The sequence below is a fragment of the Condylostylus longicornis genome, unplaced genomic scaffold (genome assembly GCF_029603195.1).
Source record: "Condylostylus longicornis isolate FDR11 unplaced genomic scaffold, ASM2960319v2 ptg000007l, whole genome shotgun sequence".
In the NCBI taxonomy this organism is placed as follows: domain Eukaryota; kingdom Metazoa; phylum Arthropoda; class Insecta; order Diptera; family Dolichopodidae; genus Condylostylus; species Condylostylus longicornis.
The window spans coordinates 573,536-717,714 of record NW_026577976.1 but is presented as its reverse complement, the minus strand read 5'-3'; the positions used below and the strand labels follow the sequence as shown (position 1 = coordinate 717,714).

The 144,179-nt window shown below is 24.3% G+C and overlaps 2 protein-coding genes across 2 annotated transcripts; one reads left to right on the top strand and one right to left on the bottom strand.

Moving 5' to 3' along the window:
- Positions 1-69,810: 69,810 nt before the first annotated feature.
- LOC129618485 (T-cell leukemia homeobox protein 3) lies at positions 69,811-139,810 on the top strand. Its single transcript, XM_055533270.1, has 5 exons — positions 69,811-69,833; positions 71,187-71,366; positions 86,076-86,398; positions 111,260-111,488; positions 139,204-139,810. Exons 1-5 carry the CDS (start codon positions 69,811-69,813, stop codon positions 139,406-139,408), a joined length of 960 nt encoding a protein of 319 aa, XP_055389245.1. The 3' UTR covers positions 139,409-139,810.
- Positions 75,665-79,010, bottom strand: LOC129618477 (uncharacterized). Its single transcript, XM_055533262.1, has 7 exons — positions 77,181-79,010; positions 76,976-77,121; positions 76,803-76,899; positions 76,566-76,745; positions 76,255-76,407; positions 76,091-76,199; positions 75,665-76,023 (listed from the first exon to the last, which is right to left on the bottom strand). Exons 1-7 carry the CDS (start codon positions 77,391-77,393, stop codon positions 75,845-75,847), a joined length of 1,077 nt encoding a protein of 358 aa, XP_055389237.1. The 5' UTR covers positions 77,394-79,010; the 3' UTR covers positions 75,665-75,844.
- Positions 139,811-144,179: the final 4,369 nt, after the last annotated feature.

Genomic DNA, 144,179 nt, shown 5'->3' with positions numbered 1-144,179 from the left:
TTTTTTTAGCCTTCGATATTAGGCCATAATTAACACTCATCTATAAATACTTTAAATTCCGGAGGTTGAAATATTTTTGAGTTGTGTGATTATTCTTCCCAATGTGCAATTTGTGCAAGTATACAAGCATATATGTATACATAAATATAATATTAAGGAACAGAAAATTGAAAAATTCAAATAAAGAATTTTTGGTATCAAAATATAAAATATAATCAAGAGTGATAAATAAGGAATAAGAGAAAAGAAAAAGAAAATCAGAGATGAGAAAAAAATTTGAATTAAAAATGGAATATCTATGAATAAATTAATAAATTTTATTTGCATTACTCGTATAGTGCGGTGAATTTCAAATCAAAGAAAATATTGAAATATTGAAATTTACATGTTAACAGTAATTCTTTATAATATTATGTATGCAGATGTATAGTATTATGAATTGGCGATTAAAAACTTTCAAATTTTTTATTAAAACATTTCCATTTTTTTTTTAATTTAAAAAATTAAAATTTCTTTACTGTAACAGGATTCTTAATAAAGTGATTATTAATAACATCCTGCACTAATTCAATAAATTCTAAAAGTGTTTGAAAATCAATAAATTCTAAAACTGCATTTAAGAACTCGAAAAGGATTCTATAATAACGAAATTTTTTAAAAAGTAATCAATTTTCAAATAAAAACTTCGAAGCATTTTAAGTTTTTCGAAAATATAATTTTTAATTTTACAAAAATCATTTGTATCAATCTGTTTCGAATTTTCTAAAGTTTCTATTAAGTATTCTTTAGTGTTCTATATCAGTTTTTTACATTTATTTTACATACAAAATAATGGACAGCTCATTTAAGAACTTTTTACTTCTACTTTAACGCTCTACACTCAAATTAAAGAGAAAAATATGTGTGTGAGATATGCGATTGTAGCGTTTGTTAGAGCTGAAAAAATTTTTAAAATAAGAATTTGAGACTGAAATTTGTAGGCTATTCTAGAACTAATGATGGTCGTTGCTCAAATTTTCCTGGTATAAAATAATTCATATAGAAATTAAATTTTTTTCTTAAACTTAGCATTTTAGTTAATATTCAATTTTTTGATAATTTAATTTATAATTATAAGATTGGAACGATAAGGAATATATATGTATAGTATTCCAAAATATTGGAATTCAACCAAAATTATTATATGAAGGACAATAAATTAGTTTTGCATATAAATTAAAATTTTCATTATAGAAAATACAATTTTAATTATTTATTCAACATAATTTTTTTTTGCTTCTTAATATTTCATTACATACACATATGTATATATAAACATACAGTATGTAATTAAATATTATTTTCAACTCAATTTAATAGATAATTATGTTGAATTTTTTTTCCATCAAATATAATATTATAATAATCATATATGTACGAAATAATAAAATCTCTTTTAAGTACACATGATATACATATTACATACGTACTTCATATATGTATATGTATTTGAAAAATATGCATTATTAAATCGCTGAACCATAAAATTTGAATGTTAAATCAGATACTTAAACTATATACACTTCTTATATAATATACATAATGGCATTTATACAGAGATAGTTATGTAATACTATATATAAAATTTTAAAGCATTTAAGAATTTCGTGTATTTTTTGTTACCCATATGTATGTATTTTTAAATTTTCGTTTTTTAAATGTCCTTTCAGAGCTCAAAGTTAATATATTCATGTTCATATTATATACACATAAATTTAGTAATGTAAGTATGTACACACATACATACATATATACAAATTTATATATTTGATATTATGTATATTTTATATTAAAAAAATTTCGAGTATAACAATTAGGTTTAGTTATTTGAGCTCTGTTGATTTTATTTCAATTTCAAATTATACTTGTTTTTATATAAATCGAAAATATTATTATAAAAATACATAATAACATATTTACCACAAAAATAAAAAAAAAAACCTTTACCTATTATTACATATATATTTATATATTTTATATATTTATACAGAATATTATATCTGTACTTTATGTATTATACAATAATAGGTAATATACATATTAAAGGGAAAAGGGAAAAAAAAAGGGCAGCACAAAAGGATAATAATATATTGTATTTTTACAAATCGATTAAAAGCATTTTTATTTAACAATCATACATCGTATATGTATTTAGAAAATCACTTCTTTATATATGTACATTTTATTTTTGAAAAAAAAAACTAAAAATAAAATTTGTACAACAAATACATTCGCATCTACATTAATATATAATGTGTATATACGTAAATAAAACCTATGTATGTATGTATGTATATATATGCATAAAACATAATGTTGCTTACGTGATCAAATTATTATGTACATTCATATATGTAATAATGTTTCTACCTATATATAATATTAAAAATAAAAAATAAAGAAAACAAAATACCATTTTGTAAATGCTCACTTTTATTATAATTTATCTGTTTCATTTAATGGTGTTGCCACACATTCAAAAAAAAAAAAAAAAAAACTGAAATTTATACTTGAAATTTAGGGCCTGATCGTCCATCTCTATATTTTACTCCGCAAGTGAGAAGAAAATGAGTAACTATCATATATTTTTGTAATGTAATTTTCGACTAAGAAGAATTATTTCGTATTGCGTATTCCGTTTTTGCCAAAATGTATATACAAAATTTATTCACTTTGTTTTTGAAGATAGAGACGTTCAGTCGATAATTTAAGGAAAAATGCAAAAATCTAATTGAAAACATGAGTAATCTTATTAGAAATATGAAATATCCATCAGAAAGACAAAGAATTCTAATTTGAAAGTGAATTGAAATTCGTGATACACGATCAGACTAATAGAATATTTCGTATTGACGATCACTATGTCATGTCTTCAAAATAAAAAATTTTGTAATGTTACGCGTTCCGAATTGTATAAAATGCGTTTTAAGAATACAAAAAAAAAAATAGTAAACCCTGTATTCAAAAAGCTTTGAATAATTGACAAATAGTAATGCCAGTAATCGTTAGCTAACATTTAAATTGACATAACGCTTGACATTTTGCGTTTAATTTTAATATAGATAATTGACAGTATCGGCTGGTTATTTTTAAAGGGACGATTTTAAAGAACTTTATTAGAATGTCAAAAAAAAAGAAATATCAATGTCTGACTTCTTTGTATTCCAAAAAGGAAAAAGATAAATTGAAAAATTAATTGAATTGCAAACATATTGTATTCCAAATTACAAGCTTCCGATTCTTATTTAATATTTTCTTTTAGTTTTAAAGTACAAGAGCAATTTAAACAAATATTTGGCAACTCCTATCTCTCTCTCTCTCTGTCTCTTTCAATAGTAAAAATATCTACCCTACAATATATTCAAGTCTATATTAATAGATAAAGTTCTATCTATATGTTCTCTGTTATCGGTTCTTAAGTTCTTATATATAAAAATAATTCAACTATATGGGTATGATATTACAATTGAAACTGAAAAAAAAAAACTGAAAGAAAACGAAGAATTCAACAAAACATTTTTTTTTTTTAATTTTTTTATTTTGTACAAGTAAAAGAAATACCATGGTAACAATGAAAAATGTAATATTAAAAGCCCAAAACGAAATTTATTTATTATTTTAGAATTTTTGGTTTTTATTTCCATCCACTCTTTATTATTCTTTTTCTTATTTTCTTTTATTTCTTTTACTTTTTATAAACTTTAATGTTGTAATATTGTTAAAGCTGGTAAAAGAATAAAAAAAAATTAAAAAAAAAAAAATATAGAGCACACATAAAAAAAAAATAAAATAAAACAAAATAAAAAAGGATTGAATACTCTTCCTTACAATATTAAAAATGAATCCGTGATGGTATGTATACTTTGATTGTTAAGAAAATACAAACATATGCACACAAATAATAACATATATGTATGTATATAGATAAAAAAGAAAAAATAATAAAATATTTATAAAGGATATGTTTTTCTCATATATCCTTTATTTCTTTTTCTTATACTTAAAGTATATATAAGTATATGTATAAGTAGATTGGAAATGAAATTATCGAATAATCGATTAAGATATTTAGTTTTACTTCAATGGATTTATTATGTTGTTTATTTAGTGAACTTAGATACAATATATACTAAATATGTACATACATATATATATATATATATGCATAATATGGGATCTATAAAATTTGGTTTAATAAAATCTACCGCTTAAAAAAAGTTTCTTACATTTCAATATAATGTACATACATATATATTTATTTTATATGATTGCATACATATTTTGTATAATACATAATATATGATATTGTAATTATAGAACGATTAATAAAGTATATATAGAGGGAATAATTGCCAAGTAATATAATATAAAATGTGGTAATTTGTAGGTTATTTTTTTCGATGGGATTTAAAATAAGATCATTTTCATGTGATTATAAATATTGTATTATATAAATTACAAGGATATTTTGTTTTATAGATTATTTTACAACTCAAAATAATTACTAACAAAGAATTAATTTATTTACAATTTTCAATTAATTATTTAATTTTTTTTTTATATAATATTAAATCCATCCATATATATTATACTCGTATTTATAAGTAACCTTGAATATTAATCAATAAAGGAATTCTTCATTTATATATAGAACAAAATATATTAAATATAGGTAAATATATTGAATGAATGTATACACTAAGAAAAGAGTTTTTTTTTTTTGAAAAATTAATGTGAAAAAGAGATTAATTTACTTGCTAGAAAAAAAATTTAAATTGTAATATTGTAGGCTTCTTATTTAAAATATTTAATTTGAAATTTTGAAATTTCAAATTGGAATTTTTATGTTCAATATATATCACAATGTATTAAGACTTTTTTCGAGTAATTCTACATTTGACACACTTAGCTATAGTTGCCTTATAAGAAACTACAAATTTTCTTTATTAATATTACAAAGTTATCGAAAATAAATTTTGTAAAACGTTAAATACCAAAGTTTGCTCTTAGATAATTATCTCCTTATACAATATTCTCCTAAAGCATGGATGTCAAAAGTGCGGCCCGTGGGCCGCATGCGGCCATTTTCTTATTTTGATGCGGCCCTCTAAAACGAATTGTTAAAATATTATTATGGTTTAAACTTGCAATTCTACGATTGGCTACTACAAATATGCAACCCAATATTTTAAGACTTGTTCAACAGAAGTAGTGTCACTCAGCTCCCAGTACTTCTAATAAAAAATAAATAAATAAACGTTAAAAATTGAATTAATTATTTTATTTTGTGGCCCTTTTGTCATACAGCATATTGGAAATTGGCCCATAGTTTCAAAAGTCTTGACATCCATGTCCTAAAGCTTAAAGAATAAGAATGTATAATACATAATAACGTGAATTAGTAAAATAAACGCTTATGTTTGATTCACTTTGAAGGAAAGGCGAAATTAACAACACAATCAATATAATAATAAATAAGTGAAAGAGGAATTGGAATACATATTACGTAGAAGTTTAGAAGAATTGAAATTTTATGTATGAATATATCGAAAATCATATACGAGTATATAGTCAATATTACGCAGAAATAAATAAATCGTATATTTGTCTTACAGTTCCTAAACAGAATGAAATTCTTTCAATAAAGTCAATGAGATCCGGGTTGTTTCCAATTTTACAACAATAATCTCCCTGTTATTATTTGCATTTTCTTATATAATTATTTGGTAAAAAATCATCTGAATCTGTAATTTTATCATTTTCAGATCGGAATCTGTGATTATATCATATAGAATCTGTAATTTTATATCAGAACTGTAATCTAACAAGTTAGCGGACGCGAATGCTATAGCATTCATTTTCATAGTGATGCAAAATGACGTGAATGCTATAACATTCAAATTTTAAAGCCAATTTTTATTCATTTAATTTATGTCACTCTAGTTGAAAAATATTACCTATATCGTAGTGGATGCTATAACATTCATTGTATATAATGGCTAAAATACAATGTTCTGACTATTTTTATAACACATGTCTAATCAGATTTGAAATATTACAACTAGTTTAAAACATAATTGCCTGTATATTTTTGTAGCTCCCTGAAATTTTTAGCGTCAGCGAACGTGTTAAGAAAAAATTATGTTATTGTGAATTACTTCAATTAATAAACTGACTAATAAATATTGAATTTATTGAGAAATATTACAAAATTTGATTTATAGGTCGTAGAAGTTGTGGAAGGCATTTAAACCTTCAACTATTAATTCTAGAACAAGGTAAATATAGTTATTATTAAATTTACGATTAATTTTATCTTTGATTTATAAAATTCATTTTTATCACTGAAATCGTATCTTATCAATTAATTCTACAGTGCACTAAATGTGCATACTTATCGAAAATTTTAAAACTAAAAGTAAATTACAAATAAAAAAAAAAGTTATGAAGAAATGACGGGGTCAAGTGACACTTATTTGTTTTTTGAGTGTGATTTTGCTTTTCTTCTCCTTTTTTTTTTTTTGTAAAATGTTTGTTCTCTATTTCCCTTTTTTTTTTCTCATAATTTCCCTTGAGAACAAAAATGAAGTTATATGTATTTTTATTTTTTGTGAAGTATATCACGTCCTTGAAATTGTCCTTGACAATTTCAATCTAAAAAAAAAAAAAAAATTATATGTAATTTTCTTTTTTTTTATTTTACTGATTCTTTCATTTTTCATTTTTCTACTTTTTTCTTTAGAATACTTGTATATGTAAAGTTATATAAAGCGAGAATGAAAATACAACCAATTCAAGAATGAAATATAATATAAAAAAAAAATAGAAGAAAAAAACTGAAAACAAATCGAACTTGAGTGATTTCCAAGAATTATCCAATCACAAAAAATTAGTTAGAAATATTAAGTCTTAAATATAAAAAAAAAAATAAATTAAAAGAAAAGTAAAAGGATTCGTAAATAGCATATAGCTACATAAGAAGAAAACAAAATAAGAAATAAAAATAATAAAATAAAAATTATATTCTAAATCCAAATTAAAAAATGAATAAAAAGAAGAAAAAAAAAAACAATTATTGGAATAAAGTCATCAGTTTTAAAATGAAAATGGAATAAGAAAAAAATATCTTGAACATTAACAGTACACTTTGACGGCTTATTCAGCGATTGAATTCTTAAGTAATTGCTAATGAGGTAGCAAAAAAAAATATTCTCACTCTGCAAAATTAAAATATGTATAAATTTTTTCTTCTTTCTAGTGAGAAAGTGAGTACAACTTTAATGTATTTTGTATATAAATACCCGATTGTGAATTACTTATATACATAGTTTTACTGATAAAAAACAGCATTGCCAGGCAGGAATAATAATTATCAGTATTTAATCAAAAGATCGTTCATTTTATGAATGATTTTATTAAAACTCCGAAAAAAAAAAAGTAAAATATAAATGAAAACAGCCACTCACACCTTCAACCTAAACATTTTAATTCCTCTTACAGCTTTTGTGCAAGCGATTCTGTCTAAAGAGTTCGCTGTTTTGAAAATTATACAAATAAAAATGTCAAATAGAATTCAATTTTAACATATAGAATTAAAATTAAACAAATATGATTTTTATACTTAACAAATTTATGATTCGAACGAAATTGATCCGAATGACATGGAGGTTATAATTATTATCGACCTTACTATACTGTCTTTAAGATTCACAAAATATTGTTATTACTCAACTGTATTCAACATATTAAAGAAAATTTATACAAAAGGTGAGCTTATAACGCTATCCAAAAATTTATAAATTTTTAGTGGCCATATATTTAATAAAATTTGAAAAAACATAATGTCATTTATTCGAGAATATTTTCAATTTATCTCTTACATTTACAAGACTACCTTGTTCTTGAATATTTTAGACTGGCTTGTTTTATAAAACTTAAAGTTACTATATGCTCATATAAAATTATATTAAATTTTTATTGAAAATATTATGTACATAATTAATTAATTCTTTAAAACACGACACAGTCGTGCATTAAAGGGTTAAACTTTTAATAAAAAAAAAGATTCATAAACAATTTATTTAATTTAAATATTAAAAATAACTAATCCCAAATTGTTCAATAAAATACTCGAATAATTAAATTGTCCTTGTTCTCTAAGTAGTTAAGATCCACTTCAGAACATTTAAATCGAATTGAACAATTGAAAAATTGCAAAAATTTAATTTTAATGAACAACATTTAATATTTATTTTATTAACTTTGAATATAGCCTTATTATATCATATGAGTGATAAGCTTAATAATTTTTTTCATTTCTGGTAATTAGAGTTATCTGGTCACCTTATTATTAATATATATGTAGAAGAGCAAATATATATTTATAATAAAGTTAAATAAATGTAATAATGAAATATAAATATACCTATTATACGAGAATAATGGATCCTTTCAAAATCAAAAGAACAACAACAACAGCAACACAAAGAGAATAAAGAAAAAAAAAAAAATAAATCCTTTTTATTTTATTTTATTTTTTTATTTTCCCCGTTTTCTTTTTTTGTTATTTTGCCTCCATTTAAAAGATTGATTAAAAGCAAAAGAATTAAATAAAAAAAAATATAATTGAAAATTGATATAATTGATTTTGATTGTATATTTAAGGATAAATAAAGGAAATATAATTATAATATAAAAAAAAAAACCAGAGATAAAATCATTTAATCACATAAATGTCTGATATAGGACAACTTTCATAAGGGAATATTAAGCATTTTTTGTTATAAGATGATAAAATAAAATTATACATACACACAGATACAAATATATAAAATAATAATAAGAAATAAAAAACAATGAATTAAATGGAGTTCTGGTTGCAATACTTAAAAAATGTGATCGCCTACTTAAATTTACCTAAATTAAAAAATACAAGATTTCCTAAATAGAACTCGAACCAAAATAAGAATCTAAAGATCTAATCGGAAATAGAAAAATTGCAATTGCATATTATGTAACAAGATTGTGGTAGTCAAATGCAAAAACCAATCTCAAAGCTTACAAAATTACTAATGCAAACGCTGAATTAAGTACATTATTGCAGAAGAATGGAAAGTGTGACTATGGCAACAATAAATCTTAACAGAATAGAAGAGTGAATTTGAATAATTTTCAATTTTAGCAACACCCAGGTAACTGGAGATATATATTTGAAAATCCAAATGGGTTATCTAGTGGCTATCAATTATTTTAAATATTTTGTAAAGTTTTCTCTTTTATTTCTAAATTAATTAATGACCACCTTTTTCTTAATACAGATAGCAACCTTGTTTATGTTATTTTCCACACAATACTTTGGCTCCTACTTTCCTGATTTTTTTATTATATATGTATGTATAAAAATGTAATTAATAATTCAAATGGAAGAGAAAATTCTTTATATACTTTATTATTCATTTGCATTATTGTATCTCTATAATATTAAATTAAAGTATACCAAAAATAATCTATTTTTATTGAAATTTAATTAAGAGATCTTGTACGTACATACTTGTATGGTATAATGACATTTTTTCATACCGTATAACAATAGAAGTATGTTATCTACTTTGAATAATTAATATTTAATATTTATACTCTAGAATTTTTGAAATATTTTGTTAAGAATGTTATGCCACCTAAACAAAATATGAGTAGATGTTCTTATATGTAGAAAAATAAAAAATATTAATAAATTTATTATTAAATTTCATTAATTTATTTTATTACCATTAATTTGCTGCAATAGTAACGTGAAATTTCCATTAAGATAAATTAGTAGTGTAATAAGCACATTCTTATTAATTCCGCAACTATGATGTTGTATTAGTAAAATTCATAATTTAATTAGTGCAATAGGCACAATCCTATAAATATATATGTTCTTGTTATTGTGTGTTTCAATAGTAGATTGTATGTAGCAATCAATGTAAACAAAAAAAAAAAAAAACAAACACTTAGTAATCATGTGAATTACAGTATAAGCAATGTAGAGAACATTTCGTCGGCAATTTCTTCATGCCTCTGTAGCTCAGTTGGTAGAGCGTCCGCCTAGAAAGCGGTAAGTCACTGGTTCGAGTCCAGTTCGAGGAGAAAAATTTTTTTAATGAATTTTTCTGCCTTTAATTCGTTCCTTTGATTACGTCATCCATCTGTTCTGCAGTTGCATGAAGAAATTTTCATTAAGATAAAGTGACGTATACCTCAAAAAATACGATTTTTGAATTATTTCTACAGGAATAAGAAAACGCCATTTCTCTAGTTTGAAATTTGTAAAATAATGTTATAAAGAGAAAAAAAATAATAATCAAAAACTTTAAAATTCAATTTTCTCAAATGTGCAAATTTTGAGTTATGTCAGTGTAGTAACAAACAAGCTGTATGTATGAATTAAGCAATCAAATGAATAACATTATGTCCATCCAATAACGAAATACTTATATTACAATTATATTGCAATCAGAGACATATTAGTGCAACGGTCACAAATTATAAACTTTACGACCAAATGAAGATAGGAATTAAGTATAAAGTCAAGAATGATATTAGAGGCAATCGATTATATATTGTGATTTATATCCCTATTCCATCTTTAAAGGAAGTCAAAATTATAAATATAAAGTATACATTTATTATTTATCAATAATTACGATCACAATATAATTCCAATAAAATTTCTATATTCCTATTTACTAACACATTTTTTTTGATAAGAAAACGCCATCAAGATCCGCACGAGTGTATGTGTGTATATTTTTTAATTTTTCTATAAATTTGTCCTTTACGTATAAAAAAAATTCTGATGAAAATATAGCATGTATGCTATATCTCAGCATATACTTATAGAATAAGTCACTTTATTCATAAAATATGTATACAAATATGATGCTTTTCTCTCAAAAATAAAATAAAAATAAAAAGAAATTTTGCAACCGCAATAATGCTTAAATTATTATGGTAAAGGTGGTAATAATTTTTTATCAGCTAGATTTTTACTTCATTTATCTTTTAATTTTCTTATTTACTTTATCATTTTCTATCCACATTTCTTGTGTTTTTGTTTATATTTGCATTTAGAAAAGCATTTTATATAGTTATGTCAAGTAAGAAGCATATTCCCCCCAATGGTATTAAAACTTAATCTAATTATAGACAGTGTCTCTAAAAAAAAAAAAAAAAAAAAAAAAAAACCTGAGTAATGGAATTTTTTGATAAAATTTTATATACCTATAAAAACAAACCAGAAAATAAGAAAAAAAACGCAAATATCATAAAAAAAAATTGTCAGAAAAAAAACGACAACCTTTTCTCTATCAAAATTTGAAGAAAAACAAAATTACGTTTTTTTTGTGTTTTTTTTTTTTTTTATTTTTTTTTATATAGAAGAAAACTTGTACAGGACTTTAGGAAAATTAACCAAAAAAAAATATTTTACATATAAGCAAAAATAAAAGAAAACACTGAACAGAAATAAAAAACAAAAAAAAAAAAAACAAACGCTTATCTGGTTTTGGTCTGCTCTTTTTTATGCCAAAGAAAATTTGCCAAGAATAAATAATAAACGCTATGACATTGTAATAGGAGCACGTTCATATAAAAATTTACTATGACCAAATCTAGCAATTCGACCCGCAATATTTAATAAGTCAGATTTTACTGCCCTACAAATACCACAGTCGGAATAGCAGCGTTTTTATTTAATTGAATCTTCCTTTTTGTCGTAACAATTATTTAAGTTAAATTTCCAATACTGAATGGGCTAACAATTGCATTATTTATACAATTGCATTACCGACATGTCAAACAATAAGGCTCTGACAATTTCATTAACTTCAACATCAAATTTTGTATTACGTAGCTTAATTAAATATATAAAAAATTTTATTAAATTAAGTCAAGCTTTTACATAATCAGTTTCGCAACGAAAAACAACACTTTTACATTACTCTTCTCTACTCGAGTCTAAATAATTGAATCATCATAAAGAATTGTCGAAAATTATGGAAAATATATTTTCACAGTTTTATTGAAAAATATCAGCAATTATTTTACAATTAGAAATTTAATTATTCTACTTTATAGTAATTGTTGCTCAAACTTGGAAAACTTTTTGTTTTAACTCTTCTTTTTAATACCGCCCAACTATAAATTTTAATAGAGTAAGTGTGAAATATTTAAGAAAATTTAATGAGAATCTTCTAAGATCTAAAATAACTATAGAAAATTTTTGTCAATGATTTTTTTTTTTTGATGTTTATAAAAAAGTGGAAATGAGTGTATCCGGTTTAATCAAAAAGGATACAAAATTTTTGCGCCGGCCAACAAATTTCTTTATTATGTTTGCTTCTTTTTTGTCGATAATAGAAAACAAAAATTTCTTTTCTTTTTTTCTCCTCCATACTTTTTTATTAATGGTTTAAGCAACTTAAGTGCCAAAAAAAAAAAGCCAAGAGAAAATAAAATTTTTTTGATGGAAATGGCTTTATTTTATTTTTAATTTCTTTTTTTTTTGTTTTCCTTATACTTTGGCTTTTCATTTTGTAAGCAAACATACAAACACATACATACACACTGTTTGTATACCATTTGCTTTAGGTTATATTGCTAGAGGTTATGAAAATGCTACATTAACGTCTACTTTTGGTGTCATTTTTGATTTAAAGTTCATAAAGTGTATTTTGTTGTTTTCTTCCTTTTTTTATAGAATATTCACATGAAAAAATTGGAATGAAAATAAAATTTCATAATTTCAAAAAAAAAAATAATAAAAAGGTAAGATAACTTTATTTTTTTTTTAGCAAAATTTTATTAAAGGTATAAAAATTGTAAAAAGTATGAGTAAAATAAAAGTTAAATAAAAAAAAAAAATGAATGTTACAAAAAAAGAAAAAAAAACCTGCAAAAAAATTTCATCCTTTTGGGTTTGAACCTTTTCAAACTTGCTTAAAACTTATAAATACAAAACTAATTAGCAAATTAAAACTTTCTGCCTAGCACACAAACAATAATGTTTAATCTATTCAAAAGTAAAAAAAATCTGACCTTATAGATAAAAAAATATATAGGAAAACTAAATATGAAGAAGAAAAATAATTAGAGTTAAAGTAGAATTTTATTTGAAAATTAATAAATACTAAAATTATAAGACTGCAAACTAAAGATCTTTTGATGATTCTCAGAAATTATTCTTTCATTATGCCATTGATAAAAATTAAATTGTTTATTTGTAAAAATTGAATTTCCAGATTGATTTTTGTAAAATTTATGCAGCATTGTAAAAAGAGAGAATAAATTTTGACATACTTCGAATTGGTCATATTAAATATAGTTAATTTTTTTCTCACTATCAAAAAGGAATGTGCAAAAATAAATATGTATGTATATCATATATAATAACACAAGTTCTTATAGCCTTTGCAAATTACATCTAAATTTTTCCCAATCTTATTCTAATCAAATATTATTGCGAGTCAATACTTTTCAATCACGCATGCTTCGAAACTAAGACTAATAAGTCAACTCTTGAGAACAGTTAAAAGTGATGATATATTTAAATTGTATACAACCACGAAACATGAGAACGAAGCTACAATCGTTTATAACAACTTATATAATAGTATACAGAGTGATTTAGCAAAATGTTAGGAGCCATATACCACCGAGTAAAGGATCGAAAATCAGTAAAATTTTTGTTTAGAACATAGTGTCAAATCGGAACAAGAATTTTAAGAAAATTTGACGAAACTTCAATATACCTAAGTTTTTTTTGAAAAGGCTAGTGTTCAAGTTTTAGAAAAATTTTTCCTATTTATTATTTTTTTATTTTTTCTTGTCCCGACAATATCTCATGAAATTTTTTAAAATTTTCAAAATGCTTTTAACAGAATTTCGTCCAGTTGCTTATCATTAATAAAGTTAAAAATTAATTTATTAATTTATTTTTGTGTCAAGTTTTTGAAGGCCCCATTAAAATAAAAATTTTACTCACTTTCGACCCTCTATAAGTGACTCCTATTTTGTTCCTGAATCACTATATGTATAAATAGGTTTAATTTTTAAAAAGTATAAGTTAAATCAAATTCTCATATTAATAGCGATAATATGATTTTAGGCAGTGATTTTAAATAAAAAATATTATTTTTGATTTTCTTTAATGGTGAATCAATTTTAATAAAATTGTACAACATATTTTAAGAATTTTATTAAAATATAATTCAACTTTAAGAAAATGTAATTTGACTGACAATTATTGACATATTTTAATATTCTCTTAGAGTAATAAATTGTTCAAAATTATGATTAGATGCTTGAATAAATTTTGTGCACACATAATATTAAGAACATGCTAAATACATTTATGTATACTTGTAAAATAAATTATTAACATTCTTTTATCGTGAATATCTAAATTTTATTTTTGAATTTTTTAAATTCTGTTTACATATCACAGTCTTTAGTTTTTCTAAAATTATATTTAAACAAGTAAAAACCAAACGGTTAGGTTTTAAAGTAAGAACATTTCGCCTGATCTAAAACTCGATTGCATTTCTGAAAGAATAAATTTTCGGGTTTTCAAACCAAAAATAACAACAACAAGACCTAGTTCAGAAATAAAGTTTCCCTTTAACATTGTATTACATAAATATTTTTATATAATTGCTGAATTCGTATATATATATGAACCGTGTTATTGTGCCTAGGTCGCGTACAACGCATTACAGCCATTTTTATTCAATTATTTCGTCCAGGCTTTTTAATATTTTACCCGATTCGCTTAGATCTGAAAGGTGCTTATCGACGTTTTTGCGAGGTTTGAAAGATTGGTTGTTTGAATTTGACCACTTCCAAATCGAAAATTTACTTCAAGTCATTCGCTAAATTTTTATAGTTTTAACTTCTTTGCAACATAATTATTTTAAATTTTTGTTAATTATTTTAATTTTTGTTAAATATTTTAGCTTTCCCTTAATCTTATTATGTTTTGTTTTTGATTTTTCCTTTATATTTTACTTTCGTATTATTGTATGATATATTAGAAATTTAATTTTGATTTTTTTTTTTTTGTTCAACCCCACATTAGTAAATTTAGTTTTTTTTTTTAAGTATATCACAGTTAATTTTTATTTAAGTTTTTAATTGTATGATTTCATTCACACGTGCCTAATTTGGCACAAGAATGGAATTTTTCTTATTTCTTTTTACTTTTCATACTTGAATTGCATTACATTTTTTTTTTTTTTTTGTTATTACTGTTTTATTATCTAGTTTATTTTTTAAGAGATTCAATACTAGTATGCAGTTGATGGATGCAATATAAATATTATATGGAATACCTTTGTAATATTAGTTTAAGTAATTGAAATAAATAAAATGAAAATGAAAATATTCGTACTTTATTATAAGAAACTAAAAAATATAGCAAAAAAAAGTAGTCAATCAAACTGTAAGATACCAAAGAATTAGCAAATTTTTATTAATAATTTTAATCGAAATTTACTAAAAAAAAACAAAATTTTAAATTTTCAAATTTTTTCTTCTCTTCAAGATTAAACTAATTTAAATTCGCACAATAAAGCTTTTAATAATAATTTCTTTCAACTTATTTCGTATAGCAAATATATCATAATTATGTCATATTTAATCTTGAATTATATTTAAATTTCTTAAGAACGATAGCAACATATTATTATCCATATTATTTATGTATGTACTATGTATACATTTGTATTTATCTTAATTATATAATCTATACAATGGTACTCGTATACGCATTTAGTCATCTAAAAGAAATTCATATATTTATGTACAATACTCAAAGGACATTTTCACTTATTTAAGTATTATAATGTACACATGTTGTATATATATATTTTAAAGAAAAAACAAAAATAAAAAAAGAAATTTATAAGAAAAGAAAAAATACTAAAATTATTTTTTATATTTTCATTATTAAATTAAAATGAAAAGAGAATAGTAAATATAATTGAAAATATTTTTAACTTCGTTATTAACTATATTAATTTTATAAAATATTAAAATAGATATCTTATCTTTACAATTAATATTAAAAATGGACAACATTTATTTTTAGAACATCTATAATATGGAAACTAAATTGTTAGAATATTATATTGGAAATGACATGAAAATGGTAAATTATATTAATGACTTTTTTTTTCAATAAAACTAATTTGATATGTTTATTATTATTAAATTAGCTAGAACATTTACAAATTAATTTATATATGATACATTTATAATGAAGGCAATATTCATATATAAATTAGAAATTTATTATTAAGACTATAACACAAAAAGGTCCTTGTACAATACAATCGCATTTAAATTATGACACTCGGCAAATAATGAAAATGATTTTTATGTTTTAAACATATAAAAATTTCTCGTCAAATTAAAATATGAATGTTTAATCTAGCAATTAATAATAATCAAGGTCAGATGAAGGTTGAAAATTGATTGATAGAATAATTAAAGAAAACTATATACGTGAATTTCATGAATCCATTCTGAGTGATCATAAAAAAATGCAATTTTACAGAATATTACAAATATTTTTGCAATTGTTTAATAAATCTTTAATTAATTCTACATTTTTAAGTCTAAGGCATATTTTTTGTCTATCGTAGCTAAATATTCATAAAAGTATTCATTTTCTTATGGTCATACAATTTGAATTAAAATTTTTTAATTATTGAAATACAAACTATACACTAATTTTTATATTTATTTTAATTATGTTCATATACGGAAATTTATATTGAATATAAAAATTAAACACAATACCGCAAAATTGAATTTATTTGTTATATACAATTTTTATAAAAAATATAATTACCGCACTTTTTATTCTCATGAAACGTGTACATACTTCTTAACAGTGTATAACAGTCGGTATATAACAATGAAATTTTGTAAATTTTTAATAAAATTACTTATCCGATCCTTATATAATTTCTTTGGCCTTGAAATTTTCAAAATACAAAAATTTAATTAATTTTAATATAATTTAATTTTATTAGTTAACAATATCTTCTTAAATAATTTGAGTACACGCAGTGAATATAATTTAGAAAAGTTTTATTTAAATAAGAACAAAAATTTTACATGAAAACTCTTGAAATAAATTTCGCTTAAAAAATTATGTACAAAAAAACTCTTAATATGTCTAAGAACTTAAAAAAGTTTAAAATTTTGCTTATTAACATTTTATGAGTATACTATTTCAATAAAAAGAAAAAATTAATTAGTTTCTCTTTTATATTATTATTTAACCTAATTTTATAATGCCATTTTATATTAAAATTCCTTACTCGTTATCTTCATTCTATATAGTACACATATATAATGTATAATTAAATTTGCAAAATGCTTGTTACCTAGTTGTCTATATATACTATATATGCACATTTTAATATTTACTTATAACTTAAATTTTATATAATTAAAAAAGGATAAAAATACTCAAGAATTTACTTCACCTTAAAACAAAGTTTTCTTTTTTTTTTCTGTTTTTTTTTTTTTTTTTACTTTTTTTGCTTTCTGTAAGTTTTATAATTAGATAGAGAAAATAAACATGAAAAATATATTAAAAATCGAATATTTCAAGCATGTATACTATGTTATAGTTAACATTCATAATATGTATATATTATTACATGACTTTTAACCTTTTCGAGAAATATACATATATACATATACAGAAAGAAAGGACAATCAAGGGGAAATGCATATATAAAATACACTTAAATTATCTCTTAGTTCAGAAAAATTGGAAAATTATTTTATTATAATTGTTATTAAATAATTTAATTTTAATATTTTATGAATTTACGATATTATTTTTACTATATATTTTTGAAGAGGTTCTTATAAAATATTCTTAAATTAAAATTCAACCATATTTTCTTTTTTCAACAACATTTTTATGTATATATATACATGTAGAAAAGGAAAAATTTTCATGAAAATTACTTGGATGTTATGTAACCGATTTGGAATTTTTTTCTTTTTCAGTTAAAATTGAAGTTATATACATACACATATAAATAATATATAATATATAATAAATTTGAGTACACTCAAAAAGGATAAAAAACAAAAAATCTCTATACATTAACATCGAAAATCTCATCGGGAACCAATAAACAAAAATAAAGAGAATCATAATAAAAATTATAAAAAGCTTCATAAGCTAAGGAAAAAAAAATGAATATTAAGAGAAAAAGTTTTACATAAATTATTACAAAATAATATTATAATATAATTTAAGAGAACTTGGCAATTGAATTTGGTGGAATAAAAAGAAACAATCATTTTATATATTTCTCTTTCTCTTAACTTATGATATAACATAGAAATAATTACAACAATGTGAATATGATTCGTTTTACTCCTGTCTCTCTCTCTCTCTCTATCTTTTATTAGAAAAATTTTTTTGTAATATAAAATTTAAATTTTTTTATAATTATTTTCAATTTTATTCTTATTTTTAAAATTAAATTAATTAAATAATAAATTTTACTATAAAAAAAAAATGTTTGATTTTATTTTATAAACTCCTCTCTCTACAAAATATCCAACATTTAAATAAATTACTTAGCATAAATTTTTTTTTTTGATATAATTTCGAAATCGATAATGAACAAGTCCTGAAAAGTTATTAGGTACCTTTATAAAATTTTTATTTCGAAAAAAAATCAAAAAAGCTTTGATATATTTTTTTTTAGTTTAAAGAGAGAAAAAAAAATTGCAAGTCCCATTTTCAAAAAATTATTTCGATATTGGAAAATAAAATAGACCGAATTACCAAACTGAAAAAAAAACTCTCTTTACATTGTTTTAATAATAAAAATATTAAAGTCAAAATTTAAAACAAAAAGAAATATTAAAATTTTTTTTATAATTTAATGATATTTTTAGTAAGTATATTTAGGAGGAAAACTTTAACCTAATATCCTTGCAAAAAAAAAAAATTATTTATAAAAAAGCTACTCATTTTTTAAATGTATTCGGTGAAAGGAGCTTTTTTACTTTAAACTTTTTCTTTCTCGAACATTTTGTGCAAAACTATTATACAAAAAAAAAACAATGTGTACGAAATTTTTGTCCTGGTGAATTAAAATGTAACAGTTACCTACATTTTAATAATAATAATAAAGAAAAAAAAAATTATTATTTCCAATTTTGTGCTTTTTTGTTATATTTGAAGTTATTTATATTTTCTTGTCACACTTTCCTGTTATGCCAGTAATAAACGAATGAGAAAATTATTTTATTCTTTTATATAATTTTGAATGCATTTTTAAATATAAAAAAATTAGATAAAAAGCTTTTTTAGTTAATATTTTTTGTTTTTATTTTTAAAAAATTATTATAAAAATTATAACACATAACAGTTAGTAATTGGGATTCTCATTCGCTTATGTGTGTGTGTGTGTGTGTGTACAGGTACGTAAATGTTCTATACAATAGCCATATGAGAACAAATTGCATTCGATATAGAAAAAGAAAAATCAAATGTAATTAATTACTTTAACTTCAGGAGGGCAAATTTCTTTTTTGTTTTTTTTTTTTTTTTGGTATTCTGTTTTTTATGTAAAACTGGAACCTTTAGCAATTATTTTGTAATTTAAGGAATTTCAATTTTAATTTAAATTGATGTATTTTGCATTGATTTTAAAGAAATTTTATCTTAATGAACAATTATAATTGAAAATTTCTAACTGGATAATTGAAATTCTAATTGAAAAACCAGTAAAAGAAAAAGGATATTAAAAGAAAAATAAAATTCATGTGATACACAATGTAGAACTATAGAAATGCTAAATGAATAAAAAATAAATTATGTAAAACCGAAATTAATTTATTATTGGTCAGAACTAATTGATTGAAAATGTTTGAGAATTGATTCAACCAGAATATCTAGAATAATAATACATATATGAATAAAAATATTTATCTACTATATAGTCAAATATAGATTAATTGTCTCTACTTTAACAATATCAACTTCGTTTAATAACCAACATCTCAAATATATAATTGTACATTTGCTATTGAAAACAGCTGATTAAAATAACTATTATATTATATTCGTAGCAATTATCGATATTCTAACTAAATTGCTCCAAATTCTTCGAAAAGAATAGAGAGGCCAATGACTGTGAAACCATAATTACATAAAATGCAGCCAAATGATATTTTTATAAAGTGACAATCAAAAATGAACCAAAGACAAGAGCATTAGAGCACCGAAAACACCAGGAACATGAAACAAGATTGTTGTCGCAATGATTGACCCACTGATCATCAAATTTTTAGCTATAGCGCAAAAGCAATGAAGATTGAATCTATTAATTCATATTTACTGATTTATGCCTTACATTTGTGCTTTTAAACGACTGGCTTTACTTGTATATCTGTACTGATATTTCAATGTAAATTTTGTAATGATTGGCCTTTCTTCCCACATTAGTGTGAAAATTTTCGCAAATAAATACGAGTTACCAAATTATTCCAAAGACAAATTTCATTCTAATTGAATTCTTTTTTTTTCTAATTTATCAAAATTATTTCACTTAAAACTAATATAATTTGTTTTAAAATTTATATACAGGCGCCTATTAACCAAAAAAAAACAGAAAACAATGAAAGTGAAGTTGAAAACAATAACAAAATACTTATCCGAAATTCTTTTAAGTTCTTCTTACTTATATCATGGTTAATTAAGTAAATAAAATCGAAAAGGAAGACATAATGAACAGGTAATTTTATATTTTTTTCTTTCTTACTACTTTTTATTATGCTTGCCATAAAAAGTGTAGGTATAAGAAAAGAATAGAAGAAAAAACTCAAGAAAAAAATCAAATAGAATTTCTTTCGTTATTTAATTTACCTGACCTACTGCTGTGTAAGCATTTACTTTCAATTTTTTACTAGTAATTGCGGTCAAAAGAAATTAAAATAAGAGGATTAATCTTTATTAAATTGCGTAGTCTAACAAAAATATTTATATGACGAAAATGTTTCATATTAGTTATATACAAAATACAAATTCAAAAATAATGTTGATACCTACAGTAATTAATATTGATTACTGTTAATTCTTTTGGCAATATATAATTAAATATTAATTTTCAATAAAAGACAACTTATTTATCAAGAACGAAAAATAAAAGTAAGAAAAAGGAACCATGTCTTGTGGTAACTCAAATTTTGAATCTATGGCATTTACCTGATAAGGAACAATTTAAAAATTATCGTAAAAACTGATTAGACGCTAAAAAGACAAATTAAAATTATATTTTTTTACCTTATTTTGTTTTCGGAATAAGAAAACTAAATCATATGAAAAAGTAAATTATTTTTGCTTGAATAGGTAAAGATAAAGCTATTTCTGTTTTTGACCATTTCAATAATTTTTTTTTGTAGTGTGTCTCTAAATATATTTACTGAATAACATACAAATTGTCCTATTAACATTTAAATGTGAAAATAATTTTACCTACATAAAATAGTTATGAATTTAACAAGATGCCCTATCAAGCTATTTTTGTTAATTTACTTTCATAATTACAAAAAATTTTCATTTATTTATTATTAAAAGGGTACCTACCTATACCTACGGCGACCGTATACCAATTTAAATTTTGATATTAGTTTTGGATAAAATTTTATATAATATAATTTATTGCTTTCAAAATTTATAGATTGAATCATAATTTATTTGATGCCTAAAACAAACAAAAACTGGAGATTGTTCCAGAACCTCACTAATTATTCCAGCAAAACAATTCCTTTTCTTTTCCTATTTATGACAAAATTACATAATAAATAAATTAAAGAAATCAAGAAAATTGATAATTAAGTTAACACTCTAATAATAGGTCACGTTATAATAATTATTTTATATTTACTTGCGTATTAATTGTAACAAGTGCACAAAATTTAAATTAATGCATAAATCAATAGAAAAAATGTAAAAATTACATAAGATTTATGCTTATACATTAATTGAATTACTACAAAATAGATATTTATCAATATTTAAGTAAAATTGCAAGTTTTTGTTGAAGTGTTGAGCCATCTAAGCGGTTTCATATCATAAAATAAAATAATTACTTCTATAATACAGCAATCATTCGCATATCAAATTTGACTATCCGAAAATTATCAGTCAAAAATTGATTTAATGTAAAATGTAAATAATCACACATTCTTAATTAAAGAAATGAGTATAATCCATTTTTATTAAATTTGATGCTTCGAATTTCTAAAACATTGAAAACATCTCTTAATACAATTTCTCTTAATTCAATTCGTCAAAATCTAAAAATATTTAATTATATTAATTTTAATATTCTATTATAAACCATTTAAAGCTAAACATAATACTGAACCATAACAAGTACCTCTGGCAATCATAATTATCATTATTGAACTTTATAATATTTAAGTAACTTCAAAAGTACATCAATATCTATATATTTACATACCTATGTACATATTTAAATATAAACCGAAAATATAAATAGGTAAGTATGTAAGTTATAGTAAATATTATATATTATTTTTGTTTTTTGTTCATATTTAACAAACTAAAATACAATTTTATTTTTCTAGAATTAATTTTGTCCTTGAGAATATCATAAAATAACGTTAAGTTACAAAAAAAAAAATTCTAATACATTATAGAAAAACTTAAATTACTTTATTGATTTTGAAATTTTCACAAATTTTCCACATGAACTACAAAATAAATAGTGAGAAAGAGGAAAAACAAAAACGTACCTATGTTAAAGTTTAACTTTAGAACAAAACATCAAAAACTTTGTTTTTTTCTAATTATATAGTTTTGTTTTTTTACAATATTTTTTCTTCTATTTGGGGGGAGTAAAAAAATATATTTATATTTTGTTTTTTAAATAAGAAAATATTATTACAAAACAAATTAACACCTGAACTATAATTAACAACTACTACACAACTATCACCCATGAATGATCACCTTACCTACCTACCTACCTATGTGCTTGCTTACACAATATAAAAGGTAAATTTTGTATATTTCACGTTTTAGTAGAAAAATTTTCATATCTCTCACCACATTATATTATTTACATTGAAGTAGGTTAAATAGATTTTTAAAATTAAGAAAATTTTTAATAAAAAACCAAATTTGGAATTTAAATGGTCAAAGAAAGTTAATCCGAAAGAAGAAGCACATTTTTGTTAATATCTAAATCTTACATAACACAAATAATAAATTTATATATATGTATATATATTTTTTTTTGATTTAATCTATAAGCTAGTAGAAAAGAAAATCAAAATAACAGAGAAAAATTTTTTTAGAATAAGATAAGTGTTTGTTTTTGTCTTATTTATCTTCTTTTTCTTTCTCATTTAGAATAAATTTAATAACTGCTGCGTATTCAATAATTTTTTTTTTTTCTTAATAATAATTAAATTGTAGTCGGTTTTGTAACACAAAAATAAAAAGAAGAACAAACAGAATTATTTAAGAATGTAGGGTAACCCTGTTACAAAATCACTTTTACATACATACATATATAGCAATAATTTTAAAACACGAAATTAATATGGCTGAGCTTTAAACAAATATACAAGTTTTGTAATTTATAACAGAATTCTCACTTCAATATCTAGTAATATTATTAACATAAAATTGTCATCAGGCAGCTTGAAAACTTGAAATTCTTATTAAATTAAATTAATAAAATACATAAGCACAAAAAAACAACAATAGTATATGAGCCCTTTAATTAATAGCTGAGAAATAGAGAATCAAATTTAAATTTTATCATTACATGACTTGATGGTGGTCTCGTGTTAATTTCTTCAAACTAAAATTCATTTTAACTTTTATCAATGTGCTCTAAATTAAAATAATTTATAAATCATTATTATTTATTTTTCCCACATTTTATTTCCTAACATTTTAATATTAAAAAAAAAAAAGTGAATTTTAGGTATTTTGGACACTTGCCGAATAAATCGATTTTTTTCACTTATTTTTTTCTGATTGTTCAGAATTTCTTTATTTTTTTTTTTTTGCCTCAACACACACTTCCCTTTTTGAATCTAAATTTTGTTCTTGTTAAAGGATTTGTTTTTGTATTTTAGCTAACTAGATCTTGATGTTAATATTATTTTGTTTATGTTTGTCATTCAATCAAATTTATTTATATTTTTAATAAGAAAAGCTAAAATTTTAAAATCAATAAGCATTTCATAAACACTTTCAAGAAAAAAAAAATTTTTTCCTTCAGTTCAACTTTTTTTTTTTTTATTGGCAAAATTCATTCGAAGGGCGTCGCCGTCACAATTTGTTTTGCTTTTTTTCATAACTATTTTTTCACAAAAATCTTCATTTATAATTATTAAAACATTTTTTAATTAACAATTATAGAAACTTTTAACATTGAATTTGATTTTTTTATATAATTATATTTGAAATTATTTAATTTAAATATGTTAAAATAAATTTTTACTTACCTCCAAATCCGATTTTAACGCCATTCCAATAACTCAAATGCCAAATTGAATGCTAAAAAAACTTCGTACCGAATTAAAAAAAAAAAAAGAATTTAGAATGACATTTCTATTGAAGTTTTATTAGTTTTTTTTTTTTGTTGCTTTTGTTTTCTTCTTCTTTATGTCATATTTTTGAAATAACAAGGCTTAGAAGAAGTTTTGTATTGTATGATCAGATAATATAAATGTTAGAATGATGTTTATGTCAAACAAAGCACATTTTGACAGATAACAGGAATTCTATATTCTATTACATAAATATTTAGTACATACATGTTTTAAACACGTTTGGTTATTGGCAAGCGAAATGGAGTGCAAGAAAGAAAACCATAATTTCAGTACAAAATATATACTTACAAAAAATCGAATGGTATTATCTTTACAAAGACGCGATTTTATATTAAATCAAACAGCAAATTTGAAACAACAACAAAAATTTATTGATTGACAACAAAGTTTTATAGCATTAATTTTAAAATAAGTTCAGATCATAAAAATTATTTATTTCATTAGATTCAAATTCTAAGTTAAAGAAAAAAAATACCCATTGAATGGCATTCACCTACAGTTTTAAAAGGCAAGTTATTGGCATGAGATTTGCTGCAAACACAAAAATTTTACTAATCAATGTATGAAAAATACTGAATTCTATTTTTGTGGGAAGTGACTGTCAATCATTTCAAATAATATTTGAAATGATTGACAGTCACTATGAAATTTTGTTCAAACATAATTTTTTGTTCTTCTTCAAACAGAAAGTTTTGTTAAGATGAACTTGTATTCAACGAATACTTGTTATCGTTATTACAATGACAGGTGGTTTTTCGTTCTTTTATACACAGTACACCTATTGGTCATTTTTCAAAGCTCTTGTTAAATTTTAAATGTTTGTTGGGTGTTCATAAAGTGATTGTGAATTTATTTATTCAAAATAAGCATTTACAAAATATTTCAATTTTATAAACTAGATATATATATTGATGCATATATAGTTGTTTTCTTAGAACACTTCGAAAGATAAATTTCTTTAAGTTTGCGAATATTCGAAAAATTTAGAAATTTAGTACGTCATATTAACATGAAACAATTTTGTTTTCAAAACTGAAGCTTGTAAGATATACATATGTTTGAATGTTTTCTGAATCATTGACATCAGGTAATTCCTAAACGCACGTGGTGTTGTAAAAAATTATTTCATCTCGCAATATAGCCACATAGCATATTTTTTATTTAACTGCACAACAACATCGAAATTTGAATTTGCTATTGTGAATATTCAATAAATTTTAAAATGTAGCTGCGCTTCGTTTATACGACGATTTTGATTTGGAATTTAAGGTAGTTTGATTATAAAGGTACTTAAGTTTAATTGAAAAAAGAAGCTAAAATTTAGTTTTTAAAATAACTTTTAAGTTATTAAAATATAAATATCATTAAAAGCTATCAAAAAGCACTCAAAACAAAATTGCAGCTGTGCAAAGTGTACAACTTATCTACGTTCATAACGATAAATATCTGTTTGTAAATCAAGCTTTTTTAATAGCCACGATTCTTAACGTGTCGTCAGAAATATCAAAGGTTTGTACATAATGAAAAATCAACATCATAACATTTTTTTAATTTCCAAAAAAAAAAACCATGTAAATACAAAACATTTTTCATCGGAGAGATTTGAGAAAATTTTGTCAGCGCCAACAGGCACATGGTAGTTTCCAGTTAGGTTCCACATAATAATATCTGCATCAAGCGTTTGTTTATGAAAATAAGGAAAAGTTTAAAATTTGCTTAATAGGTGTCACTATATGCGTATATTGATAAACTTTTATTTGCGAAAAATAACCACTAGATGATGTTGCTATAAACTTATTCAAAGTAACAAACGTCAGTTTTAAATGAAATATATTTTTTAAAAAAATCTAACTTCAGTTTAAAATTATAAAAATAGGTTAAATAAGTATATATTATGTATTTAAAATAAATTTATATTTTTTATTTTGTTCACTAAATTTGAAACAAGAAAAGAAAGAATCATGTCAATAAGAGGAAGAATCGTGTCGTTTATTCAGTTCTAGAATAGTTCTAACTTGTAGAAAAATTCACGCTACACACACTAAAAATACAGATCGTTCGGAAATTACTGGCTGCAATAAAGTGATTTCGCAAATGTAGCGCAGACCTCTAGTATAAATTTTGTCGCTCCCTCATGATTTTTTTTTCTTTTTTAATTTAAAATTAAAAAAAAAATTTAAATTTCAAAATGGCAGATTCTGATATTGAAGGGTGTTAAAGTAAGTTTTCTTTAAGTCTTCAAATCTTGTTAAAATTTCCTTATTTTGCAGTGAATTGGAAGGCGAAAAGTATTGGGATATAATTTCATAAACAATGAGATTTATGTTATTTTCGAACGATAGATTGTTTGGAAGTTTCAGAATTTGTAGACTGCGTAAACAAAAAAAGCTAATTATTAATGAAGAACTCAATTTAAATCACACAAAATGTTGTAAAAAAGTGAAAAATAATCAGCTTCTGATTCTTACAAAACTTATACATAAGGATTTTTCTACGATTAGCAATAAATGAGAATAAACTTCAAGAAATTTCTTTACATAAGTAGACATATTACAACAACAATCTTTTCTAGAAAAATAAAGCTAAATGTAACCAACATTAACAGTTTTCAACCGAATTTTTGACAAAATATTCAATTGGGTACATCTTAAACTGAAATTAAAATGGCATTCTATAGATGACATAAAAGATTCAAAATATACAAGTGTTGCTATTCTAAAAAAAATTTACTGTGTTGCTAAGAATGTAGTAGAGTAGTTACAGAATATATGTAAAGGATTTCCAATTTTTTTTAGTGCTACAATCAATTTATATTGTTTTTTTTAAAAACGGGACAAATGGCGTCTCCTTTAGTATACCGCCAGGACACGGGACATTCAACTCTAAAACTAGTATGTCCCAACGAAAACTGGACGGTTGGCAAATCTAATCATATAACATGATTTCATTTCGAGTTGATTATTCGAAGTAAAGTGTACAATTTGCTTCACTTTCTCGTTGCATTTGAGAAAACTTTTATACAATTATTAAATTTTTAATTTTTCAAAAATAAATGAAAAATTATATTAAATTTTTGTAATAAAAAAAAATTTGATATAAAAACAAATCATCGTTTAAAATAATAACATGCATAATTGTGAGCTATTTGGCTTCAGCTATATTAAACCGCTTGATTCATTATTCTGAACTAAAGAAAACAGTGGATGTAGTTGGAATGATAAAATTCGTAGGATCTTTTATTTATTATTATATTTAGCAATTAATTATTATTTAATTCTAATATAGGTAAGAATTTTCATTTTTAAAATTTTTTATTATTTATGGGATTATTTTATTATAGAATAATCGCGATAAAATAAAAATATGAAAAATTTAAGACATAAAAATTATTATACTTATTTAATTACAATCTATCAAGATTCGTTTAAAACTACTATATATGTATATATAAGTTGAATTTATAACTTAAATTTATATAAATGTGTATGTTCATTGTATAATATAAATATATTTTTTAAATAACAATTTTTTTTTTAAAGATCGGAAACTAATAGCCATTACAATGAGAGAAAAATGAAGAAAAAAAAAATAAACAAAAAAACCAAATTAAAATTTTTACAAATTGAATATAAAACGTGACGTTCCAAGTTAATATTTGACCTCATAAAAATTACCGCCATTTTGATCATTTCAATTTATAACTCTTATAATATAAACAACAATTCCACATAAACTATAAAATTATATACTATTAAATGTTTAGTTAATATACATATATACAACATAAACATATAAAATTTTATTTATGTATTGAATATAAAAATAAAAAATTAAATTGAATATAAGAGAGCAGAGATGAAAATTTAATATTAACGAAATTGAACTAAATATAATGAACTAAATTGTACTAAACTAATCGAAATGTGCTATTTGTTTCTCAAAGTATAGAGTGTCCCATATTTTATAATATTGTCGAAGTAGAAAGTGCCAGTCTAGTACGGATAAATAAAAAATATTTAGGAATAGTTTCTTATTATTTCACCTTCTTTTTAAATAAGAATGCCTAAATATTGATTTCCTAAAAAATACCACATTTTTACATTTCTACTTAGAATATAAATTCTATAGTACGCAGTGAGTTTTGTTTAAATTTTAAAATTCACCACATTTTGTTTGAGGAGCAGTGTGTCGCAGGAATTGAAGTTTTTTATATACTTTACGCGAAATATTTACAAACAAATTCTAAACTTTCAAGAAATTATTTAAACAATTTATTTAGCCAAGTTAATGTCTTTAGTCGGCAGTTTCTGTTTTCTTCAGTAAAAATTTCTCTTCCGTTACCAAATAAGACTAAACATTTCTTAAGTAGTGTAATAATCTATGCTTTTATGATCTAACAATAAAAAAGTATAAAAAAAACTAAATAAATTAAAATTAAATTGAATTATACTATATTACAAGAGATACATTATACGAAATCTTAATACAACACTGCGGCCTCCCTCTATAATATTAATACTAGGAACTTAAAATTATTTACAAATTTCAAGCCACAAATACTTCATATACAAGTGAGTTAAAGAGTTTAATATTTTGCTTGAAGCAACATATACTTATACACACACACTCAAGTGTCTTATAATGTACATGCATATAGTTGAGCCCATTTATTTTATCAATACATTATTATATTAAATTGCTATTTATACTACGATTCCATTTTGGTAAGTAAAATCATTGTATATAACTAAAAATAATAACCGCAACTAAAGAAAAATCCCATTAATACGAGTATAAAAATGTCTTTAAAATCTTTTCATTTTGTATTTTATTTTTAAAAAAAAAAAATTGATTCGTCTAAATAATTTCCTCTTGTTTCGCTATAAAATTGTTTTAAAGAGAAAAGATATAAAAATTTTTAGTTTTAAAATTTTAATTTGATTGCCAGCTATATAGTATAATTTTCTAAACTTTTAAATTACAGCAACATCTCGGTAATTTGGAATATGAACATGAAAATATTATGAATGAAACTGTTCTCTTTTTGTTCCACATTAATTAGTAGTATTGTAAGAATAGTAGTATAATGAGGTTATTTTTTTTACGTTTGCATAACAAACACGCTCTTGTAAATTTATTAGATCAGCATGGACGTATAATGGGAATTCAACTGTAGTTTAGTATTTTAATATTAATTTAAAATTTATTTTAGTTTCTGCTTAATTTCAATTGAATTTCAATGATATTTGAGTAAAGTTTTCAATCAACCTTTTTAAATAAATTATTACATATGTAGCTCAAGAATAAACTGGTTTCAGTTCATTTTATCGTATTTAATATTTTTTGGGAGAAACATAAATTTCATTGAACTAAAATTAGTGCTAGTAATAGAAAAAATACAATCAATTACAATTTAAATTGCTGAATAATGTTTAAGTTTGCGAACAAGACCTAAACTTACAATTTAGGCAGCCATTTTATACAAAGCCAATACAAATTAATAAATTCTTTAAAATTCTTGAAAATTCATGAAAATTTTTTTTGTTTCTTAAGAAGCTAAAAATGATTAAAAAACAGAGCAGAGTTTGGAAGAAAATAATATCTTGTGGTTTACATGTACAAATATAAAATTTTAAAAATTGCCTACATTTAGGAGAAATTTGAGTTGCAAGTGTTATCAATTCGATTAGGTCCTGAATCAAATTTAGATTTCTATTAAAATAACTAACAACTAAGAAAAAATATAAATCGTAAGAAACGACACAACTCAAAAGTAAAATGTAACAACTTTTTATTTAGAAAAACTGATAATTGAAATATCTTTGCCATTTTTCTAAAAGTCTTACACTAATGCGGTTTTAAATATAATTTTATCAAACAAATTTCAGTTTATAAATAATTATCATCATCATCATTTGACACTATAACCCAGGATAGGCTTTGGCCTTCTGCAGAATTTGCTTCCTTTGTTGTCTTTTTTAGCGCTGTTGTTTTGAATATTGGACTGCAAGCCTTCAGGCATCTTTTTCTTCATTGTCGACCAAATTTGTTCTTGGTATACCTCTCACACGATAGAGATAAGGATGACTATTAAAATTTTAAATGTATATGTCCTGCCAATCTTAAACTCTGTGATTTTACAAATCTAACAGTATATTCTTCTTCAATCAACTGTTCCAATTCTCTATTTAAAAATTTTTCTCAATATTTTTCTTTCAAATATTCGCAGGGCGAAAATTTTTCTCAATATTTGTCTTTCAAATATTCGCAGGGCTGGCATATCACCATTTTGTCATTGACCATTTCTCATTACTACACATGTTACAACTGGGCGTATAATTGTTTTATATATATTTATATATTAATATTGTATGAATTTTTTTATATTTAATTTATTAAAAACTTTATAATCTGACGTGGCGAGGAAATTTTTTTCAATAATATTGAGAGAATCTCCTCTAAGATTACCATAAGTTTTAAAATAATTTTCCTATTCAACATAATATTCACGTACAAATTTTCATTTTAAATGAAACCAATTGAAAATGAGAAAAAAAAAAATCTAAAAAAGAAAAAAAAAATTACATTAATAATCCTTTGTTCTGGACACTTAAAATAAAAACCACCATTTAGGAAATTAAATTTTTTTTTTTGCTTTTATTTTATTTATTTTCATTTTTGTGTTATTTTCGTGTATTAAATTGATGTCGAAAATTATAATGGCGCTTTTGAATTTTTGGAAAACGGAAAAAACTAATTTTTATTCAGAAAAATTTTTTTACTGTGCATATACACATAAACTGCATAATAATTGAGAATTTAAAGTTTTTGTTATAAATTTTTTTTAAAATTAATTTAAAAAATAATTTTGTATTTTTTGTTTTATTGAAAAAAAAAATACTTTTATACACGAGTAAGTTGGACTCAAAAATTTTTATAGACTTGCTTGAATACAAGAAAAGCGATTATTAAAAGTTTTTATGATATGTACGAGAAAATTATATTGAAAATTTACTGGGAATAAACTTAAAACTATTATGAGAACATTTTAATTTTAATTTTTCTATTGAGAAACAAGATTACAGTAATTTGTAGTCCCACTTTTACAAATATCCATAGAGGCTGCATATGAATTAAAATGGTGTGACTTAGTTTTTTTTTAAAGTTTTGAAAAGCTTTTAATGTAAAGAAATTATTTAAACACTTATAATTTTTTAAAAATTTTGAGAAATTTCAATAATTTTAGACCCAATTAAATTATTCAAATCATTTGATTAATTCAAAAAAATCTCAATCGCTACCATGTAAAAAAATATGAAATATTATTAAACACCGGGAATTCTTAATTTAGAATTCTCAAATTTTAAAATTTTAAATGACATATAAATATTGCAATATTCGGAACATCGAAATTTTAATTATGTTGAAAAAAGAAATTTGTAGCGGCTATAAAATAATTTTTAAAATATTTTAATAATAATTTATTTATATGCCATTAAATTAAGTAGAGTATTGAGTGATCAAAGTATAAATTTTCATTAATTCATTCCGGTTCACATACAAGTATCAGCAATATTCACAAAGAGAAAAGAATTTTAACCTTAAAAATTTTTAAATTTCACCCAAAAAAAAATTAATATTGGTATAACATGTAAAATGAATTTCCGAAATTTCTCATTATAAAAATATTAAAAAAATTTAAATCAAAAAATTAATCTTAAAATTTAAAAATATTATTATAATAAATTATGAACAAAATAAATTATTCAATTTGTAAAAGATCACCGACCCCCGTTCCAATTTCATGCCACACTATTTTATCACATTTTAATTTTTTGTTTTTTTTTTTCGGTTTAAAAATTAAGAAACAATTTGCAGTTTTTAATACATTTTGTCTGATTAATCCACACGACAAAACCATTAACTAAATGAACTAATAAAAATAAAGAAAGAAAATCATTTGGTCTCTCTGTCAACCAGGTTGGATGATAAGAGGTTGGAAAGAGTAGAACAACAACAAAAGAAAAAAAAATTTAAAATGAAATTTTTGTTTTTTTTTTTTTATTTGATTTTTCTCTTAATTCCAAATTAAAGTAATTTTTCAACACCTTTAACTGATCTTATACAAAAAGCTCTTGTCTTTCAAAATATGTGCAATAAATTCCTAAAACGTTGTGCCGCATTGATTTCATTTGACATTCCGTTTTGTTTTATTTTATTTGATTTTTTTTTTTTGGTTTTATTTTTTTTCTTAAAAAAATTTCAAATTCGAATCACTTAAATCTTTCATTTTTACATTAATAAAAAAAAAAAAAAACAAACGTTTTGTCTCTTCAAAAATAATTAGGCGTCTTTGTGTTGGATCGTTAACATAACTTTGCTCATATACACAGGCATATAAATTGAATTGTGTGCCAACAATATTTTAATTTTTTATTTGTTTATAAACTGATTTGATTACTATTTTGCTTAAAATGCTCATAAATTTTATGAAATTAGAGAAATCTTATTTATACATGCATATTGTTTATATTACAGATATATGTATGTATATTCATTTTCATATACAAAATGGGCAAGTTCTTAAGAAATATTGTAAAATTTCATGTAAGTTAATGACAATGTGGAAAACATTTTATTTTATTAAAATACGATTTTATTATACAATTCTATGTATTCCAATTTAATTGCAATTTAAGAACCAAGTAAATTAATTATCAATTAAAATATAAAACCGCTGCACGAGAATAAAGTATAAAATATTAAAAAAATAATTATAAGTTTATAATAGTTTATAATTAAAAAATTAATCGTCCAAAATGGAGAAATGTAAGAAAACCAATTTTACTGCTACTTTTTTTGTCAATTAAACTTTTTAAATTCATCGGCATATTTAAGGAATATTGTTGACATATATGCGTTATAGGCTTATAGAGAAAATAATTTTTTTCACACATGCCCTACTAATGTTTTACGTATACAAAGATCCAAAGCAAAGACCTTTGCCTAGAAAGTTGTTGGAGATGTCCCAGAGCTTGTGGACAGCCCAAAACGCGGTCTCAACTCAATGATGATCCAATTCCTTCTCCAGTTTTGGATCCGTTTATATACCACTCGATCTCCGTCCATCCCGGTCTTTCTTTTTCTCAGCCTTCCCTGCTAGAAAACACCACTTCGGAGGACTTATCGAAATTGAAACTTAGTCCACACTCGTCCAACGGCATACTAGGCTAGATTGAATCTACCAAAACTTCTGTTGCTATGTAAAGACGAATCACCGTTAAAACAGTCTCCGTCATCTATGAAAACGGAAACGTACTTAGAACAAGAGCTAAAGAGTTTCCTCCCTTTCAAAATAAGTTAAAACTCAGTGTTTTTAAATAAGGAAGAAAAACGTGTGTATAACGAGTATAATGGGAGAGCCCCGAAACATATGCAGTTTTTCAATAACATTTAACTAACATATTTTTTCAATAATTTTTTGAAAAATAATTTTGAATAAAAAAAACAAACATCATAAGAAATTAATATGTAAGAATTTAAAGAGTAGCACAGGAAAATTCGAAATTGTGTTCTCCAATATCTCAACACGATATCAAGGGAAAAATAATACACTTTAAATTATAAATTTAAGAATTGAATACTAACCACATACACACATAATATTTTTTGTATATTCAGTTTTTGAATATACAAATGAATAAAATTGTATAATAACCTAAACCTAAACTATGCCCATACAGATACTGCGTAGGCATAATTATATTATCTATTTTGAATTAAATACATTTTGTCATATGTACAAATCTGTTACATACCAACATAATAAGTTTGTACTATGCATGTGTGATATTAACTTTCAAATACTTTAACACTATGTTACCTATGATTTTAATTTAAATAAAAACTTGTAAAATTATTAATTACAATTGCGATAAATAACATTTTGAATTTAATTCACACTTTTAAGAGAATTAAATTGTGAAAAGAAAAAAATAATATTAAGTTTTTGGATGTTGATAATGTAAAATGTATATAAATGTAGATTAATAAAATTTATGTTACAGATATTAAATTTAATCCGCTGTTATTATTGTTATTATTGTTGCTGTATGATGCAAATGCATGTTCTGCATGACATTTACGTTGGTAGAAACTTTTATTTTCTTTTTAATAATTTTTATATTTACTTATTTTTGTATATTCCTACATATATATAGAAAGAATTTTAAGGAAAAGGAAAAAAAACATTAGTGCTTCTCTGATTGCCACTATTTCGAAGCATTTTCTCTGGAAATAAAAAGAGTATGCAGTACTAATATATTATGTAATACTATCCAGAAAAATCCCATTTAATTAAATTTTAGATAATGTGGAAAAAAAAAAGGAAAACTTACATAACGCCCACCATATTACTCGTATATACAGAATAGAATTTACAAATGAAAAAGTGAAAAATTGCATTAATGATAGAATCAGAAAATTGCATTGAAATTAATTATTGTTGTTGTTGTTATTAATGCATTATACATATATTTTACATACATATACATAAGTAAATTATATAATTTGAATATTTATATTGTATTACTGTATATATTGCAAATTATTTGATATTCACAAAATATAAAAAATAAAATGAAAGTTGTTGCAAACTGTACAAAATTTTGAGATCTTCTGGAAAAGATTATTTAATTTTTATTTTTCCTCTTTGCATATAATCTATTTGATTAATTAATTTAAAAGTTTTTATTTTTTACATATAAATTATATCCTTTTTTTTTCTATAATTAATTCAAACCTAAAATTTTTTAATTACAATAATCGTAGAGGTTTTATTAAGATATTAAAAAAAGTATGATTTTTTTTTTCAAGAAAACAATGAATTTTATGGAGTAGAAAACAAAGATATTTTAAATTTTTGGTATAATTGCGGCCCTCTTAATTGCCACCAGAATGTTTACCATTTAGGTCAGTAGACTTAATTTTAAAGACATGATAATAAAAAATTCTCATGTTTTCTAATCCTAAATTTCAAACTTCACTTTAGAAATTTTGAACACTACAATAAATAGAGTGATGAACGATGTCGAACCCTAATTATATCGTTGACAATATCCTTATGATAACTATGTAAGTGATTTTACTACTGTATTCATTATTTTTGACTAAATTTTAGTTGGGGAAAAGTATCATTTAACAATAAAGCTAACTTTATCAGATTCGGAATAGTATGAAGCAATATTTTTCTAAAAAGAAGCAATAATGTTTTAGAATTACATATAAGTATGTCATACGATGGAAAAGCTGTTGGTAATTATTTTAATTTTGATTGCACATCCGATAATTTGAGCATTGCTTCACTTTCATTATGTGTAAAAAATAATTTTAGTAAGTTCATCATAAATACCAAATTTTTCTCTTTTAACAAAAAAAATTACTATATCTACAATATTATAATGTAGATTTATGCATATATACAAAATATACTCTCGAAAAACATATTCAACATGCTAACCAAACATTCATTACATCACCAAATATTATGTATGTACCTATATAGCTACTATCACATTATATTCATGTAAAAATAATTTTTTTATAAACAAACACCGTATTATTTTGATAAGCGAGAAAACAATTTTTAATCAAACAAATTAAATTCAAACAGTAACATTAACAGCATTAGTAACAACAACTGTATAAAAAGACGACAGTAACAAGACATTAAAATTAACAAGAGAATGGGTATAACAAAAAAAAATTCTTTTCTTATAATCGCATATACAAATTATAAAAAAAAAATAAAACAACAGATATGTATATGTGTACGAAGAATGCTATACAACCCACTCACTTATTTGGTAACAAAACAAATTCGAGAAAAAAAATGAGACAAGAAAATATGAGAAAAACATCAGCATTGACAGAACAGCACTCACTATCAACGATAAAATACTCTTATATGTTTAACAAAATGTTATTTTCCCCACTTTTTTTTTTTTTTCATTTTTATAGTCGTTTATGCTAACATTATTTAATGTTATTAATATACATATATATATACATGGATTATATATGTATATAGGTTCATATGTTTATGCTTCATAATTACAAATCTTAAAAAATTTTCAAGCGTTTGAGTTTTTTTTTATTTTTCATATACTTTAATTGAAAATGAATTTTTTTTTTTCATTTTAAATTATAAAAAAAGAGAAAAATAGAATAGAAAAAACACGCGAATGCAACTCAAATGCGTGACTAAACAACGACTCTTTTGTCGCCAATCGAATGAACTTCTAATCTTGATTGGAGTCTCATTAACATTTTAAAAAGATGTGTGTGTTGTTTGTGCTTTTTATCTTAAAAGCTTTTTAGTTATATTATTGCTTATGTTCTTTTTAAACAAAAAATATTTAATTTCGTTTCTTATATTTATTTTTTGTTTGTTTTTTTTTTGTTTTTTATTTAACTTATTATGTTTTACCAATATTTTATCGGTTCCGAGTAGCAAAATAAGGTGAAATAATTTTTGTCTTCTTTTTTTCTTTCTTCTTTTTTCACTTTTTATTCAGTTTATTTTCTTTCTCTTTCTATATACTTAATATTACTGGTTACCAATTTTCTTTAATTTAATATGTTGGTCAATAAGTTGGTATGATAGGGATGTATGATATAGGGTTGTAACTTAAGCATAATATGTGCGCCACGCTATGTTTTCACGCCGTGATTATAGCCAACTTTTCACATTTATTATTTTAAAGTGTAATTTAAGGTAAAATTAAAGATTTTAAATTTGTTCAAAATTTTGTTAATATTAGTATTGATATTGTTTTATTAATTTGAATTTTTATATTTTGTATAACAGTTTTGAGACATAAATTTCGTTTAAATTTCTGGTCAATAAAAAAGTCTTCTATTTGAATCTATGTGAAGTGTTGTAATTTTTGAAATTATAAAAATTATAAATATTAGTGTCGAATTTTGTTTGAAAAGTAAAATTTAAATTTCAGATTTTTTCTTTTAGACCATCATACATATGCCGATTCAGTAATTAAAGTAGCAACATCCCTACTTTGTATATGACATATAATATTTCTATATGTATATGTGTATACGTACATATTTCAAACTTAAAATCGCTAAAAGGTAGGTTGATAAATGTGTAAAAATATTTATGAGAAAACATATAAAAACGTATAAAACTTTGTTTCATTTTGACATTCAATTATGGCTCATAAATCTATATATAAGTTTATTGTTATATCTATATATCTATATAATATATCTATATCAGTATATCTATATATAAGTTTATTGTTAATAAACATTTGAAAATTAAAATATATTAGTTAAGTTGTTTTTATTAATATTTGTATAACAATTTTATAATTTGCACAAATTCACATTTATTTGTAAGAATATATTTTTGATAAAATTTGCATAAGACACACAACAAAAAATTATGTTTCTTATTAAGGAAAACATTATATAATTAAACCCAATTTTTTTTTTAAAGATATTTTGAGTCAAATACATAATTTCTGACACGTACCAAATCACTAGTTTAAATTAATTAAATTTCATTATCAATAACATAAGAACATCTAAAATACTTTTAAATATAAATATTTTTGACTCGACCTTATTAATTTAAAAGTAAACTAATTACGAATTTTAGAAATTTAGCTATGTCTTTTACACCGGGGAGGGGGATTCCAAAAAGTATGCATTCAATGTACACTATTGATTAGGAGTTCAAAAGTAGGTAATATTTTCGTTGCGCAATGTGTTTCTAATTTAAATAATTTACGGGATAGAACCATTTTAAGAATTATTTAATTCATAGCTCATAGCTCTTACGAGTAGTTAAGCAATTTACGGATTTTGGTTAAAATATTTTCGAATAAAAATTTGACGCATTTTTAATTCTTTAATTAATGGTATGTATATTTGCATATCTTATTACTTAGATTTCCTTGAATGTAAATATTTTGCAATTTTAATTAGTAAACATTAAAATTTCTCAGTTGTTAATAGTCAATTAATAAGCACAAAAATGTTTAAATTGAAAATTATCATTTATCGATCATGAAGTGTGAAAACTTTACAAAATGATTTTAACATTACTTTATTTTCTGTGTATATGTATTGAAATATGAGTCAACTTAAAATTATATTAAATAAATTGCAATAGAAAATTCTATAAGATTATTTAGTTTGAGTTTAGTTAATTCAACAATTATATTAAAATAAATTATTTAAAATTTATGCTCTAAGCTACTATTGTAATGCACATGATGATTGCAAAAATAAACTAGTATAAATACTTAGTTATTTAGTATTTGAATTGTCTTAATTACATACCCTATTTAATTGTAAAATATTGGGATAAGAATATTTGACCTACATACTCGTATTTATGAAAAGTATAAATTCATATAAATATATCAAATTTATATGCTCTAATTTTGCATATTTTTAGGCTAAATGTTAAGATTATAAAATTTAAACAAGTAAAACTAAAACAATTCTATTCTAGTCCATTTTCCCGGTTGTCCTTGTCCATAATAAGATTATGAATTCATTATATAATGAGTAAATCTAATTGTAAGAATAAAATAGAAATGACCTATATGTATACATTCGAATTTCTATGTAAAAATTTCTACGTAGACGGAAAACAAATTTGTAATCATAATTATTGCGTTTTATGATTTTTATATACAAAGTGATTCAGTACAATATTTTATATCATTATTTAGGGCATTATTTAGGTGACCAAAAATGGATGAAATTTTTGTTTGAAACTAGTTGTTAAAACTCAACGATCTCCGAGGTACAGGGATTTTAACAAATTTTCACGAAATTTTTGTTTAATGATTTCAAATATTGTACTCTTTACTGAATCACCTTGTATATGTACATATTTTAAAATAAGTACATATAATAAATAAGATTTTACACAAGTAGCATTTGGATTTGCATAATTGTTCTTTGTGTATTAAACAAAAAAGGCTCAAAAATAAATTCAGTTCAGCATTGTAAATCATATTATTTGTAGTATGCATATTAATTCATTTAGTAAATGGAAACTATAGCACTTTATTTAAATACATAAAAAAAAAATTAATTTTAATTTTTTTAAAAAAACAAAAATTTTATTAAACTAAATTAAATTCTTATTAAAATTCAAAAATCTTCTAAATTTATTTCCTTTCAAGATAATAATAATTCACTAATTTGAAATAAATAGACCTACATACATAATTTACATATTATGTACAATAATATAATATGCAAAGGAATGTATAAGTATGTGTGTATATAAATAAAATAACAGAAAAAAAAATAAAAGATAAATTGGAATTAAAACCAAAATCGTGACAAATAACTTAAAAAAAAAATGAGAAAAAACATGAGACATTAAAAGATTTTTTTTTTTTTAAAGTTTAAATCTTTTCAATTTAAAACTTTTTAATGGATCTTTAAAAATGATAAAAAATGAAATCAATATTAATGTCATTTTTGATAAAATTTAATTAATTTGTGGCTAAATTTTGGCTATTTATTAAGAAAATAACAAAAAAAAATGTGGATGCGAAGAGAACGAAAAATATGCATATTTATAAATTTTTTGTTTTATGTAGACTCTATAGTGCCTAAGAAATTAATTAATTGTTAATTTCGATTGTATTATACACACATCTAAATACTCATATAAATGCAAAATATTTGTAAAGTTCAAATAAATTTTAATTTTTCTAAAAATTTCAAAGAGTGTTTATTAAAATAAAATTGACTTCATTAAATTTATTAGATTTCAGATTGTAGATTATTGAAGGAAGATATGGACAAAGGAGTTTCCTACCTTCCACCACTGCAGCCATGGCTTATTGTAGTCCCCACCCCCCCCCCCCGTATCCAAGTAAAGATATTTCTCAGGAAGTTGGACGCGAGCTCTGCAAAACTGAGAAAGTCTGGCTCAAACCATCTGCGCGTCCTGGCAGCCAAAATCATACAGAATATATATGGCAGTTTCCTCATCACCCCTGCAGAACCTACACAAAAGAGAGTCCAATTTGCCCAATTTTTGAATTAAATTTATTCTAATAAATTAAAGTAAATTTATAATAGCAATTGCAATTTTCACTCATAAAGTGATCATAAATATTTATAGTAAATGTGTAAGAGAGCTTCACACGTAAAATTTCTGAACAAATTGCTAATGTGTTCTACTAGTTGTTCTGTTCTACTTGCTGAATTAATTAAATTTTATTTTTATTCATATTTATTTACTATACCATTTAACAATATTACTGAATGCTCTCATGTATAGGCAAATTATTTTTTTTTTTATTAAATTTGTGAATATTAATTTTATTATTAAATAAACAAAATTATTATAATTTTAATATTAATAACTAAAATTCAGGTTTGTTAAGATCATCAATTAAAAGTTAAAAGCTCGTGTTTAAACTGTGCGTTGTCGTCATTTAAAAATCACATATCTGCAATAAAAATGTATTAACTTAAAAATGGTTGTTTCTCAGGTATTATGACTATTAACGCTTTAAATATTTTTCTATCAGTTACATTAATAAAACCTACTAAAAAAGGTTTAAAAAATGCTATTTGAATCAAATATTTTTAATATGCCTTTCACACTTTCTTTCGAAATATTTTTTCACAATTTTTCCAATCAAAATCAAATTTTTTGAGTAAATACGGCAATGTCATCGCAGTGGTATTTAAATTTTTGGGGCAAAAGTTGTAGTTTACGATTTGTGTAAAATGTTGCGGCTTATAATCAGAATATGACATATATAAAATTGAAGACTGCCAGACCAGACATAAATTGGACTCTTTTCTTTAACTATGTATTAAAACATAAATTGAGAAAAAATAAACAAAAAGAAAATTAATTTATTTTAAAAACGTGTGGCAATAAAATTAATTGATTTCTCATAAATGGCTTCAATTTTTAGTGCTTATCATAAGAGACAATCGTTTAATCCAAATATAAAAATAAACTAAAACAAGTAAAAAAATTATTTTTTGTTTTAAATAGAATACCCGCCAATTTTAAGTTGATTTTTAAATTGAATAATTAATTTTTCGAAACACCCATCTTAGGATATTCCCGCGGTTTTATATATCAAATTCATTTTCAGAAAAAATTCTTGCGATTTTCGAGACTTTTGCGACCATATGCTTTATGACTATAATAGAATAATATTTTAAAAGTAGAAATTTGCGTAGACCTTTTGAAGGGACTAGTTTCAGTGGGACAATATTTTTCAAGTCTCTAACTATTTCCGTTTATAAAGTTGAAATTTCTCAAACGAGCTCTCCAAAAACAGACGCACATTCATATAACTAGATCAATTTAGAATTTGGCTTGATGGAATCGTAAATGTTTTTCTCTTGGTGTTATATACGTCGTGGCACATTGAATACCTGCTCCTATATTGACAAGTATAATAAAAGGCATATATAGAAAAATGTTAATCTTTATTATTTAAACACATATATGAAAAATTGAAGGTCTTCAAATTAAATTAAATGAATTTAAAGCAAAATTTTAAAGAAATAAAAATTAAAAACCGAAAAAAGTTTAATTTTTGCATAATTTTATGTACCAGATTTTTTTTTGATTTTGAATACACTACGAAGCATGAATTGAAAAGACTCCAACTATAAATTTTATGCAATAGTAAAAGTACGATATTATTTTGATTAATTGACAAATACAATAAAAAATTTTTAATTTCGCGAGACTAATATCTAAGAAATTATTTGACCATATAAAATATTTCCATATATTGAATATGTGAAATACATACGTGGCAATATTATAAACTATTACAATACTAGACGATATACGATATAACTTTTTTTCAGACATCTTCTCCATTATCTTCACTATTCATTTTTTGTTTTATGAACAGACAGAATATGATAATTTCAATACTTTGCAAAATACAAAAATATTATTGAAAATGAGATTATTGGGTAATTTCAATTAAGCATAATTTCTGTTTACGATATATGTCATACAATTGTTATATGTCATACATATTTTTTTTTGTACTAGGTAAAAAAATCTCGAAAGACGAAGAAGGACGGCGCTATCTGCCTTTTTACTCCGACAGCGGGGGAGCGTAAACTTAAACTTTAGACTCCTACCCTAAAAAATCACCTAAACTCTGAACGCATAAAACTGGTCCTACAGATTAACTATTACCTCCGCGCTAACTTAGTTTTTCCGTACAGGAATTAAATACCTTCCATAAGGAAATTGGTATTTCTTGTTATATCAAAAGGTCTTGTTCGTTCAAGTCTTTCTGTCATAACGCCATTATCTAGCAGCCGAGCTGCTTCCATATTTACATTCTGTTCTAGACGAGCCCTATGCTTTGCAGCACAAGTCCTAATTTCATCAACAATCAAAGAAATTCCTAAGTCCCTGTGGATATCACTGTTACTGTTAATTTTATAATTTGGAGTATATGCATGTGCATACGATCATATTATAAACGTTTCTCCGAATTTTGTGAAATCATACTTGAGGATTGCATATATTTAAGTCAATTTTACCTAAAGAAAGAATCACTAAAGAATGGAATAAATTTGGTATACCAGTTTTCAAATTTGTATCTAAGCGAATATTTCCACGGTTGTTAAAAACACTCCACAAAACATTATATTAGCCTAACTTTACATATATGTCTAAAGTTTGAGTAATCAGGCAAGAATTTTAAAAGCACAATTTATTTTTTATTGAGTTTTTTTTTATATGTATATAAATTTTTATGTATGTACTGTTTTGTACGTTGTTTTACATTTTAAAATATTATTCAGGCAACAAATTATCGAAACACAAGAAGTACAAAAATGAAATAAAAAAAAATCAACGCACGACATTCTACATACTAAGAGATAAAGTTATTGTTGTTTTTGTTTTTACTTCTCTTCTTCTGGTTTTTTTTTCAAGCTAATGTATTTTTCATTAATTCTTTCTCAATTCAAAACACACATATGTATACAAACATTGAACGCGAGTATTATAAAATGTGAATGTCATCAATTTATATTTTGTCCATTCTAAATATTTTTTGCTTGATATACAAGGAAGTGACATTTATTTGGCGTAAGACAAAACCATTTTCATTTAAGGATTAGTCATCCTATATAAAAAACATTCTGTAGTGCAAAGTGATCCAGAAGTGATGTAAATGCTTGAGGGAGTGATTACTTATAATTTTTTTGGAAAAATTTTGTGAACGGCTTTGTGCTTAAGCACTTAGCTTAAGGATTAAAGAGGGTTAAAGAAGGTTGAAAAACTTTTAAAAATAAATTCTAACAAATATCCATAACAGGTTCGAAACTGTTGAAATTAGACAAATGTATTGTAGGAAACTTTTATTTTCGATTAACTGGCCATACTGTATATGAGTCATGTCAGACTTACCGTTTAATAGCAATAGTTCTTTATGTATGAAATAATAAGGCAAATGAAAGTGATCACTTTACCGGATAAACGGTACGTTTGACAGGTAAATTATGCACGACAATATTGTAAAGGATGAAATACCAAATCGAGGAAAAATACGAGCAATGTTTTTCCTAAAAACTCATAAGAATTATCAACCGAGAACTTTAACAACAGCTATGGGCCACCCTGTATAATTTGAATATTAAATTTATATTATATATGTATTGAACTATTATACTTCCATATGTACTTACATACGAGTACTTTAAGAGTAAAATTAATTTTAATGATTAAATTTTTGAAAAGAACATTAAGAAAAATTGAGTGATAATAATATTTAAAGAGTTTTAGGTTAATAAGAATTATGTTTTGTGTAAGGTTATTGATGAATGTAAGTTATTATAATTGGTTCTTTTAATTTAATATACGTAGACTGAAAAATATTGATTTGAACAATTTAATAGGATTTTGTTACGAGTTAAAACTAGAGGGTTTGAAATTGTGCTCTAAGCTTATTTGTTTCTATTGCATTTGTAAATACATTCGAACAAATTGTTATACTATAATTTATGTATGGTTATATAATAATTGTTTATTTGAAATTTTTATAATCAGTGAGGAATTCCATATATGTTTAGGCACATTTTATTTATATCATTTATTTAGTTATATCGGAGTTTAAATTATATGAGCTTAAACATTAATTTGCAATAGATACCCTAGGAATATGGGTAGTTTATTCACAACAGTTTTTAATGTATAGCAAACGATATTACAAATCAATCATACCAATCGGTATGATACTATTGACGACATCAATAGTAAAGGAATTAATATTAAAATTCGATGATGTAGGTCATTAATTACAATGACAATATCACATAAAGCATGTACGTGAATGTATAACTACATATATTTAGGGATATTTCTCTTTAATTGAGATCTATCACCAAAGTATGCAGACGATGACGTAAATGTAACATTATATGACCGATTAATTGTATCACAAACAAAAGGTAATTCTTAATATTCGTAATTATTTTCCTATATAGCAATTAGTCATTTTTTGTAAAAGAGTTTTAATAGACTTTCTCTTAGTTAGTGATTTCGTTTTCCACTGTTCAAGATATAATTTAAAAATTATTTTTGTTCCAGTTTAATTTTAACAAGGACGTGAAAGAGTTTTAGGTTTATGTTTTGAAATTTTGTGTTTGATATTGATTCCTTGAGTTATTAATTATTTTTTTAAAATTGAAAAATTCGAATCCAAAATAATATTAAAAGTGCATTAAATTAAGAATAATATGCAGCATAAATAGAATTTAAAAAAAAATTTGGCAATATGAAAAATTCTTACCTTTAATATGCATTTTGCCTTCACTCTTAGATTGTATAGTTTATCTGTACGGAATAAAACACCTTTACTTACGCATACACAAAATTGGAACTTAACAATTCATTCTTACTTAAATTAACACACACTTAATTGAATTCTTGATTGAATGAACAAAAAAATTATTATCTTGAAGTCTTACCTATTTCGTTTGACTTATAGTTTCTTTGAAGTTTTTTTTTGCTGATACGCTCATATTAACTTCGGTTCAGATGACTGAGAAGTCGGTTCAGAAGACTGTGTATAGACTTCTCAGTCATATGACTTTTAATTTCAAATGACTGAGAAGTCTATACTCACTCCTGGTAGTCTATACTGCATGTTAAATTTAAAGATTTGTTACAGAATTATTTTCTAAAAAAATTTTCATACAATTTTACAATGTGCAAATACACATAAATTTTAAATGAGAATTTTTAAAAATTTAATTTATATAACAATGACATTTTTGTTCTACTGACATTTTAATTTTAGGTTAGGTTAGGTTGCACGGCCCCCCGAAGGGTACACCTAGGCCACCAAAGCCCGTTGTGATGCCGCTGGATGCTTCCTCTCTCCCTCATTAGAACCAGCCCGAGTTCCTCAGAAACCGACCAACATCCCTAGCATTTACTTTCGCTATCCCTTGTGCGACGCAAGTCTAGCTTTGGCCACAACTTCCTTGCCGCGTTACACGTAGTTCCATTCGGCCTTCTGAGATTGGTACGTTCCACCGCTACAATACGTAGCAACAGCCTGTGAGTACTTAGAGGTATGCCCAGGTTTTCCTTTTCAGGTAGAATTCCGAGGGTCGTTCCATGTCTCGCAAGCTCATCCGCCTTGCAATTCCCTGAGATCCCCATGTGTCCGGGAACCCAAACCAAGTTTAACTCAAACTGCCTCGCCATCTCGTTAAGAGACGACCTACGATCTAGCACCGTTCCGGACATGGAGGTCTCTGACTCCAGCGCCCTTATTGCGGCTTGGCTGTCCGTGAAGATGCTAACACTGCCCACGGACGCTCCCCAATTGCGACCTTTCCTGCCTGAAAGACACTGCAGTGGCTCGGAGTAAACACCCCCATCCACCTTTCCATCAAGTTTGGATCCATCCGTGTAGATGGAGCCATTTCTGACCGCGTCCCGCCAGCTTTGCCTCGGCAGGACCGATGCTCCGATATTGCTCACGAATGAAAGCACGGGAGGAACCAAATCAATTGACCCCACCTCGTGCCCCCAGACCGCAAGAATTAAAGCGTGACCCGTGGGACCCACGACCACTGTGATACGGCCCCCACTGCGGAGTCTGCAGTGCGCCTGGGGCATCCAATGGCAGCAGATGCAAGAGAATCTCAAGAGCCTGTGTGGGGGTGGAGCACAGAGTCCCACCCACACGCATTATTGCCATCCTCTGAACCCTGCTGATTAATCTCAGCAGGGTAAAGTATCTCAGGTTTAAGGAAATAAACCATACTTGGTTTCAGGCCCCACCTCTTCCCGACGGCCCTCTTGCGCGAGTAAAGCGCAATAGTTGCTTTTTTTACTCTCTCCATGATGTTAAGGCTCCAGTTCAGCTTTTAATTCAGAACTAGCCCCAGGAATCTAGCCTCCCTGCTAAAGGATAGGCCGATTCCGCCAAGTTTTGGAAGAGTTACGCCCGGAATCTTATATCTCCTGATGAAAATGACTAGCTCCGTCTTTTGAGGGTTAATAGATAGCCCACAGCCGGTCGCCCAGTTCGAAACTATGCTAAGAGCCCTCTATATCAGCCCATTTAGTGCATGGAGGTGTTTCCCAGCCCTCCCCCTTCAGGTTCCAGAGAAGAGGAGAAAGCACACCCCCATGCGAAGTGCCCCTTCCAACAGCGAGTTCCGACAGAGCTTGAGTGATCGACCGCGACTTGACATTGTTGAAAGCGCCTTCAATATCTAGGAAGGCAGCCAGTGTGTATTCCACGCAGTTAAGGGACCCTTCAATGTAGTGTATCAAGGAGTGTAGGGCCGTTTCCGTTGACCTACCCTTCCGATACGCACGTTGTGCCGGAGACGTGGGTGTTCCGGGTTAAGGTTGCTCCTTATGCGTCTATCAATTTTTCCAATATTTTTAATAAAAACGATGTTAAACTAATTGGTCTAAAATCCTTTGGGCAGCTGTGAGCAGCTTAGAAATGAAGACGACCCTGGCAACATTCCACGATTTTGGAATGTGAGCAAGGTCTATACAACACTCGTAGATAATTTTCAGCCAGGGCAGAGCATTTTAATCTTATCAACTAAACAAATTTTTTTTTATATTGCATTTCTAAATATGTATATAAAATATTTCATTTATTATTTATAATAAAAAATTAATTATCTAACAATAAAATTTAATTAACTGTAAAGAATTTTATATTTATATTTTTATAGACTAAAACCAATTTGTAAAACTGTTATAAATTTTATATAAAATAAAAGTAAATTAAAATTTCCCATAAGATTAATTATCACTTAATTGCTACTACCATTTGATATACTCGAATTATATTATGCAATATATGTGTTGAAAAAAAAGCAAAATCATTCACCTTCTTCACCCAATAAGATATAAATTCACCTATATAATATATATATACACTTATATAGAACATAAATCTAATTTAAACTTTTGGACCTCTATTCACAATAATACATGTAGTATATTGGTTTCAAAAAATATAAAAAACATTAATCTTCTTTCATATAGGTTGATGATACTTACTAGCTTACCCATTATATTGTCGCTTTGACTCTCTAATATGTAATATGTATGCATGTATATTTGATTATATTGTTATATAAATATTATTATTGTACTCTGTAAATTAGAATATCCTTATAATTTACCTCAACATATGCTTAAAATTTAATACTTGTAAATCTCTTCAAGATTTCTTTAAAATTAAATTTATTTTAAAATTAAATTTAAATGATTTTGTATAGAATATATGAAAATAAGAAAGAGGTTAATGAAAGGTTTTCATTCGTATATGTTATAATTTTAAAATAAAATATATTGTGTACACAACGTCCCATATGTACATAAAGACTGTGTATAAATACCTTAATGTGAATACAATAGGAAGAAGTTAATACAAGAAATCATACGTGAAAATTATATGTGGTGTTTATAAGATAATTGAAAAAGGAGTTTATTATAAGGTGTATGTGTAAATATATGGGCCAGAAAGGGTTGTGAAAATCTTTGAAAATTTGTAATAAGATAAATTATAAAAGGATTTGTGTTGGTTAAAATTATAGGAAAAAAAAATATCAAAAGAAAGGTAAAATAGTTCTTATGTATTTTAAATTTTAAGTAAAATATGTAAAAACAGTTATTTAATTATGGGAGTCGCATTAATTCTATGGGCTTTGTATATAGATTGAAGATGATTCAAAATTTAGTTCTTACATGTATGTTGTTACTGAACATGAGTTAAACAAATATTGAGTTTAGAATTCATACCGCGAATATTTTTTCAAAAAAATTCCAAAGCACTACAAGGAATAAAGAGTTGTTCGAAGGATATATCGAGCTGATATGGTATTTTCCTCAAAACAGAGGATCTATAGGGCTATGGTATGTTGAAAATTTTTATTTTAACTCAATAATAGAAGTGATATGGGCTCGTACGTTGAAATTTTAGATAGCAACAAAATAGTGAAGCTATCAGCTTCCCTTCAAAACAATAAAATATATACATAATTTTTTTTCCAGAGAGTTATTATTTAATAGATGCCTGTCGAGCATGGTTGATCCGAGTCCTTGGTTGACCTTCGGATTTTACACAAAACTTTTTGCTTAATATGCAATAAGTTGTCCTCTAAAATATGATTTGGGTGCGGATTACTATATTAGTATAGTTAGAAATATTAAACATGAATTATGTTTGTGCCACAAATTTCAACATTCTGTACTAAATTTAGAATACGCAGCACATTAATGTTTATTTTTTTTTATAAAAAGAATTTTATAATTGGCTGAATATTTTGAATTACTCAATTGAAAACCACGTGCTCATTTAACATTTCCCGTTGGCAATACTATTATAATTAAAAAAAAACTTTAAGCTTACTTTTAAATATATTTTAATTTTCTTAACATTTTGGAGAATCGCTTGGAATTTCTTTTAATTGAAATTCTTAAAAAAAAAATTTACAAACGAATTCTAAAAAAATCATATTTTTGTCATCTATGAAAGAACAGGAGTGAAACAAAGTATTTAATGAATTCGGAAACAATTTCTGATTGATTTATTACTCTGACTCTGCCTGCAACACCTTTACAATATCTTGAGTTTTTTTTTTATTTTTGGTGTTTTTGATGTATCATAAAGTGACTTTGATAAATTAAGTAAATTCTGATTTTATACAACATATAATATAGGAGCACATCATTTAAAAATAAATAAACTTTTAGAATTTAACAGCAATATCCTTTTATTTTTTAAAATATAAAAATAAAGAATTATAATGGGAATTTTAATATTATTTATTTTTATTTTTTAATTTTAATAAAAGATATTTTTCTCCTCTTTGCAATTTTTAATGCATAAATTCAAGCAAAACGGTTTTGTACTTGATTAATTGTTATTCAAAACTTCTTCTGAGTTTATCAAATTTCTAAGAAAAATTTTAAAATTTCTCATAAGTTTAAATAATTTAAACATAAATCTTTTTTTTTATATCTGAGAAATTTTGATATATAATTATATAGCCTCCATAACTTTATAGCTCTTTGGTTGGATAAATTTAGAATTAATATTACAGCATTTTGAACCATTTTTGAGCAACAGTTTTGAGCCATCATTGAGCCACAATCATCATTTTCCATTATTTATATGCACCCTTCATTAATCGAAAATTTTGATTTAACCTTAGTAAAGACGCGATTGAACTTTATGTTTAATATGTCAATAATAATCAAAATATTAGATTTAAAAAATTTGTTTTCAAAGTAGGTACTAACGAGCTAAAACATCTTAAGTTGATTGATATTAATGGAAATCACAATTTGTTGTTTGTATCCATTTCGCTTTCATAATTAAAAGTAAAATATTAATTAATTTATGTTATACACAATAAGTTGATACACCCGGCATGACAGCTTGAGAACTCAACATAATTTATCGAAAGAATAAGTATGAGAATTCTCTTACGGTGCAACACCATATTCAAACACATTCACCACAACACAACACATATTCACCACATAGCACATCATTTCTCTCAATATACTATATTTTACATCATTTATAATAATTAAGTTATTCTTAAGAAAACCTCCAAAGAATAAAACCAAACTTTAAGGCTTGACTGATATTATTTGTCGCAGAGAATTCCTGACAACTATTTTTTTAGTATCTCCAAAAATATTATAGAGTAAGAAAGGTATAACCACGAGAACTCATGTAATTTATTATCAAAGACAGTTTTTTAAGTCGATTTTTGTTTAAGGCGATTTAAGACTTTTTAGCTTTTAGATCATTTTGTTTAAATTTTATAACCTTCGGTTGAATGTAATATTTTGCACATATTTGTATTCCGATAGGTGGCTTTACAATTTTATATGGAAAAAGTGTTACGAGTTTTATTTAAAAATCATTTCAAACTGTTTTGGGAATAATATCGAAAATATTGTAAATTATCGCCAAAAGGGCAGGCCATAAAGAACAAGATACCAAAGAAATTTGATTTGGTATCAACTAACACACATGTTTTTTATAACGAGCTAATGATAAATTAAAATAAAATCAATTTCACGAATATTAGAAAATCATTTCCTTTAAATATAATAAAAGTTTTTCATTATTATCATTATGGGCATCATTAGATATCATTAATTTAACAATTTCCGATATCAAAAGGTCTATAAATATAAAACAAAACGGAAACTAATTTGATAGCGCCTTATTATTATATAAAATTTAAATTTACTTATTTAATTTTATTCGCTTATTACAATCAATATAATTTGCTAGCCTAGCCTTTATTGATATTTTTCCCATCAATCCAATAAAAAAACAAAAATACTTCTCTTTAGCAAAAAAAAAGGATCTTACCTTATTAATCTGTTTCTTATAACAATGAATATGGTCATAATAAAATAAGGAGAGGATCAAAATAATAATGATTTTTTAATGATTCTATAATTAAATTCGGTTTTTGCCGAATTCTAACTATCAATTTGCTAAATATGTATAACATTGTGTAGGCACACATTGTATGCTATAAACATTCGTTTTGTAGTTCTTTATACTATATTAAATTAACAACTGTTCTATATTATTAAAGAACTGCGTTGCTATTATTATTGAAATTGATGTTATATACATAATGTTATATACACAATTTATATACAATTTTTAGTCTACAATTATAATATTATCGCACATAGATAGTTTAGTTACATATAAACCAATATGGACGAAAAATATTCTGCTGTTAAAAACCTGTTATAAAATTTTATTATCATTGGTTTTTCTTTTATAGCAAAATTATGAAGTTATGAATGTAGGTAACACTCTAGTCAATCTGTATTAGTAACAAATTGAAAATTTCAAGGTGGTTTATTGTTGAAAATAGGCATAATTTTTAAGTAACTTAAAAAATTTAACCACAAAAAATTACTTGCTTTTTTTATTTTTCATTTTAGTATTTTTAATTCGATTCGATTAAATTAATTATTAAATGAAAATGACAGGAAAACGTTCATTTAAACCAAACCGGATATATGCGAAAAAAATTTCTGAATGTAAAATCTTTTTCTTTTAAATTATTAATTTTAGTATAAAACAAAAAATCTTAATAATTTCAAAATTTTTATGAGTTTTTAAAAAGTATAATCTATTAAGAAAGAGGTGATAAATTTTCGATTTCACTTTATTTATTGCTAATTTTATGTCTTTTTATCTATTATAATAAGGTTAAGTATCTTATCTTGTAAAAAATATTAATCATTTTCAAACTTATTTAATTAACACCAAATTTAAAAAAAAAAATTGCCAAAAAAAAAAACCATGAAATTTTTACTAAAATTGATTCACACGCCTAAAAATATGCTACAAAAATTTTAAATAAAAATTTTTAATAAAAAGTTGTTTGTATTTTGAAATTTTTAAAGGCTGAAATTTATATTAAACCTTTCGGCAATGGTTCTCAACTTTGCACAGCTAGTACCTAGTAATTTTATTTTAAAATCCCTGAATCCCTGAATAAAGAATCATCCCTGAAATTATTTGACACCTTATGCGAAACACCCTGTATATATGTGTATATGTAAAATATTTGTTTCAATTCAATTCAATTTCAATTCAATTCAATTCATTTATTTCTCATAAGAGCAACTTGCTCGTATAGAGTATCACCTTTCATCACAGTTACTACAATAAATGTTGGGAAAATGTTGGCAATGTTGTTAATTCTTGTAGTAATATAAGCGTGTAGTAAAAGTTCCCATCACTTAATATCAATTTGTTTTGAAGTAGTGGAATTTGGACTCACATACGATTCACTGAATATTAAAAAAATTGTGAAACATAGCAAATAATTGTCATTATACATAACAATTATTCACAGTGTATATGAAAATATGAACAATATTAGTATATAAAAGTATTTATCACATATCTTAGTTAGTAATCCATTATTATTTTTGCTACGAGAGGATAATTAGCTAGGTATCACCATACAACCTGTTTGAAACTCTCACAGCGTTCGGATTCTGAATCTTTCGACCTTAGAAATCCGGAATCCATTGCCAAACTGCCAACAATATATGGATTTTTTTTTTTTTTTCTACCGAGAGGAAGGGTGAAAAATCTCGAAAGACACTGCAGTAGAGTGAAAGTTTAACCCACTAAAAAATACCCTCCTCAAAATAAACTATAAAACTAGTCGAAAACGACTAACCATTAATTTTGGTCTAACCTTTTTGATTATTTACAAGCTTTTGATCTGGCACGTACTTTTGATCTAATAGCGTACTAAGTACTCATTGTTCCAGATAAAAAACTTTAAACTAACTCGAGAGGTCTGGTACGTTTAAGTCTCCTTTACAAAGTTTTGATTGTCAACCAATCGAGCCGCCTCGATGATGACATGATTGGATAACCGCATTTTATGATTGGCTTCTTGCTTTTTTATTTCGTCTGTGACACTTAGAATCGTGAGATCCCTGTGTATATCGGCATTACGAACATACCAAGGGGCGTTTACAATATCCCGTAATACTCTATTCTGAAATCTTTGTATAGATTGGATGAGTCTGCGCAGCGCAGCCCCATAACTGAATACCGTAAGCCCAGACAGGCTTAAATATTTGATTATATATATCAAAACTTTGTTGTATATAGTATATGGAATAGTGTAACGTATATTACAATCGAAACATCCTGTATAAAAAATATTAATAACAAACAATAAATTATTTTATTAAATTTTAATTTTATTATTTTAATATTGTTTTAATTAATTAAAATTTTATTCATTATTAATAATCAATGATTGCATTCTAAATCTACAAATATTTTATATACAATTATATATTATGAATAAAAATTTGATTTTATATTTTTGTTTCTACAATTTCCGAAATAAAAATTATAATGAAAATTTATCACATAATTTATTACGTTTTATTTTGAATAATTTAATCTATATTTAATATTTAAGACATAATAAATTTCTTTTTACAAATTAATTAGCATTTTATTCTCATAATATTTGTTTTACACCCTAAATTTTTTTTGCCTATACAAAGAGAATAATATAATAATTTTGATCATTTTATATATGCATAGATACTTACTAAATTTTCAATTTAACTAAAGTCGATATACTTATATACAAATATAAAATATAATATTCACTTACATTTAATGAGTTAAAGTAAATGTTAGGTTAAATATATTATAAATACATTATAATATATAAGTATAGTATTAAAGAAAAGAGAAAATTAAATTTCATTCATTAAAAATACATGAAATTTTCATCTAATATGCTTGTATATATAAGTGAAAATATAACAGAACAGTTTAATATCCATTAAAACTGAAAGTCCAAACTATTTATCCTCCTTTTTTTCATTTTCTTCATTTTTATTTTCAGAAAAATTTTATTATGCCACAACAACAACAACAACAGCAACAGCAATAGTAATAAAAGCACCCATTATTAAATACTTTTCCTTTATATACATTTGTATTCCAATAACATAGAAATAAGCATAAAATATCCATTAAATCCCTGTCATTAATATATTAATTCTCTATATATATACATCTATTGTTCATAATATACAAATTATTTTTTATATAACAATATCACTCTTATATATACATTTTGTATTTAATATAGATTCTATATTGAACTCAGATTTTATAAGACAAAAAAAAATTTTATATATGTATATAAAATCTATGTGGAAAACCACAGATTATATAAGATTTTTATTTTTTTTTCAAAGAAAAACAATTTACCATTTAAAAGTATAAAAAGTGGAAGAGGAAAATCATATTATAAGTGAAAATCTAAAAACGATTCATTCACCATATTGTTATACTTGAACTTTTCAATTTTCTTATTCTTCTTATTTATTTTATTATTTTTGTTGTTTTTAATGTTTTTTATTATTGCTATTATTTTGTTGAATAATTTAGAATGATAGCTTGATATTTATTAGAATTGAGATTGGTTCAACATTAAATAGCAATTGCAATAATTTTCAATATGACCTCTTATATGAAGTCTTCTAAAACATCTTTATAAAAAATATAAAATAAAATGCACGCTCGAAATATACAAAGTGTGTGTGTATAGTTGTATGTAATACTAACACATATTTGTATGTAAAAATATGTGTTATATAAAGAGTTTTATCTTAAAATTCAATTGAAAATGTACATATATACACATAATATTTAGTTCAAGAGAATCATGAAATACAAAAAAAAGCATGTAAGAAAAAATTGATGTCTATTGTTGTAATCTTTTAAGACAAAATCCATTCCATATATAAAAGTTTTTGTGACCATAAAGTCAAGCTGGTGCACAACAATATATAATTATACATACAAGTATATATGTATTGGAAAAATAACGAATTTAACAGGTCTGTAAGACTTTTATATTAAAATTTGTACCTATTTTCAAGATTCAAGCTAGTCGATTTGATCGCATTGACCAAATTTATATGATTTTTATTGAGACTTCGCAATGCATTACATACAAAATTGATCCTTTTTGTTTTTACTTATATCTGTCCCAAAAATTATTTCTGTATACGCAAATTTTTTATATGTATGTATTACTATCAATAATCAACTGTGAATAAATTTGGTGATGTGGTTTTATCGGTTAATTGTTAAAATATGTGAAAATACGTTAATTATTTTCTTAAATATAGTCAAAAGCGTAATTAGTTGAATTTAGTTGCTTGCTCCATTAGTTGGATTTAGTTGCTGGAGATAACTTAAAACTAGACCTACACACGGCCGCTTTAGTTTTAACTGGCCAACGGTGGAAAAGTCAACTATCTCAAAAAGTTAGTAGATCGGCCCAAAAAATTTTAGTGCTCGATTTAAGTAAATTTACGTCAAGAGGAACTCCAATTTTCTAAAACTTATAAAGAATTATTTACTAAGAAATTTCCAGAGATTCGAAGGTGGGATACATTTTATTAGATATTGAAAATTTTACTTTGATTTTAATTATAATATTAAATTTATTTTTATTTCAGATTTAAAAAATCTTCAGAATTATTTTTTGGGTTTGAACTTTTCAAATAAAAATTGCTACTGTCTTGTGTTAAATTATTTTGTATTCATTTGTATTAATTGCAAAATTGTTTAATATGCTTCGAAGTGACACAGAAAATTTGAAATTTTCCAAGCGGAAATTTAAAATACAATTTAAGAAAAACAATTTCCGTGCTTGATCCTTTATATAATATTTTTTGAATAGCTCTGTTTTTAGATTTCATATGCTATGAATCTTTCTAATCTTATTCTTATTAAAAACTATTACTCACTTATACATTTAGATAAATCGGTTTGTATGTATGTTAACTGGTGTTTTCAATTTTAAAACAATTTTCAAAGATTTTCAAAGATTCTTAAAAATTTTTACCTTTACTTATATTTTAGTTCTGAAATTGAAATTAATAATAAACGAATTTAATCGAATAACTATTCAACACACCTATATACCTATATAAAAACGTGTGTTTTAAAATGTGTACTCTGAAACCACAATATTATTATATATAGAATTTTTTTTATAAGATTCAATTTAAGTGCCAGTATTACATTTTTATATACATTACTTAATCTTTATATATAAAATTTATTAAGAGAATAAGATTTCAGAAAAAAAAAGAAAGAAAATTAAAGCAAAAATAAAATTTCTATTAAAATAAAATATCAAATTTTAGTGAGTTGAAGAATTTCGAACTGACGACTAGTAACCATCATACAATTACCTTAAAACTTGAAGTAACAAAAAAAAAAAAATTGTTTTAATCTTAAGAACTCTTGCTTTTAGTTTTTTTTTTTTGGTTTTATTTTTCTTTTGCTTTTTTTTATATACATTTTAATACCTTTTTAGTATTTCATAAAGGTAAGTTTATAATATACAAGGTATTGTTTTTATATTATGCAGAGACAAAAGAAATGAACCAATGGATGGTTATAATATTAAACCCAAGTATACACAATGTTTTATATACAAGATACAAGCATATAATATAAAGAATGAGAACCTGATTTGATATTCTGTTCACAGTGACAATAATAATCCAAATAAGTTTTTATATATACATGAAATACTACATATATAAATACATAATATGTATATATGGTGGTATTATATAAAAATCTAAGTATAACAGCCTCAATGAATATAATGTACCATGGATAAAATAAAAATAAAATAAACTAAAGAATGGCCGTTCAGAATGAGAATGGAATATTATATGAAAAATATACACTACAGTATGTACATAATATGCATATATTTACTCATGCATATTAAAATGTTATACATAAAAACTTTATACTAATAGTCTTCTTGAAAATTCAATTGAATGTTTTATAATACTTTAGTTTTTTTTTTTTTTGGAATGTAGAGAGTGTAGAGATGAGATAAATTTTATTACTAATATTTTCTTGACTACAAGTTCCTACCACTTTACTTTTTATGTTCAATAATTTTATTTCGTTATGTATAGGTACTCTTATTTAAATATAATATGTATAACAAATATAATTTGTGTTATGTATATAATTACATACAATGATGATATTATTATAGATATGGACTTATTTTTACTTAAATTATTCTTACTTATACTATTATATGCATATTTTTTGAAGACTATTGTGGGAATGCACTTGTCATATACTAACGTATATACATAACGGAGTACAATTTATATATTGCAGTAAGTTTTATAATATATACTGTATAGTATACATAATGATTATTTACAGGACTTTTTTATGTTTATATTATAATAAAATATTAAAATTTTCATATATTTTAAAAAATCAATTAAAATTTGTTAGAAAATTAAATCGAATTTAAATACGGAGAATAGGTAAACTGAATATTGGACTTTCTTTTGTATATAGAAGGGTGAGCGTATTTATTTTATGGTTGAGATTGATTTCTCGTATACACCATGAGTGTCCTTAATAATTATATTGCCATTTATTATAAATTCATTATCAACTTGCTTCATAAAATTTATCATTATCTTATAATGGAAACTGTAACATAGAGACCCAGCCGCCTAATAATTATTGTGACTAATTGCCTAAAAATAATTTCAAATACATTTTTATTTCAACTATTTAATAAGCGTTTTATCTACAAGGCAAGAAAAGGGTCTTGCTCTGCGCAGTGCCGGAAATGCTTCGCCGCGTATTCACCTTCTGGCCGGGTGATAATATTAAAATTTTCTAAATAACTCCTGTACCAATCCTTCATAATATCAAATATCATTATCTGAAATTATTGACCTTATGTATTTTTTGAATCATCCAACGCTTTAACTCCCTTGCGGGCTCCAGTCTGTTACCTGCATTGTGAAATTGTTTCAGGTGACCGTCACAGTTTATGGCTTATCCATCCAAATTTTTTCTTTCTTATTACTCTTGCAATAGGCTCCTAGTGTGTTACAGCCCAGAGGGTTATCTTAAATATTCGTCTGAGCCAGAATTTTCGGCAAATAGTTCTTAGGCTTCTTTTTATGAATACCTGTATTTTGTTTGTTTATTAATTTTTTGCAAGCCATGACAGAGCAGAACTGATTTCACACATGCGTTAAATATTCTAAATTTTGTATTTCTAGATAAGTGTGAAGATTTCCAGATGGCCCATAATCTGTCGAATAGCCAACTTAGCCAGCCTCAACCTATTTTCTATGTCTTATTTAACCTCTCCGATTGTTTTTTATTATACTGCCGACATCTTGTATTGGGCAGGTATTTATGACGACGTAGAAGGAGAGGCTTGCTCTTTTATTCGTAGTAATTTGGTTTTTTTGTGTTAATTTGCAGACCGACTTCCGCCTCGTTACATGCTTTACTTCCATGTCTGAATGCGTGTGGGCTAGCTGAGCGATGTTATCTGCGTGTTGTAAATCCTCCAGGCGGTTTTTTATGGTTCAATTTATGCCTCTTGGAGTGTTTTTGACTTCAGCGGGATTTACACCAGTCTCAACGTGTAGTCGTTCATCCAGCTTATCATTATGGGGGCCCATTACTTTGGTATTTTTGTATAATGTATGTATAGGGTTTTAGAGTGGTCTATGCATCCTCTTTGTTTCAGGAAACCGGCTTGTTCTTCTTTCATATTTTCTTCTATTTTAATTTCAATTCAGGACAGGATTATGAGTGTCAACACCTTATTAACTGTGTTCAGGATGGTTGTACCTCCCCAATTAGTTCTCACTCTGGAATTGTTTTACTCTCCCATATTGGTTTAATATGAGCTGCAGAATTCATGTTTTTTCGGACTTTCTGCCTTATTTCTCTTGAGTTTTCTTGAAGCACCTAAAATTCCTCGCTGCATGGGAGAGTGTGTGATTTGATTTTTTTATGATGTTGACTTTGCGTAGCTTTGAGCGTATGCGTTTGCTTTGAACTTTTTTCTGCAGGAAAGCCAACTTCTTCAGAGTCTTCTCTCCATCGTTGCAGTTGTTCAGCTGCGAAAGTAAATAGTTCACCATTTTTGTCTTTGATTGGCAGGTTATTTTTGAAGTTATTCTCGGCGAGTGTCCTTATTTTATCATAAAGGGCGACCATGTTATGTCTTCTCTTCTCTCCTTGCCATTATCCCGTTAATTGGGGTCGGCCCTCCTAATTCTAAAGCGCCAGGTTCTTCTGTCCTGAGTTGTCGTACTTTCTAGGTTCCTTTTCTTGAGATCCCTTTGAATGGTGTTCAACCAAGTTGCTGTAGGTCTGCCTCTCCCTCTAGGTGGTTCCTGTAATTGCAAGGCTTTCTGCACTATGTAATTTTCGTCTCTTCTTGACACATGTCCGAACCATCTCAGTCTATTTTCTTCGAATTTTTCCTCAATTGATGTGATTTTAAGGCTGCCTCTGACGTATGTATTTCGTATTCTATCTTTACGTGTAACGCCTGAAGCCCAACGTATCATGCGCATTTCGGCAACGTGCAGTTTTTGTACATGCTTCTTCTGCGCTGCCCAGCACTCGGTACCATACAATAGGGTTGGTCTTACAACGGATTTATAGACCTTGCCTTTCAATTTTGGTGGTATTTTTTTGTCACACAAGACCCCTGTTAGCTTCCGCCACTTTAACCATCCTACGTTGACCCTATGATTAACATCTTCATCAATTTTCCCATCATCTGCTATTACTGAACCTAGATATTTAAACGATTTTACCATAGGCAAAGGCTCTTGTTTTACATAGACTGTGTTGAATGGCCCATATTCTTCTTTATCATTAAATTTCAGGAACATATATTCTGTTTTATTAGTATTCATGCGTAAGCCATATTTAGTGAGAACTGAATTCCACATGTTGAGGCTTCTTTCCAGGTCTTCTCTACTAGTTTCGACCAGTGCAATGTCATCTGCATAAAGTATAATATTCCATGGGAGAGGTTTTTGTACATTAGCTGATATGTGATTAAGTATTATGTTAAATAGCACAGGGCTGAGAGCTGAACCTTGATGTACACCAACCTCTACTTTGAACGGTTGGGTAATGCCGACCGATGTTTTGATTTGAGTGGTACAGCCATCATACATATCCTTTACTACCCTAACGTATTTTTCAATAATTCCGTGAGACCGCATCGCCTCATACAGCAACGTTCTGGGCACACGATCGAAAGCTTTTTCAAGGTCAATGAACGCCATATGGAGATTTTCTTTCCTGCTTCTAAATTTCTCGGTGATTATTCTTAGTGTTTGTATAGCATCAATTGTTGATCCACCTCGTATGAATCCCCGCTGGTTAGGTGTTAATGTCACGATTCTATCGATTCTGGATGCTATCACTCTCTCCCATATTTTCATCGTGTGGGTCATTAGTTTTATACCTCTATAATTTTGACAAGACTGTACATCGCCCTTTTCTTTAAAAACTGGGATCATATGACTTTTTCTCCAACTGGTTGGCATACGTTCATCTTCAAGGATTTTATTAAATAATATGGTTAACCACTTGATTCCCACGTCACCTGCACATTTCCAAACTTCTGATGGTATTTGGTCTGGTCCAGTTGCTTTATTGTTTTTCATTTTTGAGACGGCTTCCTTAACTTCGTCCTCATCAATTTGGCGTGCCGCTCCTTCAACTCTCGGTGCTGGTTCAATTGCAGCATGTTCAAACTCATCATTTAAAAGTAGGTAGTAATATTCCTCCCAACGCTTTTTGATACTTTCTTTGTTCGTTAGGGTATTGCCTGATTCATCCTTTATATATTTCACACATCTCATGTCTTTAGTGCTGTTGTTTCTTTGCTTTGCAATTTTATATATACCTTTCTCACCTTCAGGAGTGTCTAGACTATCATAAAATTTTTCGAACGCTATTTCCTTTGCAATGCTAACCGCCTTGGCTGATTCTTTCTTCGCTTTCTTATACTTCATATGGTCTTCGTCCTTATTAGTTTTCTGCCAAGCTTTAAACAGTTCTTTCTTTTGTTTGATCGTTTTTTGAACCTCATCGCCATGTTATGTAAACTTTCCAAAACACGCTTTTTCTCTATTAGGATTCGCAGGCTTTTATATTAATAGGCTTTTATATTATTAATATATTTTATATTAATAAATATTTATTCAATATTTTGAAATTTGTTAAAAAAAAAGTTATGTCAAGGGCATAGCAAACGTAATTTAGTTCCATTATTTATCAAATGAATAATAAAATTGTTAAAATTTCAAAACGAATTTCAGAAAAGGGTTCATTCTTAAATTATATTAATTATAAATATACTTTTTGTGTGACCAGCTTTAACTCTTGTACTCGTACTCTTATAAGCTTTTAAACAATATCATTAAAAACAATTTTTTTTATGAAAATATTTCTATTGTTCCAAAATGCAAATTTGTAGTACATTATGAATACTTAAAATTACATTATTATTTTGATTGTTTTCTCTAGCGTAATGTATACAGGTAAAAAAAAAAAAAACTCATTCATATTGATGTCCACCGGATATGAACAAAAAATAATTCTCCCTTAATATTGAATCCCCTATTCATACATAAAACGGAATAAAATTTAGAAAAAAAATTAATGTAATTCATACATGTACTAGTTGTATCTACGTATGTACATATATAATTGTGTATTTTGTTTCGAATTTCCTATATAATAACTAAATTAATATCCTTTACACTATTTTACCTTCGAAATTCTCTAGAATATAATTTTCTGTACAGAACACAAAGTTATTATCAAAACTATTTTATTGTTATTTGAAATCAATTTTCTAGATATGATAATAAAAAAGAAAATTTTATTTGTTTATTAGACTAATAGTTAAAATCGTATACACACATATACCTATCTTATGTATGTATATATGAATTAATACGATATGTAGCCCCATATATGAGTATGTTACCTAATAAAGGATAATTTTCCATAATATACTAAATTTATATTTTATTTTAACTTTCAGAGATTTGGTTATGGCGTTTTTTTTTTGATTGTGATGGGAATTTTTTAGATTTTCATCTTCCTTTATACAATACATATATGGATCTGTAGGGTGAAACATCATATCAAATAAAAACAAGACAAACTTCACTATGTACACTATATCCTTGAAATATGAAACTTTAAGCAAAAACATTGTAAGTGCAAAATTGTAATTTAAGGTTGATTAAATTTTTTTTGCTTTGTGATAAAAATGAGATTAGGTCGACGAGGCCTTCCGAAGATACACCTGGCCACTTGGACCCGTTGTGATGTCGCCGGATCTACATATTCCCACCCACACATGAACCGGTCTGAGTCCTTAATGAACCAGTTCAGGTCCCAGGGATTTACATTCGACAGCTTCGTAACTTGCAGAAAGAAATGCGACCCAAGGAACCTCCGTCTTCCTCGTGCGAAAGCTGGGCATGAGTACAGAAAATAAGCCACCAAACTGATTATAACTGAAACTGAATAAAATTGTAAAATTATATGACGATCCAGTGGTGAGAAAACTTGAATATAAAACCTAAAATAAGAAAAAATCCTTTTAAGAAACCTAGTTCAAATATTTAGCAGTTTTTGTGAATTTTACAAGAACGGAGGTTATGTGATCACACCAAGTAGTAGGGAAGAATATATAAACTATATTTTTAGCAAGATGTCGGTCTGGCGGTCTTTGTGTGCACGCGTGTATCTTCAGTTCGACTGATCTGATTTTTATGAAATTTTATATATTAGTTTATTTTAGCTGTGTCACGGATTGATATAATTTTGAAGTTTGTCGGGTCTCGGGTATTATGCTTCTTTACGGGCCGGTTTTACGCTGAGAAATAATCAACCAATTTTCTTGGAATTAAATGTATAAATTGAAGGTAATAAAACAACAAACTTATAAAATTTTTGAGAACATCAGGGCTCGGAAACTGTTTAATGGAATTTCTTGAAATTTAATATTTGATGGCCATAAAATTTAATACTTGTGAAGTCCGCCACCGTTTACATGAAGACGTTCAGAATTTATTAAAGATTTTAGAATATGTGTTAATATTAAGAACAAAAAACTTAGTTTTTGAGTTACTATGAAAATTTTTCATTCGTCTAAATTTTTTTCTTGCTAATTAACAGGGCATTCACAAAGTTCTTTGATATATTCTTTCATTAAGACATTCTACAATTTTAGATCAAAGTGAAATGTAAATATCGTTCCGTTATCCGAATTTTTTCATTCAAAATTACTTAAATGATTTTTATTCTTATTCAATTTAAGACGTTTTAGTTTTTAAAATAATGTACTTATAAATGAGCTGCTACACGTAGTACACATGGCATGTACTTATATACTCGTATATACCTATATTAAATAAATTATATATATATATATATATATATATAGTTCATATTGATGTACAATAATTTTATGAACTGAATACAAACTAGATGAAATAAAAATGTTTAAATAAATAGTTTATATTGGAAAGTGAATAAAATTGTTAAATTAAGATTATACGTGTTTAAAAGGTTAAGTGTTGGAAATATTATTAAAACATAAGCGTTTTTAATATATGAAGTTTGTAATATTATATTTGTATATTTAGTATAAAAATAATGGAATGTAAATTGGCCAATAAATAACAAAATATATTATAGGTGAATTTTATAAAATATTTATTTGTATTTTTCTTTTTCGAAATGAGGGGATTATACATTTTATAGGAACTGGTTTTGTTTTTGCGTTTCTAACTTTTATTTTTCTTAATTAAGATTAAAATTTTATTAAAAAGCAGGTTATGTGAACAGCACCATATTATACAAATTCATATTAATAACAGTTTCAAAATGTTGTTTTGTATTCCAAAATTAATTTCCAGTGTAAAAATATATAATATAAAATTATTTTCAATTATTTAATTATTATTGCATGTAAACGGATATTCACATATCTTTGAAACTCACGAATCAGCTGAATTATTGTACTGAGATATTGTAAAACCAAACTCTTTTATCTACATACCTACATGTTACTTTGCCAGAATGAAGAGCTTCTGTACACAAATATTGCTATTATAGACCAATTAAGCCAATTTTGCAGATTTGTTAGTTTGTCAGTGTGGGAAACACTGACACAATGATATTTATCAGTAAGAGCTACAAACAGATTAGAAATCTGTAGCTAAATGAAAATATTTATATAGGAAAAAAAAGCTTAGTATACTAAATAATATTTCTATAGCATAAATTGTAAGGCTGACTTGTAAATGAGATCTAAATGCGATCCCTGTAAAATTTGAAGAAAGTTCATTAAAATTTGAACAGCAGTTAACACAGGGAACGTGTACACCTTACAATTATTTAAACTTAAGTGGAGATGCCTTTATAATTCGTGCAGTTATCTATAACACTAAATAGAATTTCAACCCGAAACACAGCAAATAGCCTAAGAATAACTTTAGATATCAAACTCAAATTGGATTGACAAGAAAGTGCTGAAATATAATCAAATAATAAAGCCGATATTAATATATGGTATACAATACAGCAATGAGGTTTTGAAAAGCAAATTAATATTAAGAAAATACAAACTTTCCAGAGCAAGATGTTTCGTATTATTGTAGCAGCTACCGGATATGAGTGCAATTCATAGGGACTATGGGTTACATTCATAGGGATTTGAATGTTCCCGAAGTAAATGAAGAATCAAAGAATCGTGTCATTTAATTTTGAACAGCATGTGAATAATGAGTTTTGGGACAGAAACACTGAAACGAACGAGACCTCTAGATTTAGCTTAAAGCGTTGAGAAAGTATTTCCATCAGGGATTATAGACACAAAAATACGTTACAACAAACTTAATGGTTATTCTTTTTGACTAGTTTTTCAAAGTTCTAACCTAATATTTACAAGTAAGTGCACCTCTATTTACGTCTATTCATATTTTCACGCACATTTCTAAAAATTTCCTTAAAATACAATGTTAGATTTTTCATAAAATTTGATTAATTTTACATATTCGGTATTTAATATTTCCGTTTTAAAAACGTTATACAATTATTGATTAGAGAAATCTTAAATTTAAGAAAACAATTTCATACATAGTTATAGAGAAAATTCTGTAGGAACTAATTTTCAGAATCCAAATATTTTTAATAAAAAAGTTTACATATGTGTCTTAAAAATTTCAATCAATTGTTTGTGTGCATCAAAATAATTACACAAACTTTTTGAATATGAATAAACACTCAAATCCGTGCTCATATACATTTATACTGAAAACATATTTATGCAATCAACTTTAAATTTCAAATAAAAAAATTTTATGCATTTTAGTAAATTAAAATTAAAAAGAGGCAATATTATTTGCTGACGTCAAATGAATTGCAAATAAAACATAATAAGTCTTTTTTCATTTCAACATTCGTTGTTTAATTGAGGATATCATTGTTATTATTCTAACTCAATTGCGGAAAATGTATGACTATGGATTCTTAATAAACATTAAGAATTTTAATGTTATCAATGGAAGACTCAACTAACGTTCATATCAGCAATTTTTTTATTCGCAATTGGGCTTAAAATAATGTTGATTAAAAAATTCAAGAGCAATATACGAAAGAATTTATTTAGTATTAACATTAACAGTTTAATTGTCCTTAAATTGTATCCGAAATGATAATACATCTCTTTTAGAATGAGTTACAAAAAAAAAGCAGCCAGAAGTTTAAAACTGCAATTCTCGTATATCAAAAACTGTATGATTTTAAACGCGCGTTATTGTAGAGATATAAAATATGAAACTTGTCACTTTGTGTATTGAAAACATGTTTTCTTACACACGTTTTCACTACACAAAGGATAATATGGAAATCAAGGCTTACAAAAAAGTTAAAAACAAAATTTTTTGTTAATTTTTGTATGGATTCAAAATAAGACAAACAAATTTTGATTGCATTTCATTAGCTTGAGGATCTGTTAGAATTTTGGTGAGCGTATAGTAAGCAAATTCTAAACTCTAACAAATTAGATTCTGCGGATTTAAAGAGTTAATGTCCTACAATCGTTAAGGAAATATTAAAATTATATTGTAATATGAAAAATTATTTTTAAATTATTAAGTATTAAAATGACAGCCGTCAGTCGATACTTTCAAATACCAGTCAAATTTATAATACGAATACCAGTCAAATTTATAATACGAATACATTTAGACGGACGAGCACAGGCAACTTAAAATGTGCAATTATTTTAATCCTTAGATATTGTTTTAAATTACATAGGTACTTTGTAACAATAAACTAAAAATTATCTACAATAAAAAAATAAAAAAAAGGAAAGCATAAAGGTAAATTGTAATAAAAAGCTCATTATAAAAAAAGCAATCACGTTTTATATACCTTTCATGAAGGTTCCATTGTTTTACAAAGCTTTAATACTTTTTTTTTGTACTTTTATACCATTTATTTGTTTTTTTTTTTATTTTTTTACATTTTATAAATTGTTATTTCAAGCAGTTAAAATAATAAAATTCTTATATACACAATGTTAAAATATTTATGTAAATTTTTTTCTGTTAAGTATGTATTTGGTTTAATGGTACTTCTCTTTCTCTCTTCTCATATACATAGGATCCTTTAAAAGAGAAGAGGTGAAAATAAGCAAGTAAATTATTTAAGTCCAACCCTCTCATAAAAATGAAATGAAAATACAGAATTTTTGAAACTTGGCGTAAAATAGACTTTACAATAAGAGAAAATGTAAAAAAGTTTTAATACAATTGGTGCAATCATATACTGACTACTGATTGTCAATATTTGTGTAATATAAGCAGCGTTTTATAAAAATTGATTGCCTGATTTTAAAATTTAAACTTATGACAATACTGAATGAAAATTTTAAGTCTAAATTTTAAGTCTATTCAACGGTCCAGGAGAAAAGGAAAATAATAAAAGAGAATAGCAGTGAAATTTTAATAAAACTCTTTTATATTTTGTAATGATAAAAATATATCAGAATCGCATATAGTTAGGAAGAAAGGTTTAAGAAAAACCCTATAAGAAATAAATAAGATTTTAAAGTCAAAAGTCAAATATATCAGACTTCAGTTCATGCCATTTGCAGTTTCGTTTCAGGACCTGTATTCATAAACCCATTCTAAGTAGTAAACAAATTAATTGCTCAGAGAGTTAGAAAAGAAATAAGAAACAATTAAAACATAGCATTCAAAAGTTTACGATTTTTATAAAAAATTTAATCGAGAATATTTTGATTTTAAGTTATTCGGGGCAATTTACAAAATTTCGGGGCAATTTACAAATTAAGTTTACCTGGAAATCTAAAATTTTCTAAAACTTACAATTATGTAACCATTGAATATAACAATTTATTATTATTTAAAAATAAGTTTTCCTTTCCTAATATTTCTCAGTTAAGCCAATATAGAAAAATACTGAGAAAATATATTCCAAATTTTTTAAATACTGTCCATTTGCATCTCACCTTTTAAATGAAAATGAAAAACCAAAATTCAAATAAGAATTTTTTCTATTTATTTACACTCATTATTCATATAAGAGCACTTGTCCGTATATATACTTACACACGTTTTATAATATTTAAATCTGGTGTATTATTGCTCAATTGAAAAATGGAACCATTCTTCATTTTTTCTCTCCGATTATGAAAAATAAAATAAATAAATTGGCAATAATATAAAAACCAAGTTAATTTTTTTGAGTTTAGCTCCGCCTTTTAAACTTGGTATTTAACAAGTTAAGAAACAAATCTATGCTGCTAAGAAAAAATAATAATAACCAAGTTTTATTCTCTCTATCATATACTCTTCACACACTGCGTTTACAATAAGTATTTATATTATTGTCTTTTTCACTCCTTTTATAATAACGCTTGCTTCTGCTTTTTTCAGAGTATACTCTTAAATTCCCTATGATAGGAAACAGTTAGAAGCGTACAAATATATTTTTATTCTTTTATTTTTATTTAAGAGCGCATGCTCTGTTTTACCTTGTCTTAAATCTCCATTATAGTTTTTTATCTTTAGTTTTTGTTAGAAATGTGTAAAATGTAAATATAATCAAGAGTATTATGTTTGTCTTGTTCTAGTAAATTTTTATTTATATTTTTTCTCTCTTTTCCCCACATTACATGTGGAACGATATAAACGACATAAAAGAATTTTTTTTTTTGCTTTTTTTTTTTACCTTTTTAGTTCTTATTGCATTTTTATTTTAATTATTAATATTATATCGTTTAAAAATACCCCACCTCCTAAAAGGCAAATCGTTTAAGATAACAAAAAGAATAAGAAATGTCAAAAAAAAAATAATAAGCAGCTAAATGGTACGTACAAACACATCTACATTTATAAAAGTATATGAATAGAATTGTAATGTATGAATGTAGTTATAGAATTAAAATAACCTGTCCTATTTAAAAATAACCAACTTAGGCGAATATTAAATGTGTGAGTCTACTCTACAATGCTACGTACAACTCTATATTGTTACGTATGTACGTATATGTATGTAGGTATATAAGACGAAAAAAATAAAGAAATAGTTAAGAAGTAATTCTTGTCTTACAAAAAAACATGTTCATAGTAATAATGAACATAAAAAAGAACAGGAAACATACATACATACATACATATGTAGGCATTCACACATTTATAACGTTTAAATTAAAAACTTATCGTGTCACCCCTTGTAAAACTGATTAAAAGTGTCAGTTTGAAACTTATTTTTTTTTTATACTTTTATATTTTATTTTTATTAATAAATAGTTGGGCGGAGCTCTTTTTAAAAGGTAGATATAATATTCGTTTTTAAATAGTTTTTTTTATGTTTATGTATATATACATGCACAATTTAGTTTAAAGGTACTTTAACATATTTTTGAAAAAAAAAAAACACAAATAATAACTATAAAAAGTAAGTATAATCCGTGTAAGTTAACAAAACAACGACATCGTTGCTGTTTTTATATTCGGTGCGATTAAAAATGAAAAGCAGTGGCAATCAAGAGTAAAAAAAAAAGGAATAACATAACATGTACAACATGAAATTAATAATAATATGAGGAGTGAAAGAGATAAAAAATAACCTGTATGAGATCAAAACAAACAAATAATTGAAAATAAAATCAAAAAAAAAAAACCTGATTTTCGACTAACTCTTAAATGAATGAGACGGAGAAGAAAACAAAAAAATAAACGAAAACAAATTGAAAATAAGAAAAAAAAATAAAAGATAAGTAAAGTACAATCAAAACGAGATGATATCGTTGGTAGTTAAAATTAAACACCAGTTTTATTTGACGTGCCCGTGCGGTTAGTTGGCTTACAATAACTGTAATAAGCATTATTATTAAAAAAAATTAAACAATATTTAATAAAAAAATAAAACGAATACTGTAAAGAATAAAATATAAAAATTTTTTAATTTTTGTATTCTATTTTTAAAATGACATACGATTTGTCATCTTAAACGTCATCAAATCCAATTAATATTACTTAAATGTCAATCAAAATGAGATGTCATTAAATTAATTGTTAAATTATCATGAAAATTATATTGATATTGCAGATTGCAAAAAATATTTTTTGCATAATGAAATTTAATTAAATTTTTAATTGATATTTTGAAAAAAAATTAAAAATAAATTTAATAAAAAAACTAATAATTTGTCATTAAAAGAAATAAATTGCAAATATTATTTATTTGTGTGTGTGTGTAGACTAAAACTGTAGTGGATTACAGTCAAACTTAATTTAATTTCTAAAATAGTTATTCATAAATTATTAATCAAAATAAATACATTCAATGTATACCACTTTCTACATACAGTATTTAAATAAAAAATAAATATAGTAAACAAGTATTTAAGTGACCAGTGGTATTCTGTACACCCAAGAAAAGCTACAATATCTACAGTAAATAAACAGTGCATTTTAAAATTTGTTACTAATTAAAGTTTTCTAAAATAATCAGAAATTGATGAAAACCAAATATGAATTAATAAAATTTATAATTTAAACAATATTGTGTGGAATTGTAAGGATATACTATTAGTAATTATTATTTCTGTGCCTTAAATTATAAAAAATCAATTGGAATATAAGAAACTTCATATTTAGTAGTTTCTGATTAAAGTCATAAGTGTATTGTGTAAAGAATAACTTAATAAACCAAAAATTATAATATAAATATTTAAGTAATTGACGGTGTAAATGTTTATAATTAAATCATAAAGTATATTATGTGTATATACCTACATATGTACATACATTCGTAGAATAAATATTTAATAAAAATATTGAGAATACAAAATTAAAAAATATCTTAATTAAATTTTAATCAAATAATATATATATATAGAAAAATAGGTACTATAATCAAAATGTCAGCGCATGAAGATGATGATCATGATAATGGTGAAGAAATAAATGTTGATGTTGATTCAGATTCAAGAATGTCATGTGGTAGTAATGGTTCTGAAGATATTGATTTAGATGGTAGTGAAGGATGTTATGATAATGATTCAGAAACACCTTTAAGGTTAGTATAATTTTTAAAATTATAGACTAAAATAACCTGTATTCAAAGAAATACATAACTTAAATTTCGAATAGTTTGTTTTATCGAACTATTTAATTATACATTGTATCCTAGTAATCGACTAATAACTATCCTAATTTCATTTTAACTATCTGTAAATTATAAGTTACCGCCGGTAAAAATTCCAATAACAAAATTCTTAATATGTCTCATCCTTTGTGCATATATAAAGATGCAAGAATATTCCTTTGTAGATTTTTGAACCACTTTTAGGGAATTTTAATATAGCTGTAATTATTCAGTACACACAGTCTTATCAGAATCTACTATTGGAAGAAGGTAAAAATTTTTTCTTAATATTAAAATTAATTATTTTTATAAAAGTGTAAAAAATTCTAAAAAATTCAGTAAATTCAGTAAGAATTCCGTAAATCAGAATAAAATTTTTTCACTTATTCAAGCTAGGTTGTATCTTTGGTTCTAATTTCTCCCGCTTATCATAATATGCTGTATAAATTTCATTAAATTCCGAAATTTCTTGTTACTAATTTTTGATTAAATATCAAGGGTAGTTCAATAAATCAAAAAAGTACAATATTTTAAGGCAGGCACCTTAAAGCGAAATTGTAACCAGCTGGACTCTGTCTTTTAAAGGGTTTAGGGAACTATTTATCCATAATTATTTTTATTTAACGATATTGATTTATTTTGTTGAATCAAAGAAATTTTGACTGTTGTTTGTGAACATTGAACTTTAATTACGGCAATTGCAATTGCAGGTTCATGTTTTCGGCAAAGTTTATGTTAAGCATTTACAATGGAAGTATTTCAATAATTTTATTTCTAAATAAGTATAGTACAGTTATAAAGTATGATATACGAAATACAATCTAGTAATAATTTATAAACTTATAGTGTGAAAGAGTATAGTTTTTTGAAATTTAATAATCCTTGATGGAATAATAATTGAAAAATTGAATTAATTTTGACAGCCTTGGAATTAACAAATGCATGTCCATGTCAAAATATAAACTTATTTATCAACTATTATACAAGATCACTAATTTAAGCATCTATGTACAACAATTAAAAAGGTTATATAAAAATTATAAACAATTGTAATCAGCAAACAAATTTTAATTTTGATTATAAAAATAATTGAATGTCATTCACTTTATAATCATTTTTTTTATCTTCCATATAGAAAACTAGTTTTAATCATTAAAATATCTAAAATCTTAATATTCAATTCTCATTACATTAAATTCAAATAGGTACAATCACTTCAGAATTTTTTGAATTTAATTTTAATTAATAATTAATTAGCTTTTATATTTTTAATTTCAAAAATTAATTATTTTCTACTAAAATTTTCATAATTTTATTTTACTGCTATAGAAAATAATAGTTTTATTGAAGTACTATCTGATTATTCAATATATTTAAGGTATCTAATATTTTTTTTTTAGTATTGCATCACAATCTGTTTTTTATACCCATATTTTCAGTTGTATGAAATATTTAAATGTAAAAGAACAAATACTTCTATAAAATTATTGAAAAAAATTTTAATAAGTAATTTCTGGATTTTATTAATCACTTGTTAGAGTATTTTCATTCATCAGAAAACATGAATACCAATTACTTATTATACATATATAATAAGTTCTCAATAATTAAAAAACAAATTAAAAAAAAGAAAAAAGAACATTTTAATTGAATAAATATCACCTATACCTACATACAGATATATATATGTATATACATGTGTATAACGTAAAATCGTTGATTAAATGGCAACAACTCAACTTGAGGCTTTTAATTATATTAAGTATATCAATCTTTTACATACATATATACATAAACATAAATAAATATTAAAAGAATATAATATATGTATGTGTACCAGTATAAGTTAATTTTACAATGTGATAAAACTTGGTATCCCAGGTGCAAAAAATTATCTTATTTTTCTATTTCTTCTCTCATTCAATATTTCGCTATACTTATACAATATTAAAGTGTACATGTTTTTGTTTTTCTGTATTTAAATATTTCTATATAGTTAAATGATTTTATTATAAAATGTTGACAAAATTGATATGTACATATTCATATTATTTAATTTATGTAAATTCTTATATGTAAACATACATATCTATACGTAAATTACTGCACAGTAAATTTTTTTCAACTAGATCCGAGTAAAATACAACTAGAGTTGCGCTCCTAGATTTTTCTAGTGAAAAAAAAATCAATAGATTGTCTAGTTTATTATTTCACTGATATTCTAGTAGATTTAATTAGAGTTGCCCTTGAAAAAGCTAGAGTTCTAGTTATCTGGATAACTACCTTTAAAAGGAATCCGAAAAATATTTCTAGGGGAAAATGCTGAATAACTTTTTATTTTCCACTGGTATTTCATATAACTTAACTGCGTTTTCAATGAAATACACTAGAATTCACAGTATTTTAAGTAACCAGTTTCTAGTGAAAAAAAGCAGTATTCTGATAAAAAACGCTGGAAAACCTGTAAAATTTTTTTGCGGTATTCTAGATAACTTAACTAGATTCACTATGAAAAAATACCGGAATTTCCATAATGAAAGTTACTTGATATCGAGTGAAAACACACAGATTTACAGAGATAAAAAAAACTAGAAAGCACATTTATTTTTCCTAGAACCACTTGCTTGTTTTACTAGGCTTCCAATGATAAATGCTAGGATTCCCAATTTTTTTAAAGACTACCCTCTAGTGAAAGTAAGGAGATTACTAGAGAAAATAAGAGAATTCCTAGTGAAATAAACAAGAAAATCTTTAAAATTTCTTACGGTATTCCTGTCAGTTTAACTAGATTTTCTATAATAACTTTCCAGTAAATGCCAATATATTACTATTGAATAAAACTAGATAACGATTTCTTTTTTCATCATAGTTCTAGTTTTTTTAAATAGATTTCCTGCAGAGAAACCTTGGGATTCCAGGTTTTTAAATAACCAGTTTCTGCTAAATAGGAATAGATTTCTAATTAAAAAAGGCGGCCAATTTCCATTGAATAATTATTGAAAATCTGCTAAATATATCTATCCTATAGTATTTTACATATGGTTTGGCTAAACCAAAATTTTCGACAATTCTAATGTTAAAACTTTTTATTAGGAATCTCATCACAAAAAATTTCAAGCAATATAAATTACATTTATGATAGAAAAATAACAATTTTTGTGTCTTACATAACAAATTGTATTTTTTATTTCTTAGTTTTATAGCGTTTGACAAGAAGTTTTATGATAATGTTCTTATGTTTTTCCATTTAACTTAACATAGCACTATTTTGTTTTTTAATTACATTTTCTCAATTTTTAAGTTGTGAAATCATTTTTACATGTTGCTCACTAACTTATTGTAGAATGTAAATTAAATGAAACAAATGTGTAAGTATAAAAAAATTATGGTATTAATTGAAATGTGTTATATTAACTAATTTTTATATTAGGTATTGAAAAAATATGCTTGAATAAAGTAACTGAAATATTAGATAATTTATAAAATCTATTGTTTGCAGCATAGTTAAAAAAATGGTAAATTCAGAAGTGCAAAATTCAAGTTCTTGTAGTCAACGTTACAATTAGTAGTATAATTTTGTTGCTTATATATAGATACGTTATAAATATTTTCAAACAAAAATTTAACAAAAAATATATTTAATTCAAAAAGTTAAAAAAAAATAGATATTCCTCTCATAAACAAACTGCTTTATACAGTACGATTATTTATAAAAAAGGCTATGAAACTTGCTGGAGCACTTCTAAATTTAATCAATAATAAAAAATATTTTATTATTTGGTCATAATACATTTTTAGTATTAGTATTCAAATTTATCTACATACATAATCAGGTATAATATTTTTCAAAAAAGAAAAAAAAAATAAATAATTAACATTCCTACTTCATAAAAATAATATATGAATATGTATAAAGAATGGTTCATTTCTTTACATTTAATATAATAACATTATTATAATGTGTATTTAGATGATTTGTCATCTATATCATTTTGCAACACTTACATACATAAAATTATGAAAATTCTATAATATAACCAAACATTAAATAACATTAATTGGTAATTTTTTGATATAAGACCGAAACAGTACCCACAGGTTTTACATTTTTCATTTTGTACACATAAACTTCGAAAAAATTTAACAACTTCATAATTTTTTTATCAAATTTTAAATTCAAAACGTAGTGAATTTTGAAAAGAGTATCAAATGCTGTAAGAAAATCGTTTGCGCATTCCATAATTTTTCCGTCAATTACTAAATAAATGTTTTCAGTGAGGCGTGAAAATTTTTCAGTACATCTACAAACGAGAAACGGTTGCTTATTCTCGCTATCTAAAATATTTTCTATATTGGCATTAATCTGAAAACAAATATGTTATTTAAATTTAAAAAAAAAATACAAAAATCTAAAAAATAACAAGACAGCTTTTATATCTCACATCAATCCATTGAACAAGAGGTTTTAAATCTTCCTCTGCAACAAGTTTTTCCCAATCATCTAAATTACTCGCAATCAAAGCATTAGCTTTTTTCAAATTTCTGCTTGGCAGCATTTTCAAAAGTGTAAATATTTTTCTTAAGTTTTCTTAATAAATTGAAAAATAATAAGTTAATTAAGTTTTCTAGTTAAATTTATACATATTGTAGCTCACCACATTGAAGAAATTCTGTTTCCTTCCTATAAAACGGTTCCAAGTTAAAATTTTCCAATTCTTGAATAGTAGATCTGTTATTTTTTAAAAGCTCAAACTCATTTTCAATCTAGAAATTAAAAGCTAATTTTAAAAACACTCATAAATTAGTTTGCGATTTTTACAATTGCGCCCTTGTAGGCAAGAAATATTGGGTAAGTATCCAATATTTTTAAATGTCCAATTTCAAATCTACGATTTTCAAATGTCTCGTTCATTAAATATTTTATGCGATTGAAATTTTGTTCTGTCGGAATCAATGTCTTCAATTCTGCAATCTAAATTAAAAATTTAAATAAAAAAATACAGCTTAATATCTTTTTTCAAAAACTTAAAAAGTGATTAAAATTTTTATACTATAAAATCGGGCTTAAGATAAAAAAAGGTATTGTGTTAAGTACTAAACTTTCCCAAATACTGAAAAATTAATAATTACCAAGTTAGCATTAATGTTCGGGTCTTTATTTGGTTTGATATTTTCTTTTTGTCTCTTTGCTGAGAATTCATTTTTTTTTTTTGAAGGCGACAACGTGAGTCTAACATGTTGCAAGCGAAATTCAATTTTTCCAGATGCCTTTTTTCCTTTAGGAGATCCTTTCGGGTCGAACCAAAGAGCCTGAAATATAGAAACATATAGAAAGCTTTATCTCAATTTTATACTTATGAATTTTACATGGGCAGGTATATCTGGACAAGTATATTGCCCTAATTGTGGATAACTAGAAACTATAGCCCGAGCTAGGTTTGTTTTATCTTCTGTTTTGGGATAACTGAAATAAAATTCATTAAAAATATTTAAGACTAAAAAATATTTTGTAATTATTATTGAACGTTACTGATACCTACTTTCCGCAAACGTTTATCAAATCATCAACTAATATACGATTAAATGTGTTCAGCTCCTTTACTGAAAGATTTTCTTTATTTAAGAGTTTGTTCGCAATATATTTTCCATTTTTATCCTCTTGTAATATAGCAGTCAAATTTCGGTTCTATTATTGGAATTTCAATTTAGTTATAACATACAATTAAATATTTTTTGAATTTATACTTGATTATATTGTTGTGTTAGCAATATTGATGTTGTATCCGAAATTTCAGTTTCCGTTTCATTGCAGTATGTAGTCTGGTTTACAAATGTTATTAGACTATTGTTTTCCATAACATCTTTTTTAAATTCCTGCAAGATTTGCAAAAGTTTTTTTCTCGGTCCAAGTTTTATTTGTAAAGCGATTAAATCTTGTTCGTTTATTTCGTTTGCCATTGTTTCATCAACACCTTCATCTGCCACCGCAAATCATGGTAAAACTAATTTTAATACTAATACTAAATCCTATTTACATATTACATTTACATATTTTATTTAATTTTATATTAAAGCAATTTTCTATATTTAATAGCCACAAACTTTTCTTTTTTCCCATATGCGTACCATACAACATTTGGCCTATAGTCTGCTATTTCATTCAACTGTAAAACTATATTATTATCTTTTACGGAATGGCATACTTCAAAAGCATTGAGATGTTCACAAAAATTTTTTATTTTAAAGATTTTACAATTAAATAATATCTTTTCACCAGATTCAAAAATTTCAGTTATTTCTGCAAAACAAGGGAAAATGCTTTCCTCAAAAGAAAATCTGTCGCCAAGAGTTATTATTAAATTAGCTCTGTATTCAATATTTTTGTATGATAGCGATGAAATTACCTTTATTTTATTAGTATTAGGAAAGTATTTTTGAATAAAATTAAGACTTTTAGTAGCAGTTTTTTCGACGTATTTATATGAATTTACATACGTTTTGTTCACATTAAAAAAGCAATTTGCTATATATGAACTTTGACATAAAGCTTGTCGTTTTGCTACACTTTTTGGTACATTTTTGAAATTTTTAGCTACAATAATTTGATGTTTCAATAAACTATGTTTGCTTTCATATCTAAGACAAGACGAAGTATTTAAAGGTCCTTTTTTTATCATACATTGTGGGTAGTGCATAATATAATGGTGTTTGTTAATCATTTTTTTATTAGGGAAAAGTTTTAAAAATAAATCATGATGAAGATGGATAATTTCATCTAATTCACAAATCAAATGTGAGTTTATATTGTCGCAATAAATAATTTCCAACATTTTAATTAATTGAACTAAAATAGTTATATACTCCTCTTCACTTGAAGGTACTATATCAGATATTAGAAAGGGTAACGATCTCAACAATAACCAAGTTTGAACAGCTGATTGTTTGATTTTGTTTGCTTTTGAATTGAGCATTAACTGTGTGAAATTTGCACTGGGTTTATTTTTGCGTTCAACAAATCCATAACGAAATGATTGAATTCGACTATTTAGTGTTTGAATTGTTAATAATTTTTTTTGAACTATCAACTTGTGTAAAACCAATTTTATTTCCATAGGGACTATACCCTCCAACAAGTCGTGCATAGGATCAAAGTTATGATTATCCGTACAGTGAAAATATTCATTGTTCAATGTAGAATCTTCTTTAACCCCAAATTTTTTTATGTTTAACAAGTTTTCTTTTATTAGTTTAATTTGCTCATTGTAGTTTTTAAAAGTTCTTAAGGGAAATATTTTGTTATAATCTTTTTGAAAACTAGCTCTGTCTATTAAACACTCTCTGCAAAACATATTAGAAGAAGGACTTGTAAAGCCTAAAATTTCGTGTACTGCGAGATTATCTCCTATTACACTAATAAGGTTTGCACGTAGCGTATATGTACTCCCATTCTTCAGTAGCACTTTAACACCACTGTCAGATGTAAGATACTTGAGATCATCATTAAATGGTTTAAGAACTTTTTCAAAACCGTATTTTTTCAAATCTTCGGTGTAACAAACTGCTAATAAAAATATATTTTTAAGTTGAAAATATAATTCTGATGGTAAATTTTGAATTGTGTAATAGAAAACTGCTAATTTATGAAAAGTTGCTTTTGAACCTAAAGGATTAGCTACTTCTAAATCATCATAATACAAATTGAATCTAATTGCATCTGGATATTTGTTCAAAAACATGTTCTTTTTAAAGTGTTCAGAGTTTTTGTATGACAGACCATTACTATTATTATGATTTTCATTCCTTATTATTTCAAAGAAATGTTCATTTTTAATAAGAGATGTTAAAGTATCTGTGATTGAAATATATTGAAAACTTTCAATTTGTAATTTTGAAAAACTTTCTGTTTGTTTAAAAGCATTTTCAGTTCGATGCCCTAAAAATATATGTTTTGGCTCAACGTAGGTTTGGTTTTTCTTTAAATCATTTAATTGTGTTTGAAAATTTACGGTTCCTTTAAAATGATTACTAATATCGAAAGTGTTTAATAATTTAATTGTCCTGTACGAGTTTAATTCTATATTATTTTCTGTTAGAAAATTTGTAGTTTCTTTTTTCAAGTAATAAGATATTGTTGCAGCAATATGACTACATTTTGAATGGAAGTCTTGTATACTAGCCTCTGTGTAATTTGCGTTACATCGTAAATCAGAAAAAGCTTGATGTATTACTTCTTTGATATTAAATTGATTTTCAGAATTTGAATGCACTTGTAAAATTTCAGAATAAGAAATATCTTCACAAAAGTAATTGTTTTGATTAATTTTAGGCTCAGAATTTTTATGTTTTTTTGTAAAATGACGAAAAAAGTTCCTGAATTGACAAAAACTGGACATGCAATCATTTTCAATGCAAATAAAAATTCCACTTGCGTTTGATTTGGAAAAGGGTATATTATGCTTCACGATGAAATGATGTCTAATATCTTTGGCTAAGTCAGATATATGGTCCAAACACAAAAAACATTTCATTTTCTAATATTTAAAATAAAATTGATAACTACGAGTATGTAAATATTTTATAAAATGTAAAAAAAATTTAATAGAGGTTTCTCAGTTGAATGAATGACAGTTACAAATTTTTAAAATTGATATCTACTTGTTTAAGTTAAATTATTTAAAACCATAGATTGAATTTATATATGTATAGTATAACATAAAAAAATTACACGCATACATATAAATGTCGATTACTGTATGCGTAAAATGAATTGTCTGATATAAATAACACAGAAAAATTACAGTTAAAATAAAAAAAAGTTAAAAAATAATTAATATTTTTTAAAAGTGATATTTTACTTACTTCTCAAAATTTCTGCAACATCACTGCTAATACCTTTTTCCACCAAATAGACAAAAAAAGCCTCAACGTCCATATTTTGAGAATTATAAACCTTAAAATAAAATGTTTATGCTTATGTTTACCTGCAAACATATACATATGTATGTATGTATTTATATATTTTACCTCCAAAATATGTTTCTTATTTTTTATAAAATTTTCTTTAAAACTTATTTCTTTTAATTTGTTTAGACTGTTTTAAAATTTATTTGCAATAGTTTTTAAATTGTTTTCACTATTTTTTAATTTTTTTGTACTATTTTTATTATTGCTAATTTTTAATTTACTTTAACTAAATTCACAATTAAAGTTCACTCTTCGAAATTCCTTTCAATACTGCCGCGTTATTCAATTCTTTTTAAAAATCTCTCCAAATTTGTTCAAACTTCAACTGAAATCAAGTGTATTTTACTATTCCATATTTAATTATGCTAGAACCTCCCAAAAAAATTTAAAATTTGCAAGAAGTCTATTGATATTTACTATCTTTTACAGAATATCACTAGATTTGCATTTTAAATATACATGTATGTGTATGTTAAGTTTATAACTATGATAATAATATGAGTATGTAGTTTTCGTTTGAATAATATTAAAGCGCGAAAAAAACTTGGTGGCGAAAAGAATAACGCAATAAATAAAGAAAGCAAATATGTACATTATTAAGCAAAATAAATTGAAAATTTCTTTAGATTTAATAAATATTAAACAACAAACGAGCAAAATTGAGATAGCCTAATAAAAATAAATATTTGAGAAACATCTTTTGAACATGGTTAATAAAAATATCTGGGAAATAATAATTTGTTAAAAAAATTTGCAACTTATTTGGCATAAAAATGTTAATAAAGATATGAATTTTTATATATTTATAAATTTTGAAAAGACAAGATTTTGAAACAAAATCGAGTATTCTTCTTTAGACGATTTATTTCGTTATTCCTTTCACCATCAAATTTTTTTTATTTGTTATACACATACATATATACATATGTACGTCTGGACTTAAAAAAAATGAAAAGAAAATCAAAAAAATTTGACTTCTCTGTTCTTTGTTTTTTTAATATATTCATAAATAACTGTAAAGTGTAAGCCAAATATTTCAAATAAAATATATATTAACTATGTATGTATATGTACACATTTTATACATTTGTGAAGTTTGATTTCATGGCTACCTAATTGTATAATGTAGAATTGTATACATTTTACGCGCGTAATAATAATGTGAAAAATAATTCAACATGTAGTTACATGTTGCGTAAAGTGTGGCCATATCACGATAATAGCATATAATTTGTTATACAAGGAAATTTAAGTTAATAACAACTGGCCCAATAATGCTAAAATATTTGTAATGGCTAAAATAGTTTTATTGCATGAATTTATGTTTTTATATCTGAAATATGTACCATAAAACTAAAATAATAAACATATTCTAAGCATTTTTTCTTTTTAAAAATAGCCAAAAATATCTTATTTAAATTAGTGGGTAACAAATGTGCTTGTTCACTTAGCTTTGCTAAAAGCTAAATATTGTACATTCTTAAATATGTACAAATATAAATGCACCGAAGTATGAGGGACTATAAGTACAAATGCACTGAAATATTAGTCATATGATATTCAATTCTTGAATTAATTAATATAATAATATTTCAAAAAAAGTTTTCTTATTATATTATGTTTAAATTTTTGAATTATTTACATATATAAAATATATAAATTTTTATATATACATGCATAAGAAAAAAATATACATAAAAATGCATTACATATGTATATATACATACTATTAATTAAAGGTTTACGTGCATAAATCAAATTTGAAAATTTAAATCTTTTGTTATGTTGAAATTTTTAGTTTTCCATGTAAAATTTATAATTTAAAAAATGTAGACATGGTCACACTCTTAAAAAGCGTAAAGCGATACATAAACAAATGTAGAAATAGAATAGTTAAAATAGTGTGACCACATGTAATTGGTTTTGGAAAGTTAAAATGAAAAGTAGCTGTAATAGTAATGTTGAAAATAACAAGTCCTTAGTCCTTTCGAAGCTTCGACTAATAATCTCCGAATCTATTAGCCTGTTTTTGTGATTTAATATTACATTCTTCTCAAAATTTCTTAAAACTATAATCTTCATATTTAAACTTTTTTACAATGCAGCAGGAAATAATTTAAATGTAATGTTAAGACTTGTTAAATTTTTGGAAAAATCATAGATTTTATACTAAATTCTATTTTACTAAATTTTGACGCATTTACTAGTTTGAATCCTTTATTTGACTTTAAAGAAAACAGTAAGACAAAAAGGCTTTCGATGTTCATTTTAAGTTACTATTTATAGTAATATGTATGTATTTGAACGAAGAAAGTATCAATTATCAACAAAGTATGAATTATTATGTTTAGGAAAAAATTCTAAGCTATTTCACAATAGTAATAACAGATTTTTTTTACAAATATCAGTTTTTACGAAACTAAAAATTTTAAATTTTTGACAAAGTTACCTTTTTTTTACAAAGCCGCGCTTTGTACCAAAATCAAACAAGAACAGGGAAATTGCAATGTAATTTAAAATAATTTTGCTATTGCATGCTTATTTCTAAGTACTATCAAATTTTAATTCTTAATAATGTGTATTATTCTATTTATAATTTTATCAAAACAATTTATTTTACCCAATGAGCTTATAACTTTTGCTAAAAGTTAGCTTATTGGGTCAATTACAAAGCAAAGTTTAAAAAAGCACGTGTTATTTTTTTCGATGGTGTGTGGTTTCTTTGTATGGGTAATAATATATAGTATATAGTTCGGTTTGTTTTGTTTAGATTCCTTTTAAATTTACTAGATCTCCGGACAACCGCCAAAAAATCGAAATCATGAAACCGAACTCCGTCTTTTTCTTCCAGATTCGACTAAAATTCTCTAGATGTCAAGCTATCCTGTCCGTGGATGGAGTCTATTATTTTTCTCTTTATTCTATTTAATTTTGCTAGACATCTCACATTATTCAAATGCATTAATGGAATCTATTGATTTTCACAGTTTTCCAGTAAAAATTACTTCTATTCTATTTCGCATATTTTCAAAATTGCAAACTGGAAACTATAAAATCGGATTCTGTTCTTTTCGCCCAGATTCTTTCAAAACTCCCTAGATTTCTAGTTATTCTGTACGTAAATGGAATATGTTATTTTTCTCTTTATTCTATTTAATTTTGCTAGACATCTCACATTATTCAAATGCATTAATGGAATCTATTGATTTTCACAGTTTTCCAGTAAAAATTACTTCTATTCTATTTCGCATATTTTCAAAATTGCAAACTGGAAACTATAAAATCGGATTCCGTTCTTTTCGCCCAGATTCCTCCAAAACTACCTAGATTTCTAGTTATTCTGTACGTAAATGGAATCTATTATTTTTCTCTTTATTCTGATTAATTTTTCTAGACGTCTAACATGCTTCAAATGCATTAATAGAATCTATTTATTTGTATAGTTTTCAAGTAAAAATTACTTCTTTTCTATTTCGTGTTTTTCTATATTACTAGACAGTAATTGTTGTTTACTAGAATTCTATAGCAAAATTAATTTCATAGAACATCTAGTTGTAAAATACTAGATTTCTAATTCAAAAAATTGAAATTACAAGAAAACTAATAAATTTTCCTTGAATTCACGTGAATTTCGTCACTAGAATTTGTCTAGTTGGAATTCACTCGCTAAAATTTTTACAGTGTGGTATTTGAATATATTTGTATACCATATAAGAATATTGAATGATAATGCATCTCAAGACGTAATTAAATTACTGTCATCTATTAATGGATAAGAATATGTAAAAAGTATTTAGTAAATATTACTAAATTCTTAAATCACGACATATTAATATCTTAATATCCAATTATATACATACATACCTACTTGTATTGAAGTACATTGTAGGTCTTTAATGTTGCAAACAAGTGAAATTTTACAAGAAGACGGACTATTATGATATTAATTACTTATATTAAGTGTAATTGTTTTAAAATTTTTGTTATTTGAAAGATGACGTGTATTATTTATGTATAGAAATTATACGTGTATAAATTGTGTTATACAAATAACAAATTAAAATATATAGTATATTTTTATGCTATGCGGTCATAGGTTCTTTGGACACTGCTAAATTCATTAATTATAAATCCTTACATTTACGCTGCTCAACTTAAATTAAATTTTGATCATTCAGTCAGAAAAATAAGAAAGTAGAATATTTGAGAACAGCTTTAAAACTCATAACTTATATTATTTACTAAACAAATATCTAGATATGATACAAGCTGCCAGAATTATTAAGAACAAAAATTTTATTATTATTTGACAACAATGTAAGGCATTACTTGAAATATTAAGTTTTCTTCAAAAATTGTTTCAAATTTTTACATGAAATCACTCAATAAATAAATGAATCTTATTTAGTTTCCTATCATTTTCATTGATATAGTTTATAATAAATGTAAACTTGAAATTTAATTTTTTCAATTATTAATAAATAATATGCCAATATATAATATAGCAAAACTTGTGCTCACTACTGTATACAGACGTAATGTTATAAATATATATGTATGTATATATAAAAATTTTACATACATTCATGATCATCATGATATTGCGTTAATGACATGCTCTTATCCATTAACACGAATTAAAGAGAGGATGTATAATATTATAGTTAAATATTTTTATACTATACACACACATAAATACATGAATACACAACCTCTTAAGTATTTACTTATAATATTAATAATATATATTATATATATATAGTAATATTATAATTAGGTCTATGTATATGCTATTTGTAAATAAGATTTTAATTGAAGAAAGGAATGAAAAGATATTGATGTATAATTAATTTATTTTAAGATTATATGAAAATAAATTAATTTTTGAAATTATTTTGTTCGCTATTTGTATATGTATGTGTATAAAACCTATTAATTAAAATGACTAGGTTTTATCAGAAAATTAAAGAGTAAATTAGTTAAAGAATTTTATATAGATGGCGATATTTCCTGTTAACTACATTTAAGTAAATATTTTATTTAACTAGATGCAAGTTCTTGTATTGTAAAAGAAAAAAAAAGATTAGAAGGTACTCGTATAACTAATTAACATGTCAATTAAATAATAGAATTTACTTATGTTTACCAGTGAATGCAAAGGACATAGCAAATAAAACAATGTATAGTGCAAGTTCTAACTTAATGATAATAATAATATGCAAAATGGTGTTGTAATATAGACATACATTTTATAAGAATATATACTTAATTATTATGACAAGAAAATTTTAATTTGTTTCACTGCTTATGAAACTTTAAAGTGGTTTTATTAAGAGTGAATGGAGATGACACTTGAATTGAGCTGAATGAGTTGAATTTTGGTTCTCTTATAACAATTATAATCAAAAAAATAATATTTACATTCAATCGAGGATTAGAGTAACATATACACATAGGGGGCTGTTCTTCTCAACGATTCAATTAAATTTGTTGGTATACAATTATAGTATTGATTTAGAATATTTTAGTAATTATTTTTTCAGTAAATATAACTTACATACTTATCTCTTTAATATAACATTTATTTTCCTTAAAGTACTTAATTTTTTTGAATTTAAACCATACACTTATAGGAGATTACAATTTTTACAATTTTTTTTTTTTTGTATGCTACAGTGAATCTTTACAATCTGAACAAACAAGATCATCAAGTGAAAATTTACCATTTAGTATATCAAGATTATTATCAAAACCATATGAAAATAATAATAATAAAAGTCCAACAGATAAAGAAATTAATGAAAATGATATTAGAATAGCAACAAGTTTAGCATCACAACATTATAATACACAAGCAGCAGCAGCATTATATTCATATCCAATATATCCAACTGGACATGTATTAAGAGTACCACCACAAAGATCACCATTAGCCTGGGCATTACCACCATTACATCATGCAGCTTTAGCTCATCAAGCAGTTAAAGATAGATTAGCAGGTGAGTTTTTTTTTCTTCTTGATACAAGCTTCTTTGTTGCTAATTTTGTTTAAAATTTAATAATTTTTTAAATATATTTTAAAGCAATTTAAAATACATTTATATTTTTATATACATAGCTATATATTATGTATAATTATAATAGAATAGTTTATTCAAAAATTATGATAAAAATTTTTATCATATAATAATTTTATTGCATATAATTTGAAACACATAATTGCTACAAAATACATACAGTTTTCTTTTATTTTATAATTTTGTAATAAAAAAGAATGGAACTTTAAAATTAATATAAATGAATTAATAAATGTATTTTATGTATAAAATGATTTTGCAAAAGTTTACAAGAAAACCAACTGCCAACCAAATTGCCCTCTATATATATATGTATAATGAAAAAGTTGCTTTTAAAATTTAAACTGGAATAATAATTAAATTTGTTTACGAATTTTATGAACTTCGAGTTCTCAATCCTTTATTTCATATTTATGAAAAGTTGTCTGACAAACATATAATTTGTTTTTTTTTTCGAAAGTCAATAAAAATAATGACAAGCTATAATATTATAGCATATTAATTATGATATTATACTCGTACATTGGAATTAATGAGCGAAATATTATAAAGAAATTAAAAATTTTATGATTTTATTTAAAAAAATTTATGGAAATAAATTTTTTAATAGATGTTTTTTTAACGCTAATTTAATGGCTTTATATAATCTAATATAATATTGAATAAAATTTTAAATGATTACGTACATTTATAATTTCAAGCTTTCAGCATATTTCCAAAGAGTTTTGGGAAAACAAGCCCTTTGCGTTCATTGTGTCAGTTTGTACGCCTGCCTTTCAAGGAAGATTGAAGTATTTTTTTGTCATCAATTAGCAATACTTCATTACTCGCTGTGCTTAAAGTAAAACCAAACTGAAAATTCAGCTAATACTGAAGGAATGAAGTATATTTTTTGAAGACCTATGTATATCATAAAATATTAAAAGCATTCATCCAGGTCATTTTGATTTTTTGTAATTTTTTGCAACTCGGATTGACTTTGAATTTTAGGAGTTTAGAGTTATTACCCCTGAAAATTTGCAAATTCACAAATTTCGTTCTACAATATATTTACAATACTCCAATGAACTTCCACAAAAACATGAATTTAATTGCTAAGTATCGTCATTTTATAATAAAATTTTAAGGCATAAAGAATCTTATTGATTCTCTTAATATAAATTGACTAGCAGTCAAATTTGATCTATCTATATATTTTATGATAAATTTTTACCTTATGATTATTGTAATCAACTTTATGATTTTGACGAAATTTATTCAAATTTTATGACAATATAATATTATACTAGATAGAATTAATAATAGAATTATTAAGTTTTAAATCTTCAAAGCTATATAAAAAATTCAATAGTATACAGAGTATAGGCTTCATTATGTGAAGTGGAAATGTGCTATTTTACATGCTGCGGGCTTGATGCTTGACATGCTGAATGTAGTATTTTTTTAATTAGTTTGTTTTTCAGTAAAAAACAGTTTTGTTTTATCAATTTGCAATTTAGTGTGGAATTTTTAAAATAACTTAAAATTTTACAATAAAAAGTTGAAATAATTACAAAAGTTTGTTAAAAATATTTTTTTAATGAATTATGTAAGAGAAATAAATCTATAGTGGTACAAACCAAATAAGATTAGAGCGGCCACCATTCTCATCAATAATTTTTGTGTTTTGGACTGTGTTTAATGTCAAAATTTTTTGTTATTAATTATGAAAAAACTCAATTTTGCTGTAAAACACAGCAATAATATTCAAAAGAAACATACATTAAATTAACAAGAAATAAAAAACTGAGAAACGGAAATATCACTGATTTTATCGTGATATTTTTAAAAGAACATAAGAAAATCTCATTTTAAAATCAGCTACCGAATTTAGCATTACCGTCCAAAGCAGCATCTTCCAATGTTATTCAGTAATTTTTCTTTTATTTTATTTTTGTACTTATATATTACTGTTCGATTCATCCGTTTGACTTTATCTTAACAACACTGATTTTTATCGTGATTAAAATCAAACACGCAACAACTGTTTACCGTATATCTATATATATACTATCATATGTTTTAAATATTATAAGAGCCACCGAAAAGTTAAACATTATATAAGATTATAAGATAACAAACAAATAATTTTTATACCTATATCACCTGTACCTACCAAGATGATGTCGACAATGATAATATTGATTTTGATGACGGTGTTGATTGTATAGTGATGTTACTGAATGGTGTTATTTGTTAATTTACCTTTATATATAAGCTCCGGGGCGAAGAAAAACACCTTATCCTCTTTCATATACGTTTTCAAGTTATTCCAAATTTTTTTTTTTTTTGAAATCGGTTTACCAATGTTTGTTTGTATGTAATGTATTCATGAAGTTATAATTTTTAGATTCCGATTTTTTTCCTTTTACCTTTATCCGTTAATGGTCAAATTTTTGTATATAAAGAAGGTATTATAGTTAAGAAATTAAAAAATAAAACAAAAGCGAAATTAAAAAAAAATATCAAAAAAGAGTCCCGTGTTTATAACAACCTCATTAATAATTATATAAAACCTGGCGCTTATTATTAAAGGCAATAAGGTAAATAAATAAATATGTCATATATATGTATATAGATGGACTAAAGGGACATTCTTTAATACAATAGACCCATATTACATTATCATTTAGTTGTCGCAATATTGATAGACATAAAATGCTTAAAGATAATCTGGATTTTTATTTTATTTGATTTGGGAATAAAATGAAAAGGATTTCAATTGTTTTTGGAGTTTTTTAATGATTTTTAGATTCAAAAAGTTCTATTCTGTTATACGGGGATGTTAATTTGATTTTATATTATGAAAAATTAGCAAATATCATAGTAGTGTGCAAAGTATTAGGACAATAATATAAACCTATGTATATAAATATGGCAAAGTATATAAATTTAATTCATTCTAATATTTATAATAGTTTTTACAAAATAGTATAATTAGCTTGAAAGAAAAATAATTATCAACTGCAAGTAAACTGATAAAGAAATAAAGAATAACAAAATTCCAAAATAAGCACATGCAAGTAGAATTGAAAGCATGAAGATAAGTACCATTTATATACCATTAGCCATTAGGTAAACAGCAACTGTCTGCAATTCATTAAAAATGCGAGAAGCGAAGAAATAAAAAACTGGCAAAAATAAGCAAATTTGAGCTCTTTGAACCAAAACATCTTCCAATATTTGAGTTGATGTATATACTTTTACAAATTCTCCAAAATATGACGAAGTGATAAAATCCCCAATGATATGAAATGCGGAAAGCTATGTGTGCAAATCAACCGCAAAAAATTCTCAGAAACAAGGAGAGGGAGAGTTTTATTGAAATATGTACTATACTCCCGCAAGCAATAGCATACTTTAATTTCGAAACGAAAAGTTCATAGAATACCATTTTCATTATTTTCTGTGAGCAGTACATATTGAAATGATAGACATGTCTAATTACCTTATTAAAATAATCTTCAAAAAGGCACAGTGATTCGACTAATTTATACTATTATTACAATTTCAATCTCGAAGCAGGGGTCATCGCAGGGGATTAAATCAAACGTACAGCTGTCAAAAATGGAAATCTTTTGCATTTTGGTGATTATAATTCCTTGGAACATTGCTTAAAATCTTCTATATTGAGTTTATGTATAATAATTTTAATGAAAATTCAAGCCGCCTAAATTCGATTAAAAATTATTGTTTATTTTAATTACTCATTCTTATATCCTTTCTACTTAAAATTCTCTTATACATATTTCAACACCATTTTTATTTCTTTCTAAGAATCACCTCAATTAAAATATACACAAAAGAATAAAAATATAAATACAAAAAAAAATTAAAGGATAATCGGCATAATGAAAATGAATTTATTATGTGTGCGGTCTAAAAAATCAAAGTTGTAAGAGACAAAATCAACGCAAACAAGAAAATGAAGAAAAAAAAATTGAAAAAACTCACATAAAAAAGCTTCTTAAAAATCCCTTAGCAGTATGGTGAACATAGTCATTATGTATAACATAGATGAGGCAAAATATTAAGCGTTATTTTCTGTTTTTATCCAAATCTTTAATCTTTAATTTTAACTTTGTTTATCACTTTTGTTTTTCTTCTTAAAACTTTTGCTATATTGCGCATGTTTAATATTTTTTGTTTTTACTCTTTTCAAATATCATCATTCTTCATGCCTAAATCTATACAAATATTTGCAAGTTAAAACCCAAATAACTTGGGTTTGTTGTTATTATAATTGTGACATAAATGTAGGTAAATGTAATCCGTATATATTTGCCTTTTAAAATGATTTTGATGAATTTTAAAATTAATTTAAAAGAAGAAAATTACATAATATTGTAAATTTAAAGCTGATGTTGCTCCCAATTGATTTCCTTCCTAAAATGCTACCAAATTGAAAATTCCTTAGATAACATTTAAAATATAATAACATCATAACAATTAATAAATTTACAAGAGAGTTTCTTTAATCAAAAATGAAACTTTTTACGAAGGCTGTTATACATTTTATTCCATGAGTAATAAATTTTTATAATCGCTCTATATAATTTAAAGTGCTAATCAATAAGAAAGCATATGTATGTATATGTCATTCATATTTATAAACGTATGAGTAAATATTTTCACACACACATATGAATATGAGATAATTACACAAAATATACTAAAAAAATGGAAACACCAATGTTATTGCTCAAGTTACAAAAAAATAACAAAATCAATTAAGAGCTCAATTGTGAATTGAGAGCTCAGTTGGGAATTCAAATTGAGTTGAAGTCACAAAGAAGGATTGTTTTAATCAAGACGTAAACAATTGTCTTACAAACGAACTGTCAAAATTGGAATCGTACATATATGCAATTTTGAGAGAGTTTTGACCATTTGTATTTAACCAGGGTTTCCAGCATTAGTTTTGCAATCACATTTCTTTTTGTTCCCTTACTCCAATTGGAAGCGTAAAGACCTTCCACTGACTTTAGAGTCATGCGTCAGTTTTAGACGTCATTGAGTTAACTAGACAGTGACCAGCCTGCCGTAATTTTTTCTTTGTATTAATTATTGAAGTTTAATTAATATATGTATCTTATTTATTTTTGTTGAAATTCAATATTATTATTATAATAACCTGGTCTGGATTTGAAATTGAGAAAGGGTCGAAAATCACATTAGTATATATTTACATTTACTATGAAATGTGGCAAACTGAAGCATTATTGGTTCTTAGACATTTTGTCTTTGTTGCGGATAGCTTTGTATTTGCTTTAAGAAAATATGTAAAGTTGATAATAATTTAAGAATTTGTGCAATTTCTTAAGAATTAGGCAATGATGACAATATAACAAATTAACAAATAGAATTTTGGCAATAGATAGAAAATTTTCGGATTCGTATTGATATGTAATTAAGGCTAAAACAAGCCTGGATTTTGATTTAATGGTTTTAATAATTAAAGCTCAAAACTGTTCTCTATTATAAAATTTGACACATAGGTATATTCTTAAAGACGTGATTAAGTTTTTTTCTATAGATTTGGCTTAGTATGAGATTGAAGTATTTCATGAATTCGTTAATCAAAGACTTTAGTTTTTCTTGTATTCTTGTTATTACATTATTTATGATATAAAACAAATTTTCTACTAGAACAACCGCGTTTAAGTTCCTATAATACCTATACAATGAAAATTTATTTCCATATTATAATGTTAATATGAAAATAATTTATTCAAAATATGTAAATACAGACGAATATCTTATATAATGCCCATACATACTTACAATTTAAAGAAGATGAAATTATTACCTTTCAAATTATTCATATTAAAGTAATATTTTTTTTTTTATAAAATAAAAACAGAAACAAAATATTTTTCTGTACTCTATAGGTATTCAAATATAACCTCCTTATTAATAAAATATCATCATCTTTCAAGATTGAAATTAAAAAAAAAAAAACAGAAAAAAAAAACCATAATATTCACAATACCTTTCAACAAAGAATGGCGCCACCTTATCAAAATACTGGAAACCAAACATATTTAAGTGAAGAAAAACAGAAACGACAGACGATGAGAGGAGGAATGTATGACATATCGGTATCAATTTAAATTAACTAAAAGCCTCTTAAATATTTTTGCTTGCGTTTCTTTGCTTCGCCTTTTTCATTTCGCATTTTTAATGTCATTTAGAAATATTATATGGATAATAAGAAACTCCGTGAAGTCTTTTATTTTAATATCATGTCACAAAAAATTGAGTCCCCTAAAACGATCTTATTTATTTTATTTTTTTTTGTTTTGAATTTTAATACACCCATATTAACCCATACGATATTTATGTATTCAAAAATTTTAATGTGAAAAGTAAAATATACAAAAAAATGTGAGGTTTTTTTCGCAGTATTTCTAAAAAAAAATTCTAATCGATTCAAATCAAATAAATTTTAATAGTGATGATTTGAATATTAATAATGTCTGCGTTATATTAATAAAAATTAAAAAATTAATAATGATAATGCAAAATTTATAATATATTCATACAAAATTTGGTACAGATTGTTATAAAATTGAAATTACGATCGCTATACCATCATACTATTCGATGTCGAATCAGAAATTATTTAATTAAGCTATTTAAATTATCGAAATTTTTATAACAGCGCTAAAGTGTTCGATATTTATTTAGAATATTTTAATTATAAAGCGTATAGGAAAACAGACAATTACTCGACTAGTCATACTATAACTACCCCTTTGATGGTGCTGCAACCAAATTACGTTATATGAGAAGGATAATACCCAATAATACTTAAACTTAAAATGAGTATTATATTGAAAATATTGAGAAATTGTTGAAATTGAAAACAGAAAGACAATTCTATCGATTATGCGATCAAGTATGACAATTACAAGCGGGCGATATACTACACCAATGTACCAAAAGAATTTTGTGAAGTGGCAGGAAGATATTACGAAACAATTAGGGGCAACAAAATTTATTTAAGTAGACACTTGTCGAAAAACTAAATTTAATATATTCCAGTAACTTAAACAATTCGTCTAATTTGCAAAGTGAACTCGGACATAAAATTTTGCTTCAACCGAAATTAAAATACACGAGCTCCCTTATTGTATACAATGCGGCCAGTCAAAAGTGCTTCTTAAATACTTAAATTTTTAATAATGGATGATGATGTCAAATTTTCAAAATTTTAAAAATACGATAAAAAAGTAATTACTTAATCTAAAATGGCAAAAATTTAATATTTTGAATATTGCCCACATAAAAGTGTAGGGGGAAATGCTTTTAAAGGTACAAAATATAAAATGTCATCAATATAATATAAAAGAATGTTATTTGGTTTGTCGGAATTTTTAAACAGGTTTTTTAAATTGAGAATTCCGTGTCAGATGAAATTTGACATGAGCAATAAAGAACATGAGCTGAAAATAATTTACAAAATCAAGATAGAGCGTCCGCCTAGAAAGCTAGAAAGCGGTAGGTCACTGCCTTTAACTCGTTCCTTTGATTATGTCATCCATTTGTTCTGCAGTTGCATGAAGAAATTTCCACTAAGTTAAATTATTAGTGTAATAAGCACATACTTATTAATTTCACAACTATGATGTTGTATTAGTAAAATTCATAATATTACAAGATCAAACTAAAATTGTTTAAATTTAGAAAGAAAATTCTTTTTTACATAAAACCGCCATCTTTATGTCCATCTTTCTTGACTTAAAGAAATTACAATGATGGCCTTCAAAGAGTAGAATTTACTTGATTTAAAAAACTCTTAATAAAAAGCAAAGCTAACAGAAATCTTTGCTTTAGTTAATAAATGTAATAAATATGGAACCTAATGGTATAACCTAGTAAAAATTTTTATCCAGTATGCCGGTCATTAAATCAATTTTTATCAATTTAATTCAAATATCATTTAATAGCACAAAAATGAGCATCACATATTAATTATGGATTATAGGGCAAAATTATAATAATCGAAATTAATTTTAAATTAAAATTGCTATTAAAAATGTCAACATATTAAAAATTTTACAATATTTTTATTTTAAAACATACAATAAAATCTACTTTATTAAATGTCAAAACTCTTTTGTTAATTTCATATCAATTGAAATTTTCAATTTATTTTTTAATTGTGTCAGAATTTCCAATTTGAAATATACGAATTAATAAATTAAAAAAAACCAATACTGTCAATATAAAATTTAAATAGCTGCGAAATAATATTACAAACATGTATACATACATTCAAAACAGTAGAAGGAATAAATGGGAAACTGAACAAAGGGAAATTATGCTACTGCCGTGAAGGGAATAAATATTTTAAATAATCGACCGCCCATTAAGTAATTAATTCGGAATTTTTATTTCTTTATGGTTTATATTTTACTAAAATTAAAAAATCATGTTAACCACCTAATTAAAATGCTTTAAGTTACGTCAGGTGGAATTAAAAGAAAATCGTGTACACATACTTATGTACATATAGACATAATGAAAACAAAAATGACAAATGGTCGATCGGGATAGAGAAAAATATTCCTACCGAAAAATTTACGCTAAGAATTCAAATATAACTTTAAAAATATATGTATATAAATAGCACCAAAATTATAAAACAACAACAATTGAAGAAACAAGAACCGAATCGTAATTTTAAAGATTGTTATGCAAATCAGTGGGACAAAACGATTTTTTTTTCTCTTTATTTTTTTAAGTTTTAATTTGAATCGGCGCGATCACCGCGAATTTAAAAAAATTAATGTTTTTGTTTTTTTTTTTTTGTTTATATTTAAAACGTTGATATTAAGCGGAACAACTTTTAATTCCTCTATAATTTTTTAGAGGATCTTCCAGATCATAAGTGTATATGTAAGAATCCATGTTTGTTAATATATATATTTATAGTCATTTGGGTAGTATTCATTTTACCCACCGATTTATACATTTTTCTACATATGTGTATTTTCAATTGTTAAAACAGAAAATTGAAATCTTAAATAGTATAACACATAAAATTTTTGAAATTAAAAGTTAAGAAAGCATGGATGAATAAAAACAAAGAAAACAAATAAAAAATAAAATGTTAATAACAAAATTTAAAAAGCTAAAAAAGATGAAAATTAAAGCGTGCTATAAAACAAAACAGCATTAAACACTTTACTTAACAAGAAAAAAATGAAAAGAAAAGAAATTGAAAATTCTATAAGAATTTTACAAGGAATAAATAATCAAATGAATTTTTTATTTGCTTATTTCTTTTAAAAAGAGTTTCTTTAATTGTTCATCTTTTACACCTTGCATTATAAATAATGTATATTATGCGGTAATTTAATAGCAATTTATATACATATATCATACTCTTAAAAGTATAGTCCATTTATAAACTACATCTACAGATTTCAGATTGTCAGGGTAGTATTTAACAAAAATTTAAAAAATTTTTACATTAATATAAGTGTAGTATGGCTTTGTATACACCCTCCGTATTCTGAATGAAGAAGACAATTTGTTATTATAAATTACCATTACAACTAAAGGAAATTTCTTCATATATGCAGAACAGATGGATGACGTTATCAAAAGAACAAGTCAAGATAGAAAAATTAAAAATTTTTCTCCTCGAACTGAACTAAAACCAGTAACCTGCCGTTTTCCTGACGGACGCTCTACCAACTTAGCTATACAGAGGTATGAAAAAATTACCGGCAAATTTTTCTTCACATTACTTTACAGTAATCTACATGATAACCAAGTATTTGTTTAAATGAGATTTGTACGTATATAATCTTCTATTCGAAGCAAACAATCATAGGAACATATATAATATAGGTATGTAATAGAACTTGTAATAGGCACAATTAAAGTTATGATATTATTAATTACGCCAATTTCTTATTTGCATTGGAATAAATTATTATTAGACAAACTTTTCTAGCTTATATTAAGAATAAAAACTACTATTTCTGGTCGAAACAAAAAATCGACAATTGGATATTCTTATATTAGAGATATCGTGCTCTTCTTAAAATACGACAAAATTGCAATATTTACCTAATAAAATTTCCCTTAATTTACTGTCAGCTGTATACAAATACTAATGGGATTTTTATTTTCTCTTTAATATTTTGAAATCGGATAAAAAATATTAAGTCAAAATTTATCAACTTTCGAAAATAACACAATTGTTTAAATTTGCAATAGAATTACTTTTTCTTCGAAGTTAACTCATTCAGGTATATTCCGTATCTAAATAAGTTCGATAAAAAATTGATAAATGTAATCAAAGAGAAATAAAATTTTAATTTTTCCTTTTAAGCTATAAAAGTAGTTTCTTTCTGTTATTGTAACAACAATATTGAAGAATATCACTATAATAAAATTATTTATTCGAAAATGTCTAATAAGGTCTAATATAATTTAATTTAAGAAAAACTATATATCAAATCCAAAAATCAAGAAAAAAGTCCATCTCTGTCTACAAAATTCGTATTGCAACTTGCTAATTGTAAAAACATAATATAATCACGGAATATACACATATACAAACAATATACGTATTCATACATTTAAAAATATAAAAATATAATTCGAAATGTCCAATATCATGTTTTGTTTTAAAATAATAATAATAATAAGTGAAGCTCTGTATAAATGTAAACAAATTAGAAGATGAATCGAACAGGAATATTCAATTGATCAAGAATAAAAAGTATTTTCCGATTTGTTTGCAATTTTAATTTCTTATGCTTGCTTTCATTCTTCTTCCAAGAGTATAATAAAAAAATAGTGTTAAAATTCAGAAGCTATACTCAAAACAATAAAAATAAGAGAAAAAGAAAAAATTTTACATATGATCTTCTCGTATACAGTAAGTATATGAAAAATCATTGGTTTTTTTTATACGTTCACATTTTTTTTACGAATTTGCAAAGCGTGTTATCTTACGTGTCATCAACATCAATTGAAATTGCCACCAGCCTTGGTTAAATAAAAATGTTGCAAAACACGTTTTTTAATAAACATTTATTTTGAGTATTTTTTCTTCTTCTGTTTTTCAACTAACTCTATATATACTTTTCATTACGTTTTTACAAAAACAAATTAAAAACAAAAATTCTGAAGAGAAAAAAAAATTTAAAAATCAATTTAAAGCAATTAAAATCAGAGCGATTTAATTCATCGATGTTTGTAATTCTGAAAAAAAAAAAAATTCATTAAAAATTTTCCTATATATACGAGTAGAAGCTCAAATATACAGAAACTCAACTCATTTTAACTTAAACTCACTTCATTTCATTCCTTCAAGCTATATTTTTTAAAATTACATTTACACAATATAGATGATAGAATAAAGAATAGTATGGTACCATTTTAATATTAGTAAACGTGTTTGTGTGTATGTATAAGTGTTATAGCTCAAATGTATATAATAACAGTAGAAAAAAGGTGGTAAATTGCTTGAAATGAAATGATTTATGGGTTTTATAACATGAGGTTCAATTTAAGAAAAATACAAAATAATAATAATAAAAAAAACGAAAAAAAGAAAATTAATACCTTGTACCTGTATACGAAAAAATAATTTTATTGAATAAATTAATGGCTCTCAAAAAGAATTTTAAATCCATCAGGAAGAAAAAATTACGAAAAATGGCAGTAAAGAAAAAAAAAAAAGTGTTTTTTTTTTCTAATAAAAGGTTTTCATTTTTACAGTAGATTTGTTGTTTTCTTGTTTCAAATTCATTTACTTTGAAGGGGAAACGTTAGGACATTACTTTTAATTAGAATTTTTTTTTTTTGGAAAAATTTCTACTACGATTATTTTTATTACAAGTATTTTCTAATTTCATTAATACTATATATGTACAATGGTACAGGTAACAAAGCTACAATCAAATATTTTTTATTTAATGGCATTAATATTCAAGTGTATTTATAAAATTTCTTTACATCCCACACATATCACATTCTTATTACATACAATAATTTTTAGGGAACATGTCACATTCAAATTGACAAAATTTAAGATTTTTTATAGTTGCTTATACCAACAAGTTAACAATTATCTATTTGTATAAAATTTAAAATGAGATTCATTAACCTAAAGTTCAAATATCTAGAAACATACATAATCTATGTACATAAAACAAAGGTTTTAATTGTCATGTGTTATTGCATACAAGTACACTCTTGTGGCATGTTTGATATGGGAATATTTTATTGGATATACGTTATGAAGACCATACGAGTATAAGAATATTGCTCAATCATGTCAGTTAAAATGGTCAAAATTGCATTCGATTTAAAATGGTCAGAATCTTCTGAAATGAATAAAAATCTTTTGATTCCGATTTGACTGGATTTCATTCTTCATTGGTCTTATATTAATATTTTTTTTAATAATCTATCAATTCGAATTTTAAGAGACCAATCACATTTTAATTATAAGATTTTGTTGCACGTATGTATAAAATTGCATATAATTAGGCGTACTTTATAACAATTTTTTTAGCGTTAGATATTATAAAGGATACATGAAATATAAAAAATTGAAAGATTAAAATAAATTTTTCGTCACATGTGTTGAAATTGTATATATACGTGCACATACGTATATATAAACGTTTTATTTAATTTTGTATATCTACATTATATACCCTTACATTTCAAGTTCAAGTTTGTGCACATACGTATATATAAACGTTTTATTTAATTTTGTATATCTACATTATATACCCTTACATTTCAAGTTCAAGTTTGATTTCGAATTCTTTTTCGTAGGAATATTTAACCGTTTGAGTGCCAAAAAGTTGGATATCTTTACCTCAAAATGCCGTGTAAAAAATGACTTTAAAAAAAAAAATCATTTTCTAAAAACTTCTAAATTTTCATCAATAATTAACCGATTTTCTTGATTTTTTCAGTGTTTTTTTGAAGAATTACAGTAGTTATTAAAATGAAGTAAACAATATAATGAACACAATATTTTATTTAGAAAAAAAAAGAAAAAAAAAACATGAAATAAAAAAAATTAACAATTGTGTTTTCCTGAACATTCGGTGTGCACCCCTTTCTTACACCGAATGTAGATCCATGTTGATCGACGTAGTCCCGCACCATCCTTGTGACTACAGACCACACAGCGACACATCATTACTTTGGTCAGTACAATCATCACTCGAACTATCACAAGTTTCGGACGAGAAACTTCGCGAAATAAAATATTATTTGCAAAAAAATATTTACTTCAAAGAATAACACGAGTTAGGTTTACAGTGTGAAGTAAAAACACGGCCGGTGAATGCGCACTGTACGCGGGAGCATGTGTCGGATGTGATGCCTGCGCAATCGACGATCGGCACTTTTCGGGAACATTCGATTCGACGAAAATCTATGATCGGGACTCTAACTGTTAATAAATACAAAATTATGAATACCATCCAAGAAAAATTTAAATTTTTAACTATAACAAATCAATTAAAATTTTTTAACAAATAATTGATTTCTCACCTTTAAATACATACGTACGTTCTATATTATGTATGTATGTATATAAAACAATTAAATCGAAGATAATATTTAAGGATCTTGAATTTCTCTCTTGATTTCTTTATTTTAAAGAAATATAAACACATATTTACACTATCTATAATTGCTATTTTCTAATTGAATACACGTAATGTGTCGGTCTTTTCTTGACCTTTTTCTTTGGCTTAAAAATAAAAAAATAAATAAAACCTTGGCAAAATTCAATACATACCCTTATAGACTACACCATTCCACCATTCAATATTCTCTTTTATTTCTTTAATTCTTCTTATCAGTAAAATATTTGAAATTCTTTTTATATGACGTGTCATCCAAAAAAAAAAAAAAACTCCATGCAACAAATTTAAAGCACACAAAAAGTGATTCATAAAAAAAAAATTAAAAATCAAGTTGACAAATTTTTTTTATCAAAATTTGTATGAAAATTAGTTCATAATAGGGTCTTTATTTAAATTTAAAGAGCATATACCGGTAAAATCATTGAATATTATTGCCTGTCCTTTTCGTATATAACGTTTGTTCCTCATAAGAAATATATTAAAATCACGGCATACATAACAACAAAATCAAAAATTTTATTATTTTTTCTTTTAAATATTTTAGATAAAACACACTTCATAGACCGGATATTTTAAAGGTATATATATATGAAGAAGGTCTATATCAAAATCAAATATAAAAAAAATCACATTTTCATTTCATTTTAAATTTTTTTAACTTTTCTTATCCTCAAGTGAGACAATCAGACGTGCGAGTATAAAATATTTCATAGACATTTTAACGCAAAAAAAAAAATATTGATGACTACAACAGGTAAAATTTAGGTTTAAAGGTAAATAAGAAGCAAAAATAAATCAAAAATAAAAATAAAAAAAATAGTTTATTGTTTACATTAATGTTCAAGGTGTCCGTTCAGGGCGCCTATACCAATGATTATTAATTATATTCTCAAAATTCTTATTCATTGATCTTGGTTATAGAGTTCTTCTTATAACACTGGCTTCAATAATCTGACAAAATGTTTTATTCATTCAATATAATAACGTGCATACTAATAAAATATTAAGTAGGCAACAATATTTTTTCTTAATGGTTTTATTTTTTTATATAATCAATTCTAAAACCTACAAACGATGAACATTTAAGTATTTGTTTATCAATGATTAATAAAATACGGAAGAAAACGCAAAGCCATATTATATACTAAAAATAAATTTGAAAAAGTTATTTAAGAGCAACGCACTATCAATATTGTAAACATAACTTGTATAACAAGCATCAAAACATTAAAAAACAAAAAAAAAAAATAGAGAATGCAAGCAATCACCAATATCTCATTTTTAAACTATAGATTTATTTATAACTACATAATATATATAGATGAAAATAGTTACCATATAAATTTGTGTGTATATAAAGTATGGCAGAATGAGAGTATAGATTCTTTATAAGTAAGATTTATTTAAGGAAAAAATTACGAATTATTTTACGCCTACCTTCTGAATTCTGTTATATTATAAGGTTTTTCAGTATAGGCGAGTTTCTGAAAAAAAAATTAAACTCATATCGCACTATTTTAAAATATTTTATTGTTCGAAAACTGGACTGTTCTCAAAAGTAATAATCTTTTTGTAATGTATTATAAATTTAACTTTGACTGCCTCCCCTTCCAAACTGTAATAATTCCATTTAACATCAAATACCAAAAAATCTGACTGCAAAGTGTATGTACACTATACTTTTCTAAAAGTGTTACACAAAATTATGAGAATGTCCTTTGAACTCTTGACTTTCCCACCATAGACAAGTATATTTTCGCCGAAAATTTCGCCATCACATAACCTTCCTTATTGTATACAATGCAGTCGGTAAAAATTTATTTTCTTATTTAATCAATAAAATCAATTTACATGTATAACGCTATTAAAGAAAAAAAATCAAATTAATTCCAATACAAGCACATTCAGCATAACACTAATATGACAGTAATGACAGTATATTTTACAATGAGGGCAATTAAAAGGTAATAAATATTGATGTTATGTAACTTAATTAATAAATAATTAATTTTTGTTGTAAAATTTAATTGTGACCTCTTAACATTAATACTAAATTTATGACTATACGAGTACTTATAAGACAATTGAGAATTAAATCATAAATTAAAAATTTTATGATTCCAATCTCGAATCTTTTAATTTAATTGATTATAAGGTAAAAGTTTGATAATTAATGAGATTGTTTTTAATTCACATGAAAAATAATTTTTTTTTTCTTTTTTTGTTGAAGCTCCTTAAAATTACTCTGGCTCGAAAGCATCTCTTCTTCCTTTTCTATTTTAGTAACTATAACAATAAAACTACATGCATATTGAAACAAAGAATATAAATTTAGTAAACGCAACTTCAACAACTCTTAACATCCCATTTAATAATTTAATTATTTCAATGGAACAGAAAAATAAAGTATAACTAACTTGCATTCAATGGTTTTGTAAAGTCAACATATTTGCCTTATTCATATAACGTAATATATAATAAAATTTGAGTTTGTTAACTTCGGATTGTGTTGAGTTTTCATAAAAACTTTACATTCGTCTCAACAGTAGCCTAAAGAGTTTATGACACACTCTTAATATCAAATTATTGGATATTTTTTTTTAATACCTTTGTTTTTTATTATTTTGACCTTCAATTTTTGTAATATTTTTTAATAACTAGGAATAGGTGTATAAAATTTTCTGATTCCAAAAAAACAAAATTACAGTGTAGTGCATGTTAAACTGTTTATAACTTCCGTTTCACTTTACAATACAATAATTTCATGTATATAAGGGTATGTATGCATACAATGTATATATATTTAAGTATAATTGTCATGCCAGTAACTTTCATATGAAATAAAATTACAATAAAATTACTTTAAACCAGAGGCTCCCAAACTTTTTTCTCCTGTAGATCTCTTGTCGAATTTTTCAATTTTTGATAGTCCCCGTGCTACTTTCTTTGATAGATGTAAATTTCTTGCAGTAGCAGGGTACACCTATGATGTGAGAAAGTTAAATAAAAAACTAATTTAATTAAATTCATATTTTTTTATAGACCCATAGCAGATCCTCATGGACCCCTGAAGGTTTATATAGACCACTTTGGGAATCACTGCTTTAAACTAATATTATTTATTCCAGTTGATGGCTTTATATGAAAAATAAACGTCAAATTTTTAATAAGTATATACAAGAATTTTCATATAAAAAACTACTGTCATTAAACTCGGAGTAGTTTAGAATTTTATATTGCTTTGAATAGAAGGCACCCGCAGAGTTGTTACAAATATTACCTGAAATAAACGATTTTCCACAATTGCTGTAATTGTATGTAATTAACAAAATGTCAAAGTTTTTGTGATATTATTTTAAACAAAGGTTCTTTTGTTCATACTTTATTTATGATTAACCAGATAAGATGTCCCAATGACAAATTGTGAATTCTATACGATAAATGTGCTCTTCTGTACTCCTCAATATTTTATTTAATCAATTGAATATTATAAAATTAAATAAAATCCAAAACTGTTGTGAGGCCGTCAAAGTCTTTGTTAAAAATTATATTATGGATTTAACTATTTTTAATTCTTTTGAAATACTATAAGATTATATGTATATATGTAAACTATTTTTAATTTAAACAGGACATTAAAAGCAAGTACAAGTACACTTTAATTCATATACTCTATATTAATTTTCATTTAAATCACAGATTTTATTTTTCTCTTCACATATAAGAAAAAAATAAACCTATGTAGAAAAAATAAAAATCATTTATCAATTTTACTTATGCCATTTTCCATGTCATATTATAAATTAATAAAAGCATTTACCACAAAATTATATTAATAATTTATTGCCAATCGAAAATATCTTTTTATCTCTACCCACATAGAATACATAGTGTCTATAGAATACCATCATAGTACATAAAGATAAAAATGAAAAAAAAATTTCAATATTTTATTAATTTTATTGCTTTGTATCGTTATAAAATCTAAATTCGATATCATAAAAGAAACAAAAAAAAAAGTACAAGGATCAAGGATATAAAATTCATAATTCTCTGATTGAAGTAAATTTTTCAATATCAATTTAAATTTTTCCGTCTATCTTTCAATTTGAGAATTTTCAAATTTTTTTTGGTTTCATTTTACCTCCCTATATACTTTTCAAGTATACTTTTTATAAAATATCGTTTCAATTGAGAATAAAGTTTATATTAAAATCATTTTGATAAGTAGGTATATATATATATATTATATATATATGCATTGATATTTCATAAATTCAAGTACAATTTGTTTAAAAATAACCCTATTGGATTCATATTTTACTTATAATGTGATGTTGTAAAATAAAACTTAAAAGCAATAAAAATCACCAAAATATTAAGTTCAAATAACATTTTTCATATATGTATGTTATATTTAACATACTATATTCGTAATATATGTAAAAACCTTTTTTAAATATTGAAGCTGTAAACCTATAATTTGTATACCGTAGGAAATTTGAAGAAGAAATAATATTGCATATGGTTTAACCATATATAACAATAATTTTTGTCTGGTTATTTGACCCAATCATGCAGTGGTTATGGCACTTGTCCTTTAACGGAAAGCCCGTAGAGTTCAAACACTTGTCAGGTCACTATAATTATTATAATTAATTTTATAGAGCTTAATAAGCAGGCTAGTTACCGCTTAGCTCACTAAACAACCTGTAAAAACTGATGCTTAGCTCTAAAATGAAGTGGAAGGACCTAATGGTTCAAAGTGGGGAGTAAGGGGAGAAAAAAGATAGTTCATTTACTTAGCAAATATAAAATATTACTTTCAAGTGTTTGTGCAAAACCATTTAATAGTCACATAGAAATCATAATTTTAAGTCATTAATAGTAAATCTGCATAAATTTGTGGTAGTAATTTATGAATTTTCAGTATTGAGAGCGACTGAGAAAATTTTTTATATGAGAGTGATGCTTATATTATTCTCTGAATAGGTTGAGAATATTAAGGAGTCTTTATAAACAAATAAAATATCAGAAAATTGTAGCGAGTTAAAATTTAACGGAGCTTGTTTGAGAATACCTAAAATGTTTTATTTAAATAGTTCTATAAAATTACTATAAATGAATTTAAAAAAAATTCCATTAAACCAAAATCATGTGTTAAAATGAATGCTTATGCGTATTGCATTATGTGTGGGTGGTACTGATAATGTACGAAAATTTAATACATGAGCATGAGTGGTTTTGCAATAAAATGGAAATATGGATCAAGTCACTGATTCTGAACCGTCCAATTAAAATATTAAACACAAAGACGTTTCAATTTTTTTCATTAGAATTAACTTTGTTTGATTTGTTTCAATTTCGCTTTGAGTTCGAATTTCGCATTTTTTTTCTAAAAACAAATTCTTTTTAAATTTACAGCCCTTATTTTTCATGAAAATAAACCTACTTCTTACTCAGTTTAAAATAATTTGGAACTTATAAAAAAACACTATTTTCATATTTTACACAAATTCATAATTTTGTTAACTTTTGGTTGGGGTTGTTTGGCAGATCAAAGAAAAATGCAGATGAGTAAGGAAACACCAAAATCCATGTGAATTTTTTTTTTGTGGGTTAAATAAAATTTCATTTTCTCGACAAAAAAAAAAAAAAATTGATATTTAAACCCCTTTGGAAGCCATATTTTTGATTTTTTATTCATTTTATTTTTATTACATGGCTGATTATTATTAAAGGGTTTAAAAAACAAAAAAGAGAAAATTGAAAAGTTATTTTTCATGAAATCCCCATTTATTTTATGTATTATGATATGGTTATGAATGTAAGTAAAGTGTAATGAAACCAAAGGTGTGTAGGTAGTTATAGGAATAAGTTTCCACTTTTTTTTAGGTTAATATGCTTTGCATGAATATTAGAAGGAAATTAAGTGTAATAAACGTATATATACTTATATGTACATGGGTGTATGTATACTGTGTGTATCGCAATGATATCGTATTTGCTTAGTCCTATATTATAAAAGGTGTTCAAATAACATATTTTAGATTCGGTTTTTTTCTGAGTAAGCTGCGAAGAAAATTACAATGTTTGAAAGATTCCGTATATGCAAGTGTATGAATGGTTACCATCCAGCCAATTGAAAATAATTTTTATATAGAAATAAAAGAACTTTAAATGTATATATACATATATGTATGTCTAAAAATTTTGTCATAAAAGGTCTAAATTGAGTTCCAGAGATTTTTAACTACGGCGACGATAACATTTTTTTCAAACAACGTGTGTTATTTAACACACGTTATAAATCATACAAAACTATTTAGTTTTGTATGATTCAAAAACTAAAATGCTGCAATATGTAGTAAAAGCATATTAAAATAAATATAATAATCGTGGACATCGAAAGACCAGTTGGTTTAGATAGTCGACCTTGAATTAAATGGCCGATGACGACCTGATTGTCATAAGGTTATAATAGCAAATCAGTATATATATTTGGGTTAAATAATCGTGAACATATTTTACATAACTTCAATCATTTATTTTAGGTATTAATTGTAAAAGGATGAAATATAAGATCGGGAGTACCTCATATATGTAGATATTAATGTTCAAGAAACCAAGCGAAAACTTTTAATTGAATAAATCTAATGTTACACCTTATCCTCAAATACATGTATATCAAACATTCTTCAGATCGAACAACAGTCGATCGAACACAGTTTGATGTGCATATACATTACCTAAGAAATTCTTACACAATATGTTTACATTCTGAAATACTGTGTATAAAATAAACATTATATACACAAATAATCTTTATTTGCAGATCATACACAAAAATAAATAAAAATAATCCTCCTCCCTCCCCCATCTAAACCTTAACCCCTTCCTACCACCCCTCCCACATACATTATTACAAATTAATTTTGTGTTTCTTTAAATTGATCATCTCGGTATAGATATAAAGAATCTATTCTGAAATCGAACAAAAAATAACCAAGAAATCAATTGGATATTATTATATATACGATAAAGTATTTGAAGCTGATTTAGATAAATTGAATATCGAATTCAAAATGAAAATTCTATATTTTTTTATGAAAGGATATAATATAACGAAACAAGTACATAGTAATGGAATTCTAAAATTATTTTTTTATACTGAAAAAGGATAACAGAAGAGTTTTTCAATTTTTTTATTAATATTCATTCAAATCTAACCCCAATCCTCTTTACACCCACACAAAATTTTTAAGTAAAATTGAAGGGGAATATTATTTTTTTTATGAGATTTTTGAATGATGATGAATATTATACACGTATACTTAAACTCAAATATATATATATATATATATAGTATATATGGGTGAGTGTTTGTGGACCTTTTAAAATGATAATATGCCATAATGTAAATATGGCAACTAAATACATAATAATGTTATATATAGAACATAATAATCATATATACAGTATGCGCATATTAATAATAATGGTTTATTATACAAAGTATGATGGTTAAAATGATTGAGAAAAATTATTGATGTAAATGACATTTTATTGGCTCAGATGGGTTGATGGGATGTTCTAGTTTTTTTATGTGCTTCCAGTTTTTTTATGTGACATTTTGATTCAGGTGCTTTATACAAAAAATTGAAGTAGATTTATAAACACTTGAATTCCAATATTTATTGAATTTGTTTTTTTTTTTTAAATGAAAAGATAATTTATTGTTTTATTTGGTGAGGACAATTTGATAGCAATTCTTTTTTTCTTAGATTTCATTTTTTTTTTTTAAGAAATTTTTATTACCTCACGTATCTTTTTTACTTTAAAATTTAAAAACTACGCTTACATTATGTAAAAATATCACATGTCACGAAATATTTTTTTGAAAAATTACTTATTTTTATAGGTACATATTAAATATGTATAGAAGTTCCCATAGGGTATAGGGTAGAAGTGAATTTTGTAAAAATAATTTGATTTTTGTAATTAGCACATATGGGAAGCAATTCAATAGAACACAGTCCTGCTAAAATACAAATGCTAGCAATTATCGGTCAAAGTTAATTTTTTCTAAATTTAAAGTAATGACAATTTGTTTGATAGCATTATATGTGAAGTGAGGAACCCCACTGAATTGTATAATTATCTAATAAAAATAACTAATTGCCTTACGACTTTTTGGAACTAATATGATTAAAATGATTAAATTTTGAATTCGAACTTGAGTAATGCAAAAATTTTTATCCCAATTCAGTAAGAGTTCGTCATGTTTATCAATAATAACTGTTCGGTACAACAAAGTTTAAAAATAAAATAAACAGAGTAAAAATTAATTACATAAGAAATCCTTATTTATTGGTCATTGTCATTACATATTTTAAATTTTTGTATTAATTGATGTAGGTCAAAGAAAAGTACCATATTCGCTTATTAAAATAATTATTGCATTTATATGCATAACGCGTAGTTTGCTTCGGTTAAAGGACCGATGCCATAACCACTACACCAATACATTATTTATAATTAACGTAAAAGAACGTGACACATTGTTTATAATTAATGTAAAAAAAAGTATATTAAGATTAGAATATAAATTGACTGATTTTTAATAAATAAAATATAGTTTATTCTATGCATTCAATCAATATTTGAAGATTTAGACAGATAATAAGTATGCACATTGAACTACTGCATATCGAAGGCCATTCTGTGTATTGTCTCATTAGCCTTGACTCCGACAATACAATGCTTACAAAATCTATTTGAGTACAGCTAAGTTTCAATCATAAACAATTATTAGAAGTAATATAACTCATAAAGTGAGAGCGTAAAATAACAATTATTAGAAGTAATTTAATTATGTCTCCTCAAAAGTTCAACATTGAATAAAAACTTCAATGTAAGTTCCAAGTGTTTGGTAGATTGTTTGAAGAAATTGGACTTTTTTTTAAATAAAATTTTTAATTTTATAATTTATTCAACTATAAACGTTCAGTTCCCTCCCGTAATTCTATATAACAGTTATAATAAATGTTTTTTTTGTTCAGAAAATTTCATGCCAATCATATGCAATATAGCTGAATGCAAATATGTCATATGTGTTTAGACCAAAACTAATAATTCTTAAGATAATTATAAATATAAAATTTACATATTTTCAATTAAAATATATTTGTATATGTAAAAAAATACTATTAGATTAAGATATCAAAACTTAATAGTGGCGTTTTTTTCAATTTACGTTCAACTTTTAATATTTTAAGTGCTTAGTGTTTAACGCGAATTGAAAATATTTTATTACTTTTAAGCTTAATTTAAAATCAAAAGAAAAATCATGTAGATAAAAATAATTGCATCTAATAGAATTTGATGAATTTTCACGAAAATAAAATTTATCTTAAACTATTTTTATGTACCTACTTACTGGTATTACGCCATTTGCTTAAAATGCTATAAAATGATTGTATATAAAAAAAATGTGTAATAAATTTGTGTTCAAAATTTGAAGAAATTAATTCAATTACATTTTTCGCATATATTGAAAATTTCTAAGTGGCGTAGATATTAAACATTTTTTCTAAAAACATCGTGCAATTAAAGAATAACAGAGGAGTAATAATAGATTTATAGCAAAAATAAGTTGCACTTATATTTCTGTTGAAATCAAGAAAAATATAAAAGTATATCGGTAATCCTTTCAATTTTGTTGAAATTCTGCGCTCTTTATTGATATATTGTGTGCAAAACTATAGCACATATATGTAGGCATAACACTCCGTCCTTGAATCAGTCCCCAAAACTCACTTACCCTGAATTTTTAGAATTAATTAGGTGCCATGTGATTGCCCACGATATGTGATTGCCCACGTTAGCTAGATGCCAAAATAAGGTTCTAAGACGAAAGCAACTCCGATGACGCCAAAGAAGTATGTCATTTTTAAATCTACTGTTTTAGCAAAAACATTTAATTTAAGTTTTTGAGACTCCAAACTAGAAGCGATTTCCAGCAAATTTTACCCAAATGCACTTGTCCCAAATTGAGTTATTTTAAAATGTTTAGCTCCTTTTGTTCTGTTAATGAGAGATTTTTGTTGAACAATAATTGATGAAGATATAGTTTTTAATTTTGGAGTGAAGAAAGGTCTGTAAAAATAAATTACAATAGGCAGCTTTCAAACTAACCAGTCGACTTAAGCTATCACACTCGACCCTATTATACTCGCATTTCTCCTTCTCCTATATAATTTATTCAAGTATTTTAATTTCAAAATATTTTGCATTTAATTATTGTTTGTATTCAATTGTTGAATCAGTCGCACAACATTGTTATAATAAATTAGATAATAAAGTTATTAAAAAACTTCAACTTTAATTCATTAAAAAATTTATTGCATTTTTATTTAAAAAATCTTAATATTTTCTTGTTTCACATTAAATTAAATGTGTTATAAAAGCTTACGAAACAATAACTATTATACTATGTTGCGATAAGTTAAAAATTATTACTTAAATTGAAATGTTTTTAAAACCACTATTTCTCAGCATTAGTTTCCATGTATAAATTAAAAACCATAAAAACCATTTGCATGTAAATTGTGTAATTTACAAACAGTGAAATGTAAATATTATTTCGTCTTTAATCGTAATGAAAATTGTTTTTGAATTACCAAATTAATGACTAATTGTAATTACATAGTAAATTATTATAATTTTCCTTTTTTTAAAGAATTTAAGATTTCATTAAAAAAATATAAGAAATATTGCGTGCATAAATAATTTTTAATTTTTTACCATTATTTTTAAAAATTTAATCGGAAGTTGTTAAAATTGTTTACGTGTAAAATTACATAAAAAATTTTATTTTATTAAAAGAGTTCCAAAGAACTTCTATTACAAAGTTGTGGCTTTCGTGACTAACACTAAATTTTTTTATAAAATAACCACTTAAACCACATATAGAACAATAATTTTGAAAAATTCTTATTAATTATACTTATACAAAATAAAAAAAAAAATTATTTCGCCTATAATTATGCTATAATTCGCCAAATAAATTAATTTTATATTTTGTATTTTTCTTAAATAGCTGCATTTCCAATTACAAGAAGAATTGGTCATCCATATCAGAATAGAACTCCACCAAAACGAAAAAAGCCACGTACATCATTTACAAGAATACAAGTAGCTGAATTAGAAAAACGTTTTCATAAACAAAAATATTTAGCATCAGCTGAGAGAGCGGCATTAGCAAGAGGTTTAAAAATGACAGATGCTCAAGTTAAGACATGGTTTCAAAATCGTCGTACAAAATGGAGGTAAGTTTCTTTGCAATTAATTTTGCTTATATAAATAAAATATAAATATTTAAAGAAAAATTATTTATGCGACTGCTAAAATTTAAACTCTACTAATTTCCGATTTCTGGTTATGCAATACAATTACCTATTTTGTATAAATTCATGTAACTTTAAATGGTAACCACAGTGATATTTTTTAATAGCTATGGTAATTTTTGATATATACAGAATAGTTTTGATAGAAGTACAAAATCTGAAATACTATTGCAGTCAAGCAATTGAAAATATGTAAAATTTTTGTTAAGAACCAATTTTCAAACCAAAACGGCTCTCGTTGGGTATAGGAAATTATAAAAACAAAATTTTCGGAAATTTTTTTCTCCTCGGGAATTCTTTTGGTTATAAGTCGAATTCCAGAAAGAAGCCGTCTTGAAGCTCAGATTGTATGCTGTTTGGGTATTTAAATCTTAATTTTCGGGATAAAAAGTCCAATGCTAAGAAACACAAGAAGATTCATTAAAATTGCATAACACTAGGCTGTATTTCATATACTCTTTAAAAATATGTGTATAGCCTACTTAAATTTATTTAATTTATTAAAATATTACCCACATGTATACATTGGAGCAACATAGTTGAGCTGTAGTGAAAATATCATTTTACATTTATTACACAAAAAAAAGTTATAAAAAATTAAATTCAAATTGGTAATAAATTTACAAATAAAAAGAAAACAAAAAAAAGTAACAAAAAATTGAATAAATTTTCCAAAAAATTGCTCACATATAAAGAGCAATAAATTTGCATTAAAATTCCAAAATGAAAACGTATATTTTAATTTGACAGAATAATTTAAATCACTCCTTTACTCCTTCTCTTCTCTCTATTTCAATTCACGAAACGAAAAATAAGAGAAAATTTTAATTTCATTTCATTTCATTTTTTTTCGAATACTTAAACGCAAGACATTAATTCAATTGCTCTTTTTTTACGTACTTTAATTTGAACATACTCAATTTAATACCAATTTTATATATACGTATATAATATGTGCAAATATATTAAATCCCAATGCTCGTTTAAAATTATTTTTTTAGTACTTAAAATTACCTTAAAACACCCTTACAATCATCATAACAATCATTCATGAAAATGACAAATTGCTTCGACTTACTTATGCAAAATTTTATTTACCTTTATCAAATTATCTTTTTATGATTTCATATTTTTCACCCCTTTATTTTCATTCCAACACAATACACATAGAAGCAGTAATATAAGAGTAAATAAAACAAATGTGTTTTTCGGTTACGGGTCGGGTGCTGCTGTTGCTTGTCATGTCATATACACATAAATGTATGTAAAAAATAACAAAAGCCCCAAATGAAAAAAATATTATGTATATTTTTAGTTCCGTCGTCGCTGCCGCCGTCGGTAAAACAATTTAATTCATTAAATTGCACAAATTTGTTATTTTTTATGTTATACCGAATTTTTTATAACCATTTTGTTATTTTTTTTTTGTGTTGTATATTCTTGATTTGTTATCTTAATTTCGGATATGTTTATTATGTTTTGAATTGCATGTTTTATATAAATTTTTACTACTCTTCTGTTATATGTTCATGATCATATCATCATCGTCATCATCGTCATATATAATTTCTATATTGCCTATTGGCTGCGATATTAAAAATCTGCTATTCAATTTAAAGAATTTGAAAAATTATGACACCATGAAAGTGGCATGTAAAAATTTACCACTATAACAGTATGTTTATTTTTCTTTCTACACTTGATAACACGTTAATCATAAATGAAAAACTTATAATGAAAATGAAAAAAAAAGAGACAGCAAATAAAAATATAAGAAATGAGAAAATTAAAATTTTGTAATAAAAGTATGAGAAGGAGAAGTAGGTACTAAAAGAATAAAAAAAAAAATTTAATTTGAAAAATTTCAGGAATTTTTAATGAAATGTTCAAATTTCTACTGATTTTTTTTTTTTTTATTAAAATGACTGAAATTTTTTAATTTACACACAAATTAAAGAAAATTTTAATAAAAATTTAATAATATATACGTTTTGCAATGTTTGTAATAAATGTAATAAAGAATTTTCACGTGTACGTGCGTGTTGGAATACAATAGCTCCTAAATCTCATTAATCGAAATTCCATAGTTCTCATAATTTTGCATTACAGAATGAGAAAATCGTTTAGATGTAAAATTTGAGAAGTCAATTAAATTTTTAAATATATTATATCGAAAAGCAATTAAGATACAAGCAATTAAGCCGTCGCTTCGATCTATAAACTGTCCTCGTACATTTGATTAATTTTAATATTCACAATTTCAAATCAGTACTTGCGTGTTTTGAAAGTATTTGGGAAAATAGTGCTTTTTTGGAAATAGTTTGCATAGTGTATAATGTCGTTTCATAAAGGTAGGAACTGCTTGATTTTAGAAATAATATATTGAATTTCTTTTGTTTTTGATTTTAACTTATTTCTGATTCATTCTTACTTGAAAGCAATAATAGAATATAAATCTATATTAAAATTTTGTCTCGATATCCTATTAAAGTAACGAAGAATTGAAATCATAAAATTTTGCAGAGTTAAACGATTTTCACAGAATTCTTTAACTTGCCTTACTTATTCTATCAGTAACAATATATTTAAATTTTAACTAATTTTCTTTTCATTTATTTTAAAATTAAAAATTTTCATATCAAATTTTCTTCAAATTTACAATTAAAAATTTCTAATTTTCTAATTTAAATTTTCAAAAAATTTAACATAGAATTGTGAATTTCTATATACACATATAATATTCTATAATTATATATATGCGGATACAGAAACATATTTATAATCATATATACAAATAACATAAAAAATTCAACACAAAACAATAAAATCTAATAAAACAACACAAAAAGTAACAAAAGAAAAACGTAATTATTTTGCCATATAAAATATTTTACATATAATTTTAATTAATTTAACAAAATGCCAACTTTTAACCTCTTATTCATTTATCATTATAAAAATTTAACAAACTTTTTAAAAATAACAATATTTAAAAAACATAGAAAATAAATAATATTTTATTGTTATACACTTTTATTATTATTGCTATTCTGTTTGTATATACTAATGTTGCTATTGTATACAATTGGTTACTTTATTATTAATGACATGTTATGTGGTTTTAAATAAAAAGTATGCCCATCGTTTTATACTTAATAAAAAACAACAAATACTGATTTCTGTTTTTTTTTTTCGTCAAGAAATAAAAAATAAATTAAATTTATTAATCAAAAATATATATACATACATATACACAAACATACAAAATTTTTTTATATTTAAGTAAATTTTAATCAATTATGCATAACAACATTTTTCATTCTTAAAATGAAAAATGCCCAACTACAACAATAAAAATCAAAAGAAAAGCACAAGAACAAAATTTTGCTTCTCACATAAATTTATTAATATTAGAAAAAAAAGAGATAAATATGCTACTAACCTATACACACATTTACATCTATAATGTGAAGAAAATCACAAAGAGATGGGAGAGGGAAAAGGAGGAGAAGGAAACACAATAGAAATTTAATTCTAAGTAGCTAGTTAGTAAATATACACAAATTTTTTTTTTTTGCAAAACACTTTACTGTAATATTCATTAATTTAAGGAACAAGAAGGAAGAAAAAACAAAAACGGCAAAAATAAGAAAAAAAGGAAATTCAAAATTTCCCCCAAATAAACAACAAAAGGGAAAAAAGCAAAACTCTTAAGAAAACAAAAAACGTAAATGAGAGAAAACAAACAAAAAAATTTTCGACAATCAACGAAAATCCCATGAGAAAATTTTATCACGTGCAAGTTAATTCTCTCTTTTTTATATAGTAACAATTTTAGCCATTAAGCAGTTATACAGTTATATATTTTACTATAATATGCAGGTATATTTAAATAAACACAAGTAATTATGTATGTATATGTTTTCTAAGATAACAGGACGTAATTAATAAGTATCCAATGTTACGTAGGTTGTCATTTAACAAAAGGATTTTAGTATAGAACAATGAATAGATCTATTTAACTGTTAAACATAGAGAGGTTTAAGAACACAAAGGTTTTCATAGCGAGAATGATATCTATAGAAAAATTTTAATGGTCTAACTAGTAGGCCTATGATTATGCATATACAAAGAAGTCTGATGTAAAAAATATTAAGTGTGAACGCATTTTTCGAAATTACAATTATTTAAGTTGCAAATATTTCACTTACGATTATTAAAAATTAATAAGCCACCGCAACTTTCAGAACGCAGAATATTCCAAGAATAATGAGATTATTTTTATACGAATTGAGGTCATTATTCATAGCTTGAATGTAAGACAATCGATGTGATTTTGCGTAAATTTTTTTTGCGATTTAAAGAAATTTAATTAAAATTTCAGTTCTTAAATAAAAGGTATGTATTCTCTTCCGAAAAATTAGGAAGATGTGTAAAAGAATTTTAAATTTTAAAATTTTCATATAACTGATTATACCCTTATACATTATTTTAATCAACCTCAAGAAAACAAAACCCAAAATATTTGTTTTTCATCTTCTGGTTATATTTAAAGTCTATAGTGAATTAAACAATACCGCAAATGATAAACTAACCACTTGTTTTCTTATAAGAAATTCAAAAGTATACAATACTCAACTAATCAACTAAGAATACAAAAATTTTATACAAATATGCATTAATATTAAATATATGTATACAAGAATGTAGATACAGTTAACAATTTATGTTAATATTAAAAGTTTGTTGAATAAAAGTATGTATATGTGCCACAGGGATTGTGACCCCTACTACAACCCTACATCTATATGAACGCAAATGTTTAGTATTCTAATATTTGGAGAAAAACTGAGATGTAGATATAATGTGGAAATTTCACTTAAAGTTTCTTGATTCTTTCAGTTTTATTGTATACATAATATATACATAGATATAAATATTAAATTAAATAAGAAAAGGAAAAGAAAAACAAAAAAAAAATTAATTAAAAAAAAACTTCTTTATTTTGTCTAATTTAATTTTAAAAGAGGTCATTTTCTTTTTCCCCTTTTTTGGCATAAAGAAATTGTGAATGAATACAAAATGAAAAAAATTTCAAATGGATTATTTATATTTTATTTTATAATTTTCTGTGTAACTGTTATATAAAACAATAACAGTATATACATTCATGTATAACACTTAACAGTTTACAAAAAATAAAATCACTTCTTAGAGATTTTCGTATATAAATGAATAAGGATTCCTTTATCCTTTATTCTTTATTAAAAAAATTTTTAGTAATATTATTTTTTCTTCTTAAATTTTCTTTTCATTTGTTTCACAATTAATTCATGCTTGTTAAAAATTATTTTTATCTTCAAGCTTTGTTCTTTCTTTTCCCATTTTAATAATACAAAAATATTGTTCAGCAACACAAAGGAATTGAATGTGATTTAAATCTGATAAGGATATTTTCATCTGATCCTTAAAAACATCTTTGAATCTATTAAAATTATATTAACTATTAAAAATGTAATAAGAATACGAAAAAGTGAAATCTTTTTCTTTGTATGTAAAATTTACTAATGGAAACAGTATGAAAAGGAAGATGAAAATAAGAAAATCATTTAAGTAAATTTTTTTTTTTTGTGTTATACTGTTTTGAGGTTAGCCAAATAATATATATTATGTTGAAGAAAATTTTTATGTTAATGGAAAAATCATACTTAAATTAGAGGTGAAAATTATTTGCCAAAAGAGCCTTTTAGACATTAATGATTTCATTTTATAAGAAATTATAAACAATATTAAAAATGAAAATGGTTATTTAAGAAAATTTGAATCTGATGGTATGAATTGAAAATGTCAGAGATGAATTTTTTAATTTTAGCCATTATGAATTTCAATTTTTATATTTCTATTATATTTTGAATAAGCGCAAGTAGTTGAAGCAAAACTCTGATGAAAATTGCAAAAATTTTAAATGGAAAGCAATTAAGTAATTCTGGGATTTTTATCTGGGTTTTTAAATTTTTTTGTGTGGTATTCTGCACAAAATATAAGATTTCTATTTATGAAAATGAAAAGTTAAATTAAGTTTCCTGAATTGTTAGTAATATTTCTATGGTACTTCATATATTGTGTGTAATATTCGAAAAATATTTCGTGTACTATAATAATTTTTAAAAAGCGCAAGGAAATCTTCTAATTTATATTTGGGATTCGGCACGAGTATTAAATGGTAGATCAATTTGTTGTTCACAGAAGTTTCTATTTGAAGCGAAAAGACAAGTACATATCGTAAATGTAGACAAGTATATATCGTAAAATCTATGAAATTTAAGTAAAGTAATCTGAAATATTTTATTAAAAGTCTGTGATTAAACATTACCATCTTTAATTTGCCTTTGAGGCATTAAAAATTCTTACCTCCGTTCTGTACTACATGTTATGGATATATAGAATTTGTTATATACATATGTATAACTAGATAAAATTGTTCTTTATCACCATATTTTATATCAACTCAAAATTTACTTTTTATACCTATAAAAATGACAATGTTACTCTCCTAAAACTTAAATTCTCATTAATTTTCAAAGTTATAATTAGTCCTTAGATACCTAAAATGTTTACCACTTAAGGACAATTTTAATTATAACCATTTCAATATAAATTTAAGGAATGTTATATAATGTTTTCTTACTTGTAATATACAAATATGCACATACATATATATGTATATAAAAATATAGAAAAGAAAATTTTGGCACCCTGGAATATTTTATACCCAAAATATTTAGGTAAAAATTTTTCTTGAAATTACAAGGATATTCAAAATAAAACAATATAACAAAAGAAAAACGAGCAAAAATAATTTTTCATTCTCTATAAGGATTTAATAATTAAAATGGACAAAGTATTAACCGTTATGGACCAAGGCAAATTTAACTAGAATGTCATCAAAAAAATTTTTGTTTTTCTCAATCTTTTTTTTTTGCTTTTTATATACAATACTGATTTAAATATAATTACACGTTCTATAAAATTACGTAATTGAACTGAGAAAGGAGATAAAAGAATTTTCTATATAACAAAATTCTTCTATTTATACAATATAGACTATCAAAGACCTTCTCTTAATTGTCATGAATTTAAAGAGTCAATGTACCACCTTATACTTATATTGTATTGTATGTGTTGTATTTTTCGTGTATATAGGTATTAGAAGTCCTTTATTTTAATACACATAACATTTAATTTTACCCTAAAAAATATTCATCAGTTTCACAAGTCTTTAATATAATATTAAGAATGTCTTCTGTTATAAAAGAAAATGAAAAAGAAAAGTAAAAGGAAAAAAAAATGGCGGATTTTGGTATACAAAATGTAAAAAAAAAAAAGAGAATTCAACAATGAAAATATTAAGGGGGAGAAATTTTTTGAATGTTTTACAGATATACGGTGCCTTGTTTTCATTTTATATCTTTTCTGTTATATAGATTTTTAGATTAAGACATGTGTTCTTTCGTGTTTATTAATGATATTTACGAGCTTCCACTATGCTTCTTTATTTTTCTATGTATACATAAAAAAAAATGTGCTTTCTTTGTAACAATCATTGTATAGTATTAAATTAACTTTCTTTTCCAATATAAATAATAAACACAACTTTTATTATATGAAATGAGTGGGGGCGGGCAGAGGAATGAGATAATTTTTTTCTATATAAGTATTATGCTTTAATTTTACTCAATTCGTTATTAAAATTGAATGGAATATAATGCAAAAAAAAAAATATATATATATGATATTTGTAACAAAATCATTTACTAAAGAGAATAGAATATAAAGTGTTTTCCATAAATAAAAACCACATTTAAAAATCTTATATTTAAGGAAAGGTTAATGGAGAAAAGGGATATTAAATGTATACAGCGATATTGGTTGAAAAAAGATAGAACGCACAGAAGAAGATCTTAAATTATTGAGGGTAGATTGTTAAACCATTTATATAAAATGATTACTTAAGTGTTTATCGTTTTATCGTTAAAGTTTATTATTATAATATAAAAAAAAAACAAAGTGTATAAAAAACACACTTTTTCTTCTTTACGCACATAATTTTAAAGGTAAATAATATGGTTAAGGTAAAGATAAATTTATATATGTATATAAAGAGTATACGTTTTTATTGTATATTTTACAGAGTGGTACAAAAATAGCCACATAATTTGTTTTTTTACAAAACTTCACTTTTGTATTCCAAAACGGGTTTACTTGGGATTAAAAAACTGAATAATCGGAACGATTATGCGCTTGGACCTTCTTCTTATTTTAGTAGTCGAAAATAACTGTTGGTACATTTGCAATATTCCATGGGAAAACTTTTTCACTATACATTCAAGTAATTTTCCCTGCAGAGGAATTCCTGTAACTTTCACTTTAACATACGATCTTCTTCAAAGAATAGAAAATGCAAAATAAAGTTTACCGTGATCGAATTCCGGTTATACACATGCTAAATTTTTCAAGAACCTGGCGCTGGTGCTGCAATTTACTCATCGTTACATAGAAAAAATACTAACACCGGGCATTGCCGTCTAAATTAAAAACCGTCAATTTCGAAGGTTTTAAATCGATTCCATATGAATATTACGATATAGTACACAAAAAAATTTACATAATGTATCGATTTTTGGAATATTAGCTGTTTATTTCAAAAATATATGTATAAAGTATTAATATAAAATCAAAGAAAATTGAAGAAATTTTTCCGACGGGATGACAATTTTGGCAAAAAGTAAATATTTACTATTTCTACGATTATTAAAGACGAAAACAACACACTCATGTACCCATCCGTTTGTGTACGTATAATTTTGTATAAACCTTTTTGGTGTCAAAAAGTAAATTTATTAGACTTGCTAGTTACTATTTGTGGTGCTTACTACCAAATTGCTGTAATGTATGACAATACTGGCAAAATAGTATTTTAAATTACAAGAATTCTCATATGAAAGTTAAAGCACAAAAATAGGTAAAAATATCTGATTTTAAAAAAAAATATTATTTTTGAAAGTGCATGTCTTCCATAATCACATGCGAGTGGAAAATATTATTGAGATAATTTTATTTTATTTAGTGTACGGGTATTCGTATTTACTCATATTTAAGGACGATGGCGTATAGTCGCCAGATTGATTAAATTATAAAATTTTATTCATTTACTTAATGTTTGTAATTTGTTGCAGAATATATTTGTAATAATTTTGTATACTCGTATTTTCAATATACCGTCGGCTAAATTAAATATCGGGGAAATTTCCGGAATATTTTTAAATAAACGTAATTATTGTTAATATTAAATGAAACAAATAAATTTTACTGATCAAAAATTCTTACACGAAAGTAGGGAAAAAAATAACTATATAAATTAATTCATAAATTAATTTTTATCCCTCACTGTACTCATGATATTTTATAAATTGACTTTAACTCATTCTCTCATTTGTATATCCGTATGAAAATAAGTAAAATAATGTAACAAAAAAAAAGTTCCAAACCATACAAATTATGCTATTTTTAAAGAAATTTTTTTTCTTATTTCTTAAAATGAAAGGTAGTCAGTCATTTATGAAATTTTTTTATTCACACCTTCTTGTTAAATAATCTACTTTTTATATCATTTTAAACCTACTTACATTATTCTTACAAGACAAAAACAAAAAATCAATTATTTAAAATTGTTTTAACAATTGCAGATGTCAGTCAATTTTTTTTTTCTTAATTTTTAATAAAAAATGTGGAAAAAATTTTTTTGCAAATAAAAATTCATCCTGTTTTTTTTTCTTCTGTAAATTATACAATATTATTTTTCAATCACTTATTATTTAATATTCTTAATGGTGATTAATACATATACACTTTTTAAAAGATCATGCCAATCAACCTTTTTATTCTCTAAATGATTATTTAGTGATTACAAATTACGATAAGTATGAGTGATTGATTTTGAAATGGAAATTAAGAAAAAAAATTTGTAAATTTTAAATTTACCGTCGGCTAAACAAATCGGCGAAATTTTTTAAAAGTTTCAATTAAGTTTGATTTTTTAAACAAATTTTTTAAACTGTTTATAATGTTGAGTAAGGTTGCAATTCAGTCATCAGGTTTATTTGAGTTGAATATTGAGAAATTAATATATACTAATGAATAAAACACGTGTAATAAAGTTGATTCATATTGGAATTCACTATATTAAGAGGGAAATATATTGAGGTGCTGGAATGCAAATTAAAAATTGACATGAATCCTATCTCACATTGCACATTCGAAATTTAAAATTCCAAAATATTTTAAAATTTTAAAAACTTACTTAAATTTTTAATTATTTTTTATTATTATATAATAAATATATAATCTCTTTCGCTAAGCTTTTTTAGAGAACAGTTGCCGTGTAGTTGATTATATATAATATGCATATGCATTCTGATTAATAAGTAAGATAATTGGAATTTCAAGTGATTTAATTAAGAAATCATTACCATTAATAAGTTTTTCAAAAAAAAATTTGTACTGACAATTATACGTAACTTGATACTATAATTGATTATTACTTCAAATTTTACACAAAAGAACACATGTTTTAAGAATAATCCCTTAATGCATAAGTATGGTCAAAAACACAACAAATTTGTGCTGTATGAAAACTGTAACATATTTTCGTCTTGAGACGATTTGGATGTCACATTATGTATATGGAAATCATTCCTCATAACGGGAAATCTACCTAACAAAACGGAAATTTTATTTTAAAATGGTGATCCGTGTTGTGGAGGTTCGACTGCATACAATATTCAATAAATTATAATCTGTAAATAGCATAAAATTTTAAAGGCCAAATTTTTTAAGAATAAAAATTTTATATAAATCTTTGAATTAAAATCTACCATACTTAAATAAAATTTTATTTTAACTTAATTTTTTAATATTCTTATCAAGAAATATAGATTTATTAAAATCAACGGTTTTAAACTCGTTATATACGAATAACATACACACATATGTACATAACTATGCCATTTACGTGTATATCAAGTATATTTGGTATTAAGTGATTAATTTATTTTTAAATGATGACCTGATTATAATGAAAAAAAAAAAATAATATTATTATTTAAATTGAAATCAATAAAAAAAAATAAAATTTGTCAAAATTGACCTCCAAAAAAGAAAAATTAAATTTATAGTTGATCGTACCTACCTAAATTTATTTTTTTTAACAAAAAATTCATAAATTTTTTCATATTTTATTTTATTAAATTTTCTTATTTTTTATTTTTATTTTTTAATATTGCCGAACTCATTATTCAAATATAAATCATATTTTATATCAGAATCAATCAATCTATTTATTAATCCATTACTAACGATGTCTTAAATTTAAAATTAATTGAAAAATAGAAAAACTTATACGTTCATAAATATTCACAGAGTTTTTGGATATATTGTATATGGATATGTATATATAGATACAGATTAATATTATGTAGGTATAAATTATATACCACGCTTAATAAAACACACACCCATCGATTAACGTTTTAAACATTTTATATTTTTCGACTTTTTTTATCATTAAAAGTTCATAATAAATTTTTTTTTAGTAGATTTATTTATGATTTTTATACTTTAAAAGTTTTAGTACACACACACACACAGGAAAAATTTAAAAAAAAATATGAGAGGGAAATAAAAAACGATTAACATAATTCGGAAATATTTTCTATTGTAATTAAATATGAGAACAGAAAATGAAAAATAAAAAAAAATATTTTAATATTTTTGTAATAAAATCAAAAGTAAACACGCAAATTGTGAAGGGAAAATTTTTAATAAAAAAAAAAAATTGTTAAGATATGTGAAGAAAATTCCTTCCTGATTTTTAATAGGGGCATAATTAAAATGGCTGAAATCATACATATATAAATTATAAAAATTGTTAGTAAAAATTTTAATTTTAAAAAAAATTTAATAATTAAGCACTCTTCATATTAGAAATAACCTCCGTTAATGGCATTAAAATGGTTGGCCATTAATTTACAAAAAAATGTTTAAAATATTCTAGGTATGCAATATAGAATGAATTACTTCAGCAGCTAAATGCTGAAATTACATGAAAATGTTAATTATATAATAATGATGTTTAAATAATGAAAATATAAAAAAAAAATAACAATTGACACAATTCCTTATAGATTTATTTGCTAATACGATAAATGGCTGATACTAAACGCTTGCATTTATATGAGTCACAACAATATTCTTATTTCTAGCATAAATTTCTTTTGATTAATGTACATATACATATATATGTATATTATTTCTATAAACAGGTTCACATGAACATTTATTTAACTTACATTTTATCACACTACTAGAAAAAACAAAATGTCGGAGTACAAAATTTTGTTTTTATACTCAATTGTAACGAAATTTGACTTATACTGTTTTAGGCTTTAGCATACCCAACATTTCTACTATTTCAACATAACATTTTCATTTAAAAATTTTGAAATATTTTAATATAATAATTATTGCTCAGAGTATAAAAGCATATGTGTGTATTTACACTATATAAGAATGTTAATTTGTTTAGAAATGAATTCAAAATTCGCATGTTTTTGATTAATTAAAAGGAAACAATAAACGAAAAAATAAAATAGCAAAAAAAAATTTTTTTTATCATATTTTTTTTTACTTACATACTATATATTAAAGTCGGTAATGAAAAAATCTGCTTAATATGTACATACAATAATGTAAATGTGTGTATATATGTGTATAAATAAGATAATTTTAATTTTATTTCTCTACGACAGTTCTTATATATATGTATATAAATATGTTGCGTATATGCATGAATATGGGCTACAACATTTTTATATTATAAATGATACTTAAAATATATTTTATATACTACTCACGTAAAGACTAACTACTTACTTTATAGTAAATATTACGTAAATATTAAATACACACATACACATTTATTTATATTATACACCTAGCGCAGAAAAAACCCTCATATGTATATATTTACTTAATTTTTTTTCCGAATCCGTGTTAAATTAATTTCCCTCCTATAAAACAGGTTGCAATGAATTAGATATTGAGCTTGGTTTTTGTGCTTCGCACTCCTTTCACTTCTTGTAAAGAACAATTAGTTTTTAATTGTTTATTGTTGTAAATACCCGACGGTTCCTTGCACAGCCGGAGAATTCTATTGCAAGGATTGCATTTCGCCAACAGTTATCTCATCAACTTATGTAATGGTTTTGGCCATTATAAAACTTGGTGTTGGTAGACTTTAAGTACCAAATATGGTTCTTAAGGTGGCATAAATGTTGAAGAGTATTTAAAAATTTTAAAAGAATTTTTAAAGACAGAACAATGTGACAGTTTTTTCTGCGCTGGGTGTATACGCCTGTGTACATAAAATACTTATATAAAAATAATTTTTTTCATCTGTATTAATTCTCTATAATAAAATTAAAGATTTCTGCACGAAACTTTCTCATAAAAAAAATTGTAATTCCTAAATATATTTTCTTTAATGTCAAAAAGAAACTATTTTAGATGATTAACTACGCTATATAACGTATACAAAATAATTCTACAAACACATTTACCTATAAAGGTACTAAGTAGTTATGTACAGCAATAATATTACTTAAAATAAAAGGTAACATAAAAGGTATATAAAGTAAAACTATGAACAAAAAGAAAATGAAAAATAATAAATAAAATAAAGAAGTAATAAAGAAATGACAAAAAATGAAAAATAACGAAACAAATAATATATACAAAATAAAAATGGCGTCAGAAGTATTTTAATATAATAGTTAATAATGGTGGATAATGAAGTATAATTTAATTTGTTCACATCTTATAATATACTTTGCTATTATTATTATCATTATTATTATTTATGATTATTATTACTACTATTATTATCAACTATAATATTATTGTGCTTTTATTATTCTATGTGCATATCTAAATGCCATATAAAATATTATTTATAGCCTCATAATTTTACTTATTCCTCTATATTATACATACTAACGTACACATGTAACAAACATCATCAAATATAATTAGTTTATACATTAAATATTAAAGTGTATAAGTATAAGAATATTTTTGTATACGTGCATTAATATAGTTAAAAGTTTAATAGTAAATCCCTTCATTTGCGTGCTAATTACATAATATATATAGGTAGAAGAATATTATTAACCATTTATGCTTGAGCTATAGACTATGAATTTTAAATGGAACACAGAAAAAAAAAATTGTATAAAAAATACATTTAAGAGAATTATTAAAAATATCTACAAAGAAATTGAAAGAGGAAATAATAATAAAATTATTAAAATCGCACGATATTATTTGATATTGCAAGTGAATAAACAATGTATTAAGATATTTGACTACGCTGTACTGTACAGTAGAATTGAAGTTCTCTAAAAGAAATTCTGAAATATTTTATAAGATTTTAGATTATCGGATTGACACTTATAATAATTTTGAAAACAAAAATTTAGTTATCAAATTTTTCATTTTAAATATTAATTTTTATTTTTGACTCTAAAACTCTAAAAAGAGCTAAACTCCCAATTAAGTTTCTTCCACAATTTCTTTTTGCATAAAACTTTTTTCATAAAATATATATTAATTTTTCATTAATTGCAATGAATTGATTCATCAAAAACATTTTGTAATCAATAATTTAGTTTAAAAATTTGTTTCCAGATGGCACTTTTATACATTTTAACAATAAGTAGCTACTGGAACCAAAATAAATAAATATTCTTCTCTCGAAAAATTTGACAACAGTGTTTGTCAAAAATATTGTCAAAATTTCAACTATAATTTTTCTGTTTTTTCATTATATTACATTTCATTATATTATATTTTCATTTTATTATGTCGATTTCGATTCTGTAAATCGGACTTACAAGATTTGATGTGGCAATTTCAAAAACTGTAAAATAAACTATTAATTAACTCGGATTTTAAGTTCATATTTTAATTTTATTAAAAATTAGATTATGGTTATGCCCTATTGGGCTATGGAAATCAAATACTCGAAGCATACTTGTGCCCGGCAATTATTTCCGTATTTATATGCAAACTGACTTGAAACTACGTTAATCAAGTCAATTAATTTTTAGTGAACATTTTATTTTCCATTTATAATTCAAGCTATATCAAAAGAAATACTGCACAATAATATTACACAATATCTTAAATTTTCTACCTATAAATTTTCCTATTTGTATAAATTTTGTGTGCGTATGTGTGTAATAATTACCTATTAAAGTGTACAACAATTCCATTATTCAATGTTTTCTCTTTAAATTCTTATTGATGGTTCACTTGATAATAATGAATAGTTGGTATAATCATAATTGTTATACGTAGCTTTTATGAATTAAAATTAAAAACGGCCATAGTTATAAGAGTAAAAAGATTTCACATTTGTATATTTATAACAGATATTTAATTTTTTTTTCAACTATTATAACAAAAGAAATAACAATAAAACAAAAAGCAATTTAAAATGAAATTAAAATGTTTTTTGTTTTTTAAACTGTAATTATCTTAATTTAAATATTTTTACTTTTTTAATTATCATCATTATAAATAAAGAGAAACTTAATATAATTATTATCATTATTATTTTCATTATTATTATTATTATTACTTGTTTTATTCCAATTTCATTTGTTATTTTCTTTAAATATTAATTAATTGCTTGTTTTTTCCGTTTTGTTTAATTTTATTTTTTAAATTGATTATAGCCTAATTTTTTTTTTTAACTATTTTTGCTGTTAAATTAATTATACTCTATTAAAATTTTAGAAATTTTACAATTTTATTAATAATTACAAAATATATTTAATATTGAATTACTTAATTAAATGTAATTTTTAATTGTGTTAAATAAAATGTAGAAATATTCATAGCGGTAAGGAAACGAAATTACATGTAATAAAACAATTGACCACTTTCAATAATTTAAATTGTATAAATTAAAAAACTGTTATATTTCAAAAAAGAATTTTGAAAACTAAATATAACATTAATAAGCGTTACCGAATATTGAAGGCAAATAATTTTGATTGAGAGATGAATATTCGTAAACCGAGACTCGAGACCTATAAGATTTCGAAAATTTGGGTTAAATTCCAAAAAAATGTAAAATAAAGAGAAACTGAGTTTCTATAATTTAAATGAAATTGTTATATAAATATATAAAAGTACAATTTTTAAAAGTAAAAAGTGCAATTAGTAACAAGTCTTGGAATTTGTTTTTGAAAGTGAATTGAAATTTTTGCTCTATATTGCTTATTTATTCTGATTTGAGTGGATTGGAAAAATTTTGGATGTGTGGATGGGATCAAAAGTGATTTGCTTCTACATCGCATTAATGAAATTTTCAATTTACAATCCGGGTTTACTCAAAGAATGCCATGTCTTTAATTTCCTATCCCTATAATGTACAATAAATTTATAGATAATGAAATTCGGTAATTAGAATTAGTTTTCATCAAAATGTAAAGTTATTTAATCTGTTCTTGTAGGCATGTTCACACTTTGAATTTCTCAAAATTAATTCATAATGAATTGCATTATGGTTTGTCAAAAATCAATATCCGTTTATTAATTATCCTAATGAAATATTCTATTTTGACAATTATTTTGTTTTTTTAATTTGCAATTTGCTGCTATTTTTCAAAATACAATAAGAAATATTGTAACTTTACTAAATATCTATAATATTTTATATTCTATCTTTAAATTCTATACTACAACATATGTATACATACATATATACTATTAATCATTTTGAAAAAAGAAAGAATGAATTCTTAACTTCCTAGTTTTTTTCATTTCATATAAAATTAATATTATAAAGAACATTACAGAGTAGATGAGCCATGCTTAATGTTTTTTCATTTCAATTGATAATAAACACGATTGACTATAAACGTTTAAGAAATTCTCCATATTCTTAGCTGATATTTATATATATTATATAGCATCACGTAAAAGCAATATAAATATATGTATATATTCCGAGTATATATATATATATATATATTTATATGCGTATTGTACATACTTACATATTTATAATATGCTATACATTTCGTATTTATTTATAATATACAAATAAATTTTGTTGAATAAAATACGTACATAAATATTTTATTAACTTTTTCCTAGAATGATGAATTAGATAGACAGGTGAGCTAAAAAATTTAATTCATAGACTATGTGAATAACCGACGGCAAATTCAACATTTTTTTTATGTATTTGAATGCGCACACTACACTATATAGAGGAAAAACATTTTGTTTTCTCTTTTTCTCATCTTCTCTTCTTTGTATTTGTGTATATTTGTGAGTAGAATTTATTTACGATTGAAAAGTTTAAATATTTTCTTCTTACATTTGCTAATAGGCTTTTCTATTTTGCGAAACAATTGAAGATTTCTTTAAAAAATTTCATTTATTTGGGGGAACATTGAAAATTTTGTTTAATAATATTCATTATTATTTAAATATTTTAGAAAACCTGTTGTCATAGATTTTTTTTAATTAATTAAAGTATAACAGCTATGTATATATATAAATTAAATATTTAATTATGTTTTCTTTTTTCTATAATACTATTTGTGCCGTACATATTGGAACAAATTTTTGAGATGCCATATTTGAAATTTATTATTAGTATCCTTTAATTTATTATAATCATATTTGAAATTTAACTTTTAATTTTTGTTTAGTATCCCAACCAGGATTTGAATCTAAGCCCTTTCGATTAAAGGCCCGGTACCACAACTACTGTATACCATCGTTATTCGGATATAATATGCAAATATATAAAATTGAAATCAGAAGTTTCTGATTCAAAAATTTTTAAAACTTTAAAAAATTATTAAAACAAAATTAATGTTAAATAAATTTGAATTTCCAAAGAAGATTTAAAATATTCGATAATTTACCCATTATTTATTGAAAAATTTTTATATAAATTAAAAATTTTGATGAGAAACATTTACATGGTCGATTTCAATTGGAGGCTAAACATTACAAAGAGTGAATTTACATTTAATTCAAAAATTAAATTTCGCTAAGTCCTTATTTGAGTTTTTATGGCTAGAAATGAATTATGGTTTTTATTAATTATTAATTTCTAGTGTATATGTACTTCATATACTGGTACTGCAATTGTATAACAGTATTGCCAAATCTAAATTCTTATTTACATTAAATTAACATTTTTTCTTTTTAAATATCTCTTACAAGCCAATTTGTAAATATTTTTATCGTAATGGAAACCGATAAATTTAATTTAAATATTGATTTTGTTTTATAAAATTTTTAATTTAATGAGAAAAAACTTATTATAATTTCAAGTTACGCCATTATTAAATTTATCAATTTTTATATTTTAAATTCTCTTTAATATTTTCCTGCTATATGCTATGAATTTTTTTTGCTACAAGGACACAATCTTTAAAAAGTAACAAAAAAAAAATATGAATTCTAACCAACACAATTACAATGAATTTTACTTGGTTTTTTTTTTCTCTGAAAATCGTATTCATTATTAATACAATCATACACTTATCTTGTTTTTTTTTTTTTTTTTGTACAAAAATACTTTAAAACAAAAGCAATTGTCGCTTTTATATCCTTTTGAATATTTTATAATGATTTTTATTTTAAAACCTTTAATATTATATGAAAGGATATAAAAGTTTTTTAGACATAAATACATTTAAGAATTTTTACTGTTTCACCGTTTGTTTTACAAAAAAAATCGAAAAAAGACGGCAAAATTGTTTCATTTTTTCTAAATTTTGTCTTTCAAGCTGACTCTACATACATATGTAGTGAATTTGTATTAAAATTTTTATTAATAAAATAAAGGATCTTATATATCCAGAGCAAAATATTCATGGCGATATGACTTTTAACATTATCTTGGTGACAATATAAGACCTGATGTCCTTATACACTTTTTACATTCCCATGTCCCAGTATATTTTTTCATTTTATAGTTTAACTAAGTTGGCTCCTTGATAATAATGTATTTTATATTGTGTATGCTTGTATGTATGATAATATAAGTTGAAAAACAAACAAGAAAACGTTTACTAATAAAAATTTTTTTTTTTAAATTGAAAATAATAAGATCTAAAGAAATTTAAAAAGAAGAAAAAAAATAAAATATTAAAAAATGTTAAAACGTTTAAAGTTTTTATGAAACAAAAGAAACATTTTGTTTTTTTTTTTCCTTTTATAACTTTTATATATAAAAAACACATAAGCGGTCTTCTTTTATTCTTAATATACTTGATTAGAAAAGAATGAGCGCGCGGTGGTGTTGATCTGCATTTTATTTTATGTAGAAATTATTTTTGGTAATTTAAGATTATGGCAACGTTCATGTCTTTGTCGTTTTTTAAGTTAAATTAAATACGATTAAGAGTTGTATAATAATTCGATAGTTTGAGCAATCAAGTAGTCGATTTTTTGAAAATTTTTGAAGGCATATGTTCTTGAAATTATTAGTGAAGTACCTACATACAATATACTTTTTTTCTAAAATCCAATCATTGCGACTTAGTAAATGCATTCCGGTATACTCCGGTACATTTCTGTATGTATACTCCGGTATTTGTACGAAAACTGAAATCTTAAATATTTTCGATTAAAAACCATATCGATTTAAAAATTTTCATAAGAATTATATACTTAGGCAATGATTGTCAAATCTTTTATGTTAATTAAATAAAGATCAAAGATTGTCTCGTCTTTTAATTTTTTTAAGTTTCTGAGACAACAATGATATTCAACACAGCAGATACACCGTCAAGTTGTATTATTTTTAAATTTGCAATATTCTATAGATTTTTTGGTCCATTATTTCAGTAAAGGAATGATTGGGCGGTGAATTCTCATGAAGTAAAAATGAAAACTCAGGATAATTTTGATTGCTAATAAAATAAAAATATGTTTCCTTCATGTAATCCAACTTGAAAATTATTGGGGTCCAAATTAAATGAATTGAACAAATAAAGTAATGTTTAAATTACACATCACTTCAATTGCCAGCAAAACTAAATATGACAATTCGTTCCCTTAAGCCATTTTTTTTATCGAAGTCCGATGGTCAAACACAACAAAAAAATTAATAATGTTAGAATTTTTTTGAATTTCTGGTAATTCTTTATTATGCTGCTAAAGTTTAAATTAGATACTAATTTAAATAAGTTGCAAATCATGTAATACAGGATTTTCAAAAATTATTATAAATTTTCGGCATCGGTTTCCAATGCCTGTAAAATTTCCATCTTCTTACAATTTTCCTCAATTGGAAAGCATTTCACTTACAAACGCTTTAAATTACAACTTTCATGTTTATGGAACATTGGAAATTTGATAAACAAATCAATGAGGACCAACCTATAAAACTTGAAATATCATGTAGATAAAGTGTCTTTCACAGATGTATATTAAAGTCATCCATTGATTTGGCCTCGTCAAGGTATTTGCCTAAATTGGCAAAAATATGAATGTTATTTGTTATTGACTTGTTTCATTTAATTATTGAGTTATCGATTATTTATTTAACAAATATGAAACAATTGTAAATTGGTGTCGTTGATTTTTTTTCAATCAACTGCCAATAAAACGTTTTTATTGTTAACAAGGTATAATTTAGTCTTGATACTATTTTTGTTAAATAAAATATTATATAATTTACTAATTAAAAACCAAAATCAACATGTGTAAAACATAAAATAACAATTTATCTAATAGATATTTGAACAAAAAAATAAATTACTTAAATATTAAATATGTATGTATATATAAGCATATTATGACTATATATATACATTAACATGTATGTATAACAAATAAAATAATATTAAATAATTAATTATCCATAAAACAATAGTCAATTATAACAAAATTAAATTTAAATTAGTGAACAAAATGAAAAATTATTGAAATCATTAAAATTTATAAACGCAATACAATTTTGCGGTTTCATTATTATATTTTATAATTACATACATATATATGTAAAATATTAAATGAAGTCCACAAACAAATGAATATATATATATATATATATATATATAAATCGAATACCTAATTTTAACTAATATTATATACGCATATTATAATAGTGTGTATATAGAAACCGTGGGGAAAAAAAAACTCTATTATACTTCCAACTATTTGAATTTAATTGCCTAACACTTGTTCCACCATCATTATAATTAACATTAGGAAACTATTTAAAAACGATCTATATATTCCATATAATTTTATTAATGTTATGCATTTTCAGTATTTTATAATTTTATGGTGATTGTGATTGGTGATATGAAATTGAATTAATATATTGGAAAACTAATTTTGGGAAGCGAAACGATATTACAATAGAAGTAGTTACGGTATCATTTATAATTTGAGTTATAAACAACTGAGCCATACCTATTAGTTTTTATTATATAATTAAATTTAAATAAAGTTGATTTTAGTTGTCGGTATAACAGTTGTTAGTAACTATTACAAAGGTGTTAAACCTTATTCTATCTCATCATCTTTGGTTCTATAAGAAATTCAAATATGTAATGGCTGATGTTCATGTATAAGAAAATTTGTACTGTACAACATTGTTTGTTTGTATAATATTCTAAAAAGAACGAATTGTGATAGTCAGTTTATTGACATTTCTATATAACCGTTTATATAGGTTTATAACTTAACTTAATTACTTGCGAAATAATAAAATTCCATTTGAAATATTTGGTTATTTTCGCCTTATAATTTTGTAGCATTACAGTTCCTAAACACAAATTTAATTAATAAACAAAATATATCAGTTTCTCATGTCATATTAAAAAAGTAATAATATAAATATTTAATAATATAAATAATTAGCTCATAGTAATAATGTAAATTATATGTAAATATTTGATCTCCTACAGTGTTATTTTAATACAATATACGAGTACGCACATATATACATTCGGCCACCAGACTCAGAGAGTAAATAAAAAATAATTTTAAAATTTGAATGGAAACTACAAAATGTGTTGGAAATTATTTCACTCTGCTGGTATTAGAATATTGAACATTTTGAGCAAAAGGAAGGGTACTCTTACTGAGTTATTGACAAAACTTTTTAATTTAAAAACAAAAACCAATCTAATTTTAATTATTTTTTTGTTCAAATTTTTTCTAAATATGAAAAAAAATAATTATAAGAATCTGGATAACACGTTATAAATGCATTCAAAATACTCAAAAATTTAACAAAAAAAAAAACGAAATGTGTCAATCGGAATATTTCGGAATATAAGACAGTAAGCATTCTTTTTGTAAATTTTGTCACATTCGAATGCTTTGGAAAATAATTTCAGCTTGATAATGGTGGTGGCATTATTTATACCGCAAGTGCAATTCATTTAAAATTTATAATTCAACAAATGAATTGCACATCCGCACTTTTCTATTATAGGGATGCATTCCTTTTAAGGGTAAACTCCTAACATTACATTACTAACAAGATGAACGCTTCAATTCATTCGGGCATGTTAAACTTTATATGGTTTTTTTTTTTAACTCTAAGATCTTTCTCTCTATTTTGTTATTCCAAAACAATGGCAAAGTGTAATTCAGTTTAAAAAGTTTTAAATTAATTTTATTATACATTTGATTTTGTGTAAAATAATACCTAAGAAGCCTTACCTTATTGTCAGAAAAATTATACAATTTTATAAAATTTTATAAATTATGAAATCATTTAAAATAGAAATCATCATACAAATTTTTATTATTAAAAAATTCTCGCCATTTAAAACAAAAATGGTAATCATAGCACTTAACTAAATTACGCGCACCTGTACAAATGGTAGGTGCTTATACCATATTTCTTTTACATATTATTACGTTAATATCATTAAAATTGATTAAAGTTCTCTATTTTTAATTTCAATTTTAACATTCTCTATATAGCTATATTATAACTTTTAAATAAATTGGTTATCACCATTTTAAAGTGAATGTAATTATGATTTTTTTTTTTCGTTTCTAATTTTATACATAACCTTCATGATTTAATGTGCTTATAGGCATAATGCTTATGTTTTTTACTACTTTTTAAATCGTTTTTTTTTGCTGTTGAGTTCAAATAACAAAATTACCTTTGCCTATATTAATAATTACAGGTACAAATGTATACATATTACATGGTAATTGTTAAAAAAAGAAGCAATAGAAAAAAAAATAACATGTTTTTTATTAAACATTTTTTTTTTTCTTGATATTTGTACATATAAGTGTAATTTTGTAATTTGTACATTTATAAATAAATATCTGATGTGAACTTCCCATTTAATTGATTTTTTTTTGTTTCGTATAATCTAAAGGTGAGAAATACAATATGTATGTGTTTTTATAAAACATTTTTGTATAAAAAATAAATGTTAAAGAACAAAAAGTTAATTATTATAGATTTTTTATATTTTTTTATTCACTCATTTTCTAAATTATAAAAATGTACATATTCTATTCACTTGTATGTACATACATATACAAATTTTTATTTAATGGGCATAAATATATAGGAAATTATTAAATGATGGAAGTTATAAAAAAGAAAGATTATTGTTATAAGTATCATGTTATTATTAAAATAAAATAAAATAATTTTTTTTTAAGAAAAAAAAAAATGGAAAAAATGAGAATTTATAACCAATACGCTACTTAAAATATATATACAGAGTAGGCAAGACTCGATAATACTCCCGAAGCATAGTGATAAAATGACGAACAATAAAATATAAATGAAAGACAAATTGATATTATTTTAGTACATTGTTCAGGCGACCAAAAAGCATCAAGTAACATTTTGCGGCTTGAGCCTTCTCTCTCTCGTACTATTAGAGCTCAAACTTGGAATTTCTGAAAAACCATATAATTTTTATAGTTCAACTGATAAGTCGTAAAATATGACAAACAAAACCAATATGGTGTATTAATTTCTAAGCTAATAAAAGTTCCTTTTTGGCGGTGCATCATTCTTACTAAGAACTTTTTTGCTTTCCGAAATATTTGAGTGAAAATTTAAAATTTTTAAAAAATTTTTTCCAATAAATTTTTCTTAAATCGTCATTTGCTCATAATTACAAGTTTCTTATTTATCGTTTTTTGTTCGTCTGGGCGCATTCTATCTTTGGATGCTTTGGAAGGAACATCGAATCTTAGATAACATGTATATCATGTGATTTATGAATAATAATGTTTCATCATATTGCATATATGCCAATAAAAGCAGGCAATATTTTTCTTCAAAATTCAGATTGCAAACTCAGGGGCTTCCGAAGCAAATCGTTGTATATACAGAACAAATATTTCGTTTTTACAAAAAAAAAAAAAGAATTTGACATAAACGGGAATTAAAAAAAATTAAAAATAAAATTATGATGCGTGCCATTCCGAAAGTATACAAGATGCCCCTCATGAGTCCATTTAAAATTTAATTTGTTACTTTTTGAATTGAAGCCTCTACTTTTCATAGAATGCAATTTATATAGACAAAAAATATGGTCCATTAATTTGATTGAACGTTAAAATTTCATAAACTGTTTGATTCTTAAAATTTCGAAAGCTGTTCCAATTTAACTTTTAATTTTGAACAACAACTTTACTTATTTTTAATGTTCTATGTAAACGATACTACATTATGTGAATTCTATGAAGAACTTGTTTAGTGAATCATACTGTGTATTTTTATATATGTATACATTTGTGTAATAGTATAGTGTGGCGTGTTAAATTGGGACAACGCGAATTAGCTCCTTAATAATTTAGTGATTTTCAAATGAAATTATTAATTATTTGAAAGATTTTTTTAAAATGAATACATATATGAATGTATAAGATAATTATGATAAATTTAATATTAAAAACATAAATTTAGCCTTGCTGCTTTAACTACTTCGGACCATTATTTCATTTTAAATCTGATTATTTGATATAAACGCATATGTATATCGTTTAAGAGAGTTCTTATTAATATTTAATATTGAAATAATGTATTTCAATATAAAGTTATTAAGATAATTTACTTAAGTATTTCAATTATATGAGTATAATTTACATTTAACACTGTCTTAAATTAGAATAAGTGGAATTAACCGGTTAGACTGAGCTAAATTTTTTAAAATAGTTATTTTTTTTAAATTATTGCATACAATATAATTAAACTAAAATATAATTAAAAATATATTGCTTATATTGTGAAAATTTTGAAAATCATGAAAGAAGTTGCATAAATGGAACATTAATCTTATTATAGAGAAATAATAATTAACCCACAATACATGGTTTGCAACCTTACCAATTATCAACTATATTGAGAGCATAAGTTTTATTCTATATAATTTCTTATATAGATATCACAATAACTCTTTAATAAAATCTAGTTCTTTTTTTTCAAAAATATTCAATATTTTAATAAGCCCTAAGTGCCATATAAGAGCGCACAATATTAATTATTATTGTTATACAAACTCTTTTATGAAATAAATACAATATCCAAAATTTCAACAACTCTTCTCCTTAATTACTAAAATAAATATTAATTTAATGGCAGACTTCACCATTCTTCCTAAAATAATAATTTTCATCAAAAAATTTTTATAATTACAAATTCTATACCAAACTACTTATATCACTTTTAAATCATCACAATATTATTTAACAATTCCAAAAATATTAATATTTAATTATACAACATGTATGTGATATTCCAAAGTAATCATACATAATATATTTCATATAAGTATTATGCTATCATCAAATGATATACTTTTAAAGTTGCAGTATACATTTTATGATATACTTGTTTTTGCCTCAATTACAACACTGTTAATTCATACTTAAAAGAAACTATTTCTGATTATATTATTATTTAGGATATTATATAAAAAGATCCTTTATTATATTTTGTATATATGTATGTATACATATCTATACAAACATTGAAAATAAAGTTTCAAAATATTCTGTTGACGTCTTCATGTCATAAAGTTTCTCTACCATATATTCATGCTTTTAAACATTCATATATAATTATAGTATGTATGTGTAATATTCTAGTATATAATTTGAGTTTATTCATTTTACTTGCATTTATATTTGGTATGGCATAGTATATAGGCAATCAACATAATTTTCATCGCCCACCTGTACCTGTATCATCACAAAAATTATAATAATATATTCTTTGTATATATATATATAATATATATGAATACCTTATAATATATGAAAATTTAAGTATACATATACGAATAGTATGCCTTGTATAATTACATATAATTTTTATATTTTTATAGTTTTATAATGTTTCCTTAATATACACATGTATATAAGTATATGTTATTATCATAAATGCTTCTCATGTTCATTAAATTCAATTTATACGTATATTATAATATTATATTATTATTATTATTGAAATAACAGCTTTGGTATCATCATCATCATCATTACCATCATCTTCATCATTATCAATAAATTGAATATAATATGGTATTTAGAAAAAATGTTATAAGGTGTATGAAAGGAAAATCTCATAAAATTTATACAAGTGTTTTTAATAAAATATTGATAAAATGTTTATATGTGCTATTACTGGAAATAACTTTTTAACATTTGAATGAATCTACGTAAATGTTACAGTCATATATATATACATAAATGTACATATGAATAATAAATATTATTTTATAGTTTTGTAATATAAATTTGATAATAATTTTGTAAGATATTCTACCCTTGAGAAATATACACATAAATACACATAATGTATAGGAATAAAAAGTTTATTAATATTCTTGTTCAATTAACTTACATAAAAATTTAATTAAAATTAATAAAAATTAAGAAACTTTGTGAAACTTAAGGGTATGTGATAAAAATAATTCAGATTAATAAATTTAAATTTTTAGAAAAGAAGGTTTCAATATAAAATATTTACTCTGAAAACAAAGTATTTCTATAAGAAATCTCAAAAGTTCTAAAATAATTGAACTAATTGAGACTTGCAGTCAAAGTCGAATTAATCTATAAGTTGAGCAGACTGTAAACCTAGGCCCCGCTTCTTCATAATCCAAAATTTTCAAAAAAAAAATTAATCAGTAACAGCGTTATTCAGGAAATTTTTTGAACTTATATTGATTATGGGTTGAAAAATCTAAATTGAAAAATCCTATATTTATACTTTATAACTAAAAATGTCTGCTGACTAGCTAGCACACTCTTTATTGTCTATAGTCCAAAAGCGGGAGGTGCATATATTGTACATAAACAAATAAAGTGTACAATGTACGCGTCCCCATACGATTTTGATTCGCCCCTCGATATCATTTTTAGCTTTTATTTTAATCAAATGCCCATGTATTAAAAATATATATACTTATATACACAATATATGAATTATACTTAAAAGAAAAGAAAACTTTAACTTATTAATTTATTTCAGAAGACAAACAGCTGAAGAGCGTGAAGCCGAGAGACAAGCTGCAAATCGTTTAATGTTATCATTACAAGCAGAAGCAATAAGTAAAGGTTTTGCACCACCACAAGCACCATTACCTGGTGTTGGTGGACCGCCACCAAATGGTGCACCATTAGCAGCATTACATGGTTTACAACCGTGGGCAGAAACTCATGCGGCCGGATGCTAATTATTAGTAACAATAGCAACTAAACTACCATCAACAGAAACAACAACAACAACAACTAATTCAATATTTACAAAAACAACAAATTCTACAACTTCAGATATTATTCCTATTAAAATACCAACAATTACAACAACAACATTAACAATAAATTCACCAACTACATCAACAGAAACTTTAAAATTGTCAGATGAAGCAGCAACACTAAAAACAATCATAACAACAGCAGCATCAACAGTAACAGAAAAAGATGATATTCCAAAATTATCATTAAATTCCAATTATAATAATAGTTGATAAATACCGTAGCCCAGTTAAGTTTTTTTTTTTATATTTCCTTTTTTAATATTAGATAACAATATAAAACAAAAATTAGTAATTTAAATTATAGAAATTAATGAATGAAAATAAAATTTAATAAATAAAAATTAAAAATAAAAAATATTTAAAAAAAAAAATTATTATCAAAAAAATCATAAATTTAGAAACCAAATCATTTAAAATTAATGTAGAAAATTAAAATAGTATAGAAAAAAAACAACAAAAACAACAATACACAAAATTAATTAAAATTCATTTTTTTCCTTATTTGAAATTTAGATTCGAAAAAATTTTTTTTTGTGATATTATGAAATTAAATTAATTAAAAAAAATGTATAATTTTTTATTTCGTGTAAAACGAAACATGTTGTGCTAGAAAACCACGTGTCACTTAAAAGGTTTAGTTTATTTTTTTTCTTAACACATACCTTGAGCAAATAATACAGGATGTTTCACAAAATTTTGCAAAATTTAGTTTTTTTACAAATTAAAATCATCACAAATAATATTATTTTTGAAATTTTAAATTTTTATGAAAAAAAAATTTTCGTAAAAAAATGTTAATGAAAAAATGTTCTGCGTCACAGAATGTAAAAAATTAATATTAAGAAGCAGTATTTTTTATATAATTTATTCGTTTTGCTTCCAACCATAAATAAACTAAACTAGCCTATTTTTGCTATACATATAAAAATTTACAGCTATACGAAAACTGATTAGGATCTTCAAGTCGCATCTATATGCAATACCATTGCATTTTAATTTATTTCCTAAAAAAGTAAATTGATTTGAATAATTATCAAAACTGTTCTTAGTTAGCCTTTTAATTATTGTTATGCACAGTTTTCAACAGTCCATATTTGGATTTATAGTGATAAAGAAATTCTTACAAAATAAATTCTTACGAACAATATTCCTGTAGAATTTAAATTATGCATAGTTTAAATTTTCATAACAAAAATTATTAAGGCCTAGTTTTGCATGCCACCATTATTATTTTGAATTAAAATTCTAATTTACATAACATTCATATTTATATTGAGCTTTTCTTTATATGTCTTTATAATAATATTTCTATCAAGACACAATAAATTTGTAGAATTAGTATGGTTATATCGTAATTTTTAGGGAAACTCATGAAGAGATTTTGATAAACTCTATATACTACAAAAACATAATGTGCTGGGTTCGTAATATACTTTTAAAAATTCTATAAATGCAATACAATTCATATGATTAAACTGCCTTACTCATAACAATTTCCCTATAATGCCGATAGTTCCCCTATACTAGCCGATAATCTATTGAATAAACTAGATTAGCAACATTTTATTTATGAATATAAATATAACGCAGTTTACACTATACATACCGTGACATACAACGTTTATGATAAAGTCCTGAAATATCCAGGTTAATTCTATAATAAGAGTAGACTTTCCTTTATTTAATTTAATCTTATTCATATTTTCTTAATAATTTATTAATATTTTAACACTATTAATATTTTCATATTAAAATCATAAAAATTTGCAAATGTAATCTATTATTTTTTTTTTCAAAAAGCTCATAATGTAATCTGTTTTTTGTTTTCAATGGGAAAAAATGTGATACACGCCTGTTTATAAAATCATACCCTTAATTCCCCAAGTTATTTTTGGTGAACTTCTATATTTGCTTATGTATATTTTTGTTTGTAAAACACACTGTATAACATTTGAATATTTTTTGAATATAATTTGTGTTATACAATATATTCTTATACTAATGTTTAATTTTTGTAAATAAATTCTAAAATAAAATTAATGATTATTGATAAAAAATAATAACAATAAACAAGCAATTAATAATTTTTATCATAATGTATATACATATATATATATATATACATCTGCATATGAAACATATTAAATTACATAGAAATTATTAACATGATTTAAAATATATATAAATAATATTATGTAAGATAATTAAATAAAAAAAATATTATGTATAACATTTACTATAATATAGAATTGTGAGAATATACACAATATGTATAGATTATTAAAACAATTAAATTAGATGAAAAAATTTATTACACTAATAATTGTATATTTGGTAATTTCTATTTTATTTTTTTATATTCTGTTATGTTATTTTAAAATGTTAATATTTAATTTTTTATTATGTATATGCATGTACCTGCCTATACCTATTATATTTATAATTGATTTCCGTGACTAAAATTAATTATCGAAAAATCAGGAAAAAAAAGTGAGAGAAATGGTAAATGACCTTTTTTTTGAAAAAAGAAAACAACATGCAATTAATGAACATACGAGTAGTAACATACAAGTAATTTTTTGTGATTAAATGATTATATAAAGCTACTTTTTATGTTAATAATTTGCGTTTGTATATAACTATTGTTGAATTAAAATGAGTATATAAGAACGCGATAATCACATACGCATACACGATTGAAATAATGATATTCAATTGATTAAAATTATAAAATTTACATGCTTTTTTACATTTTACATATTGTATAAAACATAAATATTAAAAATGGTAGAATATTTTACAAAAACACACTATGGTCATGTAAACTAAATTATCTTTGTGTATTAACGCTTTATGTTTGTATACAAGATGATTCAGTAATCAGTGACATAACATATACCATCATCTAGAACAAATGAGTAAAAAAAATTCCAAACTTCAAAAAATTTTGTACGAAATTATTGGATTAAACTAAGAAAAATAAAAAAACCGAAAAATTTGATTTTTTTCTAAAGTTCGATTGCTTAGTAGATTCTGAAAGTACATAAAACAAAAAAGCAAATAATATGTTGCTTTAAACTTCTGTACTAACTCTTTCAAAAACTGTTTATTTCAAGCTTCTATCTTTTTCGAAAGGGAAGTTAGAAGCAAAGAAATTTGGGCAAGTAGAAGTTTCGTAAAAATTCTTTAAGATTCTTGTACCTCGGAAACCATTCAGATTTGACAATAAATTCTGAGCAAAAATTTTACTCATTCTACGTAACTGATTACTGATTCGCTCTGTAAACATACACATAGTCTATAATTAATTTAATTAATTTAACATGTTATTTCTTTTTCCAATTAAAATATGAGGACACAAAAAAAATAGATTATAAATTTTATTTTTTCTACATCTACTATTAAAATAAATAATAAAATGATGAAATTAAGTTATACAAGTCTAATATTATTAATTGTTTTTCCAAATAAATTTATTGCTTTACATTTAAATAATTTACAATAGTTCGAATCTATGCATGAGTAAAAAATTAATAGATTTTTTTAAATATTAATTCATACATACATCCTAATTATGATATGACATACATTCTAATTTCAATTTTCTAATGTAATTATTTATTTATTATAATTGATATAATAATTTTGTTGAATTTTGCAATTAAAATGTAATTTTAAAAATAAATTCTATATTGCCAGCTAGCGTGTTCTTTAACAATTATATTCAATTTTTATGTTCAAATTTTCATTATTATTATTATTATACAATTTCAATATAACATTAAAAAAATATTTATTCTGTATAGTTAGTTAAAAACAATATTATTATAAAATTCCGATTAACTTCGATTTCAAAAAATTATTGTTCAATTTTGATCATTTCTATTAAATTGAACTAGATCAGTAGATTAATTTTAATCTCATGTGAATATTATACGCCTAAATATATGCAAATTTTCAATAAATAAAATAAAAATTTACTCATTCAACTGAATGAATTTTTCAATACATATTTGCTTGAACAGTCTGTAACTCAAAACTTGCAAAATTGACAATATCGAATTTTAAATATTTGGTGTTAATAATGTATTTCTGGTGCTTTTTATAATTTATTCTGAGCGATAATTTTCGAGCTGGAAAATTAGAATTTTTATACAATAAAGGAATGCTTTAAGTTCTTATTTCTATGTATACAAATAGCTAAGAAATCGCATTTTATTGAATTAAATTACTGTTATAGCAAATGAGCAAGATTTAAGAATTTCGTTATAATATTGAAGGAATCGTAATTTTCTTAATAAATTTATTATTATTTTTTTAGCATGAAAACATAATTTTCACATTTAATTTTTACTGCCTCATATTAACACAATTTCATTTTACTAAATTTTAAATATTATTTTTGATTTATTAAACGTTTCTATCATCTTAGTTGTTCTCGTGTATTTTAATAATTCCTTAAAAATTCCAGAAGAAAAAAAATATATAGCAATACTAGAAATATACTAAAAATTAAATCAGATAGCTTTTATTATACAAAAATGAAAAATTAAAAAAAAAATTCTTAAATTTAATTAACATTTAAATAATAAAGAAATTGTAAATAAAATATTTATAAAAATATTAAAATCAAATTTATAAATAATAAAAATACTTTGTAATTATTAATTAAATTCATTAAAATTTT

Excerpts from the sequence above, each read along its gene's own strand:
- LOC129618477 (XM_055533262.1), bottom strand. The coding sequence starts at position 77,393 with ATGGCAAACGAAATAAACGAACAAGATTTAATCGCTTTACAAATAAAA. Across the intron at positions 76,408-76,565 it reads CGAACATTAATGCTAACTTG|ATTGCAGAATTGAAGACATT; the intron begins GTAATTATTAAT and ends TTTTTAATTTAG. Across the intron at positions 76,024-76,090 it reads AACAGAATTTCTTCAATGTG|AAAACTTAAGAAAAATATTT; the intron begins GTGAGCTACAAT and ends CAATTTATTAAG.
- LOC129618485 (XM_055533270.1), top strand. The coding sequence starts at position 69,811 with ATGAAAAGCAGTGGCAATCAAGA. Across the intron at positions 71,367-86,075 it reads GATTCAGAAACACCTTTAAG|TGAATCTTTACAATCTGAAC; the intron begins GTTAGTATAATT and ends TGTATGCTACAG. Across the intron at positions 111,489-139,203 it reads AATCGTCGTACAAAATGGAG|AAGACAAACAGCTGAAGAGC; the intron begins GTAAGTTTCTTT and ends AATTTATTTCAG.